We start from the raw sequence: 124172 nt of genomic DNA on the forward strand, positions 1-124172 counted from the left end.
TTTTAAGGACAGCAGAGACAATTATGATCATTTAGTCTGAGCTCCTGCATACTATATGCCAGAGAATCTCACTCTGTAACTTCTGTATTCATCCCTTACCCTCTGAGCCAGAACATATCTTTTAGAAAGCACCCAGTCTTGACTGGAGAATTCACCACAACCTTTGGTAAAATGTTCCAATTGTTAATTATCTTTACTGTTTAAAAAAAAAATTGCACCTTATTTCTTTTCTGAATTTGTCTTACATGAGCTTCCAGCTGCTGGATCTCATTACCCCTTTGAGTGCTAGATTAAAGAGCCCTCCACTATCAACTGTCAAGGTACTTGTAGAATATAGTCAAGTCATCTCTTAACCTTCTCTTGGATAAACTAAATAGATTGAGTATGTAAGCAGGTTTTCCAGACTTCCAGCCTTTCGTGTTGTTGGTTGTTGTTGTTGTCTGAAACATTCAGCGTCCTTTTTGAAGTATGGACACAGTACAGTACGTACAAAGATTACATTACCCCTCTTAGCCACTGCATTGCACTGGGAGCTTTCAGATGGTTATCTACTGGGACCTCCCTAAGTCCTTTTCAGGGTCACTGCTTGCCAGGAAAGAGGTGGCAACTAACCATGGATGGTTTCAGCCCATTGATGTCCGGGTTATGGGCCCAGCACACTCCTGCTCTGCCAATCTGCTGACAGAATCCTAGCCCTTCCTAAGCTGACACAAAGGACTCTTAAATTATCCCTAAAAGTCTAATGGGGGTTCCTCATTATGAAGGAATCATGGGCTGACATAAAGACAACTTTATGCCTGCCTCTCCTTGTCATCACAGGGACAGGGACTTGTCAGGGCTGGCTTAGGGAAGGAAGGGTGAAGCCAGAGTGTGAGTCATTCCACCAATCCTTGGCAGAAGCAATAGTCCCTAGGAGGTGTGAGATGTGTTCTATGTGGTGTGGGTCCAGTTTGTTCCAAGACTGCTTCTGGAATTAGGGAAGGCACGGGGTTGCTTAGCACCACCTTTGCTTCCCCTCTCTTCAGCAACGCCAAGTATGAGATCAGCACAGTTTGAGGATTGCCTCCTTAGGGGGTGCGGCTGGTGCAGGAGGCAGCCCGCATGGACATCGTTCCTTTACACAGGAGGAATTCTTTACTGGTCATGTGCTTCTGCTTGAAGTCCACTTTGCCCCATGTAAGTAGACATCACAGATTGGAGAATTCTGTGTAATATTTACACAAGTGCAGTTGTCTTGGTGCAACATAGATGGAGAGGTTGCTTCCTTCCACTGTGGGCCTTAAGACAGAACTTTAAATTGGACCTGGAAGTGAAGGGGGAATTAATTGTAGACCTCTGCTGTTAAGTGCTCTGAGAGGCAAGCTCTGCTCCAGAGACAGGTGGATGTGTGTTTAGTTGTCCTCGACCAAAATGCCTAGGTATAGGGAGATATAGTACTCAAGTGCTGAGATGATGAATTTGTGAATCACTGTTGAAAAGTCATCATCTGAGAAGAATAAGAACAACCTTCTAGCAATCTGGAGACAATAGGAAAGTTTCTTGCTACTGTCACTCATAATATCCACATTCGTTTGTTCTTATAACTATTCAATGGGAGAGAGAGCGAGCGCGCGCATACCATGGCATACCTACATGCAAAGGAATCCAAAGTTTCCTATAGGGTCATAGTTAATCTGAGATGTAGTTAGAGTACTAAACTGCAAAAAAAAAAAAAGATAAAGTAAGACCTGTGAAAAGAACTCCATTACTGGCTTTGTCTCTTGTATTCTCTTATCAGTCCTATCAGCAAAGTTCATGTAACAGTCTATAACCCACAGATAGTAAATCAAAGTGAACTCAGGCATAATAGGCCATTTGTTTTAAAAAACAACAACAGAAACTATAAGCATAGGAAATGTGATTTTTCTGATAGATCTTATGGGAACATGCTGAGAGTTCAGTATACTTGATACATAAATACAAGCTAGAGTATTATTCTACCATTAAACAACATATCTAGTATAGCCAATGTATCTAATTAGATCAAGTTCATCACTGTGGTATTTGAGGGCTAGAGAGGGACATAGATTCAGCATTTTAACACCTAACATCTAGGTGCTCTGATGCCAAGTGGAATCCACAGCCTTGAGTTCTGCACTTAATACAATGCATGGGGGGAGAGAGGTACTTATGAATGGGATTAACAAAAGCCAGCATGCTGAGTGGGGAGCCACCTAAACTAGCCTATAAGAAATGCTGAGGAGAGGGATGGGGCCTAAGTCTTGCCCCACAAAGGGAGCTAGGCACCTAACAGGAAGCTTGGGCTTCACAGCTAAGAACCCTCTCCTGCACTTCTAAGACTGGCCAGTCCTTTTGCACAAAATGTTATGCAGAAGGAATCACTACCTCTAATAGACCAAGTCGCATGCATGCCCCAAGATGTGTGGGAGACATAGGTTCAAATCACCACAGTTCCTGACACAAAACAGGAACTTGAACCCAGTTCTTCCAGGTGAGTGCCCTAACCATTGGGCAACAGTTAGGCCTGTAATGATTAGATCCTATGGGTAAATGTTGATAAATGTCAATTTCACTGTACACACTCACAAACCGACAAAGATATTTCTATTGATGATGATAGAAATTTACAGGGAGGTAAAGTAAGAAAAATACTGCTTGAGACCTTATTAGAGGTTGATTTAAGGATATTTACTTTGTATGTTTTGACATGTGATGACAATTTGTGTTTGAATGAATCTCAACAGCTACTGTCATTTAATAGTTGTCTGACCCTCCCATAGCCTGACTCCCCCGTAATCCCTCACAACTGTGAAAATTTAAATGTTCAGATATAGAAAAAAATGCTTAAAATAAATATTGATATGTCAAAATTATAAAAATAAAAATCCAGTTCTGCCAAGCATAGCTACTGTATGCAGTGGTCTTGTAGCCATGTTGATCCCAGGATATTAGAGAGACAAGGTAGGTGATGTGATATCTCTTATTGGACCAACTTCTGGTGAGAGAGACAGGTATTCTGGGGTGGGGCTCTCTCAGGGTACATCTACGCACCAAGCAGCAGCCCACAATAGCAAGCCTCAGAACCTGGGTCAACAGACTCCGAATCACAAGGCTGAGTTGGGAGCCACCTAAACTAGCCTATGGCACTAAAAATAGTTGTTTAGATGCTTGAACTCTGAAGTATAGGGAGGTAGGTGGGCTTCAGACCCTCTGCTCCACCTCCAACTGCAATGTCTATACAGCTGTTTTTATTGCCATAGCATGAGCCCAGGTCTGTCCAACTGGGCTCTGAGTCTCACGGCAGCAAGCTGTGTAGACATACCTCAGTCTTTCCTGGTGAAGCTGTTTTTCTTTGTATAGAATAGTCACTGTGCTACAGTGAGTGTCCACATGACTCCAGAGCCCTAGGGTTAGAGCGCTCATCTAGGAGGGGAGGATGTGGGTTCAAGGTTCTGCTCCACATCAGCTAGAGAGAGAGGATTTGAACCTGAGTCTCCAACACCTTGAGGGAGTGCTATAACCCCTGAGCTTTCCCATATGTGGGGAATGGGACACTACTGCCTTCTGCTGTGTTTTGTGGGCGGATGGCGCTGATCCGGTAGGCATACTGTAAGCATGAATCAGATCGGTGATGAAATGCCTAGTTTGAGGATTTGGGGAGGGCTCAGCTGTGAGCGAGGTGGCAGGGCTTACACAGTTTTGCACATGCCTATTGGCAGAAATTTAGGTGCATCAGGAAGTTTACCAGTGGAAACTTAGGTGCCTGCAGAGTCATGCAGCAGCTAAGTGAAGGTTTTGAGGATCTAAATTTTGGATTTAGGTAACTTAAAGTGGCAGGTGCCTAAATCCCCTAGTGGATCTAGTCCTGAGTCCCTACCTGAAAGATAAATATTGGCTCTAGGACAAAGAAAACACCACCAGATGAAGACATATTCATCGCCTATGCTTCTATTAGTGTTTTATCTACTTATTTATTCTGTAGACAGGAGATGCCTTAGTATGTGATCCTGTACCCACTTAACTTCACATACATTCATGAATAGGTGCATTGAACTTATATACAGAAAGTTAAGCACAGTTTTGAATAATGAAAATAATACTTTGCACTTACCTAATGAGATCAAAGCATTTTACAGATGAATTAATTAAGCTTCACAACATCCTTGTAAAGTAGAGAAGTACTTTTAGATGCATTGTACAGAGTGGGAAACAGAGGCATAAACATTAAGGGACTTGTCCCACTGTAGTGGCAAAGCTAGAAATAGAACTCCTAGTTCACGCTCTTGTGCGCTAACCAACAGCTATACTAATCCCTGCAACACCCTATGTAAAGGAAAATTCATGACCCTCAGACAGACTACACTAACCCATGCAAAATATAAGGGTCGAAAAGTAGAGTCTGGCAAATGGCAGGCGATCAGCTGGCTTGTCCTCAAAAAGCAAGGCTGTGGACAGCTGGTAGGAGAGTGTACTTTTCATTGTTTGGCCATAAAGAGCTGAGTATCCAAATATAATGGGGGAATCCATATTTCTATCTGGGAAGGGATGCACAGTAGGTACCCACAAAACAGGACTTTGTATGGCCCCACACCTGACACATGCCTACATCAGCGCTGATAGGGATGATTTGTCCTTCCGTACTCACACCTAATTCATATTAATGCATGATAGGCCAAATTCTAGTCCCAGTGAAGTTAATGGCACATCTCCCATTGACTTAACTGAGGATAGTATTTGAACTCAGTACAGAATGGCTTTGAGAGGAATTACCCACTTGCTGTGCCATATTTCCCAACAAAAATGATGTCCCTATTGAAACTACTCCTTAAAGCAGTGGTTCTCTACCGTTTGGGGCTCAGGATTCATTTGTAAACTTTGATGGCCTTTGTAATTCAGTAAATAGTTCTAGTGCAAAAACCATTTGGCTTACTAAATATTTCTCACCCATGATATATAATATACACATTAACGTAAAAAGTACTAAATAAGTATATAGGGTGTACTGTAAGCACTGGCTCCTGTCCTGAGGGGCTGGCTGGGCTCAGCTCTCTGCTTTCGGCATTGAAAATTCCAGAGTGTAGCGCTGCTCAGGTTTGGCCCGGCTTCCCTGACCGGGGGGCCAGCTGGGCCAAATTTGTGAGAGTGGTGGTGTGACCTAGTGAATGGGGCTGCAGTGCCATTCACTCAAATTGGGCCTGGCTGGTCCCCATTCTCAAGATGGAGAGACAACTGAGCCAAACTTGAGTGTTGCTAAAACCCTGTGTACGGGTTGCAGTGCCCGGAGCAGGGAGCTGAGCCCAGCCAGCCCTGTGAGAACAGAGCTGCTGCTGAAGGATGAATACAGGGTGTACTCAAGTCACATTTCAGCTGTCAAATTAATGTGTCTGAGATGCAGTCACTCCTATAAAATGTTGATTGGTTCAGTATTGGATAGTTCTAAATTATACTTTACCAATGTTGAAATATCTTCTAAATATTTTTATTCATGAATAAAAGTTCTTTGTTGTTCTGATCTTGGACGGCCTCTTTCTGTGTAACTTCACCTTTTCACTGAACTGGCCATTCTGACCTTAAGACACAAAGGAATGCAAAAAAGCTGCATGGGGGAGAGACACTTTTTTTGTAAACAGGAATTTGCGGAATGTACTCATTTTTTGGTTGTAGGGGTAGTATCCAGAATTCCACAAAAACCCAAATAAATGTTGCTATTTGGTATATTTGGTAAAAATAAATAATAATATTGTATCATCACTAAGCATTGTCTAATATAGAGCAGTTACTCTAGTTTACTTTGGCAAAAAGGCAAATATTTTTGAAAATTATAATATAAAATAGATCCAAAGCTTGATTGATTGCGCAAGTCCCTGAATGATTGGAATATGATTCATTTTGACTTTTGTAGTAGAGGGAAAGTACCCTAATTGCAAAATAATTTGGTGATGAATTTGTCAAGTTGTTTGATGAAATGGGATTATAGTACATACATACTTGTTCCACTTGCAAAGAGTATTTTATGTTCCCATTTCAACGTTGTTATGGATGAGGTATTGTAAATAACTTTTCTGTAATCTTATAAATTCCTCAGTGCTTGTATTTACTGTTCACCAAACACTTCCTTCCCATTGTTTCAGTGGCCAGAGATACAGGGGTGTCACACCTCCATGTATTCAAAACAGATTCATAGTCGGAGGGAGAAGTTGGCAGATTCATGAGGGGTACTCAAGGAGGAGAACAGCTGTCTACCAGCAAAACAATTATAGCTGATCTTTTCCGCCACTTGCTGTACCATTGCTGTGTGTGTGCATGCGCGTGAGCGTGCGTGCACACCATGGCAGGTGTTTTTCTGTGTGTGTAGAAGGGTAGAGTGGGCAAGAATAAAAAACAATTGTAAGGAGCTATGGAAGCATTTATTAACTGGATTAGTAAAAAAAAATCATTTTTAATAATAGAACCAATAAACATTTTTGTTACAGGTTTCAGAGTAACAGCCGTGTTAGTCTGTATTTGCAAAAAGAAAAGAGGACTTGTGGCACCTTAGAGACTAACCAATTTATTTAAGCATAAGCTTTCATGATTTTTGTTACAGACAAAAGGCCTGATCAAGTCTTCTGGAAAGTTTTGTAATCTGTCTTTGCTCAGCAATAAAGGGGAAATATCTCCTTTTATAACATCTGTGGTTTGGCATATAAGCATTCTGCAACCAACTTGTTCTCTAGCAGACTCCTTGGGAGAAATCCTGGCCCTAGTGACGTCTGTGGGAGTTTTTCCATTGACTCCAATGGGGCCAGGATTTCACCCTATGATTCTTGCCAGCCAGACCTACATATATGGCAATATGCAACAGAAAATGACATTGCAGGGGCCACTGGGAGAGAATTAATAGGAAACAAAAAATCATCAAGAGAAGAATAGGTCTGTAAAACTGTGACAAAGCAGAACGAGTCACATAATTTATGCCAAGAATTACTATGTTAAGGGGTACTTATTGAACTGATTCTGCAAACACATTCAGGCACCAAGTCCATAATCAAGCGAGTAATACCCTTGACTGCAATAGGTCTACTCACATTTATAAAATATACCCATGTACATACAGGTTTGCAAGAATAGGCTCATTGTCCTGAACTCATATCACTGGGTAAAGAAGAAAGCTGCATGAGATGTTAGGGTCTATATTTGAAATTTTTAGGGACCTTTTTCATCTAAGAGCCAGTAGAGTCTATTATGAAAATCAGCTTGTTCTGCAATTTTTATATGCTAAAGATCTGCATATGTTTTCAATAGGGGAAAAAAATACATGCAGAAAGAATATACTTGTAAAGAATACATTTAATAGTTACATTTACTTGTTTTAAATGAAAATACCTATAGGTATTATTTACACTGTAGGCTGAAAGGACCAAGTCCTGTTGTCTTTGCTTAAGGTCTGCTCCTGCTTCCACTGAAGTTAATGGGAATCTTGCCTGGGTGAAGACAGGTATTTGGCTGCCAAAAAATATTGTACATTTTTTCCTGTTAAGATTTGGCAGGAAAATTTCACTGCAAAGAATACATCTTTTAGTTAAAGATGTGGAATGAATTAAACCAGACTCCAAACACTTTTTTCTTGAGACATAGGTGGTTTTTTTTCCAAATTTGCGTTTGGGTGTATGGTAGAAAAATTATTTATATCAAGATATGAAGCCTGTGATCACAGTGGGTTACAATGCAGTAACAAAATCCTATACCTGCAGTGACATGAATGCCAATGCTTTTGATAAGAATGCACTTAACTGCTTAAACAATATTAGGGCCTGATCCATCTCCCAGTGACTTAAATATGTGCAGGTGTGCCTTCAAATATGTCCGTATAAAGTCCCATTAAAACATTTACAAAAACAAAAGAAACTCCAAAACATGTTCCATTTATTATATATGTGCAAATAACTTTTGTGTTTTGACAACATTTTTTTAAGGTTTGTTTGCCAAGATGACCATTTATTTTATATTTGTTTTAAAATTTATGATTTAGAAAGTAAGAAGTTGGCATACAAAACTTTTCTGCTGAGTCACCTTGGCGTCAGAACCTGGAACTCTAGATATAAAGATTTTTGTCAGATCAGCTGAAGCCTGCCAGTATACTATGGCCCTTATCCTGCAAAGAGGACAATGCGTATGGACTCCTGTGGGCTGCAGGAAGCCCCATTGAAATCAGCTGGGCTCCATGCAATCAGAGGGCACACAGCTCTCTTTCCAGGATCAGAGCATATGTTGGTAGTTCTGCACCACTCCTATCTCTTTACATATGATTTAACAAATAATTGGTGTGATCCCTACCCAACATCTTAATACTACCATTGACTGCAATGGGACATTTGACTAAGTAAAGGCTGCAGGATCAGGATGTATGTTTATTTAATAATTAATCAGGAAATACTAGTTAGTTAATCACAAATATCATAACAGGTATGTTTCCTATTTGATCTCAGTTTGCTCTCTTCCAAAGCAATTACTTTTAGAACGTAGTCTTATGATGCATCAGAATTACAGTACTATGGTACATTAAAGGTTAACTCCAAGTGGATGCCCAAAAAGTATCTAGTTCTTTTACACTTGCATACTATCAAAAAGATATTTTAGAAACCCAAGATCTTTTCCATCTATCCCTTGCAAACATAAAAATGCAGTTCCTTTCTTAATAGCTAACCTCTTTCAGCATGCTTTTCTCAGAGCTTGCCCTTTAAACCTGGGAGAGACAAATGGGAACAGCAGCCCTGGAGTTGCCATTTTATGTCTGACTGTTGTAGCTATACCTTCTTCCCTGCTAGTGGGTAAGTACTTTTTGTTCCTATTAGGTTTTCAATTTTTCTTATTTCTGAGGACATGGGATATCCTTACAATTAGTGCTTTAATATTAGAAATCTGTATACAATGTATTATTTTCAAATTCTAAAATGAACTCCATAAATTCAAGTTGTAGCTCTTATAACTCACCAAATGGGTTTAATTTTGAGGCAATAGTTCTTTTTATGATATTAAAATACCAAAGTATTTGAACTAACTATTCTTATTGGGGAGGGGAAGAAAGTACTTTCCCTATAAAAAAGACTTTTGAAAATAATGATTTTAGTAATTACATATGTTGTAAGAGCCAAGGGGCTAATATCTGAAAGTTCTATAATTTGGCCATCCAAAGCCTCTTGGTGTGTTGGTTAGGATTTGACCAACAATACTACAGTCAAATGAGGATTTAGAGTATATATGCTTAGTTAGGTCATCTGCATGCATAGCAACCTTACAGTGTTTGCAATCATTTTGAATGGTGTCTAAACATTTTCCACCACCTCTCCTAAGGCATATTTAGCATCTTTTTATTTCATAGAGAGAAATCCTCAATTATAGCTTTAAAACATTAGGCAAATAAAATCCACCCATTTCCTAGACTGTTGTATTCCTGAGGCATCAGGGGCTGCAATATTTTGGTACTATCCAATTATCTAACAGAAAGAGCTAAAGGAAACCATCTTCTCCCTAACCCTCCTTCCTCCCCAAAAAGAGCAATGTGCACCTAAATAGAAATGCTTGAGTTGTCTGAAAGCAGAGAGGGAGGGATGGTAACAGCAAACCACCTTCATACCCCTGTCCCCAGGAGTCTTCTTTGGTATCTGCCTCTCTCAGTCCCCTTCTTGTTCACCTGTGATAAGTGTAATCTCTCACCAGCAGCTGCCAAAGCCTCACTCATTGATTTCTTCACTAAGAATGCAGGCAAGAGAAAAAGCATGTTTGTTCACAAAGATCCTTCCTCCGTCTCCTGCACCAGACTGGTACCTGATTTGAAATAATTCATAATTATCAAGAAGTCTATGGGAATGGCTATCCAACTCAGTACAGGCTGCAACAATTGGCTGTGTTGGCTGAGAAGGATGCTAATGCAGTGGCTACCCTGAGCCTCCTAAAGAAGGTGCAGGGGGTGCGTGTGGCGGGGGGGAGAGTGCCATCGATGCATTGCATTCCATTGTACTGTACTCAAGATTTCTCTGATGCTGGATTACAGTAGTCAGGGCCTTGGAATTGAAACTAAGATTGGTTTATTATAAAACAAATAAATAATTGGCTAGCCTACTCTTCAGTTGTGTGTGGGTAAGTAAAAGTTTACCTCTTGTAGAGTTCCTAAAACACCATGAAAGTTTAGGTTCTATTGGCATATTGCAAAGTGCTAAACTTTCCCTGTAAAATCTTTAAATCAAAAACATGCAAGATCCCTGGCTAAACCTTTGTTTGGTTAATTTTGCTAAATAAAATGAAGAACAGATATTATGTGAAGTGAAACCTCTGGTGACGTTTTAAATATCTGGCATTGTGCAATTTTTTTAAAAATATATTTCTAAGGCAAGAGCAGATGATCATTGAGACAGTCAAGCTTTTCAGACAATATTTTTAATTGTTTTGCGTTTTAGTCTTACATTTTTTTCTTCGATTTTCTTTATTTTGAACTCCTAGGTATCTATTTAACCTCTCAGACTTATTGGTTTTTTCTTCAGAAGAATTTGTTTTCTGCATTTTATTTTGTTCTTTGGATTCTCCCTATGTTGTCTTTTCTTTTCACACTAAAGGAAGAATGCAACCTTCTTCAGGATGATGAAATTCATCCATGGTAGCAGGGGCTATGAAAAGCTCTCAGAGTAGTGAAACCACTGCAGTTCTGGGTCTCACTGGGCCAGGAATAATAATAAATACATAATATTTAAATACCACTTTAAATCTTCAAATTGCCCTACAAATTTTAACTAATTAATCCTCTCAACAACCCAATGAGGTAGGCAGATAAGTATTATACCCATTTTATAGAGGGAAGACTGAGAGAGTAAGTGACCCGCCTAAGTAGGACTTAGAATATAGGTCTGTGAAGCCCCAGTCTCATGCGCTAACCATTAGACTATTTGGAAACCACACTTCCTGTGTGCAGTGGAGCTGGGCTCCATATTGCCCATTAATGGTGTGGATTTAGGGTTGGGGGAGTCAGAGAAAGGACAACTGCATTCAGGTTTACATGTATCCAGCAGCCACTGCTCACAGGATCCATGCAGGGGTTGTCCAGGAGAATACTGAAAGGAACTTTCCTCCCATTGTGTGCTCATGGAAAGCAAGGTTATTTGCAGTTCCCTAAGGAGCTCCCAAAAACTGCTTTTTCTGTACACTCCTGTGGAGAACACATTTCCCTAATGGTGCATGGCAAAGATGGGTCTATGGCTCCACCTCATTGGCCCACAAAGTTATCTGGGAACACAAGGGAGAACAAGCTTCACTATTTTGAAGTGTGGAACACACAGTGAAGGGAGGGAGGGATTTATACTCGCCTAACAGAGGAACAACAGTCTGTCTCGGTAGTCCGCCCCCACCACCAAGGCAATGCTGTGCCAAAAGTCTCTCCTAAACCTGTGGCTTTAACTGAATAAGCGTAGTGTTTCCTGAGTATTGATAGGGAAAGAGTGATGATTCTGTCACTCACTGTTGTCAAAACTAGAGTGAAGCAATGGGATGATAAAGTAAATCACTTAGGGATTACACTTAAGACCAGGATCTTGTCATGGAAATTATATCCTACAATATTTAGAAAACTCTTCATTTTCTTTAATGAACAATCCATATAAAAATAGTTTATTGACATACTTAAGTTTTACTGACACTTCAGCTTTTTACAGATAAACTATCAACCCTACTCCAAAAAAAGCCAGTAAAGGAGGGATTAATATATACAAATTATCATATTTTCAAGAAGCCTACAATCTCCTACAATGACTATTTATGGATGTACATATCAATGATTACATACAGAGCTATTGAGTTATTTTACTGGTCCTCTTTGCTCAATAATTCTTCTAGCATGGGACAGTTCATTTCCGGTATAATAATAAGATTGAGAAAACACCACAGTTATTTTACAAGACAGCCCTACTTATTTATTTCTGCAAATCTAAACACTGAACTATGGTAACCTAATGATTTACTAAACGGTACTTTTTGTTTACATACAACATGTCAAGAATTCTTTGGGAAGATGCATCATAGTAAAAGTATGCTTGATTTTGCATAACCTGGCTTCTGAGCAATGATTTACACTAGTTATGAAATTCCTTTGGGAATCGCAAATCATGCAAATATCTCAAAGATACAGGTGAATGCAATAGCATAATTAACAAACAATAATTCAAGCCAGGTGAAAGCAAAAGGGGGATGTAGGGAATACCTTCTCTGGGACTGGAAAGGTATTTTATGCTTTATAACTAGGAAACCAATAGGTTTTTGGGGGTGCTGTCTTTCCACTACAGCTGAATCCCTGGTTGTGAGTCTCTGTGATGTTGTGGGCCTATTAAGTAACTAAAGATATCTAAGTGATTCCTATCAGAAATTAAATAACATTTCTGTAATTTATAAATACTTTGTGCTTCCAGGTTGACTTGTTTTCCCTTACAAAAATACTACCTAGTATGCTACAATAATTAATTAAACCATGTAGTAACAATGTTGTAAGCGTTTTGTCTATTAGTTATATAATACAGTATTTTATAACCAATAGACACCATGCTTACATCATTATGGAAAGAAAGCAGTGATAGAAAAGTAAAGGCAATGAAGAAAATACTATGCCAGTGGGAGGAGTGTGTATGTTGCTGGTCTGCTCTATGATTTGTAAGCAAGACTGCATTTCTAACCTTCCAGAAGTGTTGGGGGAGAAGGGGGAGGGAATGGATAAAGACATGAATTGCCTTCTCCTCTCCTCTTGCTGCCAGTGAAGGAAATGCGTGTGTGTGTGTGTGTGTGTGTGTGTGAGAGAGAGAGAGGGAGGGAGGGAGGATGGCAATGAGTTGTTGCTTCCTCTTCACATCATGTTGCCTTAGCGAGAGATAGAACTAGCCAATGAGTTACAGAGTTTTCATGGAATGCCAGGCACCCAAGAGTGAGACACTTGAGGTACTGTGGCGTTTCCAAGGGGGATTTGTGTCGCAAAGAAGGCACAAAGGATAATTAGCAATAAACAGCATATTGCTGTAACAGAGAGTGACCCCTAAGTTTACAGATTCATTAAAAGTCCTTGCTATTGGGCTTGTTCTGCCAGTTCTTTTGATATTCTTGGATGGAGATTATTCAGGCCCCTTGATTTGGCCCCATTAATCTGTTTGAGGTTGACTTCTACCTCAGATGTGGTAATTTCTACTTCCATGTTCTCATTTCCTGCTTCAACTACCCCTAAGCTCATTACCTTTATTCAAAAACTGAGGCAAAATATTCATTTAGGTGTTGGGCCATGCCAAGATTATCTTTAATCTCTACTCTATACTCAGTGTTTAGGGGTCCCACTTCTTTCATTGTTTTCTTTTTAGGGCTATAGAACTTTTTACTATTTTAATTCCCATTGCAAGGTCTAGCTCTACTTGGCTTTTGGCAGTTTTCACTTTTCCCGTACACCTTCTGACCTCCAAGAGGTAGCTTTCTTTACAGATCCTTCCCATCTTCCATTTCTTGTAGGCTTTCAGCTTTCTTTTAATAATCTGTTTGAGATACCATGAGTCAGTAGAAGAAGAAGAAGACGAAGAATGAGCATTCCCCCTGACTCTACCCACTCCTGCAAAGAGACTTTACAATCTCTGCCCCTTTCTCTAGTGGAGCATGCTTGGTGGGACTGAGGGAGGGGGCACAAGGAAATGGTGCTGCAGAGGCAGTTAACTCACTCTGCTTCCATATGTGAGTGAGGAGATTCCTCAAAGACCTGTAAGCAGAAGGGACAATCCTACTGAAGCTCTGAAGGAGTGCAACTTCTAATGATGATTTCATATGCTCCTAATTCAGGCAGCCTGCCTCATCTTCATATTCTTAAGGTATAGGCTTGCTGGACAGGTTATCCTGATATTTCCTGGTCCCACTTAGTACTATGGTTTATATAAAAATATAAACCAACTCAGATTGTTTTAATTTTACTCCCTGAATGACTTTAATGTTCAGATTGCAGGCAAAATGGGTGGTTCATATGTGAGTTGCCTTATACACAAATATATGGGATAAAACATTTTTTAAAAATTACTTTAAATTACATTACTTTAAAATGTTCAGATAAACAATTTCAATGCTTTTAGAAAGCTATACAAATAAGTTTTCTTAAAATATGAGGCAAAAACTTTCAGATAGAATTTAAACTGTAACTTGATATGCAGTAATGTAAAATGTAATTATAATGCTCTAAGTTGTAAACTTTAAACAAAACAGAAAAAGAAAAATACCCCAAGTACTTGAAAGTCAGGCAATTCAGAGTTAAGATTAAAAATTCAAAACTCAGAAAAGTAGTGGTGAGTTTAAAAAACCCTAAATTGGTTCAGGCCTCTTGTGTGGACACTCTCTTTCATTTCAGTTTTAAAGTGGATCATATTGATTTAACTTAAACCAGTGAGGAATTGATGTAAGCTAAATTGGTATGGGTATTCTTATACTGAAAGTGTTCACACAAGTAGTTTTTACCAATTTACGAAATTGGTTTCTAAACCAATGATGTTAAATTGGTGTAACTTTCTCATGTAGAGAAGAACTCAGAAGAAGCGGGTCTTCAGAAGGGATTAGAAGATTGTTGAACTAGCCGTCTAATTTCCTGTTTTCTTTCCAGAATTTTATAATATGTATATATAATTATGCACAAAAGAACGTTATTAAGTCTGCCAAGTTAAGGACTCGAAAGTTAAGAAATGCTAGAATTAGGGAATGCCTGATTTCTCAGGCTTAATGTTTGGTGGTTTCCGTTTCTGTTAATTTCCTATGATTTTAAAAAGGCAAATTGAAAAAACCCAAACAAATTCAATTTTTTGGCATTGTATGGACACCCACATGGATCATCGACAGGGCTGGAACCTTTACACTTCCATACGCTTCTGCTGCTTGAGCTAATAGAGTGACTGATAGCAGTAATAGGGTGGTTCTTTATGCAGACGAGCATTAAAAGGGAATGATACACTTTGTCAGTGGGTTTCAGAGATGTTTGCTGGCAGCAGAGGTATGTTGAGACTCAGGAATTTTGGGTTCCATTGCACGATCTAAAGGGGACAGGCTCTTCTGTCTGTCCTCTCCCAAGCTTGACCCCTTCTGCTTCATCCCCTCCCACATATCTCAGTGATATGTGGCAGGTGGGCGCCCTCCAATCTGCTCTCTGTGCCATCTGCTGGGGTACAGGTCTGCTACTCTATCTGGGCATCTACCGTTCTGCCACTGATCCCTTCCCCCTGGAGCAGTGGTGAGCTGGAGCTGGTTTGCACCGCTTCGCTGGAACTGGTTGTTAAATTTAGAAGCCCTTTTAGAACTGGTTCTCCCATGAGGGACAACCGGTTCTAAAAGGGCTTCTAAATTTAACAACTGGCCAAAAGTGGCGCCTTAGGCACCGACTCTATGGGTGCTCCGGGGCTGGAGTACCCATGGGAAAAATTTTGGTGGGTTCAGAGCACCCACCGGCAGCTCCCTGCACGGCACCAGCTCACCTCACCTCACCTCTGCTCTGCCTCCTCCCCTGAATGCACCGCCCCGTTCTGCTTCTCCGCCCCACCCCCCGGCTTCCCACGAATCAGCTGTTCGCACGGAAAGCCTGGGAGGGCTGAGAAGCAAGTGGCAGCTTTGCGCTCAGGCCCAGGGAGGCGGAGGGGGAGCGGAGGTGAGCTGGGGCGGAGGGGGGCGTGAGGAGGGCTGCCCGCGCTGTAGCAGGTAACTCGGGGGATGCGCAGGGGAACCGCTCCCTGCCCCAGCTCACCTCCACCTCCCTGGGCCTGAGCGCGAAGCCGCCACCTGCTTCTCAGCCCTCCCAGGCTTGTCGCATGAACAGCTGATTGGCGGGAAACCTGGGGGGGTGGGGCGGAGAAGCAGAGCGGGGCAGCGTGTTCAGGGGAGGAGGTGGAGGTGGAGCAGAGGTGAGCTGGGGCCGGGCGTGGGGCGGGGAGCTGCCAGTGGGTGCTCTGCATCCACCAAATTTTCCCCATGGGTGCTCCAGCCCCGGAGCACCCAGGGAGTTGGTGCCTAAGGGGCCACTTTTGATGTGACTGGTGGGGGGAGCAGCTGCTCCCCCTGCTCCCCCCCTAGCTACGCTATCCCGCCTCCAGGAGCCAGAGGGACCTGCCGGATGCTTCCTGGGAGCCGCCCCAGGTAAGCACCCACCTCCCTACCTCATCCCCCGGCAGGTCCCTCTGGCTCTTAGGGGCAGGGCATGGTGGGCACCCACTGCGGTGGCCCATGAGACCCTCCTGCCGGGTTCTGGGGACAGGGGTGGATGGGGCAGGAGTCCCGGGGGGCAAGGGTGGGCCACGACCCCCTTGGGGGGTGAGGAGGGAACTGGTTGTTAAGATTGTGGCAGCTCATCACGGCCCTGGAGAATTGGGTCAATAACAAGACCAGGTTGGTCACTGGTTGCAGAGATGGACAGGGCTGTTCCGGTACCTTTCCCTTTTGCGGGAGGGTACTGGTGCTCAATCAGATGCTCTGGAACTAATTTACCACACTGAGCCTGCCGCTGGGAACCCTGGATGGTCCCCAGAAGATAATCCTGGAGTTTTTCTGGCCAAGGCTGCACTCGGTCTTTGTGGATGTGCTGAGTCTCCCCCTGGTGTAGGGAAGGCAGGGCTTGGTCTACAACTGCAGCCAGGTCCCTGCCTTCCATTTCCATGTCCTGTAGAGTCTCCTTTACAGTGCAGGTAGTCTAGGGTGGAGCACGCTGGTGCATACTTTCCTCCACCACCTCTGAAGACTCCAGTATGACCAGTGTGTCCCCTCTGAGCTGCCAGTCTTCCACCAGGACCTGGAAGCTAGTCTCTGCAACCAAGAAAGTGGCAGCCACCTAGTGGGAGGATCTCCTCTCAGAACCCCTGCTACATAACCCTCATCTGTGTGTGCAGGTGGTAGAATCTCCCTTGGTGCACTGGAGGTTGGTCCTGGCTGGTACCACCAGTCTGAGACCTCCTGGACTATAATAGGAGGGTCTGAGAGGACCTATGGTTCTTAACCACTGCATGAGGCTGTCCACCCTGGCCCTCTGGAACTCATCAATGGGTCCCTGTCCTGTGAGCCTCCCTGGCTGACCCAAACATGCAACCAGAGCCGAATGCACAATATTCAGCTGGTTTGCCTCTGAACTGGGCCCAGGAAAAACATCTGTATTACTTGTGCTTCACACCATCCACTTCCTTGCCCTTGTGTCCTGCCCTGACACCAAGAGGTGGGACTTGTTGCCACTGAAGGAGGGCGAGGAGCCCCAGAGGGCCAGTCTGCACTCCATTCTGGTCCCACAGCTTGCCAGGGATATTAGTCAATGGCATAGACAACTTGTGCCTCCTTATGTTGGGGGGGGGCACAATCTAAAGGGAAGGACATGTGACCACCCCACATATCTCCTCTGTCCAATGATCTCCCTGCTCTGCTCCCAGTCTAGACCCCCATGCTTTCGCTGCCCCACCAGAATTAGCTGTAGGGGAGAAGGGGGCTCTGTCCTCCTCCCACTGCCCCCTGGCACATTTGAGCATTCTCCCTGGCAGCCGGGCCCAGGAAGGAGCCGCTTCTCGAAGGAGTCAGCTAAAGCTGGCTGCTCTGGGTCACCGCTCTATGAAGCGCAATGGTTGCCTGTACGAGCCAAACTGCAGAGGCAGTGGGTTGCCCACTGCCCAGGCACGGCTGCTGGGGACAGGGGCTGAGGGATCCGGAAATGTGCCTCTGTACCCTGGCTCTCGCAGAGCAGCAACCAGGAGCAGCGGTCGTGAGAAGTGGCTGGTCCCCAACCAAGCCTGCTTGGCAGTGACAGGGCCTGAGTGTGCCAGGGGGCAGGTGCAGCGAGACAAGGACAGAGCCCTTTTCCTTCCCCCTGGCAGGCCAAGCACAAATCTGGGGGAGGTATACTTGACCTTGCATGCCCCAACATCCCCTCTACGCTGCCTATGGTTGGCGGTTCCTTCATAGAACCCTGAGCCCAGCTGTGTAGCTGGTGTGGTTCACAAACACAAACTCCCCTAACAACTGTCCTTTTTGTGTACCTGGTGCACATCTACACAGAATGCATCAGGTTGCAGCCCTTCCTTCAGAACCTCCTACTGAGGTTCTAGCTACACTTCTCCCTGCACCTCCTGATTCACTCACCCCCAAGCTGTAGCCTCAGAAAGTTGCAAGATTTCCTTGTCAGCTTGCTCCTGATGCTGGCTAAGACAGCCATCCGTCACAGCAGGAGAAGGAAAGTGGAGAAGGGGGTAGAGAGGAGAAAGTTCGGACAAGGACGGGAAAGGACCCACAGCTGTAGATCACTCTCTGGGCAGAGTTCTTTGGGGCTCCACTGACTCCTTAGATGACTTTGAGGAGCAGCAGGTGTTGGCTGGAATTCTCAGTCCAAACAGTTATAGTCTGGCAAAGTTATAAGCACTTGAAAACAGTCTCAGAAGGGGAAGCGTTAAGGAAATTTCATAGGCTTTAATACTGATTGTTGTGCCCTCACGCTTTTAATTCTCGCTTTTTTTCCCTGTGTGAATTAAATTTCCCGAACTATGTTACTAGGTAGGCAAGTGTCACTACCCTATTTTTATAGAGGGGAGGATGGGGGGTGTGGGCAAAGGTTGTATTCCCCCTCTTGTAAAAGACCATCTTCATCTGCTCAATGTTTTGGACAGCTACTTTCAAAAAGTTGGGCTTAAGGGTCTGGTGTCCAGGGCCGCACACGTAGCCCTTAATTAGGGTTTGAGGTGGGATTAGAACCGGAGGCTCAACCTCTGCCAGTTCCTTGGACTAGCCATTTAGCCAAGAGGGAGTAAATCAGCCGCGGCAGCTCGCGCCCGTACGGATGCGCGCACTGGGAGTGCGGGAAGGCGCGCGTCCGCCCAGCTTCCCAGGAAATTCGCGGGAGCAGCAGAGCTTCTTCCCGCGCACGCGCAGCCGGGCGTCGGGAGCGCGCGGCGGCGGGAGCGGGAGGGAAGCTGCTGAGGTAAAGTTAGGGGGAGAGAGAGAGAGAGAGAGAGAGACTCCGTCAGCGAAGCGAGAGCCGGGGAGGCTCAGCGGCCGCCATTACTGAGCCGAGAGCGCCAGGGAGGTGGGACGGGGCCGCGGCGGCTGAGGGCCGGCGAGTCCAGGAAGCCCGGCGGGGAGGAGAAGCCGCTGGCGAGGAGAGCGCGTCCCGGGAATGCTGCAACCCCCGCCGCCGCGGAGGAGCCGGATCCCGACCGCGCGAGGTAGGGGAAAGAATCCGTCCCCCTGGGATCTCACCCGGCTCCCCACCCCGGGCTGCGGGGGCCGGGGCCGGCCGGCCGGCGGAGAAGGGGCAGCTGGCGCCGCCGCTGGGTGTAACCAGTTCGGAGAGCCGGGACGGCTGCCCGCTGGGAGCGGCGGAACCGGGAGCCGGCTGCCCCAGCGCCGCCCGCCACCTACGCGCGGGGGAGGGCGGGAGAGGAGTGAGCTTGCCTGGTCCCAGACAGGTGAAGGGCAAGGCCTGAGCAATGGGAGGGTCTGAGCCTGCCGTACGAGGCTGCCAGCTGGTCACGGTTGTGGGGGGAGCTTTCCTCGTCCTCTCGCCTTCCTTCCTCCTCCTCCTAATTCTTCCTTTCTCTTTTTTCCCCTTCTCTAATGGATTTCAACTGTTCTCAGTTCTCCCACCCTCGCCCCCTTCTCTCACGCCTCAAAAATTCCTTGAAATTAAATCTCAGCAAACTTCGCTCCCTTAATGATGTGTGTGCGTTTCTATTTTTCCACCAGGTGGGTTTTAAGCCTTTGAAATAGGGGATCCAGGATAAGATGTTGCAATTTACAGCATTTATATCCGTTCCACCGGTGTAACCTTTAGACTTTCTCCACCCAAGGAAAGCTCCAGAGATACATATAGAAATAACAGTACGGTGCTGCAGATGCATGATATAGGGAGGGTAAAACACTGGATCTGTTAAAAAAAAAATTTAGGATCAATAACAGAGAAAATGGGAAGCTACCCCCCTTTTTTGCCCCCTCTGGGTATGAGGCTTTCGGTATACTCAGTGCTAAGGATTTACCTAATAAGTGGGAGTCAAACATTTTAAGTCCAAAACAAAATAGTCATAGAGGTGTGTGTGTGTGTTCTTAAGTTGAGATTCACACAGATAATTTATTTTTTTTTGCTTAGGTAGTAGAGATTGACAGAATTTTTTTAAAAGTGTGCACTGCAGAATAAAACTGAAATGGATCACTGCATTTGCTGATCAATCGAACGTCCATTTTAACTGTGTGTCTTTGGAAGGCTTTCACTACTATTGAAATGAATTACAGCACTGATACTGGAATACCCATGTCATAAATGAATGCGGAGTTAATAGGTGGTATTTTTTTATTGTGTTGATGTCACGGAGTCCTACCTTATAAGGTTCTGTGGTATGAAAGCTGTTTTCAGCTGTGACAACAGTTACCATAATCCCAGAATTATGCTTTTAAAAAAAAAAAAAGAATTAACAGTGCATATTTAAAACTTGTTGGTTTATAAATGAGCATCCAGGTACATTTTTGACATGGGCGCTTATATTCTTTTCCTGCAACTATTGGTTTTGTTTATGGTAATATGCTACAACTTAAATACAGTAATTTTACTATAACATAGTGAGTGTGCAGTTAATATAGTGGTGATATTTTTAGTGGTGATATAGTACATCATATAGTGTCAGAACACTACTTTAAGAGTTTGTTACGTTATCACTAGCTTGTTGCTTTTAATTTGGGAAAATAACATTCTAAACACTGAATATGCAAATTATTAAAACACCTTTTATAAGCTTGATTGGAATGTAAATAGGTTTAATAGTGCAATTGTGAACAACGCAATAAAATGAAGAACTTACAGCCAAGTTTCTTCTTTTGGTAGTGTTAGGCTTTATTTTTTCTAAGGTGTGGCATTGGTAACATAATTAATCCAATTAAATATTTTATGCTCAGAACAAATGGTCTTAAAATCCTATTGTTAGCACAGGTATAAACAAACAGAATTTGTTTTTTGAGGTTAAAGCTAAATTTTTTTTGTCCCATAGGTCTTTACTTTCAAGGAAAATTTCTCTATGAAGTTTACATAAACATATTAATATATTTGGGTTTTCTGAGCATCTTCATTAAAGAATAATGCTACTAAAAATAATTCCATTCCTTTTAATGAAGGTATTAAAGGATGCTGGCAATCTTATCAGACCACCAAAAAGTACTTCCTTAACTAAAGGTAAATATAGTGGCACTCCTGGAGGATGCCTTACATGTAATTTGAAACATTTATTATTTTTAATAGACTAATATGTGGGATATTCTTTAAATTTTCTAGAAAGCAGCTTCCAGAGTTGATTCTAAATGTGAATTTACCTTTATTGAAGGAATAAAAGTTTGTCTAAGTGGATGTCTGGAATGAATGAGTAATTCATGACTTCAAAATTTAGTCACATAGAGGTGTGCATAGAGATGTTCTACTGTAAATGGGCAGTTACTAGAGAAAATGTTGAGTAAATCTACAATAATTTTATACTACTACTATAGTGAGCAATTATTTTAGCACTGGAAGATAACATTTGTTACTGACGATACACTTTTAGAAATCCCAGGCACTGCAAAATGTTTTCAAAGGTAAAATTTGGCCTTAAGTTTCTCTTTATAATAGTTAATAATATTTGGTACTTGGAGAGTGCTTTTTATGCATAGATCTCTAAACACTTTACAAATGTGAGTAAGCATTATTTTCATTTTACAGCGAGGGAAACTGGGACAAAGATGTTTGATTTGCCCAAGGTCATAAAAGTCAGTGGCAGAACTAGAAATAGAACCCAGATCTCCTGACTTTTAGTTACTGGGGCCTAGGCCATCCATCACAATTCCTCCTTAAACAAAAAGGACACGTGATTTACGTGGTACAATAAATATGGGTTGCTGAGTTCTGCTCCACTATTTTCTCTGTCCTTTTAGTGACTGGATTTATTCTCTTTTCTTCCACATGCCAAACTGGTTTTAGTTCAGTTTCACAGTTTCTTCCTCTAATTATGACTTTTTTCTTTTTTTTTCCCTCTTCATCACTTCCTTTATCCCATTATCTTGCAGGTTCTGTTGTGAATTCCCCATAATTCCCTTTGGTAATCTTCCTTCCAGCAACGCTTTTGTGGTCTTTGAGTAACTATAATGTTATCTGTAAATGGAGAGCCTGATCCTGCAGTCTTTGCACTGAGAAACTTTTGTTGAACAGCATGAATATCTTCAATGGGAGTTGCTCCTGCATAATGACTACAAGATCAGGCCTAGTCTAATTTTGTGTTACTGTTTTACTTTTTGCTTCTGTTTAAATAATGGTATTGTATCTAAATTTAACAGTTGTCTTTCAGATATTTGAAAATCTTCTGTAGAAGACCAATAGCCTAATTTAGAGAAAAAAAGTTCAGACTTCCATAATGATGGTAATTTGAACCATTACTGTTTGCCAACATGTGTGTCTTCATAAAACAGTTGTTTGAGATTTCAAGACAACACATGTTGTGGTGGTTCCTGAATGTAACATCCACTTGTAGTTAACTTTTTATATGAATACAGTAATGTAATAGTCATAAAAATGCTTCCTAGGATTTTAGAAAGAAATTTAAAAATAGCAAATGGTAAATTTATTTGGTGAGCACAATTTTGGTGAAATTGCTAACAGTCAAAATATAGGTTTCAGAGTAATAGCCGTGTTAGTCTGTATTCGCAAAAAGAAAAGGCCTACTTGTGGCACCTTAGAGACTAACCAATTTATCTGAGCATAAGCTTTCGTGAGCTACAGCTCACTTCATCGGATGCATACTGTGGAAAGTGTAGAAGATCTTTTATATGCTTTGTGTGTATAAAAGATCTTCTACACTTTCCACAGTATGCATCCGATGAAGTGAGCTGTAGCTCACGAAAGCTTATGCTCAGATAAATTGGTTAGTCTCTAAGGTGCCACAAGTAGTCAAAATATAGTTACTCTTAGAACAATTGGAATATAAGATCCCATCCTGAGAGCTCTGTGGGGTGTTTTGTTTTTAAAAGTGGAAATAATTTGTAGGTTATGTTAAATCTTAAGAGAATTAGGGATTTTCAAACTGAATATAGTATTAGTCAGTCAGAGATGAAATGGAAAATCTAGTGGATTGAGAAAGGGACTGAGAACTTGAAACACCTGTTTTTTAAGCCAAGTTTTGCCTTTGGGGGGGGGGGGGGGGTTCCACTTTGGGCAAAGCACTTAATTTTTCTGTCCGTCCCAGTTTGTAAAATGAGGATAGCAGTTTCTTTATAGGATTAATTAGGTTGTATTGCTCTTTAAAAATGTAATGTGATATATTTAGAATTCATATAATAAAGAAAACAGAAACAAATAAAAATTTGGATCATCCAGTCTCATCCGCTATCTATTTCGCTTTACTACTTACTGTTCCATTCAACCTAATATCTTCTCTGATCTTGAAATACCTGCAATGTTAGTGCTCAAGCCACCTCTCTTGGTAGTTTGTTTCTGTATTTATTCTTGTTAGTTATTCCTGTGTTGCACTTATTTCCTGAAATGTAGCCTGAATGTTTTCTTCCTTGGTTCAGTGTTTCTGGGTTTTTAACCGTTTTAAAATAATTTATTGAAGTTATTTACACATTTTCAATTTTTTTAATGAATAATTCAGTTTGGTTATAGTCACTCTTACTACATTTTTTAATGCTTATGAAAGGTGCCCAATTGGCAGTCTTGAATACTTAAGTTTAAATATGGTCAGAGGTAGTGCAAGCATTCCTAAACAGCTTTGTTTAATGTGCATGAATGTTGAAGTGAGGTGTGTGTGCACCCTTGTCCACTAGGCAATGGACTGAGACTATCAACTCACTTTACAAAGGCTGTCATAAGTAACACCTAAGGGTAACTCTTGGTAACTAACGTCCTGGAACATTCTGAGATGTCTGAAAGTAAGGAAATGAATACTGGTGGTTCAATGGCTCTGGTATATGCATCATCAATATAGTTCATAGCCAGCCTTGAACACTAAAACCTAGTGAATGTTTCCCAGGACTCAAGGTTTCATTGTATACCCCCCCCCCCCCCCCAAATAAAATAAAATAAAACCAGTCTAATTAAGAACTGAACCACCACCAGAGACAGGAAAAAATGAACCTTTGTTCATGTTCTTTTTTCAAAGGACAGCATAGTAGAAGTGTAACACCTTTTCCTCTCTTATTACTTTATTGCAGCATCCCTTGGTATAAATTCAATTTTTGGGGAGGATTAAAATAAAAAAAACTTGTATCCAAAAGCTGAGGGTTTTTCATCTTGAGCCATAGCGATGCTTTTATTTTTCTGCTCCAATTGTTATAACCCACTGTCACTTCCTAATGACAAACATACCTAGTAGCTTGTAATGTAATATATAACTGTATTTTAAAAATATATTTCTTGTAAGTATTTTTAAGGTACATATATGCGGAAACAAATGTAATTCATGTATTTATAGATTTAAACTAAAGTAAATCTTTCTGATGAATAAAATAAAGTTTTGTACCTTATCCCAATGCTGGTTTTCTTATGTCTTTATAACTTTGAAAGTATTAATGGATCATATGTTCATTTTCAGATCCCTCAAGGAAGGACTAATTGAAGGAGATAGTTTAAATGTGTGACATCGCTGCAGGGAAATCTCTGGAAGTTAACAATCTTCTTGCTTGGTACCTTGCTTCTATCAGGGTAAGTTTAGGCTTTTGATCTTCATGATCTTCTGAAAAATTAGTAGAAGTGAATAGATACTGATCACAACATATGTTATGGGTTTTTTTTTTTATAACTACATTCTGAAATTAAAAAACCCGTTCAGTCCCATGGCAAGACATAGACAATTCAAAGCAACTCTTTTTGCAATGATGTCATGCATTTCCTCAGTATGCTTTAATTCACAAAGCCCTTCTTTTAGGGACCCAAAAATAGAAACTCTGTGATCCTTTAGTAACCCCAAAATTTTGGAAGGTAGGGGATTTTAGAAATGAAACAAAACAAAGGTCTGAACTCCCAGCAATCAAAAACCCTAGGGAAAGTTTCTAGAAATTCATGTTTTAATCAGATCTTTAATGATACTTCAGTGTAATTATTTTATGTTGAATAGAATAAGACTATAAACTCATATCTTACCATGAATTTATAGAAAATGCACATTTGTAAGTTTACAAAATTTGTAAACATGGAACATTTAGAGGTAGGGTTATATTGGTGTACTTAGAAGAAAATCTTGCTTCCCTTTAGGGAACAATATAGTAGTAATGGTCTGTTAAACGCCTACTCATAATGTATAGTCAGCTTATTTCTTTAACAGGTTTATTACTTTCTCATGTATTTATTTAAAAGGCATTTCATTGTCTATTTGTGTTATTTTCTAATTCGATATCTATCTATATATCTATAGCTATATCTGTATATGAATGAGATGGAAAAAGACCTGCTGGGTCACGTAGTTCATGTTCCTACTAATGCCAACCCTCCTTACAATTTTTTCCTTTGTCCATCTTGTTAATGCTCCAACGCTCCAACTGATGCAACTTTTGCCACTTTCCATGAAAGATCTTCATCAGTCTAATACACCTGTCAGGAACTTTTCACTGCTACTCAGCAAAAAAAACCTATTTTTCTTTCCTTAATTTCATTCTGTTATTCCCAGTTGAAATATCTCTTAATTCCTCTTGTTCTTAGGTCTTTAGTCTTTTAGAATAACTTCCTTACTGTCTTCTCAGTTGTACAACTGGAAAGTTGGTATTATGTTCTGAACACAGATTCCTTAAAAGGAGAGGAGAAGGAAAGACTTAGTGTGCAGTTTATATATTAAAGGGGATACATTAAATAAAAATCAATTATGTCTGAAAACATTTATATGCTAGAATTATGAGTAACTCCAAGTTTGTTATAACTGAAAGCTTAGAAGATTTTTTTTCTATGATGTTTGTTTACCTCTCATTTGACAGTATTCTGTCTGCAGCTGGTATCAGTCTTTGGTGTTGTCATTCATTTTGTCCTGTTTATGCCATCTCACAGTCACAAGGGAAATAAAACTTTTAAAAATCGAAAAGGAGAATGTGAAAATGAAACCTTAAATTTGTAGATATAGTAACTGAAATTATTGTTTACTATTTTTTTCAACTAACTGGATTTCAAATGATATGTCTTTTGAAATAAACCAGTGAATCAGACCTCCTTGGCCAAGACTTTATATTCCAACCTTCAGTCCACAGCAAATTTTTACTGGACTGTGGGGAACAGAAAGTAGTTTATAATGAAAATGTTGACTCAGTGTCTAATTCTTATCTTGTGAATGATGCCACTATAATGTGTTTTACTTTAAAAGACAAATAAACCTAGTATTATCTATAAACAGTGTTCCAATTTATTTTTGCTAAATAGTTTTGCTGAGAGAGCCATTTTGTTTTAGGCCTGCATTCTCCGGGTTGTAAGAACAGAGAAAAACCTAGGAAGAAGGAACTTACAAAATCTTACATTGTTTTACTCTTTTTGAACATGTTTCTGTCAGAGACTGTTGGCAAATAATATCAAACATAATAAAATGCATAATAGTTTTGCCTCTTGTGACCAAAAAACTCACTGTGATGTAGAAATCAAGCTGAGTTTAAATTCCTTGTTTTTAATGAAATGTATTTGGTTTTAAAATTACCCATTTTAGTAATAGCAGCATAGCTGAGATAACACTGTAGGTGAAAACTGTTTAAATTTTAAGTGAGTGAGTATCATGACAACGGATGGTACATGTAAGCATTTTGCTTCTGATCAGTTTGAAGCTCAGTTTTAGTTCTTTCTAATCTAGATGTCAAATGGAAAGCTGTGTTGAAGCGTTACATTGGCTTTACAAGATAAAGCCATGAAAAATAATTTCTTGAATATTTGACATCAGTTTAGTCTATTTACAATACATTCTTATTTGCCTCATCTTAATTTAGAATTTCAAATACAGATACATTTTAATATTTGCCTATCTGTTTTAAGTCTTGACCTAAACTTTGGCAGGTTTTGGAAATGTATTATGCCAACCTTTTTTTTGTTTTTGTTAAAACTAAGAGCTTGTCTATATGAGACATTAGTGTGCAGCAAGCCACGGTGCAAATCTGCAGCACATTAGTTTGCAGTGTACTAACATCCTGTGTAAACAAGGCCTAAAGAAGCTTTCTTGGAATCATATCATTCATATCCACTGTAGTTGATGGATTTCTTAGGATAATAAAAATAAAGACTAAATTATAATTTAAGTCTGATTACAAAATTGAGATACAAAATTGGAATTTGTCTATATAGCCCACCTAAAAATTTTTCTTTGTGTTTTGATTGCTTATACATGCACAATTGCATGTTTGTTTTATGAGCCCATACATCTGTACAAATGTATGGGTGGTACTCTAATCTAGCAGTAGTCCTACCAAGTCTTCCGTGTCATCTGATACTCCTTGTTTTCCCATTAGTCTGTCAAAGGGGATCATAATTAGAATAGACTAGCTATTGAAATGTACTCCACTCTTTCCCCTCTCCCCATAACTTCATAGTTTCTAAATTAAATAGATGATCTGTTAAGAAAGCTAAAAGTTAGTGATAGTCTTTGTGCCATATTATTGTTTCAGAGATACCATTGTGAACCTGGAGTAACTCCATTATATTTGGTGTTTGTTTAAAATTTTGTTGTTGTTGTTTACAACACATTCTAAACCTTTATTTTTCTTGAAAGCAATGTGAATGGTACCGAGTAAAAAATAAAGATTGTGTGTATTTCAGTATTAAGGTTATTTTGTAAATCCCAATTCTGGATGATAACATTTTGTTTCCTTCTACACTTTGTTAGTGATTTGTTCTGCTCAAATGGGTTGCTGTCAACTATGAAATCTAGTCCATTTAAAAAAAAAATACCAAATATTAGTTTTTGGTATGTGTGTGTACTCCTTAGTTACTCTACCAAGTCTTTTGTTTTTATACTCTGTTTTTAAGCATTTCTTTACTGAAATAAGTATTCAAGGACTATCATGCAGATTCCTCCTATTTTTAGTAGGACTTGGATTTTACAAACATAAGACCCTAACCCATCCGTGTAACTTTGTTCATATGAATAGTCCCATTAACTTCAGTTGAACTACTCACCTGTTTAGAGAGATGCATAAGTTTGTACAGCATCAGTTCCATAGGGAGTATATTTTGTATTGTTTTTATCTAGGTGAGAATTCAGTGTTCTTCTCTTTTAGGTTTCAGAGTAGCAGCCGTGTTAGTCTGTATTCGCAAAAAGAAAAGGAGTACTTGTGGCACCTTAGAGACTAACCAATTTATTTGAGCATAAGCTTTCGTGAGCTACAGCTCACTTCATTGCCTTGTGGTATGTGAAAGACCAAAACAAACAAAAGAAACAATGGAACTGATTGTGTAAAGTGCTGCCAAATGCACAGAGCCAACAACCTGAAAAATACCCCACAGAATTTATTTTTCTCTCATCTTTTAGAGTAGTTTAAAGTGTTAATTTAGCAACAGTAGTTGAAAATTTTTCAGATGCAAGTTTAAGTTTTGGTGCTTTAAATAATATAAAAGGGTGCAGTCTGAACTACAAATGTTTTATTTAAAGTATTTATAAAATTTCCTCCTAATTTGAAAAGGGCATTTGTAATATGATATTTGTAAATTAAAATTGAAATTGATTCACTTTTGCTTATTGATTTTGTATCTTAAATATTCAGTGAAACCATAGTCAACATTTAAAAAATGACTTTTTTCTCTTATAGGACGATGATTCACCTAATCCTGAATATATAAGCTCTCATGGTGATGGGGGAAACAAGGAAAACTGAAATTAATCCTGGAGACGAGGATATACAGTTTTAATTTGAAGAGTTTTTTTCAGAATGAAAACCACATTCAGTTATCTTGATGAGTGCAGAAGGACGAGAAGAAAGTTATGATGGCTAAAAACAAAGAGCCTCGTCCCCCATCCTATGCTATTAGTGTGGTTGGACTATCTGGAACTGAAAAAGACAAAGGTAATTGTGGAGTTGGAAAGTCATGTTTGTGCAATAGGTTTGTGCGTTCGAAAGCAGATGAATATTATCCTGAGCATACCTCTGTGCTTAGCACAATTGACTTTGGAGGACGAGTTGTTAATAATGATCACTTTTTGTTCTGGGGTGACGTAACACAAAGCGGTGAGGACGGAACAGAATGCAAAGTTCATGTAATTGAACAGACTGAGTTCATTGATGATCAGACTTTCTTGCCTCATCGGAGTACGAATTTACAACCATATATAAAACGGGCAGCTGCCTCCAAATTGCAGTCAGCAGAAAAATTAATGTACATTTGCACAGATCAGCTAGGCTTGGAGCAAGACTTTGAGCAAAAACAAATGCCTGAAGGGAAACTGAACATAGATGGCTTTTTATTATGCATTGATGTTAGCCAAGGATGCAATAGGAAATTCGATGATCAACTTAAATTTGTGAATAATCTCTATATCCAGCTCTCAAAATCTAAAAAACCTATAATAATAGCAGCAACTAAATGTGATGAATGTGTGGATCATTATCTAAGAGAGGTTCAGGCGTTTGCTTCAAATAAAAAGAACCTTGTGGTCGTGGAAACATCAGCAAGATTCAATATCAATGTTGAGACATGTTTTACTGCACTGGTACAAATGATGGATAAAACTCGTGGCAAACCTAAAATAATTCCGTATCTGGATGCCTATAAGACACAGAGACAACTTGTTGTTACTGCAACAGATAAATTTGAAAAACTTGTGCAAACTGTGAGAGACTATCATGCAACTTGGAAAACTGTTAGTAATAAACTGAAAAATCATCCTGATTACGAGGAGTACATACATTTGGAAGGAACAAAAAAGGCCAAAAATACATTTTCAAAACACATAGAGCAGCTTAAACAGGAACATATAAGAAAAAGAAGAGAAGAATATATTAATACACTGCCAAGAGCTTTTAACACATTGCTGTCAAACCTTGATGAGATTGAACACCTGAACTGGTCAGAAGCCTTGAAGATAATGGAGAAAAGGCCAGACTTCCAACTTTGTTTTATTGTATTAGAAAAAACACCCTGGGATGAAACTGACCATATAGACAAAGTGAATGATAGGAGGATTCCATTTGACCTTCTCAGTACATTAGAAGCTGAAAAAGTCTATCAAAACCATGTACAGCATCTTATATCTGAGAAGAGGAGGGTTGAAATGAAGGAGAAGTTCAAAAAAACTCTTGAGAAAATACAGTTCATTTCACCTGGGCAGCCATGGGAAGAAGTTATGTGCTTTGTTATGGAGGATGAAGCATTCAAATATATCACTGATGCAGACAGTAAAGAAGTATATAGCAGGCATCAGAGGGAAATAGTTGAAAAAGCCAAAGAGGAGTTTCAGGAAATGCTTTTTGAACATTCGGAACTGTTCTATGACCTAGATCTTAATGCAACACCCAGTTCAGATAAAATGAGTGAAATTCATGCAGTTCTGAGTGAAGAGCCGAGATACAAAGCTTTACAGAAACTTGCACCTGATAGAGAATCCCTTCTTCTTAAACACATAGGATTTGTTTATCATCCCACAAAAGAAACTTGTCTCAGTGGCCAAAATTGCATGGACATTAAAGTAGAGCAGTTACTTGCCAATAGTCTTTTGCAGCTTGACCATGGTCGCTTAAATTTGTACCATGATAGAGCCAATATTGATAAAGTTAATCTTTTCATTTTGGGTAAAGATGGTCTTGCGCAAGAGTTGGCAAATGAGATTCGGACACAATCCACTGATGATGAATATGCCTTAGATGGAAAAATATATGAACTAGATCTTAGGCCAGTTGATGCAAAGTCACCTTACCTTTTAAGTCAGTTATGGACCTCTGCCTTTAAACCGCATGGATTTTTCTGTGTGTTTAACTCTATTGAATCCCTCAATTTTATTGGAGAATGCATTGGAAAAATAAGGGCTGAAGCATCTCAGATAAGGAGAGACAAGTATATGGCTAGTCTTCCATTTACGTTAATATTGGCTAATCAGAGAGACAGCATTAGCAAAAACCTACCTATTCTGAGACACCAAGGTCAGCAATTAGCCAATAAGTTGCAGTGTCCTTTTGTAGATGTGCCTGCTGGTACATATCCACGTAAATTTAATGAGGCTCAAATAAAGCAAGCTCTAAGGGGAGTGCTGGAAGCAGTTAAACACAATTTGGATGTTGTAAGCCCAGTTCCCACCATTAAAGATCTGTCAGAAGCTGACTTGAGAATTGTGATGTGTGCCATGTGTGGAGATCCATTTAGTGTGGATCTTATTCTTTCACCCTTCCTTGACTCTCACTCGTGTAGTGCTGCTCAGGCTGGCCAGAATAACTCTTTAATGCTTGATAAAATTATAGGTGAAAAAAGGAGGCGGATACAGATAACCATATTATCATACCATTCTTCAATTGGTGTAAGGAAAGATGAACTAGTTCATGGGTATATACTAGTTTATTCTGCTAAAAGGAAGGCATCTATGGGAATGCTTCGGGCATTTCTTTCAGAAGTACAGGACACTATTCCTGTCCAGTTGGTGGCTGTAACTGATAGCCAGGCAGATTTTTTTGAGAATGAAGCTATCAAGGAATTAATGACTGAAGGAGAACATATAGCAACAGAGATTACTGCTAAATTTACAGCTTTATATTCTTTATCTCAGTATCATCGTCAGACTGAGGTTTTCACCTTGTTCTTCAGTGACGTATTAGAGAAGAAAAACATGATTGAAAATTCCTATATGTCTGATAGCACCAGAGAATCAACACATACAAGTGAAGATGTTTTCCTGCAGTCTCCCAGAGGAAATTCTCTTGCGTATAATTACTACCCAGATTCAGAAGATGATACGGAAGCACCACCCCCCTATAGCCCAATTGGAGATGATGTGCAGTTGCTCCCAACACCTAGCGATCGTTCAAAATATCGATTAGACTTGGAAGGAAATGAGTATCCTGTTCATAGCACACCACTCAACTGTCATGACCATGAACGCAACCACAAAGTACCTCCTCCTATAAAACCCAAGCCGCTTGTACCTAAGGCAAATGTGAAAAAACTGGATCCAAACCTTCTAAAAACAATTGAGGCTGGCATTGGTAAAAACCCAAGGAAACAATCCTCTCGAGTGCCTTTGGCACCACCAGAAGATTCAGACCAATCCGATAATTATGCAGAACCTATTGACACTGTTTTTAAACACAGAGGTTTTACTGATGATATCTATGCAGTTCCAGATGATAGTCAGAATCGTATTATTAAAATTCGAAACTCATTTGTTATAAATGCACAAGGAGATGAAGAAAATGGATTTTCTGATAGAATATCAAAGAGTCATGGGGAAAGAAGGCCATCAAAATACAAATATAAATCCAAAACACTGTTTAGTAAAGCAAAATCTTACTACAGGAGAACACATTCAGACGCAAGTGATGATGAGGCTTTTACCACATCTAAAACAAAAAGAAAAGGAAGACATCGTGGAAGTGAAGAAGATCCACTTCTGTCTCCAGTTGAAACCTGGAAAGGTGGAATCGATAACCCCGCTATCACTTCAGATCAAGAGTTAGATGACAAAAAAATGAAGAAGAAAACTCACAAAGTAAAAGAAGATAAGAAGGTAAGTTAGCTCAATCCATTTTGTTAAATGGTGTATAGATGAGTTCCATGAAGCTAAGACTCCCTTTTTTTTTTTTTTAAACAGTTCTTTGGCTGTCCTAACTTATAAAGCATTAAAATTCATTTCTGTGATTAGAAAGTGGCACTTTCTTTATGAATAGATCTGCTCTTTGTATGTATTCAGAGTTGTATTTGCTTTCTTTTGTGCAAGTTTTTACTCTTGTTAGCACTGAACAGCCAGTTTAATATGAGGGAATGAGCTGGGTTTTTTCTCCTTATGCATCAGTTGTTTACAAAGTCCTAGACAGGTTCTCCTTTGCAAACACATGGAAGGCAGTGGGGTTGCACATTGTCCCAAAAGGCATCATTTGTCCTCAGATCCTTTATTTTTAGTGATAATGCAAGAAAAGGGGGGAATAAAGCCGGCTAGAATTTTGGATCCTTGGTAGAGTTTGCAGAGTTAGCATTTAGGAAAAAAAATTTTTTACTTGTAAATTATATACATTTTGCGTGGAAACTGGGACTCTAAACATAGAATTCTACAATACTATTTTTAGATACATTCTACATAGAACTTCACTTAAAATTTTTTAATATTTATTTGCAATGTTCAGAAACATGCACAGTTACTCTGCACACAAGGCTAAATAGATCTGTGTGCAGATATTGCATCTTTGTTTAAAAAAAAATACTAGTAAGAGCAATGGTGTGATTGTTTCACATGTGCAACTACATGAAGGGTTTCTATTTTTCAGGATCCCTTTTCTAATTTTTGTTCTCTGGTAGGTTAAGTTTCTTTGTTTAAAATATCTAATTATATAAACAGAATGAAAACTTTGTGGTACTTGTATGACCTCTACTTTTTTAACTTAGGGTGTCTAAGGTAGTTGTGCCACACTTTAGTCTCACAGAAATGCTTTGGTCATTGTACTCCTGGTTTTCACTTAGTATGATATCAGAAACACATTTGGTCAATTAATTGTCATTTTGGTCACTATATAAATAATTGGTAGATCTTATGGATGTTGCCTTTTGCAGAATCGCAGAATTTCCCATTAATTTAAGGTTATATTTGCTGTTCTTGAATAGCATTTACAAATTTTTTTCATGTAAAATTAAAATCCACATTTTATAAATGGACTAATTTCTGAAATACATGATTCAGTACGAAGTCACTGCCAATTTCTTGAGATTCCCAAACTAGCACAAACAAAGCCTTCATATTCATGAAATATCTTCAACAGAGTTGTGTAGTTACAAAAATACTCACTTTGAAGTTATGCTTTTTAACTAAGTTAAGTAACTTTTAAATAATTTTGTAATAAACCTAATTGAGGGGTGCCTATTACTTTGGGTGCAAACAGTCTTGCTGTGTAGAGTTGAAAATGTCCTTTGCTGTACTGCGTTACTGGCACAAAATTGTTCTGAAGCTGGCATATATAGCTCCAGCAAGATCATACTAAGTGTTGGAGGATTCTCTAGCAGAGTGGAAGTTCAGTTTGGAAGGGTGCAGTCCTTTCTGTTTTCCTACACTTTTTAGATGTCATTATTCCTGTGGGAATTCTGCAACAGTGTGCGTGCGCAGAATTTGTCCCCTGTAGATTTCTTTGCTTCCCTGCAGAAAAATTGTTTCCCCATCAGAATGTCCAAGGGAAGCCACAAGAGCAGTCATGCGACCCTCCCCAGCTGTATGTTTTGGGTGCCCAGGGCAGCCGGCAGAGAGGTAAATCACTATGAGGCAGGAGGCGGGACTGGGGAAGATCCAGCTGGTGGTTCCTACCCTGCGCTGGGCTCAGCTGCTAGTCCTGGCTAGGGTGTGGAGGACAGAACTTCCCCTTCCCCTGCACAGCATCTGGGGCTGGGTCAACCTCCCAGCCTCTTCCAGATTTCTTCCCCCAGCTGCAGGAATCTTTGCAGACTCCCTTCCCTTTGCTGCATCCCTCCTTCCCCCACTCCTTGCACCCATGGCTCCTCAGCTGCAGGAGGAGGGATCCCTGTACAGGTCCCTTATCTCCCGAACCCCCCTGATGAGCCCCATTCCCCCTGCACCTGGACCACCACAATGAGCCACTTGCACCTGGATCCCCACCCCAACAAGCCCCAACCAGATGCACCTGGATCCCCACCCCACTGAGCTCCACTCCTCCCAGCATCTAGGTCCCCCACACCCAGGCCCCTGTGCTGAGCTCTATTGCCCTCACGCTGACCCCTGCTGATCCCCAGTCACCTTCACCTAGCCCCCCCCCCCCTGCAGAGTCCCATTACAATTGCACCCAGAACGCCCCCCAACAAGCACCTGTGCAGTTAGATGTGCCCCCGCACCTGGGTCTCCCACTGAGTTGTTTGCACCCAGATAGCCCCACACAGAACCCTCTCAGCCCACACCTGGATCCCCCCACACTAGGCTCCTCCACACTTGGATCCTGCCTTGCTGAGCCTGCCTGCCCACAGCTGGTGCACCTGGCATGAAGGGACAGGGTCCTGGGATGTTTCTGGGGCAGGCCCAGTCCTTGCGCTGTGTGGGTTGGGTGCAGCCTCACTGCTGAGTCCGTGTCCCGGGGGGGGGCGGGGGGAGCTGCACAGTGATCTCCCACCTCCATGTAGCCAATGGCCTGTGCTCCCCGATGCCATGCTGGCGCTTCCACATTTTTTGACAAAATTTGCAGAATTTTAAAATTGTGCACAGAATTTTTAAATTTTTGGTGCAGAATGTCCTCAGGAGAAAGATGTAGTCTTTTGGCACTTTGTGAATTTTTTAATTGCAGAATGAGACTCTTATACTACATCTATTCCTCACTGAATAGAAGAGATATGTTGCACATATGACAAACATCCAGTTTCTCCTAGTACCAACAATATAAAACTGTTACTGACTTTTGTTTTGAGGCTTTTTAACTTTTCCCCCTTCAACCATGAAAGGACTGCTGTTTTAGATTCACGGTTAGAAGGGTGTATATACAGGCTTCTTAAATTTGTTAATCAGTTTCAATTGTTCAGCTGTAGGTGGTGGTACAAGACAGTTGGCTACCTTTCCCAGCTAGTGACGATTTCATCTATGACATATGGTACAAAATTCATTATTTTTATGTTATCATTAGGCAAGAAATACTTTGTGGAATGTACTGGTATGTTTCAGATAGATTTATGGCCCATATATTCATAAAACTTTATTGAAACTCCTGGCTTGATTGCAATAAGTATGTAAAGAAAATGAATGTTAAAGAAACAAACATGCATGGACTGGTGTCCTCTCTTTCTCTGTTGGTGCCATGAACACCTACCATTCTATAGTTACTGAGAAATTCCATATAAAATGCTCTTAGAAACTTCTGGCTACTCAGTTTAAATGGTTGTTGTTGAAACACACTCTCCTTTCTTTTCTGGCTAAGGGAGTGAAAGACTTGGTATTTAATCTGGGTCTCTTGTATAGAACTGCAGAGGACTCTTCACGTAGAAGGTTGTGGAAAATCTTTAGGTTTTTAATTTTCTGTCTGCTATGAATCAAAGTAATTATGTACCTGAAGGCAGAATTTTCCCGTATAGACTTTTACACTTAGAGTTGACTCTTTGTTCCATAGTCTCTAACCAAGACAATGTATACACATCTTTTCTTTGTCTAATGTAAAAAGCTTGATATACTATTGAAAGTAGAAGTAAGTATTTAAAACAAAATACCCACACAATAAAGAAAACTTATGCAAACTAATTTTTTCTTGTGCTGTGCCAAAAATAAAAGTACTTTTCTGTAGAGTGTACAAATTGGATGAGAGGATAAAAGTATATTGCGTCAGCATTTGTGTGGCTCTGTTTCTCTATTTAGAAATGTCTTTAGCAAAGAAAATCTTGCTCTAGTTATTTGCCAATAAGATATTTTTATATTTCTTTATATATGTTTATGTATATAAAGAAATATAAAATATATATAAAATCAGAAAACATTTGAATGCAAAAAGCTACATCTATAACTACCCCTGCTGCCGTGTTATTGCTTTAAAGTTAGGGTTATTGGTTTATAATGTGAGTATTTTGATTTTCTCTTAATAGTTGAAACTAGGCATATAGCTGAGTTTTGTTGAGAAAATAAAAATCCAATAAGCTGATCAGGTTGAGGGGCTTTTGTATTTAATTTGTGCTCGGAGTGGATGCTTTTTTGCTTAGGATGAGACCAGAACAGCTTGTTTAAATTAAAGGAAGCACTTTTCTGGCCTTTCCTTGGTACTGTGTATGTTTGTCGTAATAGAAGAGTCTTTGTAAATTGCTGATGTCTTTGATTAAGATGGTCTTGGTCAGCATGTCATGGAACTGTGTAAATAGTTAATGAGTCCAGATTTGTACATGGCTAATGATTATAGATTAAAACACTTTTTTTATTATTATTTTTTTATTTGAGTTGCTAGGTTTTTGGTTGCTTTTCTGTCAAGTATTGCCATTGCAGATCCCCACTTTTAAGAGTGCCTTTTAGTCACAGAATCATCTGGAAATCAGTATGTGGGGCTGGTATACAAGCCTTCACATGTGTCTGAAAGGGGCTGTGCCTCCTGTTCTGTGTTCCTTTCCTATTATTGGAGGGAGCAGGCCTCTGAACCATCATTTTTCTTTAAGTGCTCAGTACTATTTAACATTTCTAACTTAGGAAGAAGTAAAATTATGTAAATGTTTACTTGTTTAGGGCAAGTTTATCATTGCTCCTTTTATTTGCTCAAATGCAACATCTCTGCATAGAACTCTGGATTCAAGTGATCTCAGATATTGTATTCAGACAAAGTATCCAAGAGAAAACAGTACTCCAAATGCTGAAAGTTCCTCAGAAGTTCTTTTGCTAAAGGATTCTGCAATCAGTGTATTGGCTTTGTAGATTAAGTTAAGCAGGAGCATTGGCTGGAGCTACCATTAACACAGAGAACCTAGAGTGCTGAGCTTAATAGGACTATTTCCGTTTCTTTCATTCCTGTTGTTTCAGAGACTCCTAAATCCCTCAGGATGCAGGGCTGCTTCAGAGTGAAACAGTTCACAAAATCCAAAAATTCTGGCCTTGGACTGGAGGCTGTGTTTAAGTAGTTATGCAGAAGTCCCTTCTCGTCCCTTCCCCTCCCCCATGGCCTTTTTCCCCTGAACCCTAAAAGGTGCACAGTGTAGCTGCTCTTTGTTGGTAGGAGAGAGCTCTCCTGCCGACAAAAAAAAAAAAAAAAAAAAAAAGTCCACCAGTGAGCGGTGATAGCTTTGTCGGCAGGTGAGCTCTCCTGCCAACAAAGCGCTGTTCATGACGGTGTTTTTTGTTGGCAAAATTTTTGTTGTTCGGGCTGTGTGGTTTTTTCACACCCCTCAACGACAAAAGTTTCACTGATGAAAGTCCAGTGTAGACAAAGCCTGAGAGAATTCTTAATGCCTTTGTCTCTGACCATCAGAAAAAGAAGGGAAGAATCTGAGCACTGTCTTTGAGCCCAGTATGAAGAGCCAGTGATAAGAGTTTAGTGTACAGGCAGTAGCATTCATTGGGTTTGGAAGGGTCTTGGAGTCAGAAGGGGTGTGGAATCCTGACTGTCTGAATTCTGGGCCCCTCAGATGTGATTCTTGACAGTCTGTCTGCTCTCTTACCTTTTGGAGTACTTTGGATCAGAATGTTGTTGGTTCTAAAGGGGAGCTTGGGGTGACAGTAATTTGTGCTCCCTTCTCTTCAGAGCAATGGAAGATTATCCTTTTCTCCCGACAGTCTGACTAATTCATGATCTCTCAGGCCTGTCACATCCTTTCCTGGGACAATGTATGACTTGACTTCAGAGGCTTGAATCCAAAAGGTTCCAGGAACTACCTTGGAAATTAGACATAACCCTTAGACCCAAGGTGTAATTTCAAGCTCGGGTAGATGTACATGCACTAGTGTTTAATTGAGCTAGTGCATTAAAAATAGTAGCGAGGTGGCAGCAGTGGTGTGGGCTAGCTGCCCGAGTACTTACCTAGGTTTCAGATGGGATTGAACTCAGGCGGCTAGTCCATGCTGCTGCTTACACTGCCATTTCTACAGAGGTATTTTCTAGCAAGCTAGATGAGTCAAAGCTAGCACATGTAGTCTATCTGAATTGAAAATTATATCTCTAGCTGCAGTGTAGATGGTACCCTTAGTTATACCTAGAATGGGACTGGGGTTCAATGTGGAGTTGTTAGATCTTTGAATTTCTTTGTACCAGGAATTAGCCCCATTTTTAACCACTAGTGTAGCTGCACTGATGTAGACTCTTTCTGTAGACAGTCACAATTTCCAGTGGTGGCGCACACCTGCTGGAAATTCAGGTAAACTTCACAAGTGTGAACTGACGTTTTCCTCATCTGTACTAAGGGTTTGCGCTGTTGCAGCTACACTCATGCCTGAAATGGAAATTAATTCCAGACAAGGTCTTTAGGTTCTGCTTGTAAATTGTAATACTGACTTCAGAAGTAAGATGTTCAAGATGGCTTGTTTTTCTTCACCTGGTTCTTGATCCAGGTACTATTAATCATCTCGAGGTGTTCAGTGTATTCCCCTTAGACTTGACACTAGTACCACAGCCTCTTACCTTTATAGGCTAAATACACAATGGTTCATGTGGCAGCAGTCAGCCTGTTCTACAAGTATTGCTAAAAAGTCATAATCAAAGTAGCCTAGGTAACCTTCTCTAAAGTTTACCACCTAATATTTGGGAAAAATTGTATTGTGATACATAAATCGAGAAAATCTTCTGTTAAAGACTTAGAAATGTGTTAGCGTTCATGTTTTTATAAAATTATGGTCTTTTGAACTCCAGGACATGTACAAATAGATTGGTGATCTGAAGTAAGGTCAGTTTAGGATATAATACACTGCTAAAGGAGCACATTGCTATTTTATGAATGGGGAAAAGTGGTTTTTGCTTTTCCTGATCAAGAAATTGGAGAAGCTGTATTGTGACTGAGCATACACTGGGCATATGGAGGAATTTGGTGGAGATGCAAAGTATGAAAATAAAGAATCTGCACAGTTTAACTTTTTAACTACAGCTATACAGTGAATTGCTTGGAAATGAAAGAGAAGATGACCCAAAAGTTACATGATGCATGTCTAGCCTGATTATATATTGACACTTTCCAAGCCACAATAACTGCATGTGTGGGAACGTTGAATAGGATAATTTGGAGACAATGAGCTAAAGGACAAGCAATGACTTATTTGTCCACAGAAGTTAAAATTGTGGCAAATGGAAAAACACCTAATAGTGCTTCCAGGACCACAATAGATGTTGGATTTTGAATATCCCTATTAGTTCAACCTTTATGAATCTGCAAGAATTAAATCTTTTTATAGCTTGAAAGTAAGTTTTTTTTCGGCTGCCAGTGAGTTGCGGATGACGATATTTATAAACCAGGCTGCTACAGCAGGATATTCATGCATGTCTCAATCCTTCCATGTGACAAAATCTACGGAAAACTACTGTAAGTGATGATGATGATGATGAAGTTAAAATTGTAGTAAGCAGAAAGGCAGATCTCTCTTTTGGGCATATGTTTCAGGAAAACATTTACATTCAAATACTTGCTTAAAATGTATTGTTTATAATTCACTTAAATTTCCCCTTCTTCAATCATGATTGAAACCTAATAGCATTATTTTTAAATGTTTCTATAAATGTGGCTGAAGATTTTTGCCCATTTACCCAATTTAGGCTTGCTTAATTTCTGCCTTTATTTATACAATTTCAGACAGACTTGTCACTTATACTGTCTGAACATATATTTCTGACAGCCAATAAACAATAAGACAGAATTGTTATGGGTCCCAAATTACCATATTCTGGGGGACCTAGAAGTTCTCCTATACTCCATGATGGTTGTCAACTCCTCTGATCACACAGTCTGTTTCTTCAGTCTCTGGTCTGCTGTTTCTCCAATTTGGGCCTTGTTTATTTCGGTCCTTTTATACATTTCCTCGTTACATATTTTTTAACGTCAATCAATTTTAAGCACATTAAGCAAGCGTTTTAGGTAATACGCATGCACACGCTTCAGTTTACACAACTTTTGCTGTTTAATTTCCATGTCGTCATGTTTGTGTCATCCTTCCCCTGGATTTTCCCATGAGAAGGGGGTTCTCATTATTACAGGTTTGTGTATTTTTATCTCAGAACTTCCAGCACAACATGACACCTTTATTATGTCAATAATAACATCATTTTAAGCAAATCTGTATGAGAGGAGGAGAATTGGCAAAACCACACTTATGCCAATAAGGCCCTGACTTAAGTGTTACCTTATCTAAGTTCATTAACTATTCATAAATATAAATTATTAAAATATAACTCTTAATCTTACCATTTAGCTATTTCATATTCATATTTCAGTATTATAAGTCACAAGCAATATATGTGTGTCGTATTCCTACCCATGAATCTACTTGGTGGAGGGACCTTTCAATATCACCACCATTTTTTTGTCTTCTGCAAACGTATTTTTCAGGGGACTTTTGTCACTCAAAGTCCAAAACCTTATATTTTTGAATACGTGACAAATGGATTTCTCCTCTCTACTCCTTCAGCCTCCCCTCCCCTTTATCGTGTGTGTGTGTGAGAGAGAGAGGAAAAATTGATAGAGCTGGATCCCCCCGAGGAGGAAGGGTGAAGAACCTCAGGAGGAGCAGAGGTACATTGATGAGCAAGAGGAAGATGTAAGGCTGGGAGGTGCATACATTGATCGGCTGGGGGACAGGTCAAGATGATGCCGGGGACAGCGCAGAATTCATTAAAATTTTGGGATTTGGAGAGAAGTTGACAGATCCACATCATCAGGCAGCCTGCGAGAGTTCCTGCAGCAGGGGCCAAAATCACCTTACCTTACGAATTGGGAGAGTTGGCCACACTGTTTTGCCATACACACATTCAGGATGACCAGGGGAAAATGAAAACATTTTCTTGTACTTTTTGGTGTATTTAAAAAATACTTGTTTTTTGGGCCAATCGTGATTATTTTGGGGTCTGACTCCTGCTTTTAGAACTTTTGAGGTTGGCAAAACTGAGGACTTTTCCTGCAATAGCTTGTCCTGGCTGTGTAGTGCTGAGCACAAAAACGGGGAGCAGGAAAACTTTCCTGTGTACTGAATACCCCTCTCTCCCACCCCGAACAAACCCATTTTACCCAGGCACCATGCAGTAGTGGAGGAAATAATTTAACTTGCTGGATGAATGCAGAGAGGGAGGGCAGGGACAAGCTGGAATAGACAGGAACAGGCTAAAAACAGGTGGTAAGAGAGGGCAGGAGGCATGTGCATGTGGATGGGAACGGGGAAGGGACAGGAGCAGTGTTCATGTGGATAGGAGCTTGGAAGGTGGAGTGGGTGGGGCAGGAGTCTGACAGGGGAAATGGGGCAGATAAGGGCAGGGAGTATCTGTGAAGGGGAAGTGCAGAAGTGTGTCTTAACTCCTAGAAAACGTTCTCCTCCAGAACTTTCAATTGAATCCAGGGTCTTGGAGTCTCAATAGTCCTGTGCTGTCTTCCAAATAGCTGTGAAACGCACTGGCAAAATGTCTTTTCCCTTTATAGTTTCTGTTCTGCTCAGAGGCTAACCGCTATCAGTTACTCAGTTAACTCAAGTAGTTTGGGTGCTCTGGCTCTCATGGTTCCAACTCTTCTAATGAGCTGTCTGGTAGTCATGGTTCCACATGTAATTCCTGTGGGTTTTTTGTTCTCAGTAGGCTTTTTAAAAAAAGTAGGACGTTACCTTTAAAAATACCTTAACAAAATATTACAGTTGCAAAGTCAAGTACTCAAAAACAAGGAAATTTCAGTGTCCTGGTTCACACTGCTGTGTCTGCAGCTTTTAATCTTATTGGCAGTGGGTCAGCTTTCGTTTGAGTGCAGCATGGTCTTTCTCCTGCAGGAGCTTCAAGGTCAGGAAGTACCCACACTGTCAAGTCTTTTCAAAGCCAAACATCCTAAGTTCCTTATGTCTGAACTATGAGTGAAGCACATACTTAGAGGGAACTCTGAAGCAAGGAGTTGATGAGGGTGAGAACTGACCCTGAGAAAAACACTTTTTATCCCTCTTAGCTTTTTGTTCTCTTGCCCTATCCCACTGCCAACAGGCCTCTGGTGTGGCTGTGCACAGAATATAGTGCTCATGTGCAGGCATGGCTTTGCCTCAGTTGCCTTACCTGTCCTGCTCAAATTGCTCCAATGGGAAGATGCACCAGCACCGCTTCTGGCCTTCTTCTAGCCTCCTCAAGAAAACACCAAGAGAAGAACTTAACACATGTATCCATCCTCACTGTAGTATGTGTGTGCTTCTCCATCATTAATTAATTTTATCCCTCACAACACTCATGTGAGGTAGGGAGGATGTTATTCTTGTGTACGCTGGTCTAAGTCTCCTTAGAAGGAGCAGCATTGTAGTAGGCAAAGGGGTAATAAATACCTTACAAATACTCAGCTTTGGGGGGAAGCAGTCACTTTTAATAATCTGTTATATGCAACCCAGTTTAGAAGGTAGACATTTCTATTGAAGTCTGGTTTTTTTCACATTATTGGGGAGGATGCTGCAGTGTTTTATCCTGTGCAACTTCAGTTTGCTTTGACTGGAAACAGATACATTTTTAATTACTTTCACGCCAAGGAAAATACCCTCCTGTAAACACGAGATTGAAGAAATTGTGTGAAATTTCAGAAGAAATAACTTCCAAAAAATTCTGTCTTCATATATCCTAATAGGTCCTTGTGTCTTGCAAGATGATGAGTTGGTATGGAATTTTTTCCTAAAATAAAATTTTGGATTATATGCTGTACTCTAAATATTAATTCAGGTGATAATCTTGTGGACATATCAGCAGAACTGTAATTATGGTTAGCAGTTTAAATGATGTTTTACTGAGAAGTTGCTTAACAAATTCAAAAGCTTTTGTGGTTTTTAGATGGCCCCCAACTCACTACTCTTGCACTATTTTATAAGTGTTGACACATAATTGCATTTTTGTGTTGACACATACTTGACTCTGATCTTAGTTTAGTTTGACATTTTTGTATGTCTGTAACTTGTACATGAAATGTAAAATTTATTTCTGGTTGCTAGTTTAATTTCCACATTTAGGTGCTGATTTTACAAGTGAAATGTAAAAAGTGGATATGTAGCTGCAAACAGTCCAGTAGTACTACATTTTTGACAGATAAAATGTTTGATATCAGGATTATTTTCATCAGTTTAGTAGCTGAAACAAGAATTTCATTGTGGAAAGCTCCTGCACATGCTAATAGTAAAAGACTTGGACGTGAAATTCAGCCATTTTCTCTTTAGTTTTCATCCAGTACAAACTGTTTTTTTTTTTAAGCCAAAATCACAAGCCGAATGGCAAAACTTTTAATAAGCACCAATGAATGGGTCCTAGATGTCAAACTGATGCTACATTATACTTTTATTTTACATTTGTTGTGGGATAATTCTGCGTGTGTGTGTGTCTGTAAAATAACTAGTGCGCAGAATGCAGTATCCTTAGTATAAAACATACTGAAGAGTCATTCAGAGTTCTAGCAACTTGGTTCTCAAAAGATGCAGAAATATTCTTTCCTCTTTTGTTGTCAGTGTGAATCTTTATTACATCTTTTTTTGTGTATGCATAATCATAACTGACTTCTGTAGTTTTGTTGTGAAAGATGGCATCATTATAATTTCACTCTGAATGGTGTTTCATGTTAACATGTTAATTAGTTTAAATACAGAAGAAAAAGCATCATTGCAACTCTAGACAAATAGTATATTATGATTCCTGGGGCTTCATATTTGTTCTTGTCTTTTTTTTAAAAAATCATCCTGTTTGCTTTCTGGTGCAGATATGACCTAACAGAATGGAAATGATTGAATGCTTTCTACTTAAAGCACACTATTTTAAACATCTTTTTACTTAAGTTTTGCTGTTAAGGAAAACTCACATACTGTAGATGTGATCTTAATTGAGGGTTTGTATTGTGAATGTTTTATTACACTGCTTTAATAATATTTTTGGAGTAACTGTGGTATGTTTTGTTGTAGCAGAAAAAGAAAACTAAGGCATTCAATCCTCCAACCCGTAGAAACTGGGAAAGTAATTACTTTGGGATGCCCCTACAGGATCTGGTTACACCTGAGAAGCCTATACCACTGTTTGTTGAAAAATGTGTGGAATTTATTGAAGATACAGGTAGGATAGAAGTATTGTTGGAAGAAAGATTTTTACCCTTTTCAGCGAGGAATGTGTGTCTTTCCTTTAGTTGTGAAATTGATTTTATAATTTGACGTTGACATACAAGTACATATTCGTACAATTTTAAGATTGTTTACTGTAAGATAAAAATACACTTCAGGAATATCAAGTATGTTTAGATCATATGCTTAAAATGACTGGTTTTATGGGTATTTACACACACAATTTTTAAATATAGCCACTGCAGCTCTTTAAATAAGTGGCTAGCTTCATTTTTGTCAGTAGAATTATTTAGAACTTTAACACAATGGCACCATGATTGTCGCTAATATATTTTGCATAATCATATATTAAAAAAAACTCAATCCACATTTTTCAGGTGGCAAAAACAATTGCTTGATTTTAATATGAGTGCAATTTGTTCAATAAAATCCTTTCTACCAACTTAAATTTTCTTTTTAAATTGACAAAATAATGCTCTTCTTAGTAGTTCTCTTATGATATTTAACATTTTTCATGTAGAAATTACTGTTCATGCAGTACATTGAAAGAAAAATAATTTGATTGTGTAGTCCAGTTTAACACTTCTGAGAATTCTCTAATAGTGAAAAATATTTGAAGAAAGTATATGCATGCACATTCTGTAATACAACATAACACACATACTTAATCTGTTTGGTATTTTTTTTTAGGCCGGTGGAAGTATCATACTAAGATGTTACTGATTCATATTGGCCAGCATTCTTATCCCCCGTAGCATCCCATTGATCGTAGGGTGACAAAGTATATCTATTGCTAGTAAAATGAAACTGGATATTTTTATCAGTAATAGAAATGCTGTTTAGTATGTGCTATTGTAATGTTTCTAAGAGAGCTACTACAGGTGGTATGACTAATAGTCATCACCATGGAGAAGTTCCATCTGTTATACATGGCATTGATATGATGTACATACATTAGATGAATTGATCAGGCATTGACCTTTTGTGGCATCAGAGAATTAAGAAACTGAATTGTCTGTCTCTAACACTTTTCTTTCATGGCTTCCATGCCTGAAGGCAAGAGCTGGTGTTTGACCCCCACCCCAAAAGAGAGAGAGAGAAGGCACTGTATAACGGTAGTCTACTTGATGTTGGCTTGCAAATGTTACCAGAGTATGGCAAATGAATATGTTCGGTGGTGGTGAATCCATTGCCCAAATCAAAAATGTTCTCTTAAAAATGGGAATAAAATGTTCTAAGTTAAAATAAGGTTTCAGAGTAGCAGTCGTGTTAGTCTGTATCTGCAAAAAGAAAAGGAGTACTTGTGGCACCTAATTTGTTACTCTCTAAGGTGCCACAAGTACTCCTTTTTTTTAAGTTAAAATAACTTTTTTATCAACAGATATTTTGGAAAAATTAATTTTTAGAAAGTCTACAGATAGGTAATATGCAATCTTATCTAAATAAACTCTTGCATATTCATAAGTCTTTCAGCTGTCAAATGAGAAATTGGACGTTTAATTTTGTGAGAGCACTTTCAATTCTCTGAGAAAAGTTAATTTAAAGAAATTGATAAAAATAACATCCTAATACCTGGAGTATTCAAACTATAATTGTTATCAAACACAGGGGATGAAAATATGACTTCTGCTTTGGGCGGGGGTGGGAGGGAAAGCTCTAATGATTTGGGAAGTGGGTTACTCTTCCTTTTATCACAGGTTTCAGAGTAGCAGCCGTGTTAGTCTGTATCCGCAAAAAGAAAAGGAGGACTTGTGGCGCCTTAGAGACTAACAAATTTATTTGAGCATAAGCTTTCGTGAGCTACAGCTCACTTTCAATCAGCTGGAAAAGACTTGCCATCTTTATGTTCTCAGCCAGTAACCTGCCCTCATTAACCAATCCCTTTTCTGCCTTGGAAGGGATCATATATTTTAGTCAGTCTCTTGGCTTGTGGTGGCCTCTCAAAAGAGGAGACTCAGAAAGTGCTGATGTGGATTGGGCATTCAGTTGGTTGCAGATATTCTACAGGAAGCAGCATTTGATTTGGCCATATCTATTCTACTGATAGCATCTTAAATTTCAGAAGTATGTTATGGATTGGGTTCCAGAAGGAGAATTTCAGGCTTAGTTCTGTCTCACTGCCACCCGCTTTGAAAGGAAATGTGTTTGGGGATGTCCTGGATCAAAAGCTACTTCCTTCCAGTAAAAAAAAAAAAAAAAAAAAGGGGGGGGGAATATCTATCCTTTCCCCACTCAGGCAATAGTCCTTCCTTTTGTCATTCCTCTTACAGACCCTGGAGCAGATCTTCGTTCTAGATCTGGGCTGGGATAGGGGTTGGGTTTGGGAGTAGGCGCAGGCTCTGGGCTGGGGCTGAGGGGTTCGGAGTGTGGGAGGGGGCTCCGGTGCACAGAGACATCCAAATCTTTGTTTGCCATGGTGCTCTTTTGACATGCTTTTCAAAACTGTCCTCATGTAGTGGGAGTTTGGCCAGTGATTTGTCCTTTTTGATGGCTAGATTGAGGCACGAGCAATTCAGATCTCTGTGGGTCTCCTTTTCTTTTTCGCTCTGGTCATACAGCACTCCTACCAACTTCCTTGCTGCAGAAATTGCAGCTTGTCTGTCAGTCTTTCCCTACTTGGCAGGACTCTGAAGTGGTAAGCTACATTTGTTTTAACAGCATTAAACACAGATTCTCCCCCCCACCCCCATACCAAATAAGGATGACAGTCACATCCTGTTAATGCGTGTACAGCAGGAAGTACGTTGCAGAAGTCAGGAGTGAGTGCATCACAAATTGCATGCACAGATATGAATTGAAGCTTGTCAGTTGTGCTGATAGTGGTGACTGTTACAGTCCATATATCTGTGTTCAATTTTTTAAAAGAATGAACAGCAAGGAGTAAAACATCTGTCATGTGACCTAATTACTACGGTTCCTTTGACACCAAGAGGCCCAAAACCCATATTGGCATATACAGCATGCAGAAACATCCTTTTGACTGCTTCCTCTTAAGTACAGTAACTCCCCACTTAACATCCTCTCACTTAATGTTGTTTCAATCTTACATCCCTGGTGAATTACAGAACATGTTCCATTTAAAGTTGTGCAATGCTTCACTAGAACATCGTTTGGCTGCCTACTTTGTCCACAGCTGACAGCCCCCCATCCGCTCCCCTACGCCCCCCGCACCCTCATAGTGCCTCCTGTCCTCCGGCAGACCCTGCGGATCAACGCCTCCCCCTTTTCCTGCCCATGGCAATCGGCTGGCTTGTGGCATTCAGGAGGGAGGGGGGGAGGAGCGAGGACTCAGCGCGCAGGCTCCCCCTCCCTCCCTTGCCTCCCAAATGCTGCAGACTAGCTGATTGCCACGGGCGGGAGGAAGGGGGGAGGCTGCGTGCTGAGTCCTTGCTTCCTTCCTGCCCCCTGACCGTCGCGAGCCAACTGATTGCTGCAGGCAGGAGGGAGGGGGGAGGAGTGAGGATGCGGCCTGTGGAGTAAAGGGGGAAAGTGCGGGGGAGAAGAGGTGGGTTAAGGGTAGGGGCTGGGGGAAAGAGGTAGAGTGGGCGGGCTGAGGGTTGGGCCCCCTGCCCCTGGTGCTTGCAGAGTCGGGGAAGTTGCTGCTGCGCAATGTGCTTCTCCTAGCCTACAGCACCTTCAGCCTCCTTGCTTGCCTAATTGTCTCCAGTGCCAGTGGGCTGTGCCTGTGTGGGGTAAGGCGGGGGCATCACCCAACTATAGTACTGTATTGTATGGCCAAAAAAAATTTCGCTGGAACCTAATCCCCCCATTTACATTCCTTCTTATGGGGAAATTGGATTCGCTTAACATTGTTTCACTTAGTCACATTTTTCAGGAACATAACTACAACGTTAAGTGAGGAGTTACTGTACTGTATAAGTCTTGGGCTTCTTCAGCACTTTTGCTGGTGATGGACTTTGCTACTTAATAACAGGGAAAGTGTTCACCAGGAAGGAGTGGTTTTGTACTGGGTGTGCTCCTTCACTCTCAGGTGCATTTTGAACCCTATATTAACTGGGGAATTTTACAGGTGACTGCTTGTTGAATGTCAAAGGATGGCCATGGAGGCACAGAGCGTCCACCAATCACTTGATACTGCTTGCAGCTTAACCTTATATCCTGTCTTGTGCTGTCTTTCTGCATTTTTTAGAGATACTATTGTCATATCTTTCAAAGACTTGGATTACAGAATTAATCCTTTTAGGACATGCATAAAATGCGCAGCAGCCAATTCATCGAAAGTGTGGAGTTTGTCTCCAGCCATCATTGGTGTGATGGCCATGGCATCGCTTATGTACACTGTGGATTATTTTCTTGTGGGTTTTTAGCTCATGGATTCTTTCAGCTTGAACTCCTAGTTGATGCCCTAATTTAGCTCTGTCTGACATAATCACCCAACAGGATTATGTGCCTAAGAACAGTTCCCATTGAAACATCTTTGTCTTGCTAAGGACAGGGCTCTGTGGAAGCAAGTAGCTATCAGTCCAGAAATGTGATTCTCCTTCCCTTGCTAGACTTCAAATTTGGTCTTCTTGGCCATGTCAGCAGATGTTTTGATGACAGATTTTCTTGACTGAGCTGAAGAAGCTAGATGTCCCATCAGAATCAAGTGTACTTCTCACCAATCTCTCCATTTGTTCTTCACCAACACCTGCTGTTGTCAGTAGAGTCTCTTGTATATCTGATGTTACATGCAGTCTGGTAGATATGCTGATATTCACTTCTAGATGTGATTCAGGATCAGTGGGTTTGTCAGATTGTTAATAACATGGTTGGTAACATGCTTTGCATCCCTCTTCAGTTCAGAGAATCATAGAATCATAGAATTTCAGGGTTGGAAGGGACCTCAGGAGGTCATCTAGTCCAAACCCCTGCTCAAAGCAGGACAATCCCCAACTAAATCATCCCAGCCAGGGCTTTGTCAAGCCTGACCTTAAAAACTTGTAAGGAAGAAGATTCCACCACCTCACTAGGTAACGCATTCCAGTGCTTCACCACCCTCCTTGTGAAAAAGTTTTTCCTAATATTCAACTAAGCCTCCCCCACTGCAACTTGAGACTATTACTCCTTGTTCTGTCATCTGCTATCACTGAGAACAGTCTAGATCCATCCTCTTTGGAACCCCATTTCAGGTAGTTGAAAGCAGCTATCAAATCCCTACTCTTTTTTCTTTTCTGCAGACTAAACAATCCCAGTTCCCTCAGCCTCTCCTCATAAGTCATGTGTTCCAATCCCCTAATCATTTTTGTTGCTCTCTGCTGGACTCTTTCCAATTTTTCCACATCCTTCTTGTAGCGTGGGGCCCAAAACTGGACACAGTCCTCCAGATGAGGCCTCACCACTGTCGAATAGAGGGGAACGATCATGTCCCCCAATCTGCTGGCAATGCCCCTACATATACATCCCAAAATGCCATTGGCCTTCTTGGCAACAATGGCACATAGTTGACTCATATCCAGCTTCTCGTCCACTGTAACCCCTAGGTCCTTTTCTGCCGAACCGCTGCCTAGCCATTCGGTCCTTAGTCTGTAGCGGTGCATGGGATTCTTCCGTCCTAAGTGCAGAGTTCTGCACTTGTACTTGCTGAACTTCAACAGATTTCTTTTGGCCCAATCCTCTAATTTGTCTAGGTCCCTCTGTATCCTATCCCTACCCTCCAGCGTATCTACCTCTCCTCCCAGCTTGGTGTCATCTGCAAACTTGCTGAGGGTGCAATCCACACCATCCTCCAGATCATTAATGAAAATATTGAACAAAACCGGCCCCAGGACCGACCCTTGGGGCACTCCACTTGACACCAGCTGCCAATTAGACATGGAGCCATTGATCACTACCCGTTGAGCCCGACAATCTAGCCAGCTTTCTGTCCACCTTATAGTCCATTCATCCAGCCCATACTTCTTTAACTTGCTGGCAAGAATACTGTGGGAGACGGTGTCAAAAACTTTGCTGAAGTCACGGAACAACACGTCCACTGCTTTCCCCTCATCCACAGAGCCAGTTATGTCGTCATAGAAGGCAATTAGTTTAGTCAGGCATGACTTGCCCTTGGTGAATCCATTCTGACTGTTCCTGATCACTTTCCTCTCCTCTATGTGCTTCAGAATTGATTCCTTGAGGACCTGCTCCATGATTTTTCCAGGGACTGAGGTGAGGCTGACTGGCCTGTAGTTCCCAGTATCCTCCTCCTTCCCTTTTTAAAAGATGGGCACTACATTAGCCTTTTTCCAATTGTCCGGGACCTCCCCCGATCACCATGAGTTTTCAAAGGTAACGGCCAATGGCTCTGGAATCACATCCACCAACTCCTTTAGCACTCTCGGATGCAGCGCATCCGGCCCCATGGACTTCTGCTTGTCCAGCTTTTCTAAATAGTCTTGAACCAGTTCTTTCTCCACAGAGGGCTGGTCACCTCCTCCCCATGCTGTGCTGCCCAGTGCAGTAATCTGGGAGCTGATCTTGTTTGTGAAGACAGAGGCAAAAAAAGCATTGAGTACATTAGCTTTTTCCACATCCTCTGTCACTAGGTTGCCTCCCTCATTCAGTGAGGGGCCCACACTTTCCTTGACTCTCTTCTTGTTGCTAACATACCTGAAGAAACCCTTCTTGTTACTCTTAACATCTCTTGCTTGCTGAAACTCCAGGTGTGATTTGGCCTTCTTGATTTCACTCCTGCATCCCTGAGCAATATTTTTGTACGCTTCCCTGGTCATTTGTCCAATCTTCCACTTCTTGTGAGCTTCTTTTTTGTGTTTAAGATCAGCAAGGATGTCACTGTTAAGGCAAGCTGGTCGCCTGCCATATTTACTATTCTTTCTACACATCGGGATGGTTTGTCCCTGTAACCTCAATAAGGATTCTTTAAAATACAGCCAGCTCTCCTGGACTCCTTTCCCCCTCATGTTATTCTCCCAGGGAATCCTGCCCATCAGTTCCCTGAGGGAGTCAAAGTCTGCTTTTCTGAAGTCCAGGATCCGTATTCTGCTGCTCTCCTTTTTTTTCTCTGTGTCAGGATCCTGAACTCAACCATCTCATGGTCACTGCCTCCCAGGTTCCCATCCACTTTTGCTTCCCCTACTAATTCTTCCCGGTTTGTGAGCAGCAGGTCAAGAAGTGCTCTGCCCTAGTTGGTTCCTCCAGCACTTGCACCAGGAAATTGTCCCCTACACTTTCCAAAAGCTTCTTGGATTATCTGTGCACCGCTGTATTGCTCTCCCAGCAGATATCAGGGTGATTCAAGTCTCCCATGAGAACCAGGGCCTGCGATCTAGTAACTTCCGTGAGTTGCCGGAAGAAAGCCTCATCCATCTCATCTCCCTGGTCCGGTGGTGTATAGCAGACTCCCACCACGACATCACCCTTGTTGCTTACGCTTCTAAACTTAATCCAGAAACTCTCAGGTTTTTCTGCAGTTTCATACTTGAGCTCTGAGCAGTCATACTGCTCCCTTACATACAGTGCAACTCCCCCACCTTTTCTGCCCTGCCTGTCCTTCCTGAACAGTTTATATCCATCCATGACAGTACTCCAGTCATGTGATTTATCCCACCAAGTCTCTGTTATTTCAATGACATCATAATTCCTTGACTGTGCCAGGACTTCCAATTCTCCCTGCTTGTTTCCCAGGCTTCTTGCATTTGTGTATAGGCACTTCAGATAATTTGCGTTTGTCCTGCTTTCTTAGTATGAGGCAGGAGCCCTCCCCTCTCGCACTCTCCTGCTCGTGCTTCCTCCCATGTCCCCACTTACCTCAGGGCTTTGGTCTCCTTCTCCCGGTGAACCTAGTTTAAAGCCCTCCTCACTAGGTTAGTCAGCCTGCTTGCGAAGATGCTCTTCCCTCTCTTCGTTAGGTGGAGCCTAGCACTCCTCCTTCTTGGAACACCATCCCATGGTCAAAGAATCCAAAGCCTTCTCTCTGACACCACTTGTGTAGCCATTCGTTGACTTTCACGATTCGACGGTCTCTACACAGGCCTTTTCCTTCCACTGGGAGGATGGACAAGAACATCACTTGCGTCTCAAACTCCTTTATTATTCTTTCCAGAGCTACGTAGTCTGCAGTGATCTGCTCCAGGTCATTCTTGGCAGTATCATTGGTGCTCACGTGGAAAAGCAGGAAGGAGTAGCGATCCGAGGGCTTGATGAGTCTCGGCAGTCTCTCCATCACATCGTGAACGTTTGTGAACGTTGTCTTCACTACTTCTTGTTGGGCCACTTCTTTCTCTATTATGAATAGCTTTTGCATATTCATACTATGAAGCTGTGTATTGTCATGCATAACACTAATACTGACCTGTGCATAAGTGACACAGAATTAAAGAGCTAGTCTCTAGAATATTTCAAAATCTAGTAGTGCATGCACAGGCTATTACAAATTAAAATCTTGTACTAAGGCTATGTCTGGACTACTGCAGTAAGTCAACGTATGCTACGCAACTCCAGGTACATGAATAACATAAGTAGAGTCGACGTACCTTAGGTCGAGTTACCTCAGAGTCTACACCGCAGGGGGTCAACAGGAGAAAATCTCCCCTCGACTTAACTTACTCTTCTCGTCAGGGGTAGAGAACGGGGTCAACTGGAGAGTGATATGCAGTCGATTTGGCGGGTTTTAGTAGGCCCGCTACGTCAACTGCCTGTGGATCGATCTCATTGTGTCGATCCCTGTCGTAGTGTAGGCGTGCCTTAAGAAGACTAGAGGATGCATTTATGAACAAAAGCTTACAAATCGAGAAGCATTACGTTTGAAATTCACATACATTTATATCTGGCAGCTCTGCTGTGCGAGCTATGAGAACGCATGCTCCTGATGCATAACCTTTAGTTTGAGGTTGATCTGGTCAGCAGTGTTCAGTTGCAAATATAGAAAACTGTTATAATCACTTGTGAAATATTTCAACAATTAAGAATATGCAATGTGCAAATATTTCATGTTAATATGTTGCAAAATGTTATTTGCTATTTTTGACACATGCTAAACAGTTTAATCTTTTTCGGGGGACAGGGTGGGAAACCCTTGACCATTCAAAACCACTAAAAATCTCTTAATATGCTGTCATTTGGGAGCTTTGACCAATAAATACCACATTAAGGTGTTGAGATTAATGTAATCGGTAATAACTATAGTCAGTAGTCATGTTGCAATGTTTCTGGAACTGTGCAAAAAAAAAAAAGACCCTTTCTTATTATAGGTACCATTGTTTCACCTCTTCTACTGGCACCACTTGGCAGCTCCACATCAGATCTCATCTAAACATACAGAAAATAAACTTTCAAATCCTATACGATGTGGGTGTGTATATGGTGGGTATATTAAATTCCAAAAATATGGCCCTTTTTGGATAATTCCACACTTCTACTGAGGTAAGGAAGGGACTTAACATGTTAGGATCCTGCAGTTTTATCTACATAGGTGAAAAATCAAGGACGTCCCACTCTCTCAAATTTCTGGAAAGTGGGCATGTTAGCTTAACTGAAACTGCATTTAGCAGAAAAGTATAGTCTACTGTAGGTGCCACCGGCACACCCCCACTGCAAGGTAATGAGGACACCGTCTACCTGCAGTACCCCCTCGTGGCGGACGCGCTCATCTGCCCCATCTGCTTCCCTCCCCGAAGTTTCCACCTCCTTGGTGGAGTCACCAGGCACCTAAAGCGATGCCACAACAAGCGGGTCGCCTTCAGCTGTGCCCTCTGCAGCCTGCCCTTCGAGACACAGAAACAATGCAAGGCGCACCAAGTCACCTGCAGGAAGCGCTCCAAAGGAACCGCACGGCCTCCTGCCCCGGCTCCCAGCCCTGCTGCTGTGCGCCGGCCCACCGCTCCTGAGCCGCAACAAAGAACAGCGATGGTGCAAGCTGCCGTCAAGAAGGCTGCCCCCGTCGCCAGACCAGCGCAACAGGGTGCTGCGATCGAGAAGGTGCTTGCTGCCGCGGGAAATGCCACCCAGGTCCTCGGCAGCAGGAGGCCCGTCTCACCTTCCCACGTCGCCAGGCAAATCTCCATACTGAGACGGCTCAGCACTACCTTGCCCCCGGCCCAGCACGTTCCCGTCCCCAGACGGATCAGTGCCCCCTCGCGCATAGCGGCTCGAGATCCTGTCGCCGGAAGAGCCAGAGCCACACCTCAGGCCGCCCTGCGAACCCCAACCGCCGGAGGAGCCCGAGCCGCGCCTCAGTCTGCCCTGCAAACTCCAGCAGCCGAGGGAGCCAGTGCCTAGCCACAGGCCGCTCAGCAAGCTCCACGCACTACTGAAGAAACCAACCCCGCAGCCACAGAAAACCACCGGGCCCTCCTCACCAGACAGCCCAGCACGACCCCCGAGTCCATCCTGCGGGACGCTGCCAACAGCGGATCTCATGTTCCAGCAGCAGCCGCCCAAGCAGCAGCCACCCCTAGGAGGACCAGCAACGTCCCGGCAACCCTCGAGCCGGACCGCGTCCCTCCGACCACTAGTAACGCCAGCATCCCGCCGGAGATTCCGCCCCAGCCCCCAACCGAAGGGAACGATGGCTCGCGGGATGGACGGCGGGTCGACTGTGCGGGTGATGAGTCTGCTTCAGACAAGGTCGAGGACCATGAGGGCCAGCAGCCGGTGGAAAGGGCTGCCACTCTGTGGCAGACTGCCTGGACCGCGGAGCTAAGAGCGACAGCTTCCTTCGACGACTTTGACCTCCTCGTAGACAGACTCACCCAAGAACTGTCTTCAGAAACCGCTCCCAGGAGACGTCCCACCCAGGAGAACGCCCTGCCTGCCCACAGAACGCCTGCTCCAAACCCCAACACCACCACCGGGGGAACCAGAAGGAGAGGCGCCAACTGCCGCTACGATCCAGCAGCGGCTTCAAGGATCCAGAAGCTGTACCGGGCAAACCGCCCCAAAGTCATGAGAGAGATCCTCGACGGGCCCTCGCCCTACTGCACGATCCCACCCGAACACCTCTACAGCTACTTCAAGGATGTATTCGACCACACAGCCCAGGATGGTGCGCTGCGCCCCGAATGCCTCCGCCCCCTGCCCCGTGTCGACGAAGCGGGCGCCCTGGAAGCTGACTTCACGCCCAAGGAAGTGTTGGCCAGGCTCTCAAAAACAAAAAACACAGCTCCCGGGAAAGATGGCATCCGCTACAGTCTCCTGAAAAAGCGAGATCCCGGCTGCCTGGTCCTCGCCACGCTCTTCAACCAGTGCAAGCGATTCTGCCGGACTCCCAGCTCCTGGAAAAAGGCCATGACGGTTCTGGTGTACAAGAAGGGTGAGCGCGATGACCCCAGCAATTGGAGGCCCATCTCCCTCTGCTCCACGATGTACAAGCTCTATGCCAGCTGCCTGGCGTCAAGGATCACGGAGTGGTCAGTGCGTGGAGGGGCCATCAGCTCCACCCAGAAAGGCTTCATGTCCTGCGAGGGCTGCTACGAACGTAACTTTGTCCTCCAAACCATCATCGATACGACCAGAAGGGTGCGGAGGCAGGGTACGATAGCATGGCTGGACTTGGCCAACGCCTTTGGGTCCATGCCCCACCACCACATCTTTGCCACGCTCCAGGAGTTTGGGATGCCAGAGAACTTCCGCCGGGCGATCCAAGAGATGTACGAGGGATGCAGCACCACCATTCGCTCGGTCGAAGGAGAGACAGCCGAGATCCCGATCCGGTGCGGAGTCAAGCAGGGCTGTCCCCTCAGCCCCATCATCTTTAACCTCGCCATGGAGCCGCTGCTGCGAGCGATCTCCAAGGGCGCAGGCGGCTTCAACCTCCACGGCGAGAGGGTGAGTGTCCTGGCTTACGCGGATGACCTGGTCCTGATCGCAGATGACCCAGAGAACCTCCAGCGTATGCTAGATGCCACCAGTCGAGTTGCCGATTGGATGGGGCTCCGCTTCAATGCGAAGAAATGCGCATCCCTCCACATAGATGGCAGCAAAAGGGACTCCGTGCAGGGGACGGAATTCCAGATTCAGGGCGAGCCCGTCATCCCCCTGGCAGAGGGGCAGGCCTACCGACACCTCGGCACGCCGACGGGTTTCCGTGTCCGCCAGACGCCAGAGGACACCATCCAAGAGATCCTACAGGATACCGCCAAGATCGACATCTCCCTGCTAGCACCGTGGCAAAAGATAAACGCCCTGAACACCTTCCTGATCCCCCGCATCTCGTTCGTCCTGAGGGGCTCCGCCGTGGCAAAGGTACCCCTCAACAAGGCGGACAAGGTCATCCGGCAGCTGGTGAAGAAGTGGTTATTCCTTCCCCAGAGAGCCAGCAACGAGCTGGTCTATATCACCCACAGGCATGGCGGTGCCAATGTCCCCCGCATGGGTGACCTGGGTGACATCGCAGTGATCACCCACGCCTTCCGCCTGCTGACGTGCCCCGACGCCACGGTAAAGAGCATCGCAGCAAAAGCCCTCCACGACGTAACGCAAAAGCGGATCGGTAGAGCCCCGTCCAGCCAAGACACCGCCAGCTTCCTGAGCGGTTCTCTGGACGGCGAATTCGGCTGAGATGGGGGCGACATCGCTTCGCTGTGGTCCCGCGCCCGCAATGCCACGCGCCGCCTGGGGAAACGCATCGGCTGCCGCTGAGAGTGGTGTGAGGAGCGCCAGGAGCTGGGTGTCCTGGTGCCACAGATCGGGTCCGAGGGCAACACCATAGTCACCCCGAGCGCCAGGGGCCTGCTGGAAAGGACCCTGAAGACAGCCACCCACTCGCTGTACGTAGAAGCCCTGAAGCGCAAGCCGGACCAGGGAAAAGCCTTCGAACTGACCAGCAAGTGGGACGCCAGCAACCACTTCCTCACCGGGGGCAGCTTCACCCGCTTCGCCGACTGGCGGTTCATCCACCGCGCCCGGCTCAACTCCGTCCCGCTCAACGGAGCCGTCCACCACGGGAACCGAGACAAGCGTTGCAGGAAGTGCGGCTACTCCAACGAGACCCTGCCCCACGTCCTGTGCAGCTGCAAGCCCCACTCCAGAGCCTGGCAGCTGCGCCACAATGCCATCCAGAACCGCCTGGTGAAAGCCATCTCACCTAGCCTGGGGGAGGTCGCCGTGAACTGCGCCATCCCCGGTACTGACAGCCCGCTACGACCCGACGTGGTCGTCACCAACGAAACCCAGAAAAAGATCATCCTCGTCGACATTACGGTGCCTTTCGAGAACAGGACCCTGGCCTTCCGAGAAGCTCGAGCTCGGAAACTGGAAAAGTACGCCCCACTGGCCGACACCCTGAGAGCGAAGGGCTACGAGGTGCAGCTGGACGCCTTGATTGTCGGAGCCCTGGGCGCTTGGGACCCCTGCAACGAGCGTGTGCTGCGGACCTGTGGGATCGGTAGACGCTACGCACGACTCATGCGGCGCCTCATGGTCTCGGACACCATCCGATGGTCCAGGGACATCTATATTGAGCACATCACCGGCCACCGACAGTACCAGGAGGAGTGAGCCGGTACGACGCTGTGCACACACTGTGGGAAAGAGACTGAGAGGCCTTCCCCATCGGACCGTATGAACTGGAACCGTAAACCCGCTGAACATTAAACCCCACCAAATGAGGGTAGACCCATCCCCACCCCCGTATTCACTCACTATACCCAGCATACCGAACGTAGCTGTTGTGTGGATAACTTACCCATATCTCGATGTCTGTACTCTGACCAGTTAAACTTTTCCCCCAGTCGGGGAATTTGCAGATTATTATGTGATCCTTGCTCCACCAGCTCCTAAATCGCATTTTGCACCCCTCGATAATCTGTACCTTATCCCCTGACGACCAGAAACTCCTATGCTTGAACTCTGTACCGTTCCTTATTTCAACATTATCTCAAATAAAATTATTATCTCTGTAAGGTGGAAACAGATATGTAAATTGTATGTACAGTTCTTAACATTTTTATCTCCCACTCTGACTACACAGTGTGCTAAAATTATGCTCTACTTATTAACCTTCCTTTGTATAGGAAAACTTATGTGTTTATCTGAGAATCTCATCAGATCTAGTTTATCCTGGGCTAAAACATTGTTATTCTACAAACTGGTAGCTGTTAAAGTGGAGGAGAAAATTCTTAAGATCTTCATTAGAGAACTGCAAATTCATAGTTTCTGTGTTAGAGTTCACTGTTACAAATGTTCACGTTGACTTCTAGTTATAATTACAGTATTCTTAGATGTGAAAGTTTTCAAACCATTGGTCTATCCAGGACAAGGACCACTTCTTTACTGCCAGTGGCTGACAGCTCTGATTCTCTCCTCAGATCAGCACATAGGCTGAAGATTGACTGCAAGATTTAGTAGACCTTCCTACTAAAAGGAAGCTTTTACATAAAAATGAATAAATTTTTGTAACATTTGTAGTTGCTAAAAGTTGACGGTATTATTGCAGGAAAGCTTGGATTAAGTGAGTTTTGCACTTAGCTCTGAATTCTGCTAATGCTGGTTATTCTTATTTCATCTGGCAGTGAGTTCCATTGTCTTGATTTGGCTCCCATGAAAGTTCTGTTCTTGCAGTCATAAGTTTGCCATATAGATCAACAGTTTCATTGTACCAGTGTCGCTGTCATGGGAGGTTGTCATGGACAGAGAAGCATTCTGTCACCTAGGACTCTGAAAATCTTGACAATAGTCTTGAACTAGTCTGTGTGTCACTGGGGAGTCAGTGCAGAAAATGGCAAGTTGAGGTAATATATTCCTGGCAGTCTGTGTTTCTGAGCAGGCAGGGTGCTCTGTTCTGAATCTCTGCATGGGACTTCATTCCTAATACAGAATTACAAGAATTGGTTAGATTTTCCCCCACATAAATTCTGCAATGCAGTTTTATATTGTCAATATAAAAGTAGGTAGAACATTGAAAAATTTAGGAAAAGCATATTAACAAAACAAGTACTATTTGGATTATACTCCTTTGTGTATTTAGTTAAAATCTTTATTTTAAATGTGTTTGAGGCTGATCCAGAATTTCCAATGTACTGCTCCAAATGTGCCAGAAAGCAAGTGATTTTGCTTCATTGTACCTTGGGCATTGCTTAAGAGTCCTGCTTGCCACACCCCAACTGAAAGACTTCCTGCCCCAGATGTATCAGGATACACCAGTCTTCCTGTGTGGATCATGACACTATTATATATTCTTTGTATTACAGCAGTGCCTAGCAGCCCTAACTGGGATTGGGTTACACTAGATGTAATCTCTGGACCAAGAAACTTAACTGTTTATATAGACAAGACAAAGAGTGGGAGAAAAGTATGATGAACCCATTTTACAGATTGGGAGTTTTTAGGTGTAGAAAGAAAAGGAGTACTAGTGGCACCTTAGAGACTAACCAGTGTATTTGAGCATAAGCTTTCGTGAGCTACAGCTCACTTCATCGGATGTAGCTCACGAAAGCTTATGCTCAAATACATTGGTTAGTCTCTTAGGTGCCACTAGTACTCCTTTTCTTTTTGTGAATACGGACTAACACGGCTGCTACTCTGAAACCTGTCTTTAGGTGTAGAGAGATTTGACATGTTGAAGGTCACAGGAAATCTGCAGTGGACATGGAAAATTAACCAAGAATTTTCTGAGTAACAGTCCAGTGCTTTTAATCCTGGAATATCAGGGTTGGAAGGGACCTCAGGAGGTCATCTAGTCCAACCCCCTGCTCAAAGCAGGACCAATCCCCAATTTTTTCCCAGATCCCTAAATAGCTCCTTCAAAGATTGAACTCACAACCCTGGATTTAGCAGGCCAATGCTCAAACCACTGAGCTATCCCTCCCTCACAAGGCTGTATCATTTCTCTCATTGTTGAGGAAGGAAAAGATTTGTCTGATTCAGCAGGTGTTATACAATTGTTGGGTTTGATAGCTGTAACAGTATTAGGAGTCACGGGCATATCTACCTATGAGGCAGTCTCAATGGTCCCATGCTGCATGGCTTTCAAGTTTTAGTTATGTAATTGAACTAAAATAATATAAATACATACAACTGAAGGCTAAGATACTGAAAGCCATTTGGCCATATGTTTAATTCTGTTTTCCTCCTTCGTGTCTTTAGGTTCAAACTTCCAAGTACAGAACATAGAATCATAGAATATCAGGGTTGGAAGGGACCTCAGGAGGTCATCTAGTCCAACCCCCTTCTCGAAATCAGGACCAATCCCCAACTAAATCATCCCAGCCAGGGCTTTGTCAAGCCTGACCTTAAAAACTTCTAAGGAAGGAGATTCTACCACCTCCCTAGGTAACGCATTCCAGTGTTTCACCACCCTCCTAGTGAAAAAGTTTTCCCTAATATCCAACCTAAACCTCCCCCACTGCAACTTGAGACCATTACTCCTTGTCCTGTCCTCTTCTACCACTGAGAATAGTCTAGAACCATCCTCTCTGGAACCACCTCTCAGGTAGTTGAAAGCAGCTATCAAATCCCCCCTCATTCTTCTCTTCTGCAGACTAAACAATCCCAGTTCCCTCAGCCTCTCCTCATAAGTCATGTGTTCCAGACCCCTAATCATTTTTGTTGCCCTTCACTGGACTCTCTCCAGTTTATCCACATCCTTCTTGTAGTGTGGGGCCCAAAACTGGACACAGTACTCCAGATGAGGCCTCACCACTGTCGAATAGAGGGGAACGATCACGTCCCTCGATCTGCTCGCTATGCCCCTACTTATACATCCCAAAACGCCTTTGGCCTTCTTGGCAACAAGGGCACACTGCTGACTCATATCCAGCTTCTCGTCCACTGTCACCCCTAGGTCCTTTTCTGCCGAACTGCTGCCTAGCCATTCGGTCCCTAGTCTGTAGCTGTGCATTGGGTTCTTCCGTCCTAAGTGCAGGACCCTGCACTTATCCTTATTGAACCTTATCAGATTTCTTTTGGCCCAATCCTCCAATTTGTCTAGGTCCCTCTGTATCCTATCCCTGCCCTCCAGCGTATCTACCACTCCTCCTAGTTTAGTGTCATCTGCAAACTTGCTGAGATTGCAATCCACACCATCCTCCAGATCATTAATGAAGATATTGAACAAAACCGGCCCCAGGACCGACCCCTGGGGCACTCCACTTGACACCGGCTGCCAACTAGACATATTTAGTATTAGCGTTGAGGAGTCCTAGTATAGCACTGAGCTTTTGAAATGACTGAAGAGAGATTGAAAATAGCCAGGGTGGATTTGATTTAAATTAAGTTGATTTAAATCATGGTTTAAATCACTAGTCAGGAAGACTCGATTTAATCATGGATTTCTACATAACAGTGCATTCTTGTTGATGGTTATAACCTTAATACATATTCTTCACAACTCAGAGATAGATGTAGGTTTCATTTTTAGAAGGTACAGAGTATACATTTTTAAAGTGATTTATTTTGAAAGCTTTTCAGATTAGTTTTACAGCTGTATCAGAAAATGAATGATTGTTCGCTTATTTCATTTACCAAAGGTAATTGAAGCAGATATTTATGGCGTCACTGGGAGGTGATCTCTAATTCAACAGGTTAATCATTTAATATTTGGAGGATTTTCTTGCCATGCTGTATTAGGAAGAAAACATCACCAGTCAGCCATTTACATTGCTTTATTTAACTAAAACAACAACGTTAAGTATTCTGGATTTTTTTCTTCAACCACAAACATATAATATTTTATCAAAACCAGCATATGAATTTTTGAATTTAGTTAAACATTTAAGTTTTTTAAAATCAGATTTGTTTTCTTTAAACGTGTTTTTAACTAAAATAGTTAAATGAAATATTTAAAAAAAAACAGCAAAAATTAAATTGACTACGTCAGCCACGTCAACATGAGAAACTTAAAATATTGGCTTCTGCAGCTAACTCAGTCGTCTTCACTTCATTTTCCTGTTTGTTCATAATCTGGAAAAGAAAAACAAGCTTTCCTGCTTTTTCAGGTCCCAAAGGATTTCTCAATTTGGAATGAATTAGTCCAAAAAGAAGAAAATATTCTTTCTACACTGGCAGAAAAAGGTACTGCTGTTAAAAGTGAGATTATCACTTCAACAGTCTCTGAATCCGAGTGCTTAAGTGACTTCCACCAGTTCACTAATGTGACTTTCTTTAAAACATCATCAGCAAACATATATATCTTGAATGGTTCACCCTTAGCTCTGAAGTTTATTATACTTGGCATTATGGAGGGGTGATTGCTGGATGTCCATGTCATAGCCAACTCCTCTTCTTCAGCAGTTAAGTTTTGACCCTGGTACCGAGTATTGAGAATATTTGCAAGAAAATGAGCTGGAGATAGTGCTTGTCCCATTTGTTTTTTTAATGCTTGTAATTTAACTCTGTCGTTGCATATTTCTGTTTTTAAGATCTCACTCAGTTTCTTCCAAATTTTAACAGCATCAGCAATAAAACAGCTATTTCCCTGCATTTTGTTCAAGGCTACAGAAATAGGCTTCGGGGTACTCAGCATGTGTTTAACACATCTCTTAAGCCCAGTGTTGAGAACTTTGGCTGTGACAGTGCCATCTATTTTTTCACAATTTTGTTCACAAACTCATCCGATTAAGCTCGTTCTTGATGTAGTGCTCAAAACAGTCCACTACTGAGTTCCATCGCACGTCTTGTGGGAGAGTTAGCTTGGTTCCTCCCCCTTTTTTCAGAGCAGCTGCTGCAAAGTGGTTGTTACAGAAGTATTTTTGCATTTTCAACAACATTAGCCTTTATTTCTGGAACACTGAAGTCTTTGGCTAGGAAGTGTGCATCAAATGAGCACTGCAACCATATGTTATTAGTTTGGGACTCTCTTCTAAATAATTTCTTCTCATCTTGGATACATTTGCAGCATTGTCTGTGACCAAGCTGTGTACTGGACATTTGAATTTTTTTTCACAGTTTGTTATAGCTTTTACTGCTACTTCTTGTAAGTATTCTGCTGCTGTGTGTGCATTTCGTGATGTATCAATTGTTTCTGTAAGGAAGACATTCCCTTTTTCTGTTGTCACACAAGCACGTACAACAGGATCATTGTGGACATTGCTCCACCCATCAAGACTCAGGTTAACAATTTTACCCTCTAGACCAGTGGTTCCCAAACTGGAGTTCGTGAACCCCTGGGTTCTGCGAACATTACAGGGAGTTCGCCAGAATAATTTCACTAATGGCGGCCAGAGGCCCCCGGGCATTGGAGGCATCAGGTGGGACCCGGTTATAGGGCAGACAGCCTGAGCCCCAGGGAGAGTGGGGCCGGGCAGTTTGGGCTGGCAGCCCGAGCCCTACCCCTGTCAGCGGAGGAGCCGGCAACCTGAACCCCAGCGCTTTGCATGGGACTGGCAGCTCAAGCCCAGGGAGAGTGGGGCCAGGCAGTTGGGGCTGGCAGTCCGAGCCCTGGTGGTCAGTGGGACCTGCAGCCCAAGCTCAATGGAGCTCAGTTGCCTGGGGTGATCAGCGGGATCCAGCAGCAGGAGCCCCACGGAATGCGGAGGAAATTTAAACTTAAATCCCTGGAAATACTCATTTTTAGGAGGGAGCTTACGAGATTTCACAATTTAGTGAAAGGGGTTTGTTTGCAGGCTGTTAAAGTTGGGGAACCACTGCTCTAGACCTTTTGCACACTGCTCAGTTTCTCTTTCATACACTTTATCCAGCAATTTGCCTGTGACACTGCTCTGTTGGGTGGACTGTATCCTGGTCTTGATGACTGAGCCATGTTAATGAAGTGTGGGTTCTCAATTATACGGAAAGGAGAGTTTGTTGCATAAAGAAACAGGGCAATTTTTTCATCAATTACCACTTTTTGTAGTCTGCTGGTTCTTATCACAAACTTATCTATGGTTGTTTCTGGATGATGGGGATTTTTTTTTTCCTTTTTGCTACAGGTGATATACTGTGGTTATGTGACATACATGATGTGACTGAAATACTATCATTGGCAGATAACTCTGAAACTATAGAAAATGATGGTGATCTTGAAGGTGGATAGTCTTCAGAATCCTGTATGTTGAGGATGGATTCTCCTAAACAAAATAAGTCAACGCAGTTATTTAAGTATTATTACCACACTGCTCATTTAGCATTACTCATTGCATTCACTGACACTCAGTACTCCTTTAAAGGTGAAATTGTAAAAGGAAGATCTGCCTGTTTCAGCTATTTATTTTTTTATCACAACTGCATCTAAAATTATAGTACCATAGAGTAACAACTATATTTTTTTGCTCAAACATGAGAATTAGAATAGTCCAGAAGGAAGACAGGCAGTCCTTAAGAAAGAAGTATGAAATAAAAAAGTTTACCAACCTGAAGATCCTGCATGTTCAGACAGGTTCCTTTCATCCTCATCAATGCAGCTTCCTCCTGAGAAGGAACACTTCTCATGATGATGTTTCATTCAGGCAAGCAGGCCTTGCATTTCTTTGTTGCACTGTTTGCATTTTGCACACATGCCTGTCTTACCCACAGGTAGAGGAACTTCATTAAAATATTCCCAAACTGGGTCTGTTTTATGGCCTGCTGCCATTATAGGTTTCCCCTGCTAGTGGGAGAATGGTATGGTAGATCTCAAATCAATGAAGGCTACACTCAGAAAGACCTCAAGACTTCTGGAATATGCTGCTCAAACAGCTTCACTTTTTTGTTTCTGCTGCCTATCCCTCCCTTCTCACATTTATCTCCAGACTTCCTCTCCTTGTCCAGATCTATTCTGCCCCCAACTTTTTGAAACTTTGCACTTTTAGAGAGAGGTAAGGGATTGACTCTGCGTACACAAATTTGCAGAGGGACAATAGGGTTGAGGTCTGTTATTTCTCACCTCTATATATTATTTATTTATTTTAAAACACTTTTGCTGTTATCTCTGGAGACACAAATCCACAGTTTGAGAACTGCAAAATGAAGCATCTCTTATGGTATCTTTTAGACTGAGCACTGCGTCTCATTGGGTAGATAGAAAGATTATTTAGGTTAATCTCTACAGAAGCCCCTCGAACCCTGTAATATTGGGTCCCTAATCCATGAGCTATATGAACTCATTTTCCAATTTTTTCTTAAACATTACATGAATATATTGTTGAATGCTACAGAATTAGAATTTATAATCCCTATTCCATGATGAGGTATCTTTGAGCTATAATGTATCTTAAAACTATCTTTAGATAAAATGCTTTTTGCAGAAAAAATTATTTAAAAAATCAGATTTAAATAAAAAAAAATCTGATATTTTTAAAATAATTGATTTTTATCTACCCTGAAAATAGCTTCACCATCCACCCTTTCCATTTGTACTGCCTCCTTAAGGTTGTATATTCAGTGAGTAATTGCTGTAAGAATAAACAACCGGAACTTCTGCAAAGATACTGATATTTAAAACATACCGTAAAACAAGCATTTACTCCATTTACTAAAGCTTCTGTTTTATGACAGGTAAGCAAAAATAAATGTTAAAGCAAATCTGTTTTCAGAGCAGTGTGATATCCTAAGTTTTTAAAGTAGAGTGGTTGGATTTTGCCAGCTTCTTCCCCCATCTCCCAAGCAAGATTTTACTCTTGATGTTTGACACCAACATTACATGAAGCTTTCCTTAGAGTTCTAAACTGCTATTGATTTTTCCAGTGAGTTAGTATAGTGGTTCTTAGCATTCCTTCCGGGTCCTTTCTGAATTTGTAAGGAACACTTGCTGTCTTGGTATGCCAAGGTCTGGCAATTTTCTTTTCTCTTCTGTTACAGGCATTGACATATTGTACAGAAATCATGTGGAATGCTCTGAAGTGGTAATTTTGATGGCAGAAATAGAAAAAGGAGAAAATTACAAAATAATTCAATTATGTACATTCAGAATTATTTTACTTTCAGCACCAGTTTTCTTACCAATCGTTTCAAAGAATAAGACAAGTAAGCCTCAGATTTGAGGCTTAATCTTTCACCTTTCTCATTCCTCACCTCCAGTTGTAAGACTCCCATTTTGTTTTATTATTCAGGACTTTGCTTTGTGACTAATCTCCTCTCAGTGGTGATTGAGGGCTAAATACCCCTTGTGCAGTATGTAGTTTTCTCTGTTTCTCTGTGAGATGCTCAGATGGGAAAACACTTAGGGCATGGCTACACTTGCAGATTTAGAGCGCTTTGAGTTAAACCAACCTTCGTAGAGTGCAGTGGGGAAAGCGCTGCAGTCTCTCCACAGCTTCAAGCGCACTGGCGTGGTACATTTGTGGCACTTTCAGCTGCATTGGGAGCGATGCATTATGGGCAGCTATCCCAGTATGCAAGTGGCTGCAACGTGCTTTTCAAATGGAGGGGGGTGGAGTGGAGTGTGACAGGGAGTGTGTTGTGTGTATGTGGGGGGGGGGGAGAGCATGTGAGCATGCTGTCTTGGAAGTTCAGACAGCGGCAGATCTCCCCCTCCCCCGCCTCTCTCTCAAACAGCATTTCACACTAAAGGTTGCTTTGTCTTGGAGCAGATCAGCAGCTGGCTGTCAGAAACAGAGCTTTCAAAGGGCATTTCTGCATTCCTGTGATTCCAAACAGTGACAAGAGTGGCCACTTGACTTAAGGGGATTATGGGATTTCCGGAGGCTGATCAGAGCGCAGTAAAGCAACACCTCGTTCACACTGGCGCCGCAGTGCTCCAATGAGGGTGCAGCAAACGTTATTCCACTCACCGAGGTGGAGTCCCAGCAGTGCTGTTGCCACGGAATCAGAGCGCTCTATGTGCCTTGCCAGTGTGGACGGGTAGTGAGCTAATGCGCCTGGGGCTACTTTATTGCGCTGTAACTCACAAGTGTAGCCAAGCCCTTTGTCCACACACTGATCTATTCTGCTTAATTCTCTAACGTTATTCAGGAATACGTGTCTACACATGGAGTTAATCAAGAAAAATTAATCAGGAACAACTCAATCTGTAGCCAAGCCTTCCCTTAGTCCGAAGTGATTTTGAAGATTCATGTTTCAGCATAAGCTTTTTGGCAATGAGATCATTTGGAAAGTGCAATAAAATTGTCCTTCCATGAGGGCTGTTAGAAGTTCTGCTTATAGCAGCAACAACCACACCACCATTGTGCACATCAGTAGGAAAGGAGGCACTAGAAACAAACAGATCCAGAAACTCAGAAATCCTGCCAATGTCTGTAACATCTAGACCTCCATTTTGGACCACTTACATCTAGTGGAAGCAGCCCACATGAGGCTGAGAGCTCTCTTCACAGAAATAAAGTAAAATGAGCTAGGATATTCTTGTGCTTCTAGCCCAAAATAATTCTTTCTACAAGATAACCTTGTTTGCAAATTACCTATAGAGAAGTTTCATTGTGGAGTCTTGGAAGATAAACTCTTTTTTCCTTCCAGTTGAGGAGTGCTTGACTTGTTTCGTTCTATTTGTTGGTAAAAGTAACTTGGAAGTTATACAGGGATTATGCCTTTTTGATTTTAACTTTCCAGTTTTGGCCTCGCAGACCATGGTTCTCTTATCTACATCAGACTAATAGCTACTTTTTCTCGTGAGATGCTTAATTCATCAAGGTGCTTTTCATTATTCAGATCTCCTGAGGCTCCAGTTGTTGTCTTAGGTAGCACAAATACTTCAGACAGCTATTGGATTTCCTCCTTAAATTAATAAAGGCACACTGAGGAAGAATAAAAGAACATGCAAGAGGATGGGTTTTTCTAGTGTGTCCAAAAGCAACACATCTCTTGCTGGCCACTAGTAAAAAAAATGTACTGGGTTCCTGTTACCTGTTTTTCAAAAGGCCTGAGCCTCTATTACAATAAAGGCCAGGTATCTGCTGTACAATCAACCAATTCTTTTCACTTAGTCTGAACACCAGTTCTTCCTCCTTGTCTTTTTAGATTTTTGGCTAGGAGATCTTGATAATCTGCCTGCTCCTATTGAATGGAAACTCCACAACGACAACAAGAAGGAAACCAAACTTAACAGTGACATCTAATTCCTGAGCAAAGGCAAGAAACAAAATACCGTCCCCAGAGGACTCACCTTTTAGAACCTTCTGACTACCACATACGCTGCATAAAAGTCCACATACGCTGAACAGCTTTGCAGACGTACTTTGGAAAAACTGAAGAACCATCTTCTGCACCTCACATACTCCAGAAGGGATCATGTCAAACAAAATCCATTACATTGTCCCACACACTGGAAGAAAAAACTATCATATAAGTTACTGGAAATCATGCAGGAACCCCAAAACAACTATCGAAGGAACATGGTGACAGCATGTTACCCTGGAATTCAACATTCCTGCACCCCAGAACTTGATGGTACTGCAGTCAGTTATTTTGTATGTTCAGCCATTGCCAGCTGAAAACCAAATGCCACATAGCGAGGAATAATTTTAGGCCTTTGTGAGGCAAGGTCAGACAACTGCATAGTTGCAGTTTGCTAATCAGAATGGGAGAATGACACACCAGCTGTGGAAGAGAGTGAGTGAATAGAGACCTTGTTTTTAGCTGCCCCTGACATATTGTTTTTACAGCTACAAATGTTTTGAGATAGTGAGTAGTTTGTTGAAATTAGGAGAATTGGTGATCCAGTAAAGATTATGATGATGACCCACTAGGAGTTCCTATAGATTTTATGCTTTGTTATAATTAGCTCTAAAAGGTTAGGTAAAAGTAAATACCTCAGAACAGTTTGAGGGAGCTTTTCATAGGGCAAGGAGCTGATCTCTAAACTCCCCATCAACTCGATGGAAGGAGGGTCCCTGGAAGCCCTGCTGGAGATGACTCGAAACCATCTCAGACTATGGGTAACTATACCTGGGATATCCGCAACAGGTTGCGGGTGTGTGCTTAATATCTAATAAATAGTAGTTTTAAATAAAAGCATGCTTGCTTGTATCAATCATTTATGAGATGGAAGCACAGTGTTCCCATTGATTTGTTTGTTACTTCCTGGAGAGAAACAGTTAAGTTACCACTGCTTAGGGTTCTGAAAACCTTGGGTAACAAGCCATTCAACACAAAAACAAAAAGTGGAACCAAATATAACTCCACAAACAGAACAACACCTCTAGAGCAGTGCTTCTCAAACTTCTTCAGTTGTGCCTCCTCTTCCCAGTAATGGAATCTGTCTGCGCTTCCCCTCTGTTACTGCACAGCCAACGCTTCCTCAGCAGTGAAACTTAGGTTAAAGGCAGAGCTGGAGGCAGAACTGGGGATGGGGATGGGGAAGGAGCTGGGGATAGAGGCGGAGCTGGTCTGGGGATGGAGAGGGAGTGGAGGTAGAACTGGGCCTGGTGGTGGAGCAGGACTGGGGGGCTGATTGGGGTTGGAGGTGGAGCTGATCTAGGGGTGAGCGGGGCTGGAAGTGTGGCTCCCCCCCACCAACGTTTCTCCACAGTTGGACCCCACCTCCAGTGCACCCCACAGTTTGAGAACCACTGCTCTAGAGTAACCATGACAAGGGACTGAACTCCTGCACCACTGCAGAAACTGGTATCATACTAATGTGGTGAACAAAAAGAATTGTTTCACTGACTCTGCCTCAGAAAATTCTTTCACAACAAAGATGATACTATGCAGAACTACCACATCCTGGACAATCATAAGCAAAAGGAATCCTCTGGCTGGACACCCCCCAGTGGACAAGACCACACAATGAATCATTACATCGATTGTATCAGAAAAAATATTGACTGTGAAATCCTTAACAAACATTATATCCACCGCAATTTCTCCTCGACTGAGAGGGTAGTTATTCAGTCCCTGACATTCAGCTATGATAGAGATCAAACCAGCAGACAAAGGGGGTGCCATTGTAGTCCTCAACCGTGATGAGTACATCGATGAGACCAACCGACAGTTCACTGACACAATGTACTTTATAAAACTCAGAAGACCCCACACCACACTTCACACAGGAATTTAAACATATCTTCAAATACTTTTCCCAGACAATCTGCCAGTCTTCATGGGCCACCTTCAGGAAAAATTTCTGGACAAATGTACCACAAAATCAGTAATATAATTGAGAAACATCAATGATATCAAGCCAAACAACTGCAAGAGAAACTCTATAACCTAATCCCCCATGAACCTGCCCCAGGGACTTCTACATGCTTCCCAAGATAAAAAAGGGAACACTGCCAGATGCATCATATCTGGCTACAACACTCTTACTAAAGGAATATCAGATTTTGTAGAAACTATCCTCAAGTCATTCATTACACACAGGGCCAGTTTCCTCCATGACACAGGCAACTTTCTCCAGAAACTCCACAGCATGTTAACTTTCAGAACAACCATCCTTGCCGTCATGGATGTCACTTCCTGTACACCAACATGCTTCACAATGACAGGAGGTTGAGGTTGAGTTTTTCAGTATTCCTTCAAGGGCTAAATCACGAAAAGGTCCTCGCTGTGCATCCCTGTATCAAAATGTTAGAGGTGGGTTACTCCACTCTAGACAAGGCCTTTTCTTTTCCTATGAATTACCACTAAGGTTTACAAACTCAGTTTGAGTGTTTCAGGATCTCTGGCTGCCCCACCCCAATTTGGAATCGGCAGTGGCCCCTGACTTCAGGATTTCTAGTCTGTGACTGGAGGCAATGACTGCATGAATGAAGGACTGATCAGACAGATACTCATCTGAGGGGTTAAGCCTGTTGTCCCTTGTACATCTATCTACAGCTGCCATCTGAAGGCTAATGGAGGTCCATTTGGACAGAGTACTCTTTTCCTGGCTTCACAAACTAGGTTGCAGAAATCTAACTAGTTGTCTGCTAGCTCTGAATAGTCTCAAAATCAAGGCTCAGGTCTATAATTATCTTGAGGCTATTGATTTTTGTGGAGGCTTTCATCTTAGCAAGCAGAGCCCCAGAAGTTTGGCACAGGGGAAGTTTCTATTTTCAAAGCTCAGGTCTTCTGATTTCTCAAAATTCTTTTGTGAAGTCCAGGACTCAGCTCTCTGAGAGACCTGGTAGGAGAAAAACCTCCCTGCTTTATACATGTCTTCTCCATCTTGGAATCACGGAGACATTTTTTCCCTTTTATTCTAGGAAGGGGCTGACCCAGATCTCTATATCTGCAAGTCCTCAGTTAAGTACTGACCATACCAGCCCAAGATCCACCCATACTGGGCTCATTCGTCTCAGAAATCTGACAGAAAAACTCAATTTTTTCCCAAATGGGAAAAACCCAGTAGAAGGCAGCCTTGATTAGTCCTTTGCTCCCTTGGTATCCAAGCCTTTGTGCAGGGGAAAAAGGAGCTGTGGAGGAGGAGGGTTGGCACTATTCCTAGACATGTAGACCAAGGTTATAAAGAGAACCCAGGCTCATGATGTCAAGGAGAGCATCCCAAATCACTGAGGAGACTGGGGAAGCCAGCAGTAGAGATCTACTGAGAGTCCTCTATCTTCTGTTAAAGGGCAGAGAAGCATGTGGAGTCTCTTTAAAAGTGCTCCATATTTCCTGCCCAGTTGAACACCCAATCTGACTGGTTTGACAGAATATAGATCCATCCAAGGAAGGAATGGTTGCTGTGCAAGGAAGTGTTATTGTTTAACAGCCAACATTGAGAGGTCGTTGAGTTAATCTTCAACTGGATACCACAGTGCTATAGCCAGTATACAGAATCTAAGGTGTGGGCTAAGATGTATTTTCTGTGTTTATGTACACATGGGAATTTTTTAGTTTATTCCCACTTTTAATTTGGAAGTTTCTCAAAAAGGCAAGTAACAGCATAGGCCCACTGACCTAGTGGCTCTGGATTGGCCAAGAATGTGATTTGCAGATGTGCTCTAGTTGTCTCAAGGTCTCAATCTTCCATTTCCCAGAAGACCCAACCTTGCTTGATAAATCTGTTCTGCATCACAGTCCTGCAATTTAAAGGCTAATGGCCCACCTTGTAAACAAAGCCTTCTAAATAGATCAAGCATGTCAGAGTCCTAATAATTCTTCTTCAGTCCCACTGGAAGAACAGCCCTTGTTTGCCTGCTACATGATTTGAGCCATGCACTTAATGTGAATTTCTCAAATTCTCCAACAGAAAACTGTACTGCTGGTAATTTTAGGTTTCATATGGGCCAGTGTTGATAACAATCTGACAGTTAGCTTCTTCCAGGTCCAGGCCTCTTCCCTTTGTTTCTTCCAGGGTCAGGTAGATAGGATTCATAATGGATTTTATCTGGCCATGTGTAGATTTCTCAGTGACTTATTTTACCTAAGATATCCCCATCCCATTTTAGTTTTCAGACCCTCTGGAATCTCAGATTAGTGTAGCAAAAAATATCTATTTTTAGATACCTCTGAATACTTGGAGTGCCTCTCTCTTTTCAGTCTTGGATAGTTTCCATTTAGGTGGCTAGCCCCTTTGTCTGCAGAGGGGTGAACTTGCTGTCCTTGTTTGTGATTTAGCCTACCAAATTTTTCATCAAGAAAAATGGTTACTCCTATCTCTCATTTCCCCCCCAAATAGTGTCAGGTTTTTCTTTAAGCAGACTTCTTTCTCTGCTCCTCTCCCAAAACACAGATAGAAATTTGGTCACATTCCTTAGATGTGTGGTGGGGACTAAGATTTATCTTGATTTCTCCAAGAAATTTAGGGAATTCCAATCCCTTTCTTATATGCGGATTTTAAGAAGGGAAACCAAGCCTCTAAATTTTGTCCTCGGTGGATTAGAGCCCTAACTCCAGACTCACTCTGCTGAGAGAAATCCCACCTCCTGGGAAGAAGAGGGAGAAACCTCAGAGGACAAATTGTATCAGACGGCTGTTTGGTACTCCATGAAGCTTCTCCAATTTTTCTGTATACGTTTGATCCTTTTCAGCTATGGCATAAGACAGTAAGTGCTTTGAGATGTAGTCTCTTGTTCGATTTAGGCTACCGTTCACAGGGGAGAGGATCAATTTGGCACTCCTTTATCCGCTTCTGACTTTGTCACTTTACCTCAGCCTGGGCTTTAGCTTTCCCTCCATAGCTTAGGGGTACCGCTAGTAACATTATGTGATAGCGATTTTTTACCTGTTAATTGTTTGTCATGGAGTGACCATGTATTTATAAATGCCCACCTCATTGGACTTGGGGCCTGGGCTGAGTGACAAGGTTAGGAAAGACATCACAGATTAACTTGTATTATGTGAGTTTGGAAATAATAAAGTGAGAAGTCTTCCTTAACAAATACAGAAAGGGGCAAAGGCCAGCATGAAAAATCATGTATCCTGATTGGACACCACATGTGTGTTACAGAGGACAGAAACATATCAGTAGTTTGTACTAGTGTGGGGCATCAAAGAAAACAAGTAAGAAATAAATTAATTTTTTGTGTATCATACAAGATCTTGAAATGTCACATGTTTTGAAATATACAATAATGTTGTACATTTCAACTGTCTACTAATTAAGATATCTTTTCTGAGTCAACACAATGGAAATTATGTAAAGAAGATATAAATCATGTGAGCATAAATCTAAACATGGGTGTCCATATCTGTTTTCACTGTCGTGACTGATATGCTGCCCCCCCTCGCTCCCCAGAAGTAGGAAACACCTGATACAGTTGGATGCAGTCAAATTAAATAATCTTCACATCTGAGTTACTCATCCTTTAATAAAATAAATGCATAGGCACTTCATCTAGGACATCTGCAGGGAAAGTGAATTGCTGCTTGTAGTGTCATATGAGTAGAAATCTTATTCGGTTGTCAGCAGTGTGAACACACTTTAGGACATAAGAGTGAATAGCCATGCTTGCTGTAGTGTCAGAGGGCTTGTTAGAGATTGGTTAACATAAAAAGTTTTAGTATTTGCAAATGTAGAACTGTTAATTCAACATCAGATGAAGCTCTCCATGTTTTTTACTTTTGAAAAGGTTCAACTTTAAATAAACACACTACTGCTTACTGAAAGTTCTTAATGTTCACTATAAATTGTTTAATTAGCACAGTTAGATCACTTTAATGTTGAAGTTGTCTGGTTCTGCTTTGTTTTTTTTAAACTTATGAATGGTACCTCGTTTTAGTAGTGTGTAAATCCCACCCTTTCTACAAATTAAAAAGATTAGATTAAGAATGTCTGCTCTTCTAAATTTATCATTTGTATAGGTTAATTTCATGTGAAACTTTAACATACTTGAATAAGTGATTTGCTTTATTCTTTTTCCCCTTTAAAAATAAAATGGGTTAGATTCTTTTCCCCATAAATTACTTCATTTACGTAGGAATTGCCATCCAGGATGAGACCAATGGTTCTTTTAGTTCAGTATGGTCTGACAACATATCTGATGCTTCGGGGAAGACCCAAGAAAACCTGTCGTATGCAATTATAGAACAACCTTAGATTACTAATAATTACTTGCATAGTGAACTCTTTGGAGCAGAGGTTACCTTTTGGTTATATGTTTGTACAGCACTAAAATAGTCTGGAAAATACTGGAAAAGCTCTGATCACATAATTAAGGATTGTATCATGCATACACACTCAAATGACAAATTAATTCTTTTCCTAACACTTGAAAGATTGACTTTACAATCATAACATTCTTTTAACGTAGCTTTTTGTGTGTAATTTCCTAACTTTTTACAAAACAAATCAGAAAAACAAATTTCATCATTTTTGGGACTCATATTGACCATTACCTGAGTCATCATCAGGGCTGGAACTTTCATGTCCATAGCACAGGCCTCTACCACTTGAGCCAACTGTATAACTGATAGTACTATTTGGTTGACCCCCCTCCATCCACAGGGCCATCCACCTGTAGGGCATAAAACATGCACGTTGCCAGTGGTTTTTGCAAATATTTGCTGACAGTAGATGAAGGGGGTGACTCAAGAATGCTGGGTTCCATTCCATGTCTTGGAACAGTGTACTCTACTGGGCACAGGCTTCTCTGTTCATGTCTCTTGCAGCCTGTTGTGCCAGTTCTCTTTATCTCTCTCCCCTCACCCCCCGCTTTGTGTCCCAGTCCATCTCCTTGCCTAATCAATCCCATTCTCCATCCTCAATCCTTGGCTGACCTTTTCCATCATGGATCCTGTCTTCCACCTTGTCCAAGTGTCTTCCTCCAGTTTTCTCATCCAAGTCCCAGTCCCCAGACTCCTCATCCTAATCACTCCCCTTTTCACTTCAAGGTGGCCTAACACTTTTCTTTGTCAGGTCCTGTTTTTATTTGCTTTGCCAAACTTCAATTCTTTGATCTGAAATTTTCCATGCCAGGTGGCTGCTTTGAGCCATATTTTGTTTTTAAAGTTTCAACAAAAACTGTACAGCCATTTCTTGGAAGAAGTTTCGGGAAAAATAGGTTGTTTTGCCAATGTTAAATTCTTACAGCTGTTTCAATGAAAAGCTTCAGTACCTTTGTGTGAGATTTTCAAAACCAAAAGTCAAATGTATCTGTGCTTCTACCTCGCTTAGGTGCTTTTGAAAATCCCATCCGCCATGTTTTGAAGTAGGAACTTGAAATTTGGTGGGACTAGCCCTGACATAGACGCTGACTCTGTGGGTGCTTTGGGGCTGGAGCATCCATGGGGAAAAAATGGTGGGTGCTGAGCACGTACCAGCAGCCCCTTTCAGCTCTCCTTCCCACCCCCCCAATGCCTCCCGCCCACCAGCAGGCCTGCGGAGCAGCGCCTTCCCCTCCTGCCCACCGCAGTCAGCTGTTCTGTGGTGTACAGGAGGCTGGGAGGAAGTGGGGAGGAGCAAGGACACGGCAGGCTCAGGGGAGGGGGTGGAACTTGGTGGGAAGAGCCGGGGTGGGGAAATGGGCCTTGGGGAAGGGGTAGGGCCTGGGGCAGAGACAGGGTTGAGCACCCTCGCACTTTGGAAAGTCAGAACCTATGAGCCCTGACATCAGATGTGCTTTGTGCTGTTACTGTGAAAATCTACTCAGATTTGCCCCAATTATAAATCTATGAAAATCACTGTAACACATGTTCTTTAGAGATTTGTAAGCAGCTAAAATCTCAAAACATTCTCGCTGGGTTGAGATGAACTTCTCTTTCAGTTGTTTCCCTCGACAGCTGAGGATTGATGCGGTGCCAGTGAGAAGAACAGGGAGAGACTCTCCTGTGCTCTCAGCACTCCCCCTGCTGGTGTTCAGGCAGTGTGGAGGAGGAGGAACAACATAACTCAAATGCAGAGGCCTGAGGATCAGAGATGCGGGGGACAAGAAATTGGTGCAGGTGCAGACTTAGAAGGATAGGATCAGATGGGGTTCATGCTTGGAGGGGAATGGAATAGGAGCAGGGGAGAACAGATTAGAGGAGGAGGACAGGCTAGGAGGTGCAGAGTTGGGGGAGCTAGAAACAGAGGTAGACGAATGATAGGAGCAGAATGAAAAAGAGGGAGGTGCTAGGGGACAGGAACAGAAGGGGCAGGGCTGGAGTAGAAGGGAAATAAGGGATGTGTGGGAGGAAGAAGAGGGGAGGCTGCCTTAGGCTCTCCTGCCTCTTCCACTCCTCACACCCCACTCCCTGCCCCAAGCCTTCAGGCTCTTTACTTCATAGTCTGCTCCTCATTGCCTCTGATTCCCACTAGGTTATAATAAAGGCCAAGTTACACAGTTCAGTGTAAGATTTCAGTCTACAGAAAATACCTGATTTTATGGTGTGGAAGAGAGAATGGATTGAGAGATGTCAGTAGTAACTAACTAAAACTGTGTTAATCATATTAAGAAGATGCAGTTTTACATTACTGATCTATAAATATCTTTCTGACTTCATTTATTTTTTTAAAAAGGATCTAGCATACAGCAACTCTTCGCTAGTCCTGGTATATGCTTAAAAATTATATCAACCTACGTTGCTCAGGGTTGTGAAAAATGGTGCTCCATGTTAGCTAGACTGACAGAAGAATTTTTCTGTCAACATAGCTGTGTCTACACTAAGTCCAACCCAATACAGCGCTGTATTGGGATGGACTTAGTGTAGACACAGCTATGTTGACAGAAAAATTCTTCTGTCAGTCTAGCTAACACCTCTCACAGAGATGGATTAACTACACAGATTGGAAAAACTCCTTTCCTCAATGTAGGAAGTGTCTATGCTACAGTGCTTCAGCAGCAGTGTTGTAGCTGTACCGCTCTAGCATATGTAGTGTAGACATACCCCTAGACTTTTTGAGTTACGCATTGTACTAAGTTCTTTAATGCCAGCTTCAGGACACTAATCATCAATAATCAAGTGGGTGGGAGGAGTTGAAGTCTTTGATCCTTGTTTGGGATAGCTTTATCTACAGAGCTAGGCAGAGAAAGGCCTGTCTCCAGTGAGGAGAAGCCCCAGACTCAGAAGGTGGAATGAGCACAGGAGAGTTTGGTACGTAAAATAAATAATATGTTGGAGGAATATTTAAACTTATAAATGGGGAAAGCCGACCGTAGCTGAGGAGCACACAAGTCAGAGTCATCTGATAAAGATGGTAATACAGTGGTATCTGCGAATCCAGTAAAGGATAGGGTGCAAATTACAACTGAACTAGAGCAGACAGAATAAGGACACAGAGGTAAATTCTGCAAACTCAGCAAGGTGTTAGATTAAGGTGTTAAATAAAGACAGGCACTTCATCCGAATAAAAACTGTAAATGTCTATATCCAAATTCAAGAAGATTAAATAGTAAAATAAGCAAACCGGAATGCCTTGTACTGGATGAGGACCTTGATATAACATGCATTACAGAAATGTGGTGGGAGGATAAAAGCCAGTGGGGATATGATAATACCTGCACAGGAAAGACAGACTAGACTGAAGTGTTGGGAGAGTAAGGTTGTATATAAGGGATTTCAGAGAATCTAACAAGATAAAAATTCTGAGTGGCCACACAGTTGAATCTTATATGGCCACAAATTTCAACCTGAAAAAATTATAAATATATTAGTTGGGCAGTACTAGTGATCTCCAGATGAAGAAAAGGAAATTGAGTGCATAATGTTGAAAGATCAATGAGGCAGTGAAATCTAATGATAACGTACAAATTGGTCAAATGGCACAATGGAACCGTCTTCAGAGAAACAATTTCTCAGTGCTTAAGTGATTGCTTCTTGAGACAGCTTGTTCTAGATCACACAGGAGCAGAAGTTATTCCTGGCTTAGTCTTAAGCAACATAGAGGCTAATTCAAGAGGTGACCATAACTGACCCACTAAATAACAGTGACTGTAATCTAATTAGGTCCAGTATCTGAAGAGCAGGTAGCATACCAAAAAGTCACAGTGACACTACACTATAGAGAAAGAGATTTCAATAAAATGAGATGGGTAGCCAAAAAGGCCCTAAATTTAAAAGTAAAGGAAGTAAAATCAGTGGATGTGACTTGGATGCTACTAAGAAGAACAATAATAGTCACAGAAGATGTGAATACTGCTGAATAAAAAGGGAACCAGGAAAGCAAGGAGGAAACCATTATGGCTAACTGGCAAAGTTCGAGAGGCTATTTGAGCCAAACAGAAATTATTCAAAATGTATTTATCTGACCATAGTGAAGTCAATGAACAGTAACATAAATTACAGCAGGCATTAAGAAGGAAGAAAATGAGAGAGGCTGAAGTGGAGTTTGAAAAGCAAATAGCTAAAGGTACAAAAACAAGCAGGAGGTTTTTTTTTTGTTTTTTTTTAATGTATCAAAAGTAGGAAGCCTGTGAAAGAATCTGTGCATCTGCTGGATCACCACTGATTAAAGGGAGTAATTAAGGAAGATAAGGATGTTGCTGAGAAGCCAAGTGACTTCTTTTTATCAATATTCACTATCCACAATGTTGGGAAGATTCCTAGCCTGAGCATGCTTTTTCATGGTAACAAAGATTATATACTCTGAGAAGAGGTGCTGGAGCAAAATGGTAATTTAAAATAGAATCCGGCTCCAAGCCCAGGTGGTACATTCAGGAATTCTAAAGGCACTCAAGTAGGAAGTAGCTGAGCTGGTAACAATACATTTTTATTAAAACATTTACTGTTCTAGTGGATTGGAAGGTAGCAAATGTTGCATCCATAAAAAGGCCATTGGAGTGATCCAAGGAATTGTAGAATGGTTAACCTTACGTCTATACATGGTAGGTTGGTGATTTGACAATTATAAATAAAATAATAAAATGTCTGGAAGCTCTTGATCTGCTAAGTCTAATCAGTATGGATTCTGCAAAGGAAAATCATATCTCATTCTTTGAATGTATCAGTAAAGCAGTGGATGAAGGAGAACTAGATGACGTAATATAATATATGTAGAATTCCAAAAAGTCTTTGAAAAGTCCTCTGCAAGAGGCTACTAAAGAAACTAAGTAGGCACAGGGTGAAAGGCAAAGTACTGTCTTGGATCAAAAATTGGCTAGGAGACAAACCAGAGTAGGATTAAACGGTCAATTTTCAACATGGCAAAAGGTTAACAGCTAGGTCTCTCCACACAAGGTCTGGTGTTGGTTTAATATATTTATTAATGGTCTGGGAAAGGTGGTGCGGGAAGTGAGTAGTGAGATAGCAAAACTTGCATATGACACACAGTTATTTAGATTAGTTGGGACCAGAGAAGACTGTAAGGAACTACAGACAGACCTAAAGCTAGGTGAATAGTCAATATGATGGCAAACAAAATTTCACATCAACAAATGCAAAGTTATGCACATTAGAGGGAAAAAAATTAAACTACTTTTACATCTTAGAGGATTTTAAATTAAGTTTATCAACCCAAGAAAGCAACTTTGGTGTCACTGGTGACAGCTCAATGGAAATGTGCAGTGTGCCAAAAAGCCAACAAGATGTTTGGGTAGCCAAGGAATGGAGGATAATATTGAAAACATAATCCTTTTTATACAATCAATGCTTCGGCCTCAGCTGAAATACTTTTGTAATACTTGTCACCCCAACTCAAAAGGGTATGGCCGAGCTGGAAGAGGTTCAGAGAAGATTGATGAGAATAATCAAAGGCCTGGAAAACTCTCAAAAGATTGGGATTGTTTGCCTTGGAAAGGAGATGAATAAGATGGGGCATGATAAAAATATATAAAATAATAAATGATATAAAGAAGGTAGATCTCAAAGTCATCTGTTCTCTTTTTTAACTAAGATCAGGCCATGTTCACTGAAATTAAAAGGTAGAAAATTCAAAACCAATAAAAGGAACTAATTTTTTCACTCAGCATGTGATTAAATTGTGGAAGTAATTGCTACAGGAAGTTGTTGATCCAAAGAATTTATTAGGATTCAAAAAAGGATTATATATTTACATATCAATATCCAAAGTTTTTATTAATGACAGTGCATTTAGAAATTATATTAAACCTTGGACTTCATGATTTAAGCAGATCTCTTTTGTGGTGGGGAGATTATTCCACATGTGTCTAATGCAGGCATGTATTATGGCTAAGGCTGCGAGTCTGTCACAGAGATCACAGATTCTGTGATCTCCGTGGCTTCTGCAGTGGCTGGTGTGGTTGGCCCAGGGGCTGCCAGAGCTGCTCAGGCTGCCAGAGCTGCTCAGGCTCCCATGGGCTATGGTTCCCAGCCAATAGGAGCAGTGGAGCTGGCGTTTTGGGCAGGGGCAGGGCCTGCAGAGCCCCCCCCGGCCATGCCTCCGCCTAGGAGCTGAGGAATATGTCATTTCCGGGGAGCCGTGTGGAGCTGGGTAGGGAGACTGCCAGCCCCTTAGACCTCCCCAGCACCAGTGAAGGCCCTTGGCCACACCCCTCCCCTGAACACCCATGGTGCCCATGCATGGACAGGTCATGGGTTGTGAATTTTTGTTTACTGCCTGTGACCTGTCCATGACTTTTTCTAAAAATACCTGTGACTAAAACGTAGCCATTGTCAGAGACAAGAAACTGGACTAGATAGACTGTTGTTCTGAAACAATATGGTAATTCCTATATAAATGTAATATCCAGCAGATTATTTTGAATCAATTTATGTGCAGAACACATTAATTTCTACTTTTCATGTATGAATGAATATTTATGTACAGTATGTCCATCTCATTGTTACTCTGTAAAATATATTTTTATGTTTAAAAAAGTTTTTTTCTTTCCCCAACCAGGACTATGCACTGAAGGCCTTTACCGTGTTAGTGGGAATAAAACTGATCAAGACAACATTCAGAAACAGTTTGATCAAGGTAATTGTAGCTGGTTTTCCTGGTACAGCAATAAGTCTCTTCTCCAGAATTATTCTTAATAGCTATTTTTGGAAAGGAATTGGGGTTCAGTATTGGTCACTCTAGCATCCTGCTGTTATAAATTAAATATTATTCATAAGAACTCAGGTACTTTGTTTTCTAATTTCTTTTAGATTGCTCAAATGAATGTCGTTCGTTCTTGAGTTCTTCTACTTCTAACAGTGTATTTTAACATATCCCCTTTACTACTCCTAAAGCGGAACACTGATTTTGGAAGTGAATTAAAATAAAGTGAATTAAACCCACTTTAATTCTGAATGTTTGTCCACATGGGTTTAATGCAGTTTAACTAATCCACTGTAAATTGATACCTTTAGTTAATTTGGATTAATTTTCCTGAGTGTTCCCATGTAGACAAGCCCTTAGTGTTAGTGAAGAATCCAAGAGCACTCCTGTCTGTTACTGGTCACTGTGAGACAGGATGTTGGTTAGATGAACCACTAGTCTGACTTGGTATGGCAGTTCTTATGTTCTGACTGACATTTCTCAACTGTAATTTGCCAAAATACCTCTACTTCCTTTATAGCTTAACTGTTGTATTTTTGGATAAATATTTATATTTATTAGTATTTGGCATTCATGTTCTGATTAAAAAGCAAGATGTATGACTAATGAGGATTCTGTTATTCTAGTGAATTATATTTTGAGTAATCTTGTTAAAATGTTAAATGTAGGTAGTCCACTTCCAGTGCAATGTAGAGCCTTTATTCATCTTGTTAGAATGTACTTGAATGCAAATAGTGTATTGTGGTTATAATCTGGATCTCCAAGGGAAGATGTCCTGTATTATTAGTAGTATTTATTATTATTCCTCTCTGAACTTCACCCTGTAATATACTGCCCCAGTCATGTATATAGAAACACTCTGACCTTGATTCCCGCAGTAACATTCATCATAGACAGTGGCAAGAGTAAATTAGATTTTTTTCTCTGCCACATTGAAGCCAACATCTTCTGTACAGAATATATAAATCTATATATTAAATATCTATCTAAAATATCTTAGTGCTTCAGCTGTATAGGTACATTAGTGGATTTACTCACGTTTGGATCAGAGCATGATTGCAGGCATGTATTTGCCTACTGGTGGACCTTTTCATTCAGTTACTTTTGGAATAGAATTTTTGGTGGTATATCCTTTTTTATATTATAGATACTTTTTAAAAATAAGGTATGTGCAGTGACAGCTGTTGGTTTTGCTTACACTAATAAATTGCTGTTTCATTGTGTCTCACAGATCATAATATCAACCTAGAATCTATGGAAGTGACAGTAAATGCTGTGGCAGGGGCTCTTAAAGCTTTCTTTGCAGATCTGCCAGATCCTTTAATACCTTATTCTCTACATCCAGAGTTGGTAGAAGCATCAAGTAAGTAGTAAATCTAGTCTCTTGTTGATTATGTTCTGTGGTTATCTTATTGTAGGTTTTAAATTCATTATATTTTGACATGACTAGCTCTTGTGAAACTGAATTTTTTAAAATAAATTGGTGCTCTCTGGTGTGTCTGTGCAGTTTTAAAATGACATTCTTTAAAATGAATGAGCACTATTACATAAAGAAGTAAAACCTTTAATTAATATCTCAGACCAAATTGTGATTTTATTCTTTGTCTTATTTGGATAATTCATTTAATTGAAAGAATTATCTTTGCCAGTCTGTAGTAAAGTTGAAGATGAAATTTATAGAATAGTAATAGAAGCATGCATGAAATAAATACTTAGTTCAAAAAGGTTTATAAGTTAAAAATATTTAATATTCATTTTATTTGGGAATGTTCCCAAATTCGTTTATTAAAAAAACCCAAAAACTATACAGTGTTAAATCTGTTTACCTTTCAATTATGTTTCATACACTTACAGCTGAAAAGCATAACTTTTATGGATCTCCCCCATTTGAAGGCCTTCTTTGAATCAGATTAGGTCAGGGAATTGGATTGCAGCAAACTATTCCATAAACGTAAGCCAATGTTACATATTTTTGCAGGGTGGAACTATGACACAAATAGTATTGTTTTCTTATCCAAAACATGACAGTATATTCATCACACTAAATCTGGAAACTTGGTACGGAAGACCAGCTAGATTAATCTACCTTTTAACACATGTATCTTTGTATGTTTTGGCTTTATCTAGTTGATATCCATAAATACTTTATTTACAGGAAAAGCTGTTCTTCGAGTAGTGTCCCTATGGGTGCTCCACTTTAGGTGTCTGTGTGCCCCTGCATCTCTAATGGGAAATTTTTGGTAGCAGTGTCCAGTTGAGCCCACGTATGTGCTCTCCCTCCCTCTTTGTCTGCCTTGAGGCTATTTAGCACTGCACGGGCGAAGCCCCCTCACTTCCTTCTCTACCGCCTTTGGCCTCTGACAGAATGAGCAGTTGTCCCTTCCTTATCTGTGTCATTAGCATAAGTAGTGTTTGTTTTGTTACCTTTGTTCTTCCTAAAAGAACTCAGGCTAGTATTTTATTGTATTTTATTGTGTGTTGTTCCTTTGGCTTAAAAAGAAAAGAGAAAAAGGAGAAGAACTTCACTTTCCTTCCCTGTCTGGGGGCATTCTCCCCCCCCCACCCGCTCCCAGGCATCTAGTAGACTCATAATTATTTTCTTTTTCAGTTTTAAAAAAAAAAAAGTAAAGACTGTTCATAAATTAAATTTTATTGTTGCAGAATAATAATCCCAATTTGGAAACAGATTTAATGCTGTGCTGTATGGCCCGGCATTTCAAATTTGTTTTTAGTAATAAAATCATGCAGATAACATTTTAATGAACTAGATGCCAAATGGCATTAACTCCACAGAAAGTGTTTGCATGTTCAGGGCAGAGTGGAAACTCCCTGGTGCCTACATATTGTTTAATTGTAGCATTATTTTGAGTCTGGGTTAGAGACTATTTGTTCCCTGTTTTTAATAAAGTATTACCAGTCAGAAGAATAAGGTAAAAATATTATGTACACTAACAGTAAAATTGATGGATCAAAATTGATGGTTGTTTTTTTTGTTGGTTGTTTTTTTTTAAAGTAATAATCCTAACACCATCTAAATAGGAAAACATACTAGAAGTCTCTTCCTCCATATGACAAACACTGAGTTCCTGGCCCTAAACACAATTCCATTTCAGTCCTTTTTAAGCTGTAAAACAGCATCACTTCCTTTAGCAATATCATTTGGCCAGTTGACCCCACTCTCTCTCAATTTTTAAAACTCAAGAAATTTTCGCATATACATCGTGGGCTACCCAGAGAAATGCATGATGGCATCCTTTATGTTCCAGTTCTTTGAACTTTCATTCAATCAGCCTTTGAAGAAATTATGGATAATTATTTTTGTCTAACCAACTGTCTTCTAGCGAATCAAGAGGGAGCTTCAGTCCTTTTGCTGCAATTGCAACTTTCAGCAGTACTAAAACTGCCAGTCCTGTTGCTCCACTGGGAGCCACAAAATATTTCCCAAATATCAGACACAGAGGGTACCTTAGTCATATCACTTCCGAGAGAGATTAGCAAAAAGAAAAGGAGTACTTGTGGCACCTTAGAGACTAACCAATTTATTTGACCATAAGCTTTTGTGAGCTACAGCTCACTTAAGCTCGCTTATGCTCAAATAAATTGGTTAGTCTCTAAGGTACCACAAGTACTCCTTTTCTTTTTGCGAATACAGACTAACAAGGCTGTTACTCTGAGAGAGATTAGGTCCATTCCAATGGCTCTTTCTATTACTGCTACCTTAAACTTCTTTTATTTTATATTGAATGATCTTTCCTTATGTGCCAGTCCTTATATCTAAACACCAAGAACTCACCCTAAAATTACAAATTTATTTCAAATAATTTCTGCAGCTGCTGTTTGCAAAGGTTTGGATAAACTTGTGATTGCTATCCATACAGAAAAATTAGCCTATGTACATTGCACTTTTAATAGTATGGGGAAGGCTTCTCTGTTAATTTACTCTCTAGACTGTTGTCCGTACTTGCTCTTTAAAATTTGTATGTTTGCCTGCTTCTGCTAGTTTCTACCTTTTTCTCTTTTAAACTGAGTGGTTTTTAAATTCTCTGTCCCAGGCTCAATCATGTTATTTCACCAGTTGGACTAGTTGATGGGCTTAACATATTTTCAGTTCATGGGCATAAATCATGCATTAGAACAACCTCTCCCCAAATTTTGGGAATCTTCTGTCTCTGAATAAAAGTCTTATAAAATATTTTGGGTAGTAACAGTGAAAACAGAGAGGAATCTTGACAGGAAATCTGACTCATAAGTGAGTTACTGATGATCATCTCACAAGCCAACAATGAGCTATTTAAATGATTTTCTAACATTAAACACAGATAAATAATTTTATCAGGCACCGACTGTGTTCTACCTATGATAGAGAAGTAGAACTATACAATAGTTCGTCTAGATACAATTCTTCATGTAACTGTCAAATACTGTTTCTCACCTTGGCATTCCTTTCCAGTATGGATGCTTTCTGTCCCTACAAACTCATGAGACGAATTGGCAGCACCATTTGTAAAGGTTTCCTTTTAAATATATAGGGAAAATTGGTGTTTTGCTATTATCTCTACAGAGATCTTGGATAAGACAGAACGACTGCATGAGCTAAAAGAAATTGTGAAGAAATTCCATCCTGTGAACTACGATGTCTTCAAATTTGTAATAACTCATCTAAACAGGTTTAGTATTGTTATCACTACTAAAAATCTATTTAATAATTACTGAATATTTTATATGGTCTTATCACTCATCTGTCAATAAAAATATTGAATGCATGACCAAACTGATACTAAGGGCAAAAAAAAAGGAATGCAAGAAAGTGGATTTGAAACGTAAGTTAATTTGAAATGAAAAGAGTTCATGGTTTGTGTAATAGGTTTGCCTTACTCTATCTTATTAATTTGTGATTAATGGAAAAATAAACTGTGATTTATTGAAGTAGGATAATCTGACACTATCACTATTTTGTGGGATATAAGAAATTTTGCTCTACCTTGAGTAAATGTCTCTGTTGAAGAGACAGTTGCGTGCAACACTTGTAGATTTGGGAGTTATTTAATTAAAATTCAGCACAAAACCATACAATGAACTAAATAACATAAGAATGCAATAAATATTTAATCTACTGTCATGTTCTGCAGTCTAGATCAGTAAGGGGTTGTGTCACTGCCTGCTTTGTAACCCTCGTGCCTTAAATGCTCTGTTGCTGTGACTTACAGTATGCAGACAAACATGCAGTATCATGAGTGTCTGTGTGCTGTGGAGCCCTGGTTCTCCGAGTAGATGCAGCTGTGTATTTTACTTAATGTGTGCATACCCAGTTCACAGGAGCTGGAGAACTTTGCCTAGCGGTACCTGTTATGAGCACACTCATATTCTGTGACTTTTTAGCCTCTCCCCAGGCCATATAAGGGCAATGCTGTCCCGACTCCCTCCGTACGTTCTGACCACTTGTGGATAGTGACAGAGTTCCATGTGGTGTTTTTCACCTTCTGCTTTCGGTCTCAGTTTCTAAGAATTTTTTCTTGAATATAGTACCACTTAGTTTAAGTTTAGTGTTAGTATAGTATTAGTTTGAATTGTTGGCTGCCCTGTGTGTTTAAGCATTGTCTGTCGTGGGGTGGGTGTGGGGGGCATCCCCAACAGTGATCCCCACATAAGGTGCTTGTGTCTTGGTGAAGGACACATTAAAGAGTGGTGCACCATCTGCAAGTCATTCACAGTGAGGACTCGGGTGGTGAGAGACAAGCACCTGAAGGAGGCCCACTTAGATGAGGGCTTCAGTGCCAGATTGGCAGTCACCTTCAGATCTGGCAAGTGATTCTGCTCCATGCTTGGGCTCTGGCATTTTCCCAAGAAGAAAAAGCGGTTGTTGTTTTTCCTCCTCTGGTATGGCGAGGAAGAGATCCCATAAAATGAATCTGGACCATTCCAGGGCTTGAGGAGGCTTCTCCTGATATTCTGAAAGGAGCAGTGTACTCCCACCAGCACACAGGATGGAGCGGTATCGTCTAACTGCTCCCTGGTACCACTAAGAGAGCCTGTAGTGTTGACTCTGGTTCTGGTCATGGGGCATTCATTGAGTCTGGTACCAATGATGTTGGCACCACGCAACTGTCTCAATGCTGGCAACATAGCAAACAGCATCGACCTTCTTTGCCTCTCAGTCCCAGACTCTCCACTGGTTCAAGAGTTGGCTGGTGATATGGCCTCTGCAGCCTTGTCCTTTCTTGTGCCTTTGGCATCTTGTGGCCATGTTGCAGAGCTCCTGGGCTCGTCATCACCAGAGCACCATCTGGGCCTCAGACTGTGGAGTTGAGGCCAACATTGGGCCCAGTACTGAATGGCCCCTGATGTGGGTGCATCCTTCAGCACCATCATCATGGCAGCAGATTCCTTTGTCAATTTCAGTGCTGCCCTTAGTATTGATACTGGTGCCTCTCCTAGTACTGGATGGGACTCTCTCATTCAGTACTGCCGTTGCTGATCACCCATTCCTCTTCAGCACCGATGCCGCCCCCATATTGGACTTTAGATGAGTCTGTTTGCTCCATTGTCACCAGAGAAGCTCCAGGACTACTGAAGCTCCAGGTCCGTGTCATCCTACCCTTCGTCATCAGATTGGCATCACAGATCCCCCTCGATCACCATCAGTACGGAGATGACAGGTTTCAGAGTAACAGCCGTGTTAGTACGGAGATGGGCATCTGTTCTGCATTTGGGACAGGGCTCTTGGCCCAGTGCCTATTGGCCAACAATGCCTAAACTGTATGCTCAGTGGCCTCCTTGGAAGCCCTCGGATGCTTCTTTGCTCCTGAGGTCCCACTCCTTGACCTACATCAGAGCAAGATACCTGGTCCCACTGATGGCTCCCACTCCCAGGCCATCTCGGCTGCAAGCAACTGCTGAGCTTGTTTCCCCCTGGACCTCCGGAGTTATTGCGATCAGATCCTATGGTGCAAGAACAGGACCCGTCGCTGATGCACCAAACCTCCTCCCTCGATGACTGTCCTGTACCAGAACCTTTCTCTCCCTCAGTGACCTAAGGATTTTAAGTCTTATCAGGACCTCCTAAGGCATATGGCCACTACCTTGGGTATTCTCCAGTCATTAGCTTCAGGGAGACTCTCCCTCCTGATGAATGAGGCTCTTTTGGAGCCTGTAGAAGCCCTCTGGAATACTGCAGCTTCATTGCCTCCCATGGCAAAGCATTCAGAGAAGCGGTATTTCATTCGCATGCCAGGTTTTGAGGGTTTCTACTCCCATCTGGCTCCTAACTCTCTGGTGGAAACTGCAGCAAATTACAGGGCATGGCAGGGAAGGTATAAGTCCACCCCTAAGGACAAAGAGTCCAAAAGGATGGACTTAATGGGGAGGAAGATTTATACTTTCTCTTCCATGCAAATGTGCATTGGGAACCATCGGGTGTTGGTCTCTAAATATGACTCTTGTCAATTGGGCAGCCATGTATATAGTTTGTGGATAAGTTGCCAGAATCCTCCCAGGGAATAGTTTATAGCACTCATTGCAGAAGGCCATATGGTGACCAAGACTGTTGCAGTTAGCTCTGGACATGGTAGATGCCGCAACCAGAGTTACAGCATTGGCTGTGACCATGAGGAGGGCTTTATGACTGCAGAATTTGGGCATTGCACATGAGATGTAGCAGACCATTGGAGACTTACCGTTCGATGGTTGGGATTTATTTTCAGGAAAAAAATGATGAAACCCTGCACTCTTTTAAAAACTCCATAGCTAAGTCCTGTTCTTTGGGAGTATATACTCTGGCCATAAAGAGATGCCACTATTGCGGTCAACACAGCAACGTTTTTTCGGACAATTCTCCCTTCCTGTAAGGAAGAAGGACTACTCCTGGAAGGGCCACAGATCCCAGAAGAGAGGGTTCTCTGGTTCTGGGTTTAACCTGCCAGCTCTCCCATTCCCCCATTTCCCTCTCTCCCCAGCATCCAGCAAGCGCCTATTTTGACTCTAGTGTCCAGGACTGTAACCCAGTGATGACCTCTCTTTCTCCTTTCCATCTGTTTTGGGCACAGGCTAGCTTGTTTTTATCATATCTTGGACTCAGTTACCATGGAAAGCTGGGTCCTAAGCACCATCAGATTGGGTTATGCCGTACTGTTTCTTTCCATCCCTCCTCCCGACCCACTGCCTTTTCAGGGACTTCTCTCATGAGAATGTGCCCCTCCAGCTGGTTCAGTCTCGGTTGGCCCTGGGGACTATAGAGGAGGTTCCCCGGCAGCACTGGGGATGGGGGCTTTCCTCCCAATACTTCCTGGTTTCCAAACCCAAGGGAGGGAAGAGATCTGTCCTTGACCTCTTCAATCTCAACAAATATATATGTGAGATTCTGTATGGTCACCCTAGCAACTATCCTCTCCGCCTTAAATCACAATTTCTGGTTTGCTGCTGTGGACCTGTGGGATGCTTATTTCCGCATATCAATTGTTCCGAGCCATGGGAGGTTCCTCATGTTTGTGGTAGCTGTCCAGCACTACCACTACAGTCTGCTGCCTTTCAGCCTATCTTCTGCTTCCTGGGATTTCCCAAATACATGACTGTGGTAACAGAATGCTTCAAGAAGAGGGGTATTCATATCTTTCCATATCTGGGTGATTGGTTACTAAGGGTGAAGTCCAGAGAGGAAGTTCTCTGTCAGGTTCACTTCACACTATGCCTACCTGGTCTTCTCAGTCTCCTCCTAAACAGTGGAAAGTCAACATTGGTTCTAACTCAAAGAATCAAGTTCATTGGGACACTGATGGACTCTACAAGTTCAAGAGCATTTCCACCAGCTGAGTGATTCCAGGCAATTCCCCACCTATGTCTGGAGCTGCAGACTCAACCACAGCCTGAATATGTGTGCAGTTGCTAGGCCATATTGTTGCATGCACACACGTCGTCCAATATGCAAGTGTGTGCCAATGTCCTCTTCAGAGGTGGCTGAAGTTGGTTACCTACCTGTAACTGTTTTTCCTTAAAATGTGATGCAAATGTGTATTCCATGACTCCTGCTCCATGCCGTCTGCATCAGAGTCTGTACTTCTGATGTTCTGTGTGAAAGAACTGAGGAGATTGGGGCGGTACCACCTTTTATATGGCCAGGGGAGGGGCTAGGGCACAGGACATGAGCACTGCCCCTATGAATACTGCTAGGCAGTGTTTTCCAGCTCCAGTGTGCTGGGTGCATGCACACACACATAAGTAGAATACATGTCTGCATCACATTTATAAGAACAAGTTACAGGTAAGTAACCGTTTGTTCAGCTCTCTGACCCTAGCAGCCTCTTTACAACACAATAGTTCCATCCCTGGTTTCTACAAGTTTTGGTTACACCTGGCAAGATGACCCCAACACGCCTACAATCCCAAATTTGCCCAGAACTGTCTGCCCTGAAGTCTGCAGTGCTCCCCTGGACTACTCAGAGAAATCAGAAGGTACGTTTGCTCCTTTAAAGAGACAATACCCAGCAGCCTACCAATTTAACTGAAGTTAACAGTTCAGTTCAAACACAGCACTGGGTTGGGTTAGATGAAAAATAAAACAAGTTTATTAACAACAGAACATAGTTTAAGTAATGCTAGGTAAAATAAATAAAGGTAAAGATGGTTAGTAATAGGAGTGAAGATATGAACCTAAAAGTCTATAACTTAATCTAGCAAGGTACGGTCTCTAGGATGGTTTCTCTCACCAATTATTCTTTGTCTAGCATGACTGACTGTCTCTCAGTTAGAACCTTCTACAGAAATTCAAGGTGCTGGCTTCCCTTGTCTTCACAGGTAAAAGATAGAGATGGAGTTTCTCTGTCCTTTGAGAACAAAGCCAATTTTTTGGGAATATAAAGTTAGGAAAGCCACCTGGGGATTCAGTCTCCTGTCTCTTTCATGGCAGGAGCCACTTTAATTCTCTCTAGAGTTCAGGCTTAAGACAGCCTCTGCAGGTTTAGCTTGATAGTTTTGTTTATGGCTGTCACAGGGTCCTCACAGGTTTCCTCCTCCTTTCCCCTGTACCCTGTGCTTAGGCTGACAAAATAAGAGTCCTCATGCCTTGTTCCAGTGTTTCAACCTTGTGCTTTTATTTACAGTGCTACAGTGTAGTCCTCTTTATCCCCCAACAGTTATCCCCTTTCTAACCCGTTCTAGGGTCTTCTGGCCCATGAGGCTCCCTTCCTGTGGTGAGGAGACAGCTGTAGCCTCCTGTCCCCTCCCAGGCTAGCCTCCTTACTGAGCTTTCTCTAGGGCTTTTATAGCCCTTCCCTTCCTCAGTCCAGCTGCCGCTACTTAGCTCAAGTCCTTGACCCTCATTAGGGCCTGCATCTGGGCTCTCTGCTGGCTACCTGGGCCCCTGCACCTGGCTTCCCTACCAAAAAGCAGGGCTTAACTAGCATTTTGGCAGGGCATTCAAGGGGTTTTACTGCTGCCCTGTCACAATGGCTCATATGTAAATTGAGTTAAAATCATATTCCTTTGTCTAGGACAGACCTGTTTATCTCTTTTACCTAGGGTAGGCTGTCTTTGTCTTTAAATATATTCTAGTAATGTTATACAGAGGGAAATCATTACAAGATATTTTGTACAAACATTGCAGTAGCCTGTAAGGTGTGAATACAGGGGTACTTAGGATCATGTCTATTTTGCTCCTGGCTTTTCATAACATCTTTAAGTCTTGTTTAATAAAACTGCTTGAAAACAAATATTTCTTATGGAGTGAAATCTTATATTTGTCTCCTCAAATCTGGTCTACATGAGCATTTGATGCTGTCAAGGTTTTTCCTTGATTTTAACAAATAAGGAATTGTTTTTAATCTTTAGACTAGCAGATGGGCACTCCCCATACTATGACTTCGTGTGTATGTACGAATATGTAATATTCAGAATAATGGAAAGAAGAGTGAAAAGGCCAGTTTTGTCATCTGATTTCTCATCCCATCTATGCAAGAGTATGCCCTGAAAAGCCTTGTGTCTGATTGTGGTCACAGTTACAAATTAGAATTAACTCAACTGAAACTAAACTGGTGTGACTATAGAGTGCATTATAGTGACTTTTTGTCCAATTTTAGAAAATCTGTGCAATGGATGAGGCTGTTTCAAGTGATTATTAAGAAACACCCTGATTCTTTGATTATTGTGTATATTCTTCTTCTTAACTTCATCTAGAGCAGAAAAATCTCATAATGACTAATATTTCTTAAATAGCACAATATAGTATAAAGATTTTATAATACATAGACTCAAGGTGACATAGGTACAGTTGAATATTCAACCATAATTGCATTTCTGGACTTAATTATGGCTAGCTATACAATTTTAATGTTGCATTCTCGTGGACTTCTAATGTAGTTATATAATGTTTGATTTATTTGGGAATGTATTTTATAGTAAAATACATTACAGGGTAGTATTATGTTTAGTTCACTGTAACAGTAACATGTTGAAAAATAAAATGCTAAATAAGAGGTCACATGTTGCAGCTCTGTGAGCTCCCAGCTGAATCCTTTTAAGATATTCATTCAAAAAAGTATTTGGCTCCCCAACTAATTAAACCACAAAAATAGCTTTCTGTATCTCCCTAGAGAAACCTTTCTGAGCACTAGGAAAGAAAGTCCTGCTAAGTTGGATATTAAAGTTAACAGCTCTAAAAGAGTGGAACCAGATCAAAATGCAGTATGCAGAACCAAACTCATGCAAGAGATTGCCTTAAATTTGATCACAGTAATGGATGGTAAAAGGATTTGAAAATCATAGACCTGTAGGACTGGAAGGGACCTCGATGGGTCATCTAGTCATCTGAAACCAGTGGAATAGACTGGCAGCATAAGAGCTTTAAAGAAACAAACATTCTATTTAAAAACTCTGCAATTTTCAAAACTTCTTCAAAGGCTCCTGAGTAGAAAATGTAAAGACTCCTAGGCTACCTTGTGTTTAAACTAATGTGGGAAGGTAATGAAAATGGCAGTTACTGTTTGTTAAAAAAGATATTTTTAAAAATTTCCTTTTTAGTTCCCTGATATGTGCTTAGCTTCAATAATTGTGTTAAATGGACTATCTTCTATGATTTATCACAATCTAACCTGTCGTGATCTTAATGTGGGGCAGTCTACACTTTCCATATCAGTTACAGAGAGTGTACTGATTAAGGGGGTCTATACGAAATATGACTTATCTTTTTCATGGAGATAGACACCATGCCCCTGAAAATTCTTTTTCCTTATTGTCCATATATTTTCAGCTATTGATATCTTATACCTTGACGAGGCTGGGTAATTAAAGGTACTCTCAAGTTCTTACACATGTCAGGGTAGAGTGCAGGTTTTGTCATGGTGACTGAGAAAGGAAGGGATGAGGAGGATTTAGAAGCAATGATTAAAAGATCATGTTGAGTTTAAGATGATCCGTGGATATCAAAAAGACAGGCTGAGATTTTAGCTGGGGCCAGGAGCAGAAGAAGTTCAGAGTAGAGAAGTAGATCTGAGTGTTGTCAACACAGAGAAGATAGATGATAGAACAAATCTATCTCTTTATGATCACTTTTGCATACAGAGAGAGGAGTTGAGGGCTAAGGAAGAAGCCCAGTAGAACTCTCATTATTTGGAGTGAGAAGAATCTTCCAAACCAAACACTGAAGTAGCAATTGGAGAGGTAGAAGAGCCAAGAGAGAATAGTCATGGAAGCTGAGGGAGACAAGATTTCAGGGAGAGCATGGTCAACAGGGTAAAAAGCAGCCTGACAGGAAGTAGGGATAGAATACTGTTTCTGAGACTTAGCACTGAAGACGTTATTAGCAACGTAAGTGAGAACAGTTTCAGAGAAGTATAGGGAGCTGGGAGTCTCACTGGAGAGGGTCAAGGATGGAGTTTAAAACAGAGCTCCAGATAGTAGGTCTAGGCAGCATGTTGAATTACTTCAGGAAGAAAAGGGAGAAGGTTCTGTGATAATTTTAAAGGCTGAGCATTTGTTCTATCGTAAAACATGACCTTTTAATAACTAGTCTACTCCCTTTGCTCTCAGCAGGGTATTGTGTACCATTTTAGCCTGTTTAGATTTAAGTGTTCTTAAAAGTTTAATTCAATTATTCAGTTGGCAACAGACTGATTTATTACTTTTCCTCTGAGATGTAGCCTAGGAAACAATTATATGTAGAAGAGCCATTTTTTTAAAAAAAATCCTTGAATACAAGCATTTAACAAAATACAACCTCTTCCCTGTTGTCTTTTGAATTCTTTAAAATTCTGTACATGGAATATTGATAGCATTAACTACTCATTAAAATATAAGAAGTTGTTCTTAAGAAAGAGAATGTGTATATTGCCCTAATTCAGGAAGAGTATGTAAATATCTCTGGACATAATACGTTCAAAACAGACAATATTTGATACATCCTATACTACTTGATAAAGGTACTACATTTATTAACACAAAATATTCCCCGTTGCAATTACTTCTTCCACTGCAAATGGGAAAATATTTTCTTGTACAATGGTCTTAATATTTGTATACATTGAGTCCTGATTAATGTCCCAGTTGTCTATCAGATTTATTAACCAATTATTTTCACACTACAAATCATGAACTTGGTGAACCTTAATCATATATTAAAAACCAAAATAGATAAAACTCCGCCCATTTCCAGATAAACAACAAATCTAAAACCTTAAAATCTGTAATTGCGGCACAAGATGTAGACTTATGTCTGGAGGCAGCTAAATGCAGGTGGTTTCTTTCTATTTTAAAGGTAAAGATTCCTTATCTAAAACCAGTTTGATTTTCAGTAAAGCTGGAACAGTAGTGAAATATTTAGCCTAATAAATAGGTGTTCTACTTACCTCAGATCACACACCTGGCAGGAGTGCAGGATATCAAAGATCTGGCACCAAGATGGAAATTCTCATTTTATATGTTGAAAACAAGAAAACAGTTGTTGTTCTTGTTAATAAATATACGCAGCTGTATTTCAAAGTAGGACAGAATCCTACATTTTCATAGGAACATTTAAACTGAAGAAACAAAGGCACAGTAGAAATTCAGTTGCAACTAGAAAACTTTAAAGAAGCAAGAGCTCTCTTGTGATCACATCTAAATTACAAGGAACTCTCATTTCAAACCGTGTGTGAGTGTGTGTGTGTGTATTGGCTACAAAGCCAGCTGTTAGTTTAAAAATGTCATTTCATTAACGTCTCCACTCAAGAGCTGATGATAAAGCATTAAAATCATTTAAAATTTTATATAACGCTTAATTCATTCTCCGGAACTTGTGTTATAAATATATCATTTTCTGAAGAACCTAAAAATCTAACATATTGCTGCTGCTGGATAAAGTACAGGGTACAAGGGACAAGCTTCCCTGTGAGTTTCATAGATTGTAAGGCCAGAAAGGACCATTATGTTCACATAATCTGACCTCCTGAATAACAGAGGCCATAACATTTTATCAGTAGTTCTTGCATCAAGCACATAACTTCTGGTTGAGCTAAAGCATATCTTGTAGAAAGAGAGCTAAGCTGAATTGAAAGAATTCTAGTAACAGAGAATCCAGCATAGGTAAATAGTTCCTAGGTAAACTGTTGCAATGGTTTATTACCCTCACTGTTAAAATTTTACACCATATTTCTAGTCTGAATCTCTAGTTTCAGTTTCCAGTAATTGGAAATTCTGTCTTTGACTGTTAAATTAAAGACCCCTCTACTGTAAGACATATTCTTCACACGTAGATACATGCAGACTGTGAAGAAGTCATCACTTAACTTTCTCACAGGAAGACAGGTTTCCCAGACCTCAGATCATTCTTGTACCTCTTTTCTGAAGTCTTTTCAATTTGTCAACATTTTTTTAAAATTGTGAACACCAGCACTGGATACAGTATTTGTCTTATCAATGCTTTATGCAGAGATAATACCTTCTCCCTAGTCCTGTTTGATATTCCCCTGCTTATACATCCAATAATGGCATTAGCTCTCTTATGCATAGCATTGCACTCCTTTGCAAAATTCAGGGCTCCCCTCCCCGTTCTGTAAGGTCATTGTTCATAGATGTATGACCTTGTATTTCTGAGTATATTAAAATGGTTCAAATGAGTCCAACTTACCAAGCAATTCTGATTACTCAGTAGAACTGACTTCTCCTTAAAATTTACCACTCCATCTATTTTGTCATGTGAAAACTTTACTAGCAATGTTATATTTTCTTCCAGATCATTGATAAAGATATTGAATATCATTGGGCCAAGAACAGATCCATGCAGGACCCTAGAAAATATGTTGTGTGATGTTTCCCTATTTACAGTTCTTTTTTGGGATGTCCCAGTGTTTAGTCCACATAATGTGTACTATGTTGATTTTTGTATAGTGCTGATTGGTTAATCCAAATATCATGTGATATTAAGTCAGATGCCTTACAGAAGTCTATGTCAACACAGTTGCCTTTGTCAATCAAATGTATAATCTCTTTAAAAAACAAAAACAAAAAACACACACATTTATTTAACTAGATAACTTTTTAAGAAAACCATATTGATTGGCATTAGTTATGGTACTGTTCTTTGTTACTTTACCGTTTTAATACCTATGCATCTTTTTTGGACTTTTTTATACCTTGAGTGCTTACAAATTCTGTCACTCCCCTGAAAGGGCAAAATCCCCTATTCCTGTTTGGAAGCGTGTATAACCATATGTTTTTGAAAAAAAAAGCGTGTATAACGATCCAAAAGATAGTAGGACATACAGAGCAATATCAATAGTTAACCTAATCAATAAAATACTGACAAAAGTTGTTAAAAACTGCCTATTTCTTGCCCTGTCACTACAAATTCATGTTGGTTATATATGCACAGATTAACAATCAGGGATCTGGCCTGTATTGTGCCAGGTGCTATATGTGTGTAATTTTAAAAAGCTCCCAAAGACCTTAGATATGGTGAAAGACAACAGGTGAATAAAGCAGACCAGTGAGGAAGGGGAGGACAAGTTAACAGTGAAACAATCATGCTTATTAAAATAAGCAACAGCTATCGGACAGGGGCTGAGCCATGGCTTGTGCTTGATTAGGCAAACCTTGCAATGGGGGGAGTCAAGGGAAGTGTAGTGTTATCTACTGAGATAACAGAGGAGAGGCTGAGGACTTAGAGAAGTCATTGATGTGGGTAGACTGGCAATCTCAGAAGGGTTGGATATGGCAGGGACTGAAAGGAGGCAGGGGAGCTATGTTGAAGGAGAAAAGGTGATGGTCAGGGAAATCAGCAATGGAAAGTGAGTGAGAGAGCTGTTCCAAACTTGCAGGTTAAACAAGGCCCTTCATAGCACAGAAAGTCTTCATTTTTGCCCCCCGGTATAGAAGGTTTGTGTGTCAACAGGGACAGTCTCTTAACATAGACCTGTTTTGTGGAGACAGTCTTGATTTCAGGATAATGATTCAACAGTGTACAACAGTGGTCACCAACCCGTCAATTGCAATCGACTGGTTGATCCTAGGGACTCTCCCAGTGGATCACGATCTCTGGCTCTGGCAGCGCACCAGGGCTGCTGCAAAGGCAGGCTCCCTGCCTGCCATGGCCCCATACCGCTCCCGGAAGTGGCCAGCATGCCCCCACTGTCCCAGGGGGGAGGAGGGGGCAGGGGTCTCGGCATGCTGTTCCTGCCTGCAAACACCGCTCCCGCAGCTCCCATTGGCCGGGAACGGGGAACTTCCAGGAGCGGCGTGGGGCCGGGGCAAGCAGGGAGCCTGCCTTAGCCTCACTGTGCTGCCAACTGGGAGCCACCCGAGGTAAGTGCACCCGTATCTCAGCCTTGAGTCCCCTCCCAGGGCCAGCACCCCATACCCCCACCTGCACCCCAAGCCCCTGCCCCAGCCCTGACCCCTTCCCAGAGCCAGCACCCCGCACCACCTCCTGCACCCTCACACTTTGCCCTAGCCCGAAGCCCCCTCCTGCACCCAAATACCCTCCCAGAGCTTGCACCCCTCACCGCCTCCTACACCCCAACCCACTGCCCCAGGCTCAGCCCAGAGCCCCCCTCCTACATTGTGAACTCCTCAGCCCCAGCCCAGAGCCTGCACCCCTCCCCCTTAGCTTTGGGGAAGGTGCAGAGTAGATCCTGGGTTGCCCTTAAATTCAAAAAGTGATCTTTGGCATAAAAAGGTTGGAGGCCACTGGTGTACAATAACTATCAATCTATACAAATATCTGAAATGTACAATACAGTTAATTTTTTCCCTCAGTGTGGAGGATTTCTCTGAGTCTCTGGATAATCACTGAAGCAGCATATTGGTACCTTTTTATTCTTTCCAGCTTAATTTATGTCCCTTCATTCAACAGCTTCCATCTTGCAGAACAAAAAGAAAAATGCATGACCTGGCCTCAACTATTTGTATTTTAGATTTTCCCTATTCCCCACCTAAGCTAAAAATACCTTTTTAGCATCTTGAACTTGACTACCAGACCTAAAAAATGAAGTCAGCTGGAACTCAAGCTGCTGTGGTGCTTTTGTGCAAGCTGTCAACGATATAAAACTGAAACATCAAATTGGGAGGCGATTTCTCAAGAGAAACTTCTAAAAAAAAATGGGACTTTGAAATTCTGTGAAAAATAAAATTGAGAGGGCTCAAACCATTCAAAATGAATAGGTGAAAACTTTTCCATTGAATTTCGCAAAATTCATTTTATCCAACTTTGCCCAGCTATATTAAATTTAAACATTTTAAAAAATAAAAGTTAATCTTACTGCTATTTATACTCTTCTTTTGACATTAGCTAGTGTTGACATGGCAGAATCATCTAGCTTTCAACAGTGTATTCCTCAAAGTAACTGTGCGGGGAGACATGTTGCACTTCAACCTGTGTATCTTGATGTAAGCAGAACACCTACTGATAACAGTGGGAATTTGCTTAATAGCACAGCTTAATTTCAGACACTGTTTTATCACTGGCCAATATGAAAAGCATATAATGAAGTGAAATATTTCAATCTTTACTTGCTTTTTTCTTTTGATATCTAGACATCACTAAATATATGTTCCTCTTTTTATAGGCATGCTGTCTTCTTTTTCTTCTAGAATAGGTGTCCCCAAACTGGGAGTCGCAAGGTTCTTATGTGGAGCTCATGAGCTCTAAGCCCCCACACATGGCAGGGCTCCACTTGTAAGCCCTAGCCCCGCGCATGTTGGGGCTGACATCCTGAGCCCGTCTAGCCCTACTCTGCCTCCAAAATAGAAGTTTGCTCGGGGGTGCCATTTTCCCTAAGGCTATCCCTAGGACTGAGACAACATTAGAGGGCTTGATTGTTCAGCAGCTATAGAGCTGCATTAAACCAAAGACCAATCAGAACACTGAGATTGGCAAAAAAGAGTAATTTATAATTTAAAAGTCAGACATATAGGCAGGGGCGGTGCTAGGGGAGGTCTTTTTTGGCCTATAGCCACTCCAAAATTTTTGGCCTATAGCCACTCCAAAATTTCCCCCCCCCCCCCCCCAGTGCAAAGGTCAAACATTATGCAGAAGTAATGGATTTTACCTTGCAGGGCAGGAAATCCCCTGAGTGTTGCTGGGCTCTACCTATAGGTTCATTGTGCCTACTTTAAAATGTTTTAAAACTTTTTGCATTTTAATTTTCACCATGATTCAAATTTGAATAGTAAAACACTGAGTCAAAGTCTTATGTGTTAGCTGTGTAAGTCTGAAATAATTTATTCATTTCTGGATTTGCAACAGTGTAACGAATCTAAGAATATGGGCTATTGTTTTAATAGATATTTGTAAAAATATTATTTTGAATTAACATCATGTTTATGAAAATATTTAAAATCAGACCTGTTTGTATATAATTTTTAATTGTTCTTTGTGAATGTGTTCTGAAAATGTATTCTCATTTCAGGGTTAGCCAGCAAAATAGAACCAATCTTATGACTGCTGATAATTTATCAATTTGTTTCTGGCCAACTCTGATGAGACCTGATTTTGAAAACCGAGAGTTCCTGTCTACCACCAAGATTCACCAGTCGGTTATAGAGACCTTCATTCAACAGTGCCAGTTTTTCTTTTACAATGGAGAGATAGTAGAAACCTTCAACCCTGTGGCATGTCAGCCACCACCATCCAACACAGTGCAGATGGTGGAACCCATGGTACCACTTCAGTTACCACCACCATTGCAACCTCAGCTGATACAACCACAATTACAAGCAGATCCTCTTGGTATTATATAAATAGAAGAAGACACAGGCAGCCTGGCATTGGACAGAAAATAAAGCTAGACATGCATGTTTCAGGATTCAGTAATGTACTTCATATTTATGAAAAATAATTCACATCCAAACTGATGGGACATTTTTGTTATAACCCATACTGTATTTCCTCATTCATACACACTGCAGATCAAAACCATGGGATAAGCATGACTGGAGAGATTTAATTTTTAAAAACAAAAATAGCTATAAAGTACAAAGCTGCTGCTGCATGAAACCTTATTGCAATCACTATATCATTCCTGTGGCAGTTTGTCACAATATATTGTGAATAAAATTTTTCTATAGAAATTTAATGATTTAAAATATCACATTTTTGAGACATTCAGTGCTTACAGCCTGCTTTATGGCTGTTTTTGTTATTTAATGTGCTATTTTTGTCAGCATTATTCACATTCAAGCATTCTGTGTAGACAACTGAGGCCCAGCTGTAGTTTATTTCGTAACCTCCTGGCTACTTATGCTATAGTATGCTTGGGATGGTTTTTGAAAAAATGCAAAATGCACTGTTGAAAATATTACAATCCTGCACCTTCCATCTTTACTTCTAAGTAAACCTGTGGGACAGTTTGTTGAGGGGTGGGTAAACTTGCTTATTATTTCTTACAGCACAATGCCAAGGACATGCTTGTTGTAAAAGTGAATTTCAAATATTGTGCAAAAATTTTGATGTCTCCTAGTTATTTCCTTATGTTCCATTACTGAATTAAACATTTTGTAATACTGTTAATTCTGTAAACAGCTGCATGTTTAAAAGATCATTGATGGTCTTGTAAACTTAATCTAATATATTTTAGATATTTTAATTTTTCCCACTTGGGAACACATCTAGTGTGTAGAAAATAGTTCATGACATTTTCATATAAGGTTATTAACTTTTCATACATAAACATGAAATTTGTTGTAGTAAAATTCTGTAAACCAAACAATGTTTTAATCTAGGACTTCAATTTAATCTGTTCTTTAAATCTATTTTTATGTGGCCCTTGAAAGATATACAAAAATGCATTGCTAATATATAGCAATAAATACTTTGGGTACTGACAATTAACCTCTTTGGAGTGTATATATAAAATCACAAATTTGTATTCATATTTTTTCTGTGGTATGTTGTACTAAAAATTCAAAATTACTGACATTTTGCACCATTTTTAATTATAACTTTTTTTCTTTCATGTTGGTACCAATTTTGCTTTAAAAGAGTGCTGCTTTTTTTAATTTTTATTTTTTTTAAACATTTAATTGGTGGTAACCATTTTAGAAGACTACACATTGTAGCAGAATTGAGAGGAGGCCATAAGTAAAAAATATTTGTGAGACTTTTAGCAGTTTTTTTCTTTCATGCTCAAATTATAGCTTTTTTGGGGGGGGGGCCTGGAAAGGGGGAAAAAAATAAATTTGGTTCACTCAGCTGCTAGGATATGTTTTGTGTAGTTTAAAAAAGCTTTATGGTGGTCACCGTTGTAATCTTCATTCATAATGAGATTTTGCAATCGTCTTCTATGTATTATAGTAAATAGATGATTTTGAGAATTAAGGCTCTTAAGAGTTTTTGATTTACTCCATTTTCCTAAAATAAAAATTGCCTTTCCCAATTATGTCCTAGGTATTGTACTTCTAATTATGACTTGGATTATCATTCTAGATTAAGATGATAGCATAAACAAGGCTGCTGTTGAAGTACATACATATGATAAATTATCTGGATATTTGTGTTATATTCTTGCAAGTAATTATCTTTTCTAAGAAAACAAGAACAAAAAGCCCTATTCCTGTTGCAAAGCACACAGGAATTGATAAAGTACAATAATAAAGTCTGTCCTGTAAATTGTTGTATTCTTAACTTGTTCTACATTACATCTGTTGTCTACATAGCTTTTATTTATAGGTGTCAGCCTAACATTGGCATGTTTAGCAAAGAAAAATTAAACTTTCAAGAGTTTTATAAACTGTTTCTAGGTTGCTAAAGAATTTATTTTTCTACTATATATGGTATAGACAAAGCATCAAACTGTACAGGAAACAAACCTGGCTATTTCTAATGGAAGGAGGCTAAAAAGAAAACTATATTTAAAAGTTCTAGCTGGTAAAACAATTTTCAGTCTTTGTGTTGTGAATTTCATTTTTAAGTTTCTGCTTCCTGTGTGGAAGTATACGTTTAGTTGGCCATGATGTTAAATTCATCTTTGATTACAAAATTATGTATTTTTTATGTTACAAATACATTTCCACAACTCCATTTCAAGTTAAGCTTATTATAGATCCAAAAATATTTGCAATATCATCTGTTTTTATGTATTCTATTATGACTGCATCACTTATTCCATAATGAGTTGTTTAAATGCTGCTCTTATATTTGGCCTGGTTAGAAATTGTCTTTAGCTCTTACTAAAAGGTTCATTTAAAAAAAAGAAAAGAAAAAAAAAAAGCTTGGTATGACACTCCTATTTGCTGACATTGTCAGTATTTCTTGTGTAGTCTTTAGATTAATATTAAAATACTATATGGCTATATATTTAGTAACTGAAAATAAAGATACTAGAAAATTATACCATTGCTATTTTAAAGTGAAGTTTATAGGTAATCTTTAGTACTGCTATAAAGCAAGGAATAATGTCATTCCATATTGATTCTCCATAGTTTGGCTAATGGAATTGTCTTATAATTGTTCTAATGAAAGTTCAAACCATGAAAAGCATTGCTTTAAATTTTTTTAAATTGAGCATTTTTACGATAATCATAAGAGCAGTATCTTGATAAACATGAAAACGTTATGTTGTCTTGAGCATCTCACATTGACACTTTAACTCGGATTAGTATTTTATGTATTTTGTTATAGGCAAATTTTGCTACTAAAATGTATTGCTTTTAAATGTGTTCTTTCAGTAGATTATTCTTTAAATCCCACACATTGAGTTTGAAAAGTGGCATTTCGTTAAGTAATGTTTCACAGATTATTTTAAAATTCATTATATACACAACTTTATGGATTTTGAGCATATATAGTGTGTATAGGTGACAGATTTCTGACTTCAATGAAGAGAAACATTTTTTTCTTGTATGTTTTCTGCATTTCTTGAATAGTGGTTGCTAGAAATTACCATAGACTTGTTTATTTTCAAGGTACTGGAATTTTGTTCCTAATATCTCTGGTAAATATATACAGAGGGAAACTTAACTGGAGATTTAAAAAAATGTAGGTCTTAGCTTCCATGGTGATTTCAGTTTTTATACAGTATTTGTGATGCTATTTGTCAACTGGAATGAATATATATATATTATATTATAATTTATATATATATATATATATATATATATATATATATATATATATATAAAAATTATAATTTTAAAAAGTCAGATCTTTGTTCTTTGTTTATAATTAATGTAATCCTGTGTTGCACCACCAACAGAATACTGCAGTGAATTAAATATCAGTGAAACTTATTCTGTATAAAGAATTCAATGAATAAAACATTAAGATGCTTACTGTGTACAATGTTCAGTTTAGTTGCCTATTAAAATTTTAAAGGCAAAATCACCCAATAACTTTCAATTAAATGCCAAGGTGAAATTTAGCAGTCCGTCTTTACAAACTGACTACACCAAATGTTTTATAATTCAGTAGTTTTCTTCTATCTCTTACATTACTTATAAAACTTGAAAAGCTGTTTGGTTTCTTGAATATTTAAGTATAAAAGCATTCCAATAAGGGATAACTTCTCCCCTTGTATTGATGCATGCAATAATTGAATCATCTTTAGGAATATATTGCTCCATGAAGATGTGTATATACACATACACTGAAGAAGCATAGACCCCCTGAAAATGACAAAACCTGTAAAATATTTTTATCCTTTACGAACTGAGGACTTTGTTCAACAGAAGTTAAATTCCGTGTCTCAGATAGTGTCTCGATTTTTTTTTAACCTGATTTGAGCTGTTCAATAGGAAATTGGTTATGATTATGCAAACATTTTTCTTGATATTGGCGTGCCGAGAAACTGTTTAAAAATGAAGAATTATATATTTTTTATCCTTGCTTGGAACACTAATCCTCAACTAAAATTATCTATGCATATTTTGAGGCTATTTTTAAATTCTCTAATTTATGTAATATTGGTCAATTTTCCATGGATTGCTGTTCTGCTATTCCTAGACAGGAATACATCCTCTAATTTTGAAACTTGATACTTACACTGTTTTAATTCTTGCACATGTGGCCATTCAGGAGGTATTTGCTATTTCAATGTCTGTCAGAGTGCAATGAGCAATATAGCTTATGACAGTGGTTTTCAACCCGTTTTCATCTGCAAACCCCTAAAAAATTTGGAATGGAGGTGCAAACCTCTTTGGAAATTCAACCTGTGGTCTGTGAACACCTACCATAAAAGTCTTAGACTGAAAACTGACTGAACAGGATTGAGCTATAAATGTTGCATGTGTTCAGCACGGCATTTGATACAGTGCGAGAAAGGGTGCTAAACTGTGGGCTTCTATGATAATGACAGTGCTTCCAGGTTTTGACCTGTAGATGGGGGCATTCACATAATTTTGATTGATCAGAAAAATGGAAGGCCTTTTCTGGGATCTGAAACTTTAATTTCATAGTCATCTTTCACGGACCCCTTAGATATAGTCTGCAGACGACCAGTTGAAAACCACTGGTTTATGATGTAGTAATCGCTACAAAAACTTTCTGGCTGCCTTCAAATCCAGATTAACCCTATATGTTTTCTTAGATCAGCAAATGTTGTTATCTGAACATTATTCTGTCAAAGATGAATGTCCTTTGCCTGCATCATATTTTAATCTTTCATTATATTTTGCCATATGCAAGATTCTCAAGATTTTCCCTAGGTTATCTAAGTGATTCACTAGATTCTGTACACTTCCCTTTAGCTTCATCATTTCCTGTGCTGAAACTTAACTATAATAAAGTGTTCAGACTTTAGGGGTAAAATTTGTGCTCACTTGGGGTCAATTTATCCCTGTTGGTAACTCCATTGGGCTTCAGTGGACTATAGCAAGGATGAATTTGGTCCACTACCTTGTTTGTCAAAGAGAATGCTATCTTTCCTTTACTTATCCACAAGCTCTTTTCAGAAATGTATAGGAGCTTTACTACAGCTAATCCTTGTTACCTGTCTTCATTCCTAGATGGATGTACTGCATATATACTTTGATCTTTTTGGTGTTGAATTGCGGTTCATTGACATTTTTCCACCATTATAGTTCCTTTGGACTCTACACAACAGGGTTTTAAATACTGCCTGATTATATTGCATAATAGCTAGATCCATTACTGTTTTTTTCAGTAACGATGATTAGAAAATATGATGAATTTAAATTCTTACTGAATGCCTATAGTGATAATGTATTAGCTTTCAAATTAGGACAGATTGAGATTAGGGCTAGTGTTACTTTTCTACTTGCAGCTTGACCCTAAATCCAGTCCTACCAAGAAGAGCTGTCAAAGGAATCTGTTTTAGGGTTATGTCTACAGAGCAGCTAGGAGGATGCTTCCTTGTACTGCTAGACAGCCATGCACTACCTCTCCTTGAGCTAGTGTGCTAAAATTAGCAGTTTGAGCGCAGTGGCTCAGGTGAACTGCATGAACAGGTACTTGAGTTGGGTGGGATTGTACTCAAAACGGCTAGCTTGTGCTGCTTCTGCCACATGGCTATTTTTAATGTGCTAGCTCAAGGAGAGCTAGCGTGTCTCTAGGTACTCTTGCTGGGAAGCACCCTCCTGTGTTCTGTGTAGCAATACCCTTAGGTACTTATGACTCCCATCACCATAGCATCTGAGCACCTCACAATCTGTAGTGTTAATCCTCGTAACACCTCTATGATGGTGGAAAGCACCATTGTCCCCATTTTACAGATGGGGAACTGAAGGGAAGGCATATATCAACCACGACTGCCTTCATCCTTCAGGATTGTGAGGCATTAGTGAAATTTATCTGCAGGGAGTTTTGCTTTTTAAATTTGTGGAGCTATATCATAGAATCATAGAATATCAGGGTTGGAAGGGACCTCAGGAGGTCATCTAGTCCAACCCCCTGCTCAAAAGCAGGACCCATCCCCAATTAAATCATCCCAGCCAGGGCTTTGTCAAGCCTGTTTTGTTATCTTTTGTTTTGAAGGTGTGATTTTGTGGAGGGAGATAAATTGGTGAAAAAGTAGGGCACTGTAAGGAAGAGCCCTCCATGAGGGAAAGCAGGTCTGTACTTGGAGTTTATCTGAGCCCCCAACAGTGACAGCTTGGCCCTCCCAAAGACCAACATCAGCATGGACTTCTGCCCCAGATTCGCTAGCCATTTTCCCTCTTACTTCATCTGTCTCAGGTAATCTATAATCAAGGTGACCTGTGAGGGCAAAGCTGGTAGTGAGGAGCCTTCGTATCAATAGTGGAAGACAAGAGATTGTTGTAAATTCCTACCAAATTATCAATAGAGAAAACTCAGAACAACAATTTTATCCCTTTTAGCTGCTCAGAGACTCAAATGGCTCATCAACTTCTGAGGGCAAACTGTCAAAACATCAGTCATCCCAATGGGACTGATGTGCCCTAACTTCAAAGAATATGGGCAGTCCTGGATAGAAAGATGTTAATATCAATTCCTCTGCCTTCCACCCCAAGTCCAAACACTTGATCCAAAGCATATCCAGCCTCATGAATGGAGCTTAAAACTACCTGGGACAGTAGAATGATGATCATGGCAGCCATGGAATTCTAAGTTACCAATCTTGGTTATTCCAGCACCAGTGTAATGAGGAACCTAATCAACCCAGAAGGCTCTTTTGTATTAGTGTGGGGCAGCCTACATGCTTACACTAACCCTATCTTATCCTTAATTTGATTGCAGTATACGGAATATTTAAAGATTGCTTGTCATGGCTGTGGAAGAAGTGAAAAACTGCCTTTCTTCAATTCTGCTATAGCTTCTCAAACATCTCGCACAGCAGAACTGTGCTGAGTGATTGAATCCTCGCTGTGTCCACTTGGTTGCAGATTGAATTTTTCCTTGTGGAGAGCTTTCATGTTACTTTGCAGACGAAGTTCAAATTTGGACTGAGGTACCCATTGCTATGGAAACTCAACCATATGTGGAGAAGGACATGAGCTCGTCGTCTTTGCTTGAGTTGCAGCCAGTATTACTCTCAGAGACTGTGGAGGTGCTGTAGCTGCTTCCTGACAATGTGTGAGTTGCAGTCTTATCCTTTCTGGCTAGTGAAGGCCAGTGAAGAAGTAATGGGTCCATTATTTGTCAAGATTGTGAATGTTTTTCTGTGGGTGGATGAGAACAGGATCCCAGCACCTCTTAAATAAGCTATTGAGAGATTCATGCTCATGAAACCAACTCTTGATATTCACATTCTGGCTACCAGCCTATGTCCCATCTCCCATTTTTAAGGAAGGTCATTGAGATTTCCTTGGATTCAAACAGGTCATAGGCCCTAACAGGGGGTAGAAACCTCCCTGGTTGCATTAGTTTATTATATCCAAGCATTGAACAAAGATTAAGGGTGTATGATTCTTATAAATTTGTCAGCAGCTTTTGATACAGTTGACGATGAGATTTTGTTGACTCATTTACAGACAGGAGCAGGGATGGATGGCACTGCTTTTGAGTGGCTATTATCTTTCTGAGGACCCCAAAGGGGAGTTATGGTCAATGGTTTCTCTGTCCCAAGAGTGCTCTTTTGTAGCTGCTGAAGGGGTCTGTACTATCACCTTTCTTGTTCATAGGGTATATGAGATTGTTAGCGAGGAGACATGGGTTGCCGTGTATTTAGTGCACTGATGATACCGAGCTTAATGAGAGAGTACAACAGCACTTTCAAAAACACAGGGTGCTTTTAGATTCTGGGCTACTCTTGGATGCTCAGATAGGGCTGTGGCCAAGAGTACTTTTTCTACTAACTCTTGACCAGAGTAGTGTAACCTTTTCTTTTCAATGAATTCTTTGTCACCTCAATATTAGATTGCTGTAATGCACTCAGGACCATTTAGAAGCTGAGCCTACTGCAGAATGCTGCATGTGGGAAGCACAGTAGACTAGTGTTCTGCACTGGCTTCCAGAAAATTTCTGGTGGAAATGAAAGGTGGTGTTTAACCTATAGAGCCCTAAATGGGTTGGGACCTGATATACCTGCAGTATCTTGTCTCCTCCTCATACTGCCACAGCAAAGATGCTTGAGAGGGATCTGCTGTCAGGACATGCTCCGAGGAGGAGGATTCAGTTTTGAAACAGGGTCCGCACGCTTGGATTGCCAGAACATACGTTTGTTAGGCTTTGCAGTGTTCCCAGAAGGCTATATTCCCCCCACGCGCCCCCCCCTCTCTTTTCTAAGGTTGTTGAGAAGGTGCTGGGCTCGGGTGACTCTATAGGCAATCGTTTCCTTATTTCTGTTATTTAACTGATTAGAAAATATGATTAAATTCTTGCTGAATGCTCATAGTGATAATGTGTTAGCTTTAAAATTATGTGATAATTGTGCAGAGTCCTGGATGTTAACTTTTATTTTAGAAACTTAAAAGAAATGAATAGCTAATGGTTTCTACAAGAGAGTTTGATTCTTTGGTTGTTGCAACGGTTAAGGAACCTACATTGGAATGTTTATTTTTCTTCTACTAACCATTGATACCAAAGGTGGTCCTGACTAATTTAGATAAAGTATATATGCAAGTTATCACTTGTCTGAAGAAGGGTATGCCATGTAATACCAAAATTGTAGGTGGGGAGGAAGGTCTTCTATGAGATGTGTTGAATATGTAATCACATAAGCATCAAAGGGTATGTATACACTGCAAGGTAAGCCCAGGCGTCAAATCAGACTCAAGCCTAAACCGCACTTCTGTCTAAACACAAATTGCACTAACCGAGTGCCGCAGGACTCCATGGGGAGGGAAGGTCCAAGCCTGAGTCAAGCCAGGACCCAGGGTTCAAGCCTTATTGCTTTACAGTGTAAATACAGCAGCACTAGACTCATGCTCTGGGAGTCCACTAAAAGCATTCCACAAGCCCTCGGGTGAACTTTTTGTCTGGACAGTCAAGTTTTCTCACTGCACCACCAGCAAAGGGCTGGAGTGGCCACTTTTTGGGAGGGCACTAGAAGTTTTAGATATGCGTGGCTGGATGCAAGCCCGCATAATATAGTGTAGACACCGAAGCCCCAGATTGGGACCCAGGGGTCAAAAATCCCTAACCTGGGGTTACAAATAAGTGTAGACGCTCAAGCCCTAGGTTAACAAACCCAGAGTCTACTAACTTGAGTTCTGCTAAGCCTGGGTTTACATTGCAGTGTAGACATATCCTAAGAAATAAGCTCAAAGGGTGGGATCCGCAAAGGGATTTTGGCATTAGGCATTACAATGCTGAGTGTCACAGTGCCTAGAAAATCACAGGAACAATTCTGCCATCCACAAATCCAAGTTTGGCACTTAAGCTTCTTGTACAATGAATAGGGAGAGAGAGGTGGCTAAAAATGGGATCCACAAAAGCCAGCATGCTAGAAAGGATGCCACCTAACCTAGCCAATGGGAAATGCTGATGATGGGGGGGAAGGTGTTAAACCCCTCTTCTCTCTCAGAGATAGGTGCCTAAGTCCAGGCTGCAGGGACGTGCCTGTCTGCTCAGAACCAGCCACCTGGAGTCAGATGGATCGGCGCCTAAGTCACTTCTTGCAGGAATGAGTTCAATGCTTGCCTCACACTACACAGATGGTTGGAGGAGGAGGTGGTGATGAGGGCCTTCCCCCTCATAACTTTTAGCCTAGTAGTTAGGGCACTCACCTGGGATGTGAGAAACTGAGGTTAAATTCCCCCTCTCTCTGCCAGAGGTAGAGAGGATTTGATTAGGGGTCTGCCACCTCTCAGGGGACTGCTCTAACCACTGGGTATTCTGATGTGGGCTTCCCTCAATTTCTCCTGTTGAAACTGTTCCACTGTGGATAAATAATGAAAGAATGGTTGGAGCAGGGGGACTGGACCTGCAGCCTCCCACCTCCCCAGGTGGATGCTCTTACCACTGGACTACAGAGCCATTCTGTCTCATGTGGTCCCTCCCACGCAACAGTCTTTGCGTCAGAGAGAGAGAGTGAGAGTGCCTTTGGGACCCACTCCAGTAGATGTGCTCAAAGGCTGCCTAGTGGATCGGGCCCTGCATGTGACTTAAGCGGTAGGACAGGACCTGATCCGCTAGGCATGCTCACGGGCCGCCAAGTGGATCAGGGTCTGCATACAACCTAGGTGGATGAAGATGTATCTTCCCCTGGTTTGTGAATTGCTCTGGGGGATAGGGCTTAGGCAGGAGATGGACAGCTAGAGGGTGGCAGCATTGTACTTAGATTCATAAATACTAAGGTCAGAAGGAACCATTATGATCATCTAGTCTTACCTCCTGCATAACGCAAGCCACAGAATTTCACCCACCCACTCCTGCGAAAAACCTCTCACCTATGTCTGAGGTATTGAAGTCCTCAAATCGTGGTATAAAGACTTAAAGGAGCAGAGAATCCTCCAGCAAGTGATCCGTGCCCCATGCTACAGAGGAAGGCGAAAAACCTCAGGGCCTCTTCCAATCTGCCCTGGAGGAAAATTCCTTCCCGACCCCAAATATGGTGATCAGCTAAACCCTAAGCATATGGGCAAGATTCACCAGCCAGATACTACAGAAAATATAGGGGTAACTCAGATCCCACCCCATCTAATATCGCATCACAGGCCATTGGGCCTATTTACCATGACTATTTAATTACCAAAACCATGTTATCCCATCATACCATCTCCTCCATAAACTTATCAAGTTTAATCTTAAAACCAGATAGATCTTTTGCCCCCACTGCTTCCCTTGGAAGGCTATTCCAAAACTTCACTCCTCTGATGGTTAGAAACCTTCGTCTACTTGCCCCAGGGTCTACAATTTAGCTACCTAGGGAACTTTTACAGTGGAAAGGTAGGAACCAAGTGAATTTAGGTGCTTACAGGGTTAGGTGACAGCCAAGCAGGAGTTTCATGGATCTCAGTGATGCATATGGGGACTTAGGCACCTAACTCTGGAGTTTAGGTATTTAAGTTGCTTTGTGGATCACACCAAAAGCTTGTTGAATTATCAGTAAGGAAACAACCATTTAAGAGGGAATGGGAGTTTTGACTACGTATTCAAACCATTTTTTAACAACAGATGATCAGCTGGAGGGAGATATGGTAGATGGGTCTTTAATCTTTCTAGTATGGCTGAGCAGACATAGAATGCAAACCACCCTGCCTATCTAGTCTGCCTGGCCTAATGAAATGCTAGGGGCACTTACTACATTAACTGTCAACATTATTTACTATCTATAGCTTTACCACTCTAAGTGCCATCAGAGAATGTTCTTGATGAGAAGAAATAGGAGACAGTCTGCTCCAGCTTCCCTCCACAATATGAGACTTGAGCTGCAGAGAAGATGGGGACTTTGGGGAAGCACGTTTTATTCTAAAGTGTATCAATGTCTTTGTCTCTTTTTTTTTGAAAGCTATGCTTGAATTTACTGCTGAAATACTTTTTCTGCTTCTCTGTTCTCTCCAGTTGTGGGTGCTAACAGAAAACTCTGGATCCATGACTTTTGGTGACTCCTAAGAAGCTTGTACACTGCCATCCTGTGTTGGAGGCAAGTACTCCTTATTGGAAATACACAGATGTGAACATGTTTCCTTCATGGCATCTAGTATGTTGTATTTTTCTCCACCTGAGTTAACTGATGTTTCCTTTCAGCTGCAACTGACATTTTTAGCTCTCCTCCAGAGACAGGATTTGTTTGCAAGTCTATAATATTAAATCACAAAATACTACATTGTGTGTCAATTAAGACAGGTCTATACACAACATACCTAACCCAAAAGCAATAGTTAAGACATCTTACCCTCTATTCCACTTAGAGAGAGAGAGACCTCACCATTGGAGCAATCGTCATCCACCCTTAACTTTGCCCTAGTATGGATGCTAGTCTTCCAGCAACCACTCCTCCAAGCTTTCATACCCACCACAGAGACAAGACTAAGGCCTGGTCTACACCTAAAACTTTGGTCGTCCTAGCTACGTCGCTCAGAGTGTGAAAAATTCTCATCCCTGAAAGACATAGTTAAGCCAAACTAAGCCCCAGTGTAGCTACCACTAGGTCAATGAAAGAATTCTGTCTCTGAGGAGGGTGGGTGGATGTATTGCAACTACAACAAAACCCCTTCCATCACTGTAGCAAGTATCTCTACTACAGCACTACAGCAGTGGAGCTGCAGCTGTGCCACTGTAGTGCTTGTAATGTAGACATACTCTATGGCAGTGGTTTTCAACCTGTGGTCTGCAGACCCCTGGGGATCCGCGGGCTATGTCTCAGGGATCCGTGCAAGGTGACTATGAAAATAAAGTTTCAGATCCCAGAAAAGGCCTTCCATTTTTCTGATCAATCAAAAGTATGTGACTACCTCCACCTACAGGTCAAAACCTGGAAGAAGTGTTGTTACCATAGAAGGCCACAGTTTTGCACCCTTTCTCATGCTATGTCAAATGCAGGACCTGAATAGTGATGGATTTATCAGGGATCTTCCCTAGGGCCTGTGGTTCGAAACCACCTGTCTAATAGGCTCCTAACTAAAGACTCAACACAAGAATCTGGATAACCTGATAATCTGCTGCAAAATGTGATGTCGGATAAACGACTGGAGATCATTGACCATGTCAGACTGCATTTATCAGTATCTGATCTTCCGATATTGGCCAAAGTTTCGGCAGGCCCACCGTGGCCTGAACTTGAATAAATTCCCTCACCCCCCTACAGATCTCTGCACTATCCTAAGAGCAGTGATAGTCAAGGTTCTGAAGTGTCTGAGGCATCTGTTTGGGGTCCTTGTTGGCTCCCAGTACCAAGTCTTGAAATCTATTCACCTGTAATTGAGACAAATGTTGGCTATGCCACCTTTAATCCCAGGGATATGTTTAGTGGTAAAACAGCTGTTACAGGTTTAAACATTGCAGGATAAATACTCTCACCAGCCCCAACACGCTTAGTGATTTGAATGACTAGCTGTTAATAACATGCACTACCACCAGGTTTTCACTCCAGAATCTCACTCTTTTGTTTGCAGACTGCACCCCGTAATTTGTCACTGCAGCTAAAATGAGAGGAAGTTCCATGAAAGTTATGTCCTCAACTACTCCCCTTTCTATCCAATCAGTGGGCCATCTCTGAGCATGCCATGTGCTTTGATAGAAAAGTTTTATCCAGATGCCCCTGGATTGAACTTTTAGGTCTACCTTTGCTATCGACCAAGTCTATCCATGCCATCTTTAAGATCAATTATATTGAAAGCCACCAGGGCTATAAATACCATCCTGGCTACTGTTAAAAAGAGGTGGTTAAATTCCAGAATTATAGCTTACAAAAAAACAGACTGTAAGTTCACATCACTCTGACTCCTATCTTATCCACCTCCCCTCTACTCCACCTTGAGTCCTATTTATTTTACAGCTGCTTTGACAAGAACTGCTAGAGTTAGAATCAGTACTTACACTTCGGAAAGTTTGGAATTCTACCTTTCAAATAGCTAGAAAATCATTAATTTCTACTTTTAGTGGTTCCTGAGATACTGCTACTTAACCATGCCAGGGTTGTATGATGACACAGTCTCACTGGGTAGAGATGATGAAGAAGCTGTTAATGGCAGGGTGAACTTGAACAAAGGAGAGTGCATTTCTTCAAAACTGTTGTTGAATTAAGTGATGCAGAATACAATATGCTTTTCATATTCAATGGACACATGCTGAATGCAGCAATACTATTGTCCTCAATTATCCTGTAATACTTCTCTTTAAAATATTGCATCCTTCTGGTATGAATTCCATAGTAAAAAGACAGGTTTCAGAGTAACAGCCGTGTTAGTCTGTATTCGCAAAAAGAAAAGGAGTACTTGTGGCACCTTAGTCTCTAAGGTGCCACAAGTACTCCTTTTCTTTCATAGTAAAAAGAGTATTTTATTTTCTTTCAAAATGATTCAAATACTTAAAAGAACATGCATCATTAGATAGGTTAATAAGTTAGATGTCTTGACTGACTACTTGTTCTGCACTTCTTGGATATGCACAGAAATGTCAATTTATTATCCCTTCCAGAGTATATAATCATCTCCTTAAAACTTCTGCTTCTAAAATGAAAAGATGAAGTTTTTCTTGTAGCATTCTAGTTTTGTATGTAATGACATTAGTGCTATGGTATAAATAATGCAAGCTTCTTCTCTGAAGAATCCCATCATAAAGACTGCATTTAGTATGTGCTAATTCAAGTTTTAATGTAATGTTGCCATAAAGTTTGTTGAGTTCCTTATGGAAACATTACATTACCTTTCCTTAGTTTTAGGCATAGAAAAAACAAATTTTTCAACTGATGAAAGAAATGCCAGTGTCTGAAAGTGTGTGTGATTTGCTTTTTTTAAACACGTGGTTCTTTTCCTCTCTTTTCTTTTCTCCACCACAGCCCTCATTTACGTTTGTAAGGAGCTGAGTCCTCACTACTACAATGGATTTCTTCATTGCAATTCTTATCAAGAGTAGCCATTGATAGTTTGTACTGATTTCAAACTGCAATGCCAGTATTCCTTCCTTCAGTCTTTATTGTTATGTTACAAAATACATGAAAGAGTAATTCTTTAAATGACAGAGTAATTAACTTTTAGTAAATCTTTAAAAGGTGGAAACATTTTATGCATAAAAATAAATGTGAACCATCTTTTTGCAATGGTTGGTTATTTAGATTTTTGTATAAAACATTTAATAATGTATAAAGTGTGTGTGTGTGTGTGTGTATACAGCTCAAAATATAATCTAGATATAAATATATTATGTATTATGCAATATTGAGTGGAGTGACACTAAGGGTTTTATTAACATGAGTTCGGAAAAGCCACATTACTCCTGAGTGGTAAAGCCATTGCATAGATGTACTGTGATGCCTATATAAAAACTTTGACAGGAGTTGCTACACGCTTCCCCTATAATACACTAATATATTTATAATTCTAGTATCATGCAATATCCCTCTGTAATGAAATAGGCTTGTTTACACAATACAACACAGTGTCTTTCTTATTAAAAACTCTCCTTATACAAATGATATACTCTACATTTTACATCTTGGAAATATGAGCTAATACCAGATTTGTTTTCCCCATTCTTATATACTTAGGTATATTATTGTTTTTTAAAAAAACAATGAACCTATTGGAAAGAAAATGTTTAACTAAAATATATCATGACTGTTAAGATGAACTGATAATTCATTGGTGCAGGGCTAGGTACTGATTGTTCAAAGCCACATTCTGATTGGCTGGTTGTGCCTTTCAGCTGACATCCAGTAACTCATAATGATTCCAAATTTGAACTCTTTCACTACATTGTACACACAGAAGTCTCCATGCCCATCATGTTGGATGGAGAAGCCATGCTGAGGGGAGGATACAGATAAGGCACTGTGTGCTGCTTTCACAAAAGGATTTTGGTGCCTATATGCCAGTTTAAGTGCCTCAATCCAAAATTTAGATCCTCAAACACTCACTCAGCTGCTGCCTATCCTGTTGATACCTAAGAACTGTAGGTCCCTAAATTTCTGCTGCTGGGCATGTACTCAGCTACCTAGCTCAAGGCTGCACCCCAGTGAGATCCTCAAACTAGGTGTTACCCTGCTTAGCTCACCTGTGGGGCCTGATCTGGTAGGCATGCCTAACCTCACATACAAGGCTAATGGTGGTGCGGTTGCCACCCCATCCTTAAAAGCTAGTTGTTAGAGCAGTAACTCAGGATGTGAGAGTTCTGGGTTTAAATCCCCTCTCTGACTTGAACCTAGGTCTCCTACCTCTTAGGCTTGGTCTACACTACGAGTTTGTTGAATTTAGCAGTGTTAAATCGAATTAACCCTACACCCGTCCACACAACAAAGCCATTTTTGTCGACATAAAGGGTTCTTAAAATGGATTTCTGTACTCCTGCCCGACGAGGGGATTAGCGCTGAAATTGACATCGCTGTTTTGAATTAGGGTTAGTGTGGACACAATTCGACGGTATTGGCCTCCGGGAGCTATCCCACAGTGCATCATTGTGACCACTCTGGACAGCACTCTGAACTTCGATGCACTGGCCAAGTGTACAGGAAAAGCCCCGGGAACTTTTGAATCTCATTTCCTGTTTGGCCAGGCGCGCTCATCAGCACAGGTGACCATGCAATCCCAGAATCGAAAAAGCTCCAGCATGGACCGAATTGGAGGTACTGGATCTGATCGCTGTATGGGGAGACAAATCCGTGCTATCAGAACTACGTTCCAAAAGACGAAATGCCAAAACATTTCAAAAAATCTCTAAGGCAATGATAAAGAGAGGCTACAGCAGGGACGCAACACAGTGCCGTGTAAAACCTAAGGAGCTCAGACAAGCGTACCAAAAAATCAAACGGACGCTCCGGGACAGAGCCCCAGTCATGCCGCTCCTACGCTGAGCTGCATGCAATTCTAGGGGGGCCGCCACCACTACCCCACTCTTGTCTGTGGACTCCGATGATGGGGTACTCTCCGCCATGCCTGAGGATTTTGTGGACAGAGAAGATGAGGAGGAGGAGGATGACGAGCTTGAGGAGAGCGCACAGCACACCATTCTCCCCAGCAGCCAGGATCTTTTTATCATCCTGACTGAAATACTCTCCCAACCCAATCAAGCTGGAGAGGGGACCTCTGGTGAGTGTACCTTTTTAAATATAATACATGTTTTAAAAGCAAGTGTTTTTTAATGATTAATTTGCCCTGAGGACTTGGGATGCATTCGTGGCCAGTACAGCTACTGGAAAAGTCTGTTAACGTGTCTAGGGCTGGAGCGGAAATCCTCCAGGGACATCTCCATGAAGCTCTCCTGGAGGCACTCTAAAAGCCTTTGCAGAAGGTTTCTGGGGAGAGCAGCCTTATTCCGTCCTCCATGGTAGGACACTTTACCACGCCATGCTAGTTGCAAGTAATCTGGTATCATTGCATGACAAAGCCTGGCAGTGTATGGTCCTGGTGTTTGCTGGCATTCAAGCAATATCCGTTCTTTAGCTCTCTGTGTTATCCTCAGGAGAGTGATATCATTCATGGTAACCTGGTTGAAATACGGGAATTTTATTAAGGGGACATTCAGAGGTGGCCGTTCCTACTGGGCTGTTTGCCTGTGGCTGAAAAGAAATCCTCCCCGCAGTTAGCCAAGCGGTGGTGGTGGGGCCAATGGCGCTGAACTGTTCGCGTTTGGCTAGCAGAGAACTTCCCTGATAACAGCCATGTGGTGGGGGAAGGGGTAAAGTGATCATCCCAGAGAATTGGATGTGGGGGAGTTAGTTTGGTTTCTGCACGTTAACACAAAAACGGCAGCACTAAATGGCCAACTCAATGGGCTTTGCTTGGTATGGGAAAGGAGAGTGCTGCTGTTATGAAGGTTGCAGAAGCTGAAAGACTATGGCTTACCCTGGCCGCCTGCAAGCCGAATTCTGTTGTCTGGCACTGCATGTGTGATCTTTAATACCAAAGCCGCAGGCACTCAATATAAGATGCAAAATGCGACCTTATACTGAAATCACATGTGCTATGTAATGTGAATAGTGTTGTTCACTGTGAAAGAGTATAGTCATTGTTCTGTAAAATGTATCTTTTTAAATACTTCACTCCCTTTTTTCATCCTGTAGCTGCAAATGTTTCAAGCCTCCCTCCTCCGTCCCAAAGGCCATCTCAGATAAGGTGGCGAAAAAAACGCACACGGAATGAAACTCTGAGCTCATGCAGTTGTCCAGCACTGACGGAGCTCAGCAGAATGTATGGAGGGACACAGTAGCACAGTACAGGAAAGCAGCCAATGAACATGAGGACAGGAGGGACGATCAAGATGAGAGGTGGCGGCAGAAGATCACAGGAGGCAGGATGCAACGCTGGGGCTACTGTGGGATCAAACGGACATGCTCCGGCGTCTGGTGGAGGTTCAGCAACAGCAGCAGGATCACAGACTGCCACTGCAGCCCCTACTTAACCGCCCTCCCTCCTCCCCAAGTTCCATAGCCTCCTCACCCAGATGCCCAAGAACGTGGGGGGAGGCTCCAGGCACCCAACCACTCCACCCCAGTGGACAGCCCAAGCAACAGAAGGCTGGCATTCAACAAGTTTTAAAGTGGCCTTTTCCTTCCCTCCTACCCTCCTCCCATATCCCACCCGGGCTACCTTGTGAGTTATCTCCCTATTTTTATAATCAATTAATAAAGAATACATGTTTTTTAAACGATAGTGACTTTATTTCCTTTGCAAGCAAGCTGTGATCGAAGAGGGGGAGGGCAGGTGGCTTACAGGGAATTAGAATCAACCAAGGGGGTGGGTTTTCATCAAGGAGAAACAAACAGAAGTGTCACACGGTACCCTGGCCAGCCATGAAACTGGTTTTCAAAGCTTCTCTGATGCGCACTGCTTCCTGCTGTGCTCTTCTAACCGCCCTGGTGCTTGGCTTTGCGTATTCAGCGGCCAGGTGATTCGCTTCAGCCTCCTACCCCGCCGTAAACATCTCCCCCTTACGCTCACAGAGACTGTGGAGCACACAGCAAACTTCTGCCCCTAGCCCTGGTCACAACAGGTTTGCGGAGCCACTCTTCTCCACTCAACAAATCTTGGAGGACCCTCGCTTTATTCATTTGATCTACTTGTACACCAGATCTACCTTGTTTTCTCTCCTCACCCACTCCATCATGGGCCTAGGGGTGAGTGTCAGGTATTTGTATGTACTCTTTTTTTTTTTCTTCCTCTTGCTAACTCTTCTGGGGGCTGGACTGCTATCATCAGTCCATAAAGGGCTTGCTGGTGGACAGGATGTGTCTGTGTCCTTTCCCCACTGCAACAAATGTGCAGTGAGCCAGCAAACACCTACTTTAGTCAGCTGAGGGCCAGCCAGGTCACATAACCCCACATGTAAGTGTTGTGTAGGGAGGATGATGAGATATTCCCCCTAGGAGGTTCAAGTTCATCATTCAGATCTCCCAGTGTCTATCTGGGAGTGGGCTTGCTGCCAACCCCTGTGAGCAAACCTGGAGAGTTCAGTGTAAGAACCTTTGAGAATCGAACCCTGCAGGGTTCACATGCCAACTCTTTTTTTCACCTTCCCCAAAATCTCCCTTGGTTATAAGAGTTTACCAAATATCTCTCTCATACTAAAGCTCTCTGTTTTGGATTACTTTCCCCCAAATGCATTAGCTTGTGTTTCTCCATGCTAAAAATCCCCCTTCTGCCAATATTTCAACATCTCTAAATCCCCTTTCTCTGTTTTCAGTGGTGCTCATGAGATTTAGCACCACCTGTGAATTTGACCAGCATTCTGCTCTCTTCCTGCATCATCCTTTCAGTTCATTAATAAAGCTGTTGAATAAAACTGTGCTAATACACATCCCTGTGATACCACAGCAGATCCCTTATTGCAGTTTGGTGCTGTGCCATTTATCATTATCCTTTGTTTATGGTTAGGCAGCCAGTTTTCAACTGATGTGAGATGCATACTTAAGCCAATTTGAATACATTTCTCAAGTATGGATTCTTGAAAATTACTGAATGCTAGATAGATAGACATGTAATATGTACTATTATATACCCTGCATTCCATTCATCCACTTTGATTCTTAGACTAAAAAGATTGTTTTGTGTGGCATAATTTATGTGATTTATTCATTACTGGTCAGATCCCCTCCCATTTCATTCAGTGGGCATTTTCTCATTAACTTTAACTGGAGTTGGATCTCGCCCTAGAGAGCCACATAAATTTCCGATGTTTTTTTCCCCCCCAAAAAATATGTTCTTGGACTTTTGGAGGTGTTATTTTTAAATACTGACATTTCATTAGTTTTTTTAGAGTAAATGATTAATATTTAATTGGATTTGTATGTTCTTGTGAAGTCTCCTTTAGCTGTTTAAGATTAATAGTCCCATCTGGGCTTTAAAATGAACTCATTCAAATTAATGAGATGATCAGTGGTAGGGTTCAGTCACCAGTACTCACTCCTGCTCCCATTGTAATAAACTGTAGAAATAAATAGGACAAGATCAAGCCCTTAAATGAATAGGGTAATTGCTTTTGGTATGGTTCATTCACTTATCTACTTGTAAACTGGCGGGGCAGGGGCGGAGAAGGAGAGCACACACATCCCAAACTCCAAATTTATCCCCTCCCTAGGTTTGCCTTATTGATAATAGTATTGGCAAACATAAATCTCAGCCTGAGATTCCTGGCAAGTATTATTCTTTTAATCTTCATTTTTTTGTTTGTTTGTGGGTTTTTGCATCGGATTGAGGCCTCTCTACCCCCTCCCCCAAAATGATAGTTTAAAAGAAAAAATGATGGTACATTCATAGTTGTGGCAAGAGCATGTCTAGTGGGTAGAACACAGAAGCCAGAACTCCTAGTATCCAAATCTATTCCAATATTAGGAGTTATCGCCCCAAATAATTTACATAACCTTTTCATGCCAATTTCCCCTATATAAATGGGAATAAAGCTACTTTATCCTCTGCTAGCACCTCAGACATTTTGGGAGGCTTGATATTTGTAGTTAAAGATAATTGTTCCTGTGAAATAGAGTGTTTGTTTATTGCTACTGTTTTATTTGGCTACTATTTAGGAAGCCGGGCACCTAGCTGACCAAAATATCTCTGGCTTTTTATATTTGTTTACAGTGGTGACTAGGTAAGTCTCTGGGAATGCAGTTAGACGTTGTTCATGACAAACCAACAATCCTTATTAAATGTTGTTCTTTATGATAAGGAGATTTTTCTTTCTAGGGTTTGTATAACATTTTGATCCCTCAGTTAAAGATACAATAAGCCATCCTAAGGCGTCTGAGTTAACCTCAAAACTCTAGAGCATAGCAAATTGATAGTGAGCATATAAATATAGACTTCCATGCACCAATCCAGTATGATGGACACAGTATCTCAACGCATTAAATCTTCCTTTAACCCAAGGAGTTGTATTATGGCAAAAATAATGGCTGTATATGCTTGGGGCTAACCTTGTGAATTAGAAATCCATTTGTTCTGTTTCTTTGGTAAAGCTCTTACGTTTCAGGAATCTGCAGTGATTCAAAAAGTATAAGTAGACAGGCTGATGTTGATGAAAGTAAATATTATAGAAAATTCATTGGAAAGAAAAGCATTACTGATAGTTCTGAGTATGGAATATCCCGTTAGAACAAGATTTTTGGTACTACCAAAGTACAATGGATAACAGATACTATGAATTTCAGTTAATTCATGTTTTTGATGATGTTGTCACAGTCTTTGACTTGGTGCTGATTTGTATTTATATATCAACCTTTATTAAATGTTTACATGTTTAGAATATTTTGTCTTCCAACATGCTAAAATATGTAATGGTACAAACTACCGAGCCATGACCATCATTTGATTTCCCCCACCCCATAAGGGAGCACAGAGCAATCTGTGGTGGTTGTGGGTGAGAGGGTCCTGCTTACTATGCTAGCTCATTGCAAGTTCCCCCCCAACAGCTGTGCCAGCTCCTCTGCTGAACAACCAATGTGACTTTGACCACAAGGAGTATAGCCAAATAGTGAGAGCCAACCTGACTGAGCAAACTGAGCATCACACTGAGAACAATGGACTCTTAAATTCTAATCCTAGCTCTAAAACTGACTCTCCCTGTAACCTTATTCAAGTCACCTTTCAGCTGAGGGATAATACTTACCTCACCTCAAGGGGATAGTGATTAATGAATGTAGCTAAAGACTTACGAGAAAGCAAATACAAAGCTTTGGTAGATGGGGGATAGTGAGTCATATCCCCCTGGCTTATTTGAAGAATTGTCCATTGAAAAACTGGTATAAGTAACTGGGCTCCACTTCATCTGTTACTGGAGGCTGGGTAGAGACCCCTTCTTTTTATATAACAAGAGACTGATAAGTATTGAATTGTCCTGGGGGAATTCCGCATCACTGCGCATGCACAGAATTCATGTCTTTGCTTCCCCGCAGAAAAATAACTTCTGATAGGAAAGCAAAGGGAAGCCGCAAGAGCAGTCATGCACTCCTCCCCAGCAGCTCAGGCAGGTCGGTTCAGGTGCCCAGAGCAGCTGGTAGAGACGTAAATCACCCCAGAAGGGGGCTGGGCTGGTGTGTGTATGTGAGATTTTCTGTCCCTTTTGTTTGGCATGGAGGGGCAGGGTTTTAGGGTGTTTCTGAGGAGTTAGGTGTGGGGCAGGCTCTGTCTCCTCAGGCAGAGCAGAATGTAGTAGCCTGCCTGCTTAGTGAATTGTTCCTATTGTCTTTGTGAATTCCCTCAGAAGTATAAAACAGGTGTAAAAGTTTTAAGGCTCCTTTACATTGCCAGAGTGGTGTAAAGGACAGTACAGGCTTATAAATGCTTATGGTGCTTTAGTGATTAGAACTGGTCTAAATTTTTGGACTGAAAAAAATTCTTATCAAAATGTGCTCCATGAACTGTTTGTTTCCTTTCTGGAGATGGTCAATAGCCAATATAAATTGTGAGTTTGATTCCCCAACCCTCACTTGCTCTTCAGTTGCCGATGATGTAACACTGAGCATATGGTTGTATATATTTGTTGACTAATAACTAGAAATAAAGGGTCAAACCTAGCTACATTACTATTAGACAAAGGGGCTTTGGGGATTTCCTCCAATGCTCCCCACTCCCATTCTCCATCCATTGGATTGTAGTTTAAATAAATTACCAAAATAATTGAAACCAGCATGATTATATTGCTTTATTTTGACAAATAAAATATGCAGAATTTTAAAATATTGTACTCCAAATTTTTTTTAATATTTTGGTGCAGAATTCCCCCATGAGTAGTATTGGAGGTGTCCCATACAATCCTCTTATTCTCTAGAAAATCTGAAAAACAAACTCTGTGGATAGAGTTATGATTATAATGGATAGGAGTGAGATACGGCTGGCTGGGACCTGAACAATGATTTTGTAGGGCCATCCAAAATGCTTAAGCTAATCTCTAGAGAGACAAGGTGGGAGAGGTAATA

The 124172-nt window shown here is 41.3% G+C and overlaps 1 protein-coding gene and 1 long non-coding RNA gene across 10 annotated transcripts; both read left to right on the forward strand.

The window, feature by feature from the left end:
* The first annotated feature begins 18811 nt into the window (after positions 1-18811).
* Positions 18812-102916, forward strand: ARHGAP5 (Rho GTPase activating protein 5). 9 transcript variants are annotated; one of them, XM_073348976.1, is made up of 9 exons: positions 18812-19202; positions 22338-22409; positions 24579-24688; positions 28750-32648; positions 44667-44814; positions 81709-81786; positions 83084-83215; positions 86414-86519; positions 100719-102916. In XM_073348976.1, the coding sequence occupies exons 4-9, from the start codon at positions 28923-28925 to the stop codon at positions 101047-101049; spliced, it is 4521 nt and encodes a 1506-aa protein (XP_073205077.1). In that variant the 5' UTR covers positions 18812-19202; positions 22338-22409; positions 24579-24688; positions 28750-28922; the 3' UTR covers positions 101050-102916. The 9 variants fall into 9 exon arrangements, with proteins under 9 accessions (XP_073205077.1, XP_073205076.1, XP_073205078.1 ...); XM_073348975.1 differs by lacking the exon at positions 22338-22409; XM_073348977.1 differs by lacking the exon at positions 22338-22409 and having other exon boundaries at positions 44670-44814.
* A 3815-nt stretch (positions 102917-106731) lies between these two features.
* LOC140913881 (uncharacterized) lies at positions 106732-116218 on the forward strand. Its single transcript, XR_012159684.1, has 3 exons — positions 106732-108295; positions 112667-112748; positions 115605-116218. It is a non-coding gene; the product is annotated as an uncharacterized LOC140913881 (long non-coding RNA).
* Positions 116219-124172: the final 7954 nt, after the last annotated feature.

Source organism: Lepidochelys kempii, chromosome 6 (assembly GCF_965140285.1).
Source record: "Lepidochelys kempii isolate rLepKem1 chromosome 6, rLepKem1.hap1, whole genome shotgun sequence".
Classification (NCBI taxonomy): Eukaryota; Metazoa; Chordata; order Testudines; family Cheloniidae; genus Lepidochelys; species Lepidochelys kempii.

Coding starts and splice junctions, on each gene's coding strand:
- ARHGAP5 (XM_073348976.1), top strand. CDS start 28,923: ATGATGGCTAAAAACAAAGAGCCTCGTCCCCCATCCTATGCTATTAGT. Junction 81,787..83,083: donor TCAGAAACAGTTTGATCAAG/GTAATTGTAGCT, acceptor TGTGTCTCACAG/ATCATAATATCAACCTAGAA. Junction 86,520..100,718: donor GTAATAACTCATCTAAACAG/GTTTAGTATTGT, acceptor TTCTCATTTCAG/GGTTAGCCAGCAAAATAGAA.